Source organism: Hoplias malabaricus, chromosome 6, assembly GCF_029633855.1.
Source record: "Hoplias malabaricus isolate fHopMal1 chromosome 6, fHopMal1.hap1, whole genome shotgun sequence".
Lineage (NCBI taxonomy): Eukaryota > Metazoa > Chordata > Actinopteri > Characiformes > Erythrinidae > Hoplias > Hoplias malabaricus.
The window spans coordinates 8,180,117-8,302,012 of record NC_089805.1 but is presented as its reverse complement, the minus strand read 5'-3'; the positions used below and the strand labels follow the sequence as shown (position 1 = coordinate 8,302,012).

At 38.6% G+C, this 121,896-nt stretch overlaps 9 protein-coding genes across 15 annotated transcripts; 2 read left to right on the top strand and 7 right to left on the bottom strand.

Moving 5' to 3' along the window:
• Window positions 1-255: 255 nt before the first annotated feature.
• On the bottom strand, window positions 256-22,649 carry gmip (GEM interacting protein). Of its 2 annotated transcripts, XM_066674298.1 has the most exons (21): window positions 22,419-22,649; window positions 19,774-19,864; window positions 19,447-19,525; window positions 19,268-19,343; window positions 14,422-14,547; window positions 12,667-12,731; window positions 12,439-12,546; window positions 11,820-11,900; window positions 11,581-11,742; window positions 11,140-11,277; window positions 10,417-10,607; window positions 8,443-8,543; window positions 8,107-8,169; window positions 7,925-8,014; window positions 7,667-7,827; window positions 7,297-7,473; window positions 6,749-6,886; window positions 6,184-6,386; window positions 5,598-5,925; window positions 3,979-4,081; window positions 256-3,038 (listed from the first exon to the last, which is right to left on the bottom strand). In XM_066674298.1, the coding sequence occupies exons 1-21, from the start codon at window positions 22,459-22,461 to the stop codon at window positions 2,572-2,574; spliced, it is 2,991 nt and encodes a 996-aa protein (XP_066530395.1). In that variant the 5' UTR covers window positions 22,462-22,649; the 3' UTR covers window positions 256-2,571. The 2 variants fall into 2 exon arrangements, with proteins under 2 accessions (XP_066530395.1, XP_066530396.1); XM_066674299.1 differs by lacking the exon at window positions 3,979-4,081 and having other exon boundaries at window positions 2,896-3,038.
• Window positions 22,650-25,249: 2,600 nt separating this feature from the next.
• Window positions 25,250-40,500, bottom strand: colgalt1a (collagen beta(1-O)galactosyltransferase 1a). The gene is made up of 12 exons (XM_066675751.1): window positions 40,187-40,500; window positions 33,681-33,791; window positions 33,299-33,416; window positions 32,781-32,915; window positions 31,998-32,202; window positions 31,092-31,211; window positions 30,922-30,998; window positions 30,041-30,147; window positions 29,512-29,644; window positions 28,261-28,388; window positions 27,948-28,154; window positions 25,250-27,602 (listed from the first exon to the last, which is right to left on the bottom strand). The coding sequence occupies exons 1-12, from the start codon at window positions 40,438-40,440 to the stop codon at window positions 27,335-27,337; spliced, it is 1,863 nt and encodes a 620-aa protein (XP_066531848.1). The 5' UTR covers window positions 40,441-40,500; the 3' UTR covers window positions 25,250-27,334.
• Window positions 40,501-40,977: 477 nt separating this feature from the next.
• On the bottom strand, window positions 40,978-45,070 carry pgls (6-phosphogluconolactonase). Of its 3 annotated transcripts, none has more exons than XM_066674997.1 (6): window positions 44,981-45,070; window positions 43,597-43,869; window positions 42,983-43,090; window positions 42,738-42,839; window positions 41,891-42,031; window positions 40,978-41,471 (listed from the first exon to the last, which is right to left on the bottom strand). In XM_066674997.1, exons 2-6 carry the CDS (start codon window positions 43,861-43,863, stop codon window positions 41,325-41,327), a joined length of 765 nt encoding a protein of 254 aa, XP_066531094.1. In that variant the 5' UTR covers window positions 43,864-43,869; window positions 44,981-45,070; the 3' UTR covers window positions 40,978-41,324. The 3 variants fall into 3 exon arrangements, with proteins under 3 accessions (XP_066531094.1, XP_066531097.1, XP_066531096.1); XM_066675000.1 differs by having other exon boundaries at window positions 44,987-45,060; XM_066674999.1 differs by having other exon boundaries at window positions 44,915-44,992.
• A 765-nt stretch (window positions 45,071-45,835) lies between these two features.
• On the top strand, window positions 45,836-54,453 carry LOC136699439 (zinc finger protein 431). Its single transcript, XM_066674149.1, has 8 exons — window positions 45,836-46,399; window positions 46,980-47,055; window positions 47,214-47,325; window positions 47,426-48,087; window positions 49,654-49,921; window positions 50,026-50,156; window positions 51,920-52,031; window positions 52,526-54,453. The coding sequence occupies exons 1-8, from the start codon at window positions 46,062-46,064 to the stop codon at window positions 53,098-53,100; spliced, it is 2,274 nt and encodes a 757-aa protein (XP_066530246.1). The 5' UTR covers window positions 45,836-46,061; the 3' UTR covers window positions 53,101-54,453.
• A 1,850-nt stretch (window positions 54,454-56,303) lies between these two features.
• LOC136699884 (uncharacterized) lies at window positions 56,304-59,749 on the bottom strand. Of its 2 annotated transcripts, none has more exons than XM_066674933.1 (4): window positions 59,026-59,749; window positions 58,625-58,746; window positions 58,441-58,519; window positions 56,304-58,245 (listed from the first exon to the last, which is right to left on the bottom strand). In XM_066674933.1, the coding sequence occupies exons 1-4, from the start codon at window positions 59,303-59,305 to the stop codon at window positions 57,260-57,262; spliced, it is 1,467 nt and encodes a 488-aa protein (XP_066531030.1). In that variant the 5' UTR covers window positions 59,306-59,749; the 3' UTR covers window positions 56,304-57,259. The 2 variants fall into 2 exon arrangements, with proteins under 2 accessions (XP_066531030.1, XP_066531029.1); XM_066674932.1 differs by having other exon boundaries at window positions 56,304-58,248; window positions 59,026-59,748.
• Window positions 59,750-63,443: 3,694 nt separating this feature from the next.
• Window positions 63,444-66,772, top strand: trim35-13 (tripartite motif containing 35-13). The gene is made up of 6 exons (XM_066675441.1): window positions 63,444-63,836; window positions 64,397-64,492; window positions 64,588-64,818; window positions 64,978-65,000; window positions 65,473-65,591; window positions 66,219-66,772. Exons 1-6 carry the CDS (start codon window positions 63,450-63,452, stop codon window positions 66,755-66,757), a joined length of 1,395 nt encoding a protein of 464 aa, XP_066531538.1. The 5' UTR covers window positions 63,444-63,449; the 3' UTR covers window positions 66,758-66,772.
• Window positions 66,773-67,257: 485 nt separating this feature from the next.
• On the bottom strand, window positions 67,258-77,241 carry slc27a1a (solute carrier family 27 member 1a). Its single transcript, XM_066675429.1, has 13 exons — window positions 76,876-77,241; window positions 75,894-76,061; window positions 74,851-75,245; window positions 73,331-73,495; window positions 72,007-72,076; window positions 71,577-71,668; window positions 71,365-71,474; window positions 70,931-71,140; window positions 70,550-70,676; window positions 70,174-70,311; window positions 69,850-70,014; window positions 68,350-68,496; window positions 67,258-68,241 (listed from the first exon to the last, which is right to left on the bottom strand). The coding sequence occupies exons 2-13, from the start codon at window positions 76,058-76,060 to the stop codon at window positions 68,084-68,086; spliced, it is 1,944 nt and encodes a 647-aa protein (XP_066531526.1). The 5' UTR covers window position 76,061; window positions 76,876-77,241; the 3' UTR covers window positions 67,258-68,083.
• A 4,702-nt stretch (window positions 77,242-81,943) lies between these two features.
• Window positions 81,944-83,617, bottom strand: ptger1c (prostaglandin E receptor 1c (subtype EP1)). Its single transcript, XM_066675439.1, has 2 exons — window positions 82,730-83,617; window positions 81,944-82,192 (listed from the first exon to the last, which is right to left on the bottom strand). The coding sequence occupies exons 1-2, from the start codon at window positions 83,615-83,617 to the stop codon at window positions 81,944-81,946; spliced, it is 1,137 nt and encodes a 378-aa protein (XP_066531536.1).
• Window positions 83,618-97,099: 13,482 nt separating this feature from the next.
• On the bottom strand, window positions 97,100-119,134 carry LOC136700161 (adhesion G protein-coupled receptor E5). Of its 3 annotated transcripts, XM_066675426.1 has the most exons (23): window positions 118,895-119,134; window positions 115,495-115,563; window positions 113,619-113,771; window positions 113,385-113,453; window positions 112,665-112,817; window positions 112,264-112,416; window positions 111,442-111,591; window positions 109,532-109,684; window positions 108,865-109,017; window positions 108,128-108,247; window positions 107,186-107,247; window positions 106,851-106,958; window positions 106,430-106,577; window positions 105,255-105,371; window positions 104,949-105,136; window positions 104,297-104,461; window positions 103,726-103,920; window positions 102,989-103,206; window positions 102,697-102,763; window positions 102,517-102,608; window positions 102,130-102,298; window positions 100,166-100,261; window positions 97,100-98,807 (listed from the first exon to the last, which is right to left on the bottom strand). In XM_066675426.1, the coding sequence occupies exons 1-23, from the start codon at window positions 118,920-118,922 to the stop codon at window positions 98,766-98,768; spliced, it is 2,868 nt and encodes a 955-aa protein (XP_066531523.1). In that variant the 5' UTR covers window positions 118,923-119,134; the 3' UTR covers window positions 97,100-98,765. The 3 variants fall into 3 exon arrangements, with proteins under 3 accessions (XP_066531523.1, XP_066531524.1, XP_066531525.1); XM_066675427.1 differs by lacking the exons at window positions 115,495-115,563; window positions 118,895-119,134 and adding an exon at window positions 114,421-114,514; XM_066675428.1 differs by lacking the exons at window positions 112,665-112,817; window positions 113,385-113,453; window positions 113,619-113,771.
• Window positions 119,135-121,896: the final 2,762 nt, after the last annotated feature.

The following is a 121,896-nucleotide window of genomic DNA, read 5'->3' as shown; positions in this document are numbered from 1 at the left end:
TTACCGCACCAGAGGTGCGAGAGCTGCCTGTTAATATACATGATTTTAAAAGAAACATTGGATGAACATAGTTGTATGTTATATTTCTGAAGAAAAAGATCTGCATTCCAGACCAGACAAATGAGCATGAAACTCAAGCATAGATACTGTTCTCATCCTTTGATTTGCAGTACAAATTATTTGAACAAATAACAATGTTTTCTAAGGAGGATTTGTATTTGTGTTGTATTTATTATTTTATACTTATATCCCATTTAGCATATATAGCTGCTTGTTGTTTTACAAAGTAAGCCATCATATATTTCTGATTTACCGTGACCCTGAATTGGAGAAGCAGTTACAGACAATGAATGAATGAATGAATAATTCTACTTGCTATCTCCAGAAAATGAGATGTTAAGTATTAAGATTTAACTCATAATCATTACTTAGCATCTCATAATGACATAATCATTTCATACAGTCATTCATTCATTCTCTGCAGCTGCTCCATCTCATTCAGGGTCATAGTGGGCCCACGTGGAATCACTGGGCACAAGGCAGGAACACACTCTGGACAGGGTAACAGTCCTTCACAGGGTATCACACATTCACAATCATTCACCCACTCACATCTGTGATTCGATTTGAATAATCAGTCCACCTACCAACATATAATAACAATAATAATAGTAATAACTTTATATTTTAATTCTAATTTGAATTCATAATCTCATAATAGTGACGTAGAATCTCATAATGATTATATCTTATTATTTTACAATACTGTGGGGTAGTAAGTCATTATTACAGATATTAAATCATAGTTATAAATTATTATGTAAACATCTATGACATATACATGTAAACCTCAAAGCTTTAGAGCAGAAATCAGAACCAAAGCATGTCTTGGCTGATTGACTACATTTTGAGTAAAGTGAAAAACCTGTAAACCTGTTTCCAAATGATCATTTTAAATGATCAAAAATGATCTGTGCAAATTTATGGGAGGTCAGGTTTCAGCATCTTCACTCTCAGTAGTGTCACATGTGCCATCTTGTGGTGAAATCTGCAAAGGTTCAGTCCTTGCTTTTTTAATTTCCATGAGAATATAACTTCTAAATAAGATATTAGACATGTATCATTTAAAATATAATGGTGCTGATTTGGACAATTTGGTAAACAGGTTATGGAAAGAAACAAAAGAATTTATTAAAGCAAATCTTATTATTACTCTGTTTAATTACAAAGAAATCTTAAATTCATTATAAAAAATATAAAGCTGTTATAATCTTAATGTTCCTCCTAAAATTCATGTTAAAATATAATTTGTAATTTCCCTTCAAACATTTGCCTCATGTATAAAACACAAATGTATTTACGAGGAACATATACAATACGTAAACAAAACAAGTGCAACAGTGAGATTTACAGTGCAATTTACATTGCAAAATACTTTTTTAAAATTACACTGTTAAAATACTAAATAATTTATACCCAATGAATGTCAGGAAAATGCTGCACATGCTCAGCAATACAGCATATAAACCAAGAACATTTTGTAAAGGACCCTGTTACTGTAAGTAGTTACAGTCATTATCCAGTGTGAAAGAATACTTAAAGGAATATGTCTATGAAAAATCAGATTCAAGCTATTTTGTCCCTAAAGCTAAAAGTTTTTGGTCAGTCAAGAAATTTGTGATGTGCCAAAGTTTAATAAATTAGTTTCTCACAAAATGGCTACTGCTTTTGCGATAAGCTTTTCTATGTGCTTTAGTTATTCTTTACCATATCAGAATATCCATCCATCCATCCATCCATTATCTGTAACCGCTTATCCAATTTAGGGTCGCGGGGGGTCCAGAGCCTACCTGGAATCATCGGGCGCAAGGCGGGAATACACCCTGGAGGGGACCCATATCAGAATATACATAAGCAAATAATTCTGGGGTCACTTAAAGAGGGATTCATTCATTCATTATCTGTAACCGCTTATCCAGTTCAGGGTCGCGGTGGGTCCAGAGCCTACCTGGAATCTTTGGGCGCAAGGCGGGAATACACCCTGAAGGGGGCGCCAGTCCTTCACAGGGCAACACACACACTCACACATTCACACCTACGGACACTTTTGAATCACCAATCCACCTACCAATGTGGGTTTTTGGACTGTGGGAGGAAACTGGAGCACCCGGAGGAAACCCACGCGGACACAGGGAGAACACACCAAACCCCTCACAGACAGTCACCCGGAGGAAACCCACGCAGACACAGGGAAAACACACCAAACCCCTCACAGACAGTCACCCGGAGCAGGAATCAAACCCACAACCTCCAGGTCCCTGGAGCTGTGTGACTGTGACACTACCTGCTGCACCACTGTGCCGCCCTAAAGAGGGATTCCACAAGTTTAATAAAAGTACATAGAGCATTTGAATAAAAGGTGGAGTTCTCATTTAAACTACTCAAAAATGTAGCCCCACAGGATTAGTGCAAAACTAAAGAAATAAACTTCAGATACTAAACAAATCTTGGCTGATATGGGGCAGCAAGCACTACCAGCATGTATCCGTTCGGGTCGTTCTCTAGGCAGTGTCACACAAAATGGAGCTGCTCTCCTTTCCTGGAGTTACTCCGTCTGAGCTTTAGGCCGGACAGAATCTTCTGGGCAGTCCTTTCCTCAGCAGGATGTCTCCTCAGTGACCGGCTCTGTGTATTGTTGGACTGGTTGGAGTTGTGATAAAGCGAGTGTCTTATTCTCTCACTTGCCTCCATCCTGAAGTCGCTGGGTTTGGGAGTGGACGTAGCTGTTGCTGAAGTGGTCAGTTGTGCCCCTCGATCAGACTCACCAGGCAGAGACCAAGACACAAAGGAATCTCTGGCCAAGCTGAGGGGACAGCTGGAGTCTGGACTGTTTATTTGCTGCTGTGTGTTTATGGCTTGTCTCTGAGGCTTTACAGGCTGCCGGCTGAAGCGTCCCCTCTGTTGATTACCAAAGTGAGAGTCCACAGGCTCCTCTGAGTGACCACATGGACCAGCCACTGGACTCCTCACAGCCAGGACTGATCAAGACAGAGAAGAAAATTAGATAGTCAAATTAACAGTAATAATGATGTACTAAATTTATTAGATTCAAATTTAATGTAAACTAAACTGACATGATTCTTCACTCTCAAAACAAATAAAACTAGTTCCATAATAGAAGTTTTGAGATCCTGATGCATATGTGGCTTATGGAAGATTATTAATCATTCAAGCACAAAGGTGAGGAAAATTTAATTGCATATAGAAACCGAAACTCAATATTTCTTCATGATTTAATAGGTAGCATATACTGAACGTCATTCAGAGTGGTTTAAAATGACATGCTACTTTATAGTAAAGCTGATGGATAGGAATGATAAAACAGATATTCTGAAGAATTTAATGCGTTTTAAAATGATTACAATTAATTGTCATAAATATATTTTTGATTATATTTGATTAACAGTAGTAGTCCAAGGCCTAAAATGCTGATTTTTTTTAAAGCAGTTTTAAAATCATTGTCCAGCACTTATTTACAACCACCCACATTAAACAGACATTCTTAATACCAACTATAATTGTGTTGACTTTTCACCACCACTGTAAAGAGAGAGGATGCTAAAACTGCTTTTCACTGTTTTAACACTGTTTTTGAACATTGTTTTCTCAGCGACAATAAAAGCTATTCTGTTCTATTCTATTCTAAAGAAAAATGAATTGGTAACTTCCACTATAATAATGAATTTCCCATGAAACCACTCTGAATGACTTTGTTCACATCTCAGTCGTTAAACTTTGCAGAAATCTTGCACAATTTGTTGAATTTCCCTTTAAGCAGAAGCATATGCAAAAATACTGAGAATTCTTGGCAACCACACAAAGCACAGCAAGCAAAAGGGTATAGGAAAGCATTCAGCTGCAAATGAAGTCTAATGCTTATCCAATAACAGCCATCTCCCACAATCCACTCCTGCCTACCTGCTCTCTCATTGGCTTCAGGGCTCAGCTGGTCCACTGCCTCATTGGACGATGACTTGTCAGAAATATAACCCTCGCTTGAGTCTCTCTTGAGTGTGCGACTCTGTTAAAATGATTCTGAAGTTATACAAGCTCTACATGCAAGAGCCATTACTACAGAGCTAGGTCTAAATGGCTAACAGGGTGTAACAGGCTAGGGTATATTTTAAAAAACAACAATAGCTAATACAATGACTTTGATTCAATATGTTCAATTTTAATAAGCCCTGTTCAATCCCTGAGGCCGTTGTTTCATTACTGTAGTTCATTACATGAACTTGCCCAGAAATCATTGTTAACTGATGGTTTCTCATTTTAAAATGGTTGATATTTAAAAACATAAAAATCTATTTGTTATATGTTCTGGGCTTTAGGTTGTTAGTGTGTTAAAGGCTACATAACCAGAAACAACACACAGAAAGACATTAAACCAGAATTTCTAAACCTAAGATTATAGCCAGACGAAGCATTTATTTGGTTAGGTATTTAGCTGATTAGCTAACTGAAGCTAACCTAGCCAAGGGCAAGATTGTTCCAATTTCACTGTCCATTTTTTCCTTTGTATTGCATGAATACATATATTCCTTTTTTCTGTTGTTAAGTCAAAGCTGGTGAGGGCTTGTTAAAAAAGCAGTTTAATGGGGACATGGACATATTGTATTGGACTGAACTTAGAAACATTGTTTAAAGCAGCAGAAGCACTAAACAGTGCCCTCCTGTGGTCCTGTATTATTTCATAATTTGTACACTAGGTCTTGATTAATGTTAGTACTATCCTCTGTTGGCACACCCTTCCTCCATTAATACTATAGTAGCTCCAGAGCCTAGTGGTCGCATGGCCTGAGTTAGTGCAAGCAGCAGCGGCAAAAGTAATAAAATCATCTGACAATCCTGGCAAAGTACTTTAGTTAGCTTTTTGCACTGCCAAGCAAGTTCATTTAAGCGACAGGTAGCATGAGAGAGAAAGACAAAAAGCTCAGCTTCACCCAGATGACAACAATATAACAATGATCTGAATTTACTGAAACCCATCTATTATTTCAAAATGAACACAGATATTGCCCAAAATATCATCCAAATAACCTGATATTGTGATAATACACAAAGTGTGCAAAATAGCAAAAAAAAAAAAAAAATAAATAAAAAAAACCCAAAAATCCCATGCAAAATAATCAAAGACACTATACATGCTTATAGTATGTTGGTATAACTGCTGCCCAAAGAATGGTCCACTATTCAGAAAATATCAGCAATGGTCCTATGTTTGTCTCCTGGATGGATATTGTAGAAGGTGGCTGATATGTTCCAAGTAACATTTCAGTTATTGTGCCCTTAAAAAACACTTCTAACGTACAATGTTAAAGTTATCATATATAAATGTAGCAAGATTAAATTTAGGTCTTTTAATTTAATTTGTTCTGAGATTTTCACACAGTGAAAAGGGCAGCTGTTATTTTTGGATGTTATAATGTAGACATTAGTATGAAGTAATTTCAGTGAACTCTACAGTAGTAGACTGTAGTAAACTTATCAGTACAAAGCTTCAGGTGATTAGAACAAAACTGAGGGATGGATTTTACCTCTAGCGAGCGGGGGCGTTCTCGTGTGGATCCAGATCCGTCCTGTGGGTCAGATCCCTCCTGAGAAGCAGGACGGGAAACTCTAGGGGGGGTCTCTGGGAGTGGGGCAGTGGGTACTGGTGGAGGGGGAGTGCACGGTCGCCGCAAAGGGCCAAAAATTTGTTCATAGTTAGAGATCAGAAACTCCACCAAAAGGGCCTGGTAGCTGCTTTCCAAAAGTGCTATCATAGACACATCCCCAGACACCAGGGGTCGCAAGAGAGTTGGACCAAAAACAATGCCTAGGTTTCCAGCTGACATCTTGTTTTCTTCATAACGTTCAGATATCCTGAGATAAAGGAAATCATATTTGACTTCATGCAAATTTAAAACATTATAAAAGTGCCTTAAAAAAGAAAAAAACTTATATTCATTGTACACTATAAGTTCAATAAGCACAGTTTGTTATTTTGAATATGTCTTCGATCCTTGTGTTGAGAGACAAGAGAACTTTTATGCCTTATGTCACAAAGAGGGTTGAAACTAGCACATTACCCAATGTGGATTTGTTAGGTACCATATTTTGTAAGTGTTAGTGGTCTTTTACCTGTGCAAGTGAGCCATCATGTGCTGCAGTGTGGTGTAGTTGCAGGGAGGCAATCGCCCCAGAATCTGTTTGAGGTTAGTCACTATACTCTCTGCTATATGAGGTGTTTCTGCTGCGTGGTCTTTCTCAGTGAGACGCTGGATATCCTTCCCAACGTTGATGAAGTCATTGTAAAGGTCAAAGGTCAGCAAAGGTTCAGGAAGCTATAGAAGAGAACGGTGTTTGTTGATGTAAATGTGCATCCATTGCATGCGTCCACATCAGATTTATATAAATAATTATATTTATATGCATATCAAACTATAAATTTAAAAAACTGTATAGATTAATAGGGTAAAATAAATATTTCTATATTCTTTTCAAGAAAATAACCCAATAATAAATTAAAATAACATAAAAAGGTTTTCTTAAAAAGGATATGAAAATGTTTACAAGCCTTAACCATTCACCTAAATACAATCGATTTGAAAATGTGTAAACTGAAATCTGTCTAAATCCATTTCCCCCTAACACCCTGAAACCTCATTCGACATTTAGAGCACATGTAAAAACAGTGCAGACTTACGTCTTTGAAAAAGTACTTGAGAACGGAGGTGATGTCATGAGGTGAGAGGTCAGAGAGGTCAACTTGTTCTTTCTGGGTTTCAAAGGAATGACATAGCTTCAGTATCCGAGGTTTGGAGCCACTAACACGATAAACTCCCTAAAAGAGAGAGAGAGAGAGAGAGGATACTGTGCTGCATTACAGATGAATAATAAATACCAAGAAATATCTCACTTGCTATAACAAGCTGAGCTTCTTATGGGGATGTAGTTTCTATCTAACCAGAGGTCTGAGTTTTCAGTTTCACACTGCAATGTCATTGTGTTTAGTTACAAAAAGCCCTGGTATAGCCATCGCTACTGATTATATTAGAATTCAAATCTTCTATGAATTTTACAAATTATTTTGAAAAGTATTTGACCATGGTCAATGACATATGAAGTGAACAATGACATATTACAGCTTTTTTGAAATAACTACTTAAACGTATACATAGTCATAAACCAACCTTTGATGTCCTTTAATATATATTGCAAACTGTGGCTATAAAAATTAGATGTAGATCACACCTGGATGGTAAGAGCTCTGCTCTCAATCTCTTCAGTGCAACGGTGCACAATAAAGGGCACATTCTGTTGATGATCTCGAGACAGCAGAGAAAAATCCACCCCAAACAGAATGCCCCGCCGGTGCTCACACTCCGTCTGGCAAAGGTCCAGACACTTCCTGTGCACAGCAAGGCCACACTGTGAAAAGGAAACACAAGTCAGACCAACACACAGCAAAGATGGTACTATCAACTCATGGAGAAATCAAAACAGAAGAAATGTTTCCAGTTATAACTGTTGGCCATACACTGCATTTCATAATGTATACACTTTGTGAATCCTCTAAGACTCTTAAGACTCTAAGACTCTGTTTTCCCTTTCCATCACTCACCTCCTCACATTCGATACCATTCACAAGAATATAATTATCACACTGTTTGCATTTGGACATTTTGCTCTTCATTTTCTTGAGCCGGTGAGTGAGGGCAGCACGGGAAGTGGTCCGTACTTTGCAAAAGCCACCGTTGCTGTCATTTAAATTATCTGCACACTCTAGGTAGAAAAATGGGAACAATCAGCACCAAGATTATGCCTTAGTCTTATAGTGTAAATAAGGTGGTGAGGTAGTTTGTTATGAGTTTTTCCTCACCAGCATCTGTGCCCATGTCTCTCTCATCCAGGTCATCGGAGGACATGGTTCCAGTGGAGGTGGCTTTGAGCAGGTTACGATTCCCATGGGCTTCAGAAAAGACAAAGTACACAAATAACCACAGGTCAGGAAATATTTTCATATCAATTTACATGTAGGAGATTGAAAGTCACAACTCTCACCTGGACTGGATAGAGATTCAAGACTCCCGCCCATGCTCTCACTATCACTGTAGCCAGTGCGTCCTGCCACGTACAAACATTTGCAAGTAAAGTTGGTAAGTTTATAGATAGCAGATATTACCAAAAAATAATAATAATAAAATAACTTTCATTCATTCATTTATTCATTATCTGTAACCCTTATCCAATTCAGGGTCGCGGTGGGTCCAGAGCCTACCTGGAATCATTGGGCGCAAGGCGGGAATACACCCTGGAGGGGGCGCCAGTCCTTCACAGGGCAACTCACACACTCACAATAAAATAACAACTACATGTAATAAAGAAAGTGAAACATACTTCCTTCACAGCTGCTTCGCCTTGTGTCATCTACTGGGGTAAGTGAGTCTTGCACAGCCGTCAAAGGATTACTTGTTTTACGTCGGCCTGTAGGGGAAGTCCTGTAGGGACCACAGACAGAAGCAGGTTATAAAAACTTCCACTGAAAGTTTTAGAGTAAATAAGGAGATAAAACTCGAGAGTATGTAGCTGCTTTCTGCAGACCCAAAGTAGCTCTTCCCAAAGAAACATTTTATTTAATATAATTTATATTTAAATAAAATATAATAACACTGCTAGCCCTCTGTGTGTGACACCTTGCAGCTATTTGTTGAGCTGTTAGAAAGCAATGTGGGTTGAATCTGTAGGTTAGGAAAAACTTATTTATATTACATTTAAACCAAATGTATTTAACCACATAACTGTCAATTCCAAAAGTTTAATTTCTTTACACCAATACGTTAACAATAACTTACTCTTTATTATTTCCCATGTAGTTACTCAATAATACAACTTAGGATGTTATATATCCGGGACTGAAGTTAATTGTTGGAAAAATCTAGAGAAGAGGAAGATCACGTTGTAAGAGCTGTGGGCACTGGAGGCAACTCCTATTACGTTTTTGCTGTGCACAATTTAGGATGTCCTTCCAACTCGACAAAACATTCTACAGTGTGTAGTTGAAGATCCTAGTTATATATTATGTGTGGGATTTGGTGTGATGAAGCATATTCTGCCTGTATGCAAAGTACATTTGTCACAGGGTACACATGAAAACAAAGTCTGGTTTAAGGTGTTAAGAGTATTAGCGTGTTTATTCGACAGTTAACATCTAGAGTTTAATGTGTTGCAGGGTGGTGCTAATACCAAAATGGTTAGGTTTTTGCATGAGGGAAACATTACTGGAGAGTTAGTGCAAGCTGTAATGGTAGATGTGATTAGGCCCATGATTGGAAAGTGCTCTTGGATATATAAAAAAAACACAGGTCCCAGAGTACATTGCATTAATTACACTGTGGCCAGACATGAAAGATAAAGTATGCAGACTTGGTGGCTGAGGTGAGGGAATGCTGGTGGCAAGTGCAAGTAAGACTGGTTGAAATAGGAAACTGGGGATTTGTAGCAATGTCTGCCGCATCCTTCCTAGTGCAGTTCAGCTTTAGAGGCAGAAAAACCAAGGGCTGTGAAGGAATTATCAGAAGTAGCTGAAAAGTCTAGTCAGGGGTTGTGGATAAGGAGAGCACAGGCAAGTTGTGGAAATACACAGTTAATGTGGAATGGTTGAGGTGTGTTTTAGGTACATGGAGGACAGCGCGGGTGACAGTGCAGCCATGTTTTGTGTTTGTTGGTGATGTATCACGTATAGCTCACATGAAACTGGTGGCACTCAGAGCGCATTAACGGTGTCAGTGGGGCTTGGTACACCTTAGTAACAAGGCAGGTCAGTTTGGATCTACATATAAGAGTATGATAGGCCTGTAAATATAGCTTGGAGGGGGTGGGTCTGGGATGACAGACTTCACGGTGGAGCCTCCTGGAGGTGTCGTGGGCTTAAATCAGTGCAACAATGTCAAGGGGAAGCGCCTACCTAAGGACCCCTGTGAATAACTAGTGATATAATGGGTGTATTGCGTACTTATGGACTGGACCTTTAACAATCTTAGTTCCTAGGGGTAGCAGCAACATTAGTAGTTAGGTGTAGGATACTTACATGTTGAACAATAGATAATAGCAAAAATGTTGTGGTTGCTGTTAGAAAGAGAGTGAGCTAGGACCTATGAAGCTCTAATAGACTGGTATAGGACATTTTTACATCTTATCCTGTGTATAATTACAATAAAAACACAACTTTTCTGAAATCAAATTTATTCCTGGTGACTCTAGAGCTCATCATTTTCTCTAACCAGGAGTTCATGCCATAAATGAATAAGGAAAACGCTAATTATAATGTATAAGGTGCTCTTTCAAAGCACAGGTTTAAAAACACTCGCTCACCTCTTGCTCTGAGGGATAAATTCTTGGAAAGTGAAAGTTTGCAGAGGCTGCTCTCGTCGGCAGTTCCTGAAGACATAGTGGAGATATGGTTCTCCAGGTTCACACGGCCGGCATGTCAGCTCCAGGTTATGGTAGCCCAAAGGTACTGGCTCTATTTGCTGTCTCTGGTAGTAGAACATGTTCACTGTCACCTGGGTGGAGAAATCATAACAATAATGATCTTCATCATCGTCTCTTTTTAAAGGCAATTTTCAGATTAGTAAGACAATCTTAAAGTTATTTACAGAGTTATGTGTGTGTTACATTGGGCAGAACAATTGTCCATGCTTCTTTCACCCTTTCAAAATGGAAATACACACAATATCACTATTTGCCATTTTGGGAAGAGCAGATGTTGTGTTTTTACACTTGTTACTTTTCTCCCCATTATGTGTTGATGTAGTGTGATCAATATGATAAATATTTAACATATTTATTACTTTACTATTCACATTCAGGTTTGATGGCCTTCTGATGGTTTTGAAATAATTACAGTAAATAATCACAGCAGACATGCTCCTGTTTTATAAATATAGGATAATTTGTGGTATGTCATTTACATCAAACTAGGGAATATGTTATCCAATAATCACTACATACACACTGCATTTATCTAAAGACTGACTTTAAGTTAGGCTTAAAACTTGGTTTCAAAGGCTCTTAAGTTTCCTGGTGTAATCCTACCTCTTTTAGAGCAGTGTCTCCTTGGCTGATGAGTTTGCGGGTATGCACAATGATCCTCTCCTTCACTTTCTCCAGCTCCTCCTGGTGGGCCTTGGCATCGAAAACACACTGTCTATACAACGTCTCTGCCTCGGTAACCTGCATAACAGTAAAATAACATCTTAACAGAGTTCACAACATCTTAATATATAACATCTTAAATTGTTATAGATAGAGACCACTATTCCACAGTCTTGGAGTACCATTATAAGGTACTCCATATTATTATAAGGTAAACTTTCTGTTTAGTCATATACCTTCCAAGGTATTATATATTTAGTTGCTGTCAAATAATTGATTGCTGTGCTGGTACAGTTTCTGCCACACAAGGCATGTGTCATGAGTGATATGAGCCATAATTTAAATTCTCCATTCCCAGAAATATGAACAACAGAGGCTTACCTTCGTCTGAGCATCATCTCGAGACTTCCTTCTCTTGTCCAGAGTTTTTGAACCGCCAGCTTCATCCATTCCTTTAGCAGTTATAGCTTTGGCCTTCTCCAGCTCCTCACAGCGCTGCAGGTACTGCTGTCGTGCTCGCTTCAGAGCTCCAACAGCGTCATTCTGTAGCAAAGTAATCACATTTATATGTGGACCGTATGACAACTAAAGCAAGTCATAAGTTAGCTGCCGATACTGACCATTCTCCTCTGCTCCCTTGCCCACTGCTCCTTGAACTCCCGACGCCACTTATCAATCTCATTGCGTTTGGCTGACAGAGCCTAGGAAATCACAGCAGTGAATGAAAAACCAGCAAGTCACTCAGTCATTACATCAGCTTTTTTCAAATTCATAATAGTAAGGCCCTCATTACAAAAAGCAAATTACAAAAAGTGTCTTGACTGTTCATGGACACCCAGTGGACCTAATTCTCATTACACATGATTGACTCAACTTTGCCCCAAAATTAGTCATTGCATTTCAGATTCAGATGTTTCCCTTGGGTCACATCGTTGTACAAACTGACACACTTGGAGGAGAATAATTACACAAAAAGTCAGCTAAAAGTTGCCCATGTTGGCTAGCTACTAACTGATTGGAAAGGGAAGGCTATCTTTCCCCAATCAGGGAAAAAAATCCACTGAAACTAAACTCATAACCTCCCAATGATGTAGTCAAATCTTAAAAAAGCACTGCATTACTCGTGTACAACTTGTTACAATTTTTCTAGTGGGCTATTGCCATTCAAATACTTCTGCTGCTGCAGTATCCACATTCGACTTTTGTAGAGCTCTAATCACATGTGACCTGATGAAATACCTGGTAGCAGCGCTGCTGGAGCATTTCTGTGGTCTGTTTGGCTGAGGTGCTGGTTTTAGTATCTTGCTCCAAGGCCAAGGTGTAGATATACTGCAGTGGCATTAAGTCCTACACAAAAAAAACATCATACACAGCTTATCAAACATTCAAAAAACATATTTTTATATGTAAACACAAAAAAACCCTACACATACACAAACATAAATGTACAAATATATGGCCACATACTTGCTGAGAAATGCATGACCTTGTCGTTTCAGCTGCTTTCATGATATTCTTGGCAAACTCTTGCTCTAAAAAGAAAAGAAGAACAGATGATGTGAGATTAGATAAGGTTAGAAAGTATGTGTTTTATTTTATACAGTATTATGCAAAGCCAGAGGCCATTGTTCATTTAAGGTACAATTTAGCCACTAAGTTGAAAGCTACTTTGATTTAAACTGTTTAAACAATGCTAATTACATGTTACATTTTGTAGCTGCAGTAAAAGTGTAAAACCCTAATATTAAATACATTTGCTGACTATATTGGGTCTAAGAGGACAAACTGATTTTTATCAAATTTATCAATTAAAGCAGATGGCCATTAGAAACCAAAACATTATGTTATAATAGAACCACCTGTTAAGTGACAAAGTAAATGGTGCTGGCTGAATAGTGCTGCCAGGTTAATCCCCTGCACTTTTTTGCAATCAGTCTCTTTAAGACATGGTTCTGTAATCTGGACTATAATCTCTACCCCAGGCTAACCTGCTGTTTGTTGTTCTTGTTTTCAGTAGTGCAAATGGTAAATGGGGTCTGACAGAAGCTGACATCTACCATGATCAACATCAATCACTATTCACGGCTACTTAGTGGTTATGATTATCAGACACAGAGTTAATAATAAATCTAAATCTGATTCTGAATCTGAATCAAGTATCATTTTCCTACTGGTTTCACTCTAGTTTTTGTGTAATGTATTATTGTAATTTATAATTCAAACATTCTCCAGCTGTTTTGTCATTTTATGCTAACTGTTGCATACTATATTTTAAAAATTATTTTTAAAAGTATTATATAGTAATATGCTAACTTCAGGAACACTAACTTTGAAACCACCATCCATAAATCATCTAAACCAAAACTCACACATATATTTGGATACACTATTATTGTATTATTATCCCCAAGAACAGAACAAATGGATTCAAATGTTTTTGCGGTGCCCTTTCATTGATGGAACTCGAATGAAGTGACCAAGTGACCTAGCCATGTTCAAACTACTTATTTTTTATGCTTTTATTTAATAAAATTATAATTTTAATTTTAATACTTAGGCACAGGCAAAAGAGCAGGAGAATGTTTGAATTTTTAATTACAATGATATGTTACATTAAAACAACGCTTTAAAACTTATTTGAAGACCTAGTATCATTTCCAGTCCAAACAAATCTCAACTACAAATTCTCATTAACCTCAGTAATAATTTAGTAATAATAATAATAAGTTGAATAATGAATAATTGAAGATAATCCCACTCCTTCAGAGAAACAAGGATTGTGTTATTTGCAGTGAACATGTATTTTGAAGTGAAATACTTGTTATTATGTTGGGTTTGAATAAATTAGGGTAAATACCAGAGATCAAAACACGTGTTGTCTTACAGACAATCCTTACAGAATTTTTCTGTCTGCCCTGTGATTAGAAAGTGGCAGACAGAGACAGAGAAAGATGTCCCCAGGACCAATGCAATACTGTAATTAATTTGCCCTGAAATAGCACACACTCTCTTTTGAGTACTAGAGTGTTCAAGTTTACTTGGGTGTACTCTTCATTGTTCATCTTAAGTGAAGTGAAGTAGATGTAGCTGAATTTTAAAAGCTAGTAGTTTTAGTAGTTTTCCAAAATAAAAAAATCAATATTACAATTTCATGATCAGTACAAAAAAATAAAAAATAATAATATGCGACCCTTGCAAAAAAGTCTTATTTTTCACACTCACCCAGGCTGATTCTCTTGTCCATCCATGTGAGTAGGTCCTTGGCGTAGCGGCACCACATTTTAGCATACTGCAGCGCGAGCTCCACACCTCCTTCACTGCGACAGAGGGCCAGGTCAGCGTCCTGGGCTGAGAGTGAATACATCAACATCACTGAGACCTGAGTAACTGAGTTACTCTCAACACACCCTAGACCAGCACAGGGGCTAACACCTCTGCCCGCAAGCCTAAAGCTTACTGATTAGTCCCAGGAGTAATCTATAGATCATGACCAATCCTAAGATGAGACAACTGCCATGGACAGGAAGCAACAGTATACTTTATAAGAAAATTTTTTCCATTGTGTTATTTAATCTGGATCAAGGGGTAATGGAGAAGATCCAAAATATTCATTCCCAGGTATTGAAGAGTTTCTTTAGTCCATTATGGCACAAACTTTGCATTTCAAGTGTCAAATGGTTTTCAACAATATGACAAAATTTTCAACAAAGCGAAGCAATAAACTCAAATGTCATCCATGTGAAATCTCAGTATCAGAAACTCCTAAATCACACGAGCTATGTCCATAGGGCTTCTGGATTCTGATCAGAGGATTCATCTCAGTCTGTGACCACACCCTAACTCCTCCCACTCAATCCGGTCCTTCCCACAGGCTAATCACAGCTTTCAGACATAACCACACTGTAAAAAAAAACGGATGTAACATTACAGTGGATATCCTACAGAGACATTTTATTCTGTAAAAGCAGTATATTACTTTTTGCATGATGCTGATTTCTGTTAACGTTTCATATGACCTATTCCTCCCACTCTTCTCCTTTGCTTTTCTTTGTAAACCACCCACACTTTCTCACCCACCACTTTCAATCCTGTCATTCTTCCTCTCTGCTCACTTTGGGGCTTGCCAAACTATTTACTCATCACTTGTTATCTTTGGGTTCTCAGAACTTACATTTCTATTAAAAGACCTGGTGCGCGCTTAGTAAAATAAACACAAAAATTTAACTGGCTCAGCATTGCAGTCTAAAACTACTAGCCTAGATTGTGAACATATGCCTTGAGATAAATATTTTCCAGAGAAACTATAAGTAGAGGTGTGTGATACAACAGGGTATGGATCACATTAACATTCCTTCTCTTCTCTCATCACTCAGCATGTGGGCATCTATTAGCCAGAATTTGACTTTTAACTGTAAGTGCTTTTCTCCAAATATGATGAATAGTCGAATGACTTGTAGGTGCTGGTTTGAAAATGATGTGGCTTTTTTCACATCTAGGAAGTAGCTTGTAACTTAACACCTCCAGGTTTATATCACTGTCTGTTTAAGGGAGAGTTATTTTTAAAGGGTGAAACTGGCAATGGCTAAATTTGGGTAAAAACTAATTAAATAGTGAATGAATTAAAAACAGTGCTAAGTATGCTTTCTTTGCTGCTTTTACATGTCATGTGTATGGGGGAGGGATAATCCACTGGGGTCCAGACTGTGGTATAACAGGCTTTAGATTTTGCAGAGGTTTACCAGCTAATTCACTCATATGCTCTCTTTTTTAGAGCTCTAACTGGGAGCAGGATTCAGTAACCTTCAAGTTTCTGTCATTATCATTATCCCTCGCATTCACTCTCTTTTATCTTCTTATCACACTCAATCCCCATTTTTCAATACGTATTTTTTTTTTCTTACAAACTTTTGACTAAAGACTACACAGCAGATGCCTTTATACTCAATTCCTGACTGCTATCAGTGTTCCTCCTTCCAATCTGTATCATCTGAACTCAGTGACTAAGTGGTCTATAAATAAGTATAAACAAACTTTATACTTGCAGTTCAGTTTCTTACACACGCAGCTACATACATGAGATATTATTTTTATCAGTTACTAAAGACTTCATATTAGTTATTATATATGTTCTTTTCTAACAACTGACACACTGGTAAAACTAACATTCAAATTCACAGTAAATGACACATACAGGAATTCCAGTACACCTAAAATGAAGTATCTCATAAAATTGATCTCAGTGATTGGAAATCAACGTATGATTATGATTCTACTATCTGTTTCTAATTATGTCATCATTAAAAGGTTAAGCCTAATTGCCTCCACGTGCCATACCGACACCAACTCCTAAGACTAGCGTGACTGCTCCTACACTAGTCACAGACTGAGACTACACTGCCTCTCTCTCTCTCTCCAGAGTACTGCTTTGCTACACCAGTGTGTTTGCTATTAAAGAGTAACTGCACCTCATTGGTTTCAGCTAACTTCCCCCATTTCAACTTTATGACTCTTAAAAATTGGACGAGCACTTGGGGTAGAAACACTCTCTTGCTCTGTGCTTATATGCTTCTCAACTCTCTGAGCCTGACACTGGTGGGCGTAACATTGGTTGACTGATTTGCAGGATGTGATGTGTTCTCACACTATGACACAATGGCACACCATCCACTCTTATACAAGGGTTGAACCCAACATGCGCTGCAGAGGCAGAACTGACCACAATATAATGTTATATTGACAATTTGGAAAATTTTGTTCAAATTTTAAGCAGGCCTGATCGTCTTAACAATTGGGTGAGCTTTCTCATACAAGGGAGAAATTTAAATCAAGACCAGATCATTTGTATTACACCTTAAATTTCACTACTTATGTTAATTCAATGCATTATATTCATTACTATAGTATTGCTAAAAATTGCTACTGTAGTATTGTTACATTAAATATTATTAAGTTGTCTCTTAAAGCAACAATAGCCCCGAAGAAAAGCCTGTAGTTTAAAGGGTTATAAATCAAACCACAAACACACTGTGTTCAGAAAAGTAAGTTCGGAGGTAGCCAAATTTTAAGCTGACTAAGTTAGCTAAGTAAGCTAACTAAGTCCAACAATGGTCCACAGAGAGGGACGTTTTATCTGTTGAAAGCTTCTTGGATGGTTTTCTTTATCTCCATTTGGTTTATTTTGGGTCAATGTGCCCACAGTGGGGGTTGGAGGGCTGAGGGATCTGGATGGTCCAGCAGATTAGAAAGCCACCTTAGGACCATTGTCTTTTATAGGCCCCTCAGACAACAAGAATGTGATGTTTCCAACATGAGGAAAGGCCCTGAGGGCTGTGAAACCAGCCTGATGTGTTATTTAAACACCACGTGTGGCATGTGTGAGTGTAATCCTTAATCTTTACTGGCACACCACTCAACTTTCAGGGCAAGCATCTCTAGGTCAAGTTCACGTTTTCAGACGAACAGCATTGTTTATGATCTGTTTTTCATTTAATCTTTATGCTCTATTAACCCTAGCTAATTTACTTGTGTTCCAATTACTTGTAGTTCAAAGACTTTAGTTCAAACACTTTTGGTGTCATACCTTTACTTCTCAGAGAGGTATCCCTGTAAGACAGCAGCTGCCTGCATCTTTAATCTGCCCTCTCTGCACTAATCCTGTTAGCTTGTGGCAATTAGCCCATGTGGCTAATTACACATAAACAAGAAAGGTTGAGGAGGGTGACACAGATTAAAGTGCTGTGGTAAAATCCCACCCACAAGATTATTTCCTCACTCCCTTCCCTTCACTCTCTAATGTCCCTCTCCAAGTGAGGACAAGAAGGATAGATGTATACAAGAGAATGGGTGGAGACAGGGTGGAGGTGGAAGCGAGTTTGACCAACACAGAAATTATGTGAGTTTGCAAGGTGTATATAGGACTGAGGGAAGGAGTTCAGGCGTGGTCCTAGACCCAAAATTTTGTTATTACATAACTTCAACTTAAAGTTTTTCCTATTGTACAGTAATTTAAACTCTATGATGCTACAGAATAAGCAACATTTGATAAAACTTGCTGCTTATATTTTATTTGTATTGCCATTCCTATGATGTCAATTCAGAGAGCAGCAATGTTGGTGTGCACTTATTAAACGTGATTTTCAGAAGGTCTGCATACAGTAAAATGTACACTGTACAATGTCAATAGAAAAAATGTTTTTGATGCTATATAGATCCCTTTTCTTAAAGGTTCTATAAAGAACCATCAGTAGCACAATTTACAACAACCTGAAGAACCCTGTAGTCATGCAAAACGTTTTCAAGTGTTCAGGGTGCTATCCAAAACTATTTTCTTTACTAAAGACACATTTAAGTTTACCACAAGGTGCAATAACCAGGACATTTAAAAAACATGAAAATCAGACTATACCTGGAATTCCTATTATGTCATGCTTTGAAGTCATGGTGCCTTGCTTTGTCCTCCTGTGCATTGTTTTGGAACACATGTGCTCTCTGTTTATTTCCCTAGTCATGTTTTTGATTTCATCATCTATTTTTACACCCTTGCCATGTGTTCCTGATTGTTGTCCACCTGTTCTCTGTTATTTCACCTTTATAAGCCCTGCCTCTGAGGTCTCTGATTGTTGTTAATTTTGTTCATGTGTTGTTGTCCTTAGCAAACATTTATGTTACGGTGTCTGTTGCATTTTGTTATGTGTAAGTTTATTGTCTCTTGAAGTTTATCAAACATTAAAACCACCTCTTTCACCTTTCTGTTCCTTATTATGCGACAGGTTCTGTTCACTCTGTATTGCTAAGTTTGAAGCTGGACGTAAAATGTAGTTTAAAAGTTGAACTACTTTTAGCCGTATGAGCAGAAATGGGAAGTTGATCTGGTGTCATTTTTACTCTAAAGCACCTGATAAAAACTCATGCACTTGTAACATTATGAACATATCAACTTTAGTTTCTAAGTCTTTCTGTGCAACACACTGTATACATCTCATTGACAAACTAATGCAACCTGCTGCTAACATGTTAGAATTTTTTAACAATTTGCATGCACAAGATGTTCATAAAATGGGAGATTTACCTGACGTGTTACCTTCCTTTTCCTCTCCTGAAGGCTCTTCGTCCTGGCAAGAAGCCATGCTGTCCACATCTTCACTCTACATAGGGCCAGACAAGTGTTTATATAAGTACATAATATGTATGTTTTTATGAATTATATTTATATACACAACAAATTTAAATTTTAATAACATCTCTCACTGCTGATTCATCCAGTGTGGTATCAGCCACTTCTGAGAGGGATAGTGTATCAGGGTCCAGAAGAAGCTCATCTACAGACCTGAGGGGACAGATCAGTTCATACAAATATGATTACAAAACATACTGTTATAATAATAATAATAATAATAATAATAATAATAATAATAATAATAATAACAACAACAACAACATAGGTTACAAATTATAATAAATAATAAATTATGAGTGTCCTTGGTCCTTACTGAGTGTTAACCACTTTATCATGTGATCAACAAAGAGTGCAGGTCAAAAGGTTTACTCAGAGTTTGAAATGTCTGAGGTACATACGTGCTCACTAAGGAAAGCTCAAAGTTGTCAAAATCTCTTAGAATTTCACTGTAGCGCTTGGTCCCCGAATATCTTCCCTGGACACCATCATCTGAGGAGAGATATTTAGCAAATTTCAGCATCAGCACAATCCTATTAATCTTAGCAGAACAGCCCTGCCATTAAAAACAGCATATAAGAGCATATATATATAATGTTGGTGTTTATATATATCAGAAATACCAAAGTTTGTGGCCTAATAAACACAGATAATGCAGGTTATACCAGCATGAAATTAATTTTTAACTGGAAGCTATTTCTTTCTTTTAATACAATCCTAATTTAGGATTAGTTCTAATTGTTTTATCCATCTTTCAAATGTTTTATCTGGCTTTAGATACAAAGCCCCTCGGGTTTGCAGCTAATTAATTAAATCACTCACTCACACACTCACATACTCAATCATGATTAGGAATTGCACCAGAAGGTGCACTATTGGTCAAAATGTGTGCTATTGTGCTTCAGAGCAGTGACACTTAATTTCTATATTTTTGGTGTTCTCTTACCAAATTAATCAAACCTAACCTTATGCTAAGTTTCTTTATATGATGTTTACACATTGGTGATTATATATAAGTAATAAAATATATATTACTTTTAAAATGTGCACCCTTATGAAAAAATATATAAAATACAATGGAATTAATAGTTAAAAGTCAATGGTTAAAAGACTGTTTAGCTGGTCTCCCAGCATGGTCATCATGGCTGAATAACATACCAGTTTCTAAAACACAGTATGTGCTGGTTTTGCTGGTAGATTGTCTTTCAATGTAGCAGTATAGTAGCCGTCTTTAAATAAATAATTTTAAATAAAAACACTAACAGCTAAAAACAAAAAATGTCACACAGCAGCCAATAATGTTTTGATCATTCTGAGATACTGCACTTTATAGTGACCTTTATTATATAAAGAAGCTGCTTTCATTTTGGGACAGCCTACATTTCATGCACTTATTTGCTTAGCCTTTTTTTTTTGACCAAAGGAGTATTATAGACTCAAAAACAAACTGATGATGATCAACAGCAATAAGGCATCAAGGGTCAGATAGTGAACAGCAGGCCTACAACCTACTCCCTCATGAACTGAGAACATTTGCTTTAGTAGCATGGTACAGGGTGAACTTATCAGAAAATGGAACTAAGGGAATCGCAAAAACATAAACGGTTTGAAAATGCAAACAAAGTATTTTAAAAAACAGGAAGGGAAAGAGCAAGCTTACTCCATGTAGGTTTGAGAGTGGAGGAAGTTTATCATAATTATGAATGGCTCCATGTGTATATCCAAACAGAATTCAAAAAAATAAATGACTAAATAAAAGCCCAGCCACATATTAGTGAATGCTTTGGGTATGGTATGATATTTACAGCTTTAATGGCAAAAGTTTATCCTACAAAACTAAACTTTTGTATTGGGCACTGAACACCTGAGACAATCTCTCTCTCTTTCTCTCTCTTTCTCTGTCTCACACACACAGACTGTGCATTGCTCCCTTTTGGTCGACCACATCCGGCTTGCTGTATGAGACTGGCAGTACTGCAGGAACAAAGTACAGAGTTTTCACATATTTTTGATTAAAAATATTCACTAAAAAAGTTCAGAATGAAGGGAACTAATGCCATTTATTTTCAGTGAATGTAAATGAACTGGAGGTTTGATTTCAGCTCTGCTGTAGTCAGTGGAAATTCCCTCAGGAAGTCCATGCCATTTCATATTAAACATAAAGGTCAGAATAGAAATGACTAGCATAGTGAGACTTCCATCCAGAAACTCTCTCTTTCTCTCTCAAAAAAAAGAATAAACTATGGAATGGGCTCTATGCAGCATAAAATTTGAGCTGGTAAAGTAAACTCAAAAGCAACAAGCAAATTAGTTTTCATTTTGACTTCCAGGTGACCCATGTGCAAACATAAAATATATGTACATTCAGCACTGAGCAATATTCAGTTTTGATCTGAAGCAGGATCCTTTGAGAAACAAACAAAAAAAAGCTTTGATCTAGCTTCAGACGTGAAAAAAAAAATCCACAGGTGTTTTTATTCATCCTTCCACTGTGAAATGACTGTGCAATGATGTGGCTCTGAAAGGATGAAGAGCTGCCAAGTAGCCCTTACTGAAAAAGGGAAATGGACACAAAGAAGAAAGTTTGCAAATCAACAAAGAAAAGGGGACGGGCCAGCGCAGAGTCAGGACGGTATGTTTGAGTTTACAGAAATATGACATTTATTCCACACCCTGCATCTTTCAAACGTAATGTACTTTAATTTCAAATGGGTCATGAGACATTGGGTTGTCCATTTTGTGCATTTTAACATGGTATGCATCATGTATAAATAATAGCACATTAGCAGATAGCATGTGTGAGTAGTTGTACTTAGTTGCAACTAGGATGCAGTCAAAGTGCAGAAAGACAGGAAGTTCCCTGATCATGCACTGACTGAGATGTGTTACATTATGCTCTCGCGCACGCACACACACAGAGAAAAGGAACAAAGAAAGAAGCCCAAAAAAATGTGACCAGAAATGTATAAAAAGAAACATAATGGAGTGAAATAAGACTTCATTGGGCATGTTTTCCTTCGTGGCACAGACGGATAATTCTGCTTACCCTTGGGTTGCCTTAACTTTGGAGTCTCTGTTGTCTCCTCCATCTAGTCCTCTACCACAGAACCACCAGCAGACAGCAGAGTGTAGCTCCACAAACTGGTTACTCCATCAAATTCAGTGAAGATGCTGAAGATTTGGTCAGAACTTCAGTCCAGACCTTAGGTTGGCCTTTAGTTTTCCGCTAACATTCAAGCAGACAGAAACTAAGACTGGCTAGCCACCATTTCTTTGCTCTCGTTCTCTCTCTCTCTCTCTCTTCTCATTTGTTCTAATCACCCCCTTAGCTTCCTCTAAAGTGGAGGTTGGCCAACACGAGGTTTCAACATTGCATGAAGAGGAAGTGTGCCTCACTGTCACTCGAAGACACACCTCATCACCACAGACTTGTGCTGAATTCAGAACAACTGAGGACAACTGATAGCAGCCCTGGCAGAAGTAATGTATCTGCAGATATTAATACACTTTGGTCAACTATATGTGGCCTACGTGTGAATACTCACCACAGAGCTGAGAAGTTACCCTTTGTCAGCTGCATTTTGAGGTTACTTTGCTGCACAGACTTCTTTCATATCCCTCCACATAATGATTCATTTCATTTTGGTACTTAATTAATGTTTGGATTTTATGAACCTTTACATATATATGTCCACAGAAGAGAGCTATACACCGTTACAATATGCCACAGAACGTTTAACTGAGGCCTACTTACTTCTCATATGCCATCTGCTGGCTGCATATGTACAGTATGCTATAGGTATCAGGTCTGAGGAAAAAAAAGGTTACAGTGAGTCGGTGAAAAGTCTTATTTTCTTAATCTTCCCCTTGCCTCTGATGTATTCAATCAGCTAAAACATGTTTGGTGGCTCAGATCAGCTTCTTTAGTGTCACACTATAAGTGTAATGCTAAGCACTGCTAAGTAATGAAATCTAGCCACCCATTAGCAAACAGACTAATTCATCTCACGCTTGCCCTCAAACATACTGAGTTATTAATAAATGTTAAATACAATTTTGATGACGCCACATCCCCAAACTCTGTCCATTTAGTGCCTGTCCAGCAGAGGCTCATATTGCTCTTCAAGATGGATGAAGGATTATAGGTCTTTAGCTGCTAACAGAACCTGAAATAAATAAAGAATTAAATAAATAAAACATGATAATCCATCCAAACTGCCAGTGACTACTAAAGGAAAAGTCATTACTACTGCATCAAAGATCCCACTCTTCCTGAGGCCCTATGTGACTTAAAATCATTGACAGAGAATTACAGAGAAAGCTTTGAGGGTCACCTCATCGAGGGTGTTCACAGATAAGTCCAAAAAATGTCCCAAATAAATAAATAAGACTGTCCTGGTGTCTTTAACAAAGACAGTTACTCTGGCTTGCTTGAACTCTACAATCATCATTGCTACAATCCTCCCAATGCCAAAGAATTACCTCAATCTCCTGCCTTAAGGCACTCATTAAGGCACCCCACCAACATGCCCACAAGCAATACACTCCACATTACCAGAACAGGAAGTCCTTCTCCATCCTCTTTGAGCACAGGGCTGTGTACTGAATCCCTTTCTTTATAGCCTGTTACACGAGAAGAAACTATAGCATCATGCAGGATGAATCTCACCCCTCACATTGACTGTTTTCACTTCTCTCATCTGCAGCTTTTCAGACTCATTAACAGTTTCTGTCAGGCTGCTGAACTCATCTGTTTGATGGAGTTTAAAGCACTGAACTCTTAACAAGACCCTCAATATTCGCACCATACTTCCAGTGCACAGTCACTTTACAAATGAAAATGCTGCACTTGTAGGGTGACCAGATCTGAGATGCAGAAAAAGAGGACACGTCTCGGCGTGGGGGTAGTGATTACCTCTCGCTTAGCTGAACCTGTGTGTGCTCTTAGGTCCTTTACACCTTTGTTTGCTACACACAAAACATGGGAATTTCTTTTTTAATTGATCCAAGAACGTTTCCGCATAGCTGCTCAAGATGAGGGTAGGTACCTGAGCTTTGCCAGACGTAAACAAGGACTACTGACGTGCTGACTGACCAATTAAATGTTTACAGAGAAGGTTATCGACCAATAACGGTAGCTCTACAGTCAGACCGTCCAATCAGAAGATTTTAGGCTACTTCACCACGCCTCCTTCTCACTCAAGCGAACCAATCAGAGTAAGGGAGGGCGGGACTAGTTTATGAACGAAAATTCTCGAAGTTCTATGTAAGCTCTAGAAAAACAAAATCCCGGACGTTTGTGAAATTCCAGCCGGACATTTTTTTAAGTCTAAAAAAGAGGACATGTACGGGTAAAAGAGGACGTCTGGTCACCCTATGCACTTGTATATATGTAGACATCAGTTTTAATCCTGCTAAGGACATTTAATATTACCAGTATACTAATATAAAGCATATCTCTCATTGTTGCTGTAGATCTACATCCTGTCTATTCTCCAGTCTTGCCTTTCCTGCCTCGTGCATCATGTTTAATAGTGTTCATGTTTGTATGTGTATATATATATATATATATAGCCTGTTGCTCTTATTTTAAATGCAGCACAGTGTCTTGGAATAAGTATTTTTATTCCTCATTTAACCTATCAATGAATAAAAGGGTAATAAACTGAATTAGAAGATAAATTAATGTGGTTTACTCTTTTTAAATTTTATCTAAAAGTATGGTACACATCAAAAATCAATGAGCTTCTATGGCACCATTATACACTACTGTTAAAAATCCACGAAGTCTTCATGTAAACTGCCGCTAGACACATGCTTATGGTGTGTGGTTTAGCAGCTGTAGGATACCACACATGGCTCTATACACACACACACACACACACACCTCAAAAATACAGCATGTGTCAGCAGGGCTCTAAATTTAATTGAAAGCCAGCCATGCTGCCCTAAAAAAAATATGAGTACCATAGGGCAGCGTAGGAGCAGAAATAAAGGCCCAGTAGATCTCATCTTTCACACCATGTTATTACAACTGAAGATAAAAGTGTATAGCAAATTATCACTTAACAAAATACCACGGCATTCTTCCACCACAAAAGAAGCACACCCAGTATATCAAACATCTCTAAATGTTCACAATTTTCATATATTGCGATCACTGAGATACCTACAAGAGGAAAGTCTAGTTTAAAGAACACACAATGGGATCTTGCGTCACTTACTAGTGTATTTCCTTTTACAATTAAAGACACATTTGGTACAAAGTGGCAACACATTTTTGTTTTGTGGTTTTCAATCCAGACATACTGAAATGTTGTAGTGGAAAAAAAGAACTGAATTTACTCATGTACATCATTTCTACACAAAAATATAACAGAACAACACAGTTATAACCAATAATGTGTAAACTTAAACATGTGTGATGATGCAATGTAAGTAGATCTTATTTTTAATGTTCTGAATAACCAATAACTTGTCAGTAATGGCTGTTTTGATAAGAAAGTGCTGGTTTTGAATTTTTGCAGAGTACAATATACTATCAGATGCATGTTATCTAAGTGCACTTTTGGTAGTGTAGTACATACATGAGTATTTCAGCTATTACAAAAAGGCTAGTGTAAGGGGTCCCCATCACAATGTACTGTATATTCTGAAAACCATGTGGCCACATGGAATCAGTGTGGTTTCTGTAATGACACAGCTGCATAACCACAAATTGTTAGAGAGCCAACGACAAGGGCTGATTTTGATGAAAGACAGCAACTTATTGAATATAGACCGGACGGTGGGACCCCTGCCCTCAAACATGCTTTTATCCTCTGCTTGATGCATGATGCAACGTTATCACTGTGCAAAAACATGGTGGCTGCTTTTTGATTTAACAACATTATGAATAGTGGTAATAGTATAGACAGCACAAAAAGTGCTACACTATATGTCCAAATGTATCCAGACAACTCTTCAGATTTTATTTTGGGTTCCCACAACAATTGTATGTTATCATTAGCAATTTTTTTGAGCATCACCCATGAGCCCATTGCAAAATATGAACTAGAGAAGTATAAAGGCCCTCCATAATGAGATGTGGAGTACTTGGTTCTCTGGAATGATGAGGGAACTTCCAATAACTTTCAACATCAGTATGTGACCCCACTAATACTTTCATGGCCGAATGGAATGTCTTAACATCTAGTTCAAAGCCTTCCCAGAAAAGTAGAGGTTGTTACTGCAGTAAAGGAGGACAAACTGCTGGATAACACCTTAATTTCAGAAGAAACATTAGATGAGCTGGTGTCCACAAACCTTTTGGACATATAGTGAATGTAAACAAATCTCTCACCCTTTTCCCCATGGACTTTAGGCTGGGGAGATAGCAGCTGGCAGAAGTTTAAGACACAGGAAATAGAGTGCGTATAATAATATTGCCACACACATGATTGTCTAAAATGACAAGGACATCGTGGTTAAATATTAGAAAGAGCTAGGGGTGTAAAACCTAAGGTAGTCATCAATTTTGGAATGTTCAAATTCATTATTTTGAAATTATAACAGCATTCAATAATGTTTGTATTTTGGCTAATATGTATCCATATGCATACACTGGTAAATTGTTCATCCAGTCATGTCTGATTATTCAAAATATTATTTGAAATAGTAACAAAATAATCAAACATAAATCTGGACTAGATTTGCACATTTATGATGCACTAAATTGTTTGCTAAAGACTCAACAAATCAAATCAATGTGATGAGTTTTATGCCCCTAGAAAAAGCAAAGAAAGAAAAACATTCTGAGGGAAAAAAAAAGCTCTGTAAATCATTCTTTGGTCAGTCAAAAGGCAAGGCACAATGTGGCATGTCCCAAGTACTGTGTTTTTTTTTTTTAAACAATAGGTGAGTGCTGTATCCAAAAAGTGAATCATGCATGTCTCAAGATGAGGAGTGTCCTAAAATTTGTGGTCATAACTCATCCCTTGCTGTGCTGCCTAGAGGAGATTGCAGCACATCAGAATTCTGCGCCTCTGTGCTGATCTCGGCTTGTTCGTGTGTTTTGCGTGAGCGCTTTCTGTCCCAGTCCGTACGCACTGTCTCGTTGTCCCAGACGGTGGAGGTTTCCGTGTCGCTGATGTAGCCTGGCTCGCCTGTGTAGTGCGTGGGGTACACCAGCAGGGGCTCGGCTGAGAAGGCCTTTAGGTTCCTGTTTTCAAACTGCTCCATGTAGTCTGAGCTGCAAAAGATAAAAATAAGTAGCATTCGGTAAGTTTCACCTCTAAAAAGAAGCAAACAATATTATTCATTTTTTTCTTTTTCAATTTTTCAATTACCACTCATACAATCAAGAATCAAATCTTTGTAGTCAATGAATGAGAACGTTGATATACTCCACAGAGTGGGTGGCCATGTCAAATGTTTTTTGTTTGTTAACATTTTCAATATTTAATATTTGAAATAAATAAAAAATCAAAGCTATATTTGTGAGGTTTGTGTCATGACTACCAGGGGTACCGATATTTGTGTAGAGCACATAACATTTTATATAGTGCACTTATAAAGTTGTATAGAGGTATCTCACACAGGGTGTTTGTTGAACATAATAGGCAGAAATTCATCAACGGGCAACATCTTGCTGAGTGGTTCTGCCTTGAGGAGCTTTTTAGCACCACGTAAAGAAATCATATAACCCAGTGTCCAATAGGAGTAGTCTGCCTCCACCAGGTTGTGTATGTTGGGCACAGCTTTCTCTGGCCGGTCCACCTGCATCCTTTTTCTGCCTATGTAGCTGAGAAAGACGAAAGTAGTAGTGAAAATTTTCATAAATTTTCATAAAACATTCATAAATAAAAATGCATAGTTTTGTAAGTGATTCTGTGGAAGTGGCAACTCACATAAGATCCCAATCCAGATCTTCGCTTTGCACCTCACTCAATAGATTCCTCAGACGACGCTTGAAGAAAATCTCAAAACGCAGGTCGTCTTCTAACACCAGCGAAGCCTTCAAGCCTCGCTCAACGATCTGTAAATTAAAGCAATAAATTAATTAATTAATTCATCATCTGTAACCGCTTAACCAGTTCAGGGTCGCAGTGGGTCCAGAGCCTACATTGGGCGCAAGGCGGGAATACACCCTGGAGGGGGCGCCAGTCCTTCAGGGCAACAAACACACACACACACACACACATATTCACTCACACACACACCTACAGACACTTTTGAGTCGCCAATCCACCTACCAACGTGTGTTTTTGGACTGTGGGAGGAAACTGGAGCACCCCTGAAGGAAACCCACTCGGACACAGGGAGAACACACCAACTCCTCACAGACAGTCACCCGGAGCGGGAATCAAACCCACAACCTCCAAGCCCCTGGAGCTGTGTGACTGCGACACTACCTGCTGCACCACTGTGCCGCCCTAAAGCAATAAATCTTTAATAAAATTTACACTAACACAATTAAAAAGAGGCCATCTGAATTTCTTATATCTGCAATTTATCCGTTTTATATTTAATGTTTTATTAATAAGTAATCAATGTAACTGTCAATGGTCTGTGTACTTGTCTTATTGGCGTAGATTGTTTCACACTCTGTGATTGTGATGATTGTGCACTCATCAAGGCAAATTCCTTGTATGTGTAAAACAATTTGTGTAGTAAAGGGATTCTGATTTGCGATTATAATTCAGTACTCAAACCCTAATGTATGTTCTTAGCCTGGACATGTTGGTATCTGAAGTTTGCTGCTGTAGTGTTGAAGCTATGATGCTAACAGCTGTGCTAGGAAACAGCATGTGTTACAGTGTAAAAACCAACATGTTCAAGTGTGTTTGAGAGTATTTAAAGACTTGGTAAGAGCAAACATGCAATGATGGATGCCAATTTCGCTGTAATGTTGTACTTGTATAACTTTGTATGTGACAATAAAGATTCTATCTATCTATAATTTATACATGCAGTGTGCACAGTGCTAAACTTGCTCAGTGCTCAGGTTCCGTCATTTAAATTGCTTGTAGAATTTTTGTCAATAATCTGTTGGGAAAGGTGTACATTTCTCCCCTTTGAATTTGCACTGGACTATCACTTTAATGCCACATGCAGCTGCTAAATAAATCAGGACATGTTTGCATGTTATTGCTCCTTACTTCTTTCCAGATGTTGTAGTGGGAGAGGAAGCAGCCCAGTTCCCCTTTTGTAAGAGGCCTACCATGATAAGGGTCACTGTAGCCTGGTAGCATATGGATCCCAAGAGCATTGATCTCACTTGTGTTCATGGCTCTAGAAAACAATGCAAGAATAAATAATTAAGGCACATGTTATTTAATTGGTTTTTAAAAGATTCCCAAACTTTTATCATCATTTTCTCCCAAATTTTATTTCGTCTAATCACATTACGCTACCAGCCTGGGAGGGTAAATATGCTGCCAATGAAATGCCAATGGAGAACTCAACACATTTGCAAGAGAACGATAACTGCCCAGTCCTCTTGTGTTAATTAACAAACACTGGCTTTAACTAGCACAGTGTGGAGTGATGGGTGAGGAAGATAATAATCCAAACCACCCAGACAGAGCAAGGCCAACTGTACTCATTTAGACACCCGTTCTGAGGAATCATCCTTGAATAAGCTTGTGATCCACCATTTATTAACTGAGGTAAGGAAAAATAACTTACTTGCCATCAACAGCATTCATGATCTTGATGTCAATTTCCAGCTCACGAAGTGCCCGGAGCATGCGCTCCTTCCGATCGGTGCGATGCGGCAGATTTATCATAAACACCTGCACCCACAAACAAACACCTTAAAGCAGGATGTTTCCACAAATTATTCAAAATGTTCAAAAATAATAATCATATATATATTTCCATTTCAGGGTCACGGTGGCAACAAGGCAAGCAAAGAAGCCCAGACGTCTCTGTCCCTCGCAACATCCACCAATTCCTCCTGGGGGACCCCAAGGTGTTCCCAGGCCAGCCGGGAGATATAATCCCTCCAGTGTGTCCTGGGTCTGCCCGGGGCCTCCTTCCAGTTGGACATGCCTGGTATACCTCCAGTAGGAGGCATCCAGGAGGCATCCTGATCAGATGCCCGAACCACCTCAACTGTCTCCCCTCAACGTGAAGGAGCAGCGACTCTACTCTGAGCTCCTCCCTAGTCACTGAGCTCCTCACCCGATCACGGAGAGTACGCCCAGCAACCTGTCAGAGAAAGCTCATTTCGGCCGCTTGTATCCGCGATCTCGTTCTTTCGGTCATCACCCAGAGCTCATGACCATAGGTGAGAGTGGGGATGTAGACTGACCGGTAAATTGAGAGCTTTGCTTTCTGGGTCAGGTCTCTCTTCACCACAACGGTGTAGTACAGTGACCGCATTACTGCAGATGCAGTATATATATATATACTGCATCCGAAAGAACGAGATAGACACCAATCCTGATGTGGTTCATAACCTCCTCTTTTATTAAGAGTATATTTTTAGATTTTATATTGTAGATGTTTCTTTATTAAATGACACTTTTCACATTTACAAATCTGAAAAATCTACCAAAATATACCTCATCAAAGCCCATCTTGTCAGGCTGTTTCACAGGGGAAGGTAGGTGTTTGGAAATCTCCACAGGAGGATTTTTCACTGTGTAGAGACAGAGAATGTTAAACCTGAGGCAGGTTCCAGATTTAGCTACTCAACAAACTTCAACATCTTTTTTTCAGCCAATAACCTTACCATTAACTTCCAGAACAGTGTGAATAAAGCTGTCAACCTCATCCTGGAGAGTATTGTGGGAACGCAGAGGAACAGGGGTATACCCATATGTCTCCTTGTTACAAACAAACATCTGCACCTCTGAACAAACAGGGAAGACAAAACACATAAAGCCAGTTCTAAATTATTAATCAAGTCATTTATATAATGACGTCACTCACTAAAAACATATGCAAATGAAACAAATCTAGCATTCTGTAGTCCTTAAATGAATATTTTGGCAAAAACATGATCTGAGATGTGGTCAGTAAGCCAAGATATAGGGCAACACACACACTTCTACGGACACTCGAGTCGCGAATCCACCTACCAACGTGTGTTTTTGGACTGTGGGAGGAAACCAGAGTACCCGGAGGAAACCCACACAGACACAGGGAGAACACACCACACTCCTCACAGACAGTCACCCAGAGGAAACCCACACAGATACAGGGAGAACACACCACACTCCTCACAGACAGTCACCCGGAGGAAACCCACACAGACACAGGGAGAACACACCACACTCCTCACAGACAGTCACCCGGAGGAAACCCACGCAGACACAGGGAGAACACACCACACTCCTCACAGACAGTCACCCGGAGGAAACCCACGCAGACACAGGGAGACTACCTGCTGCACCACCATGCCGCCCATCCTCAAGAACTTTTAAAATTTAATTAATGTAATACATTTCATTTTCTAAATTTAAGGCTAGTCAGATTTCAGGACCATTACCAGCCACTTTATATTAAATATTTTCATTGGTAGTGTCCTTGATATTAGGCTTGCTGATCAATCACAACATGTGATGATGATCGTAGGTAGCGAAAATTATTCATAACTTTATGTATGCATGCGTTTTATTTTTCCACAGTCACACACCTGCCATTCGTGCGGAGAAGGCGAAGACTATGATGTCATCAAAGGCCCAGGTGTAGTCAGGGTGGGGTGGGTGAAAGGCGAGGAGTCTGGACGCTTCTTTACGCAGATCCACCAGGAAAGTGGAGTGTACCATGGGAACGGCAAAGCAGCCCTTTCTTACCTGTTTCCGCATGGGGATGTAGGCAGGTGTCCGCTTGTAATAACCCTGTAAGAAGGAACATAAATCTTTCATCTTGTAAACATCCTCCTGTTCGGGGTCACCATGGGTCCAGAGCCTTCCCAAAATCAGTGGGTTCAGGTCAGAAAAACACCCAGGATGGGCGCCAAGTCTTTACCTTTAGCAAGAATATCATGTTTGAAGCCCTCAGAAAATCCTCACAGTTATCAATGCCAATAACAAAAGACTTTTTTGGTGTTACAGAAGAATTTTGTTATTTTATGATTAATTTTCCACTGTAAGTGTTCCCCTGAAATAAGCACAGATGGTCTTAGTCTACAAACAATTATTGATCACAGTCCTTAGTGCAAACAGAAGAAGATCAATAAGTTTTGTATTTGATGAAAATAACTTGTACAGCTTTAATTGTGAAAAGACAAACAAGCTCTTGTCATTTTTGACATCCAAACAAGTGTAGCCCCAGGCACAAAGGAAAACCCACACACTTATGTAACTGCATTTAAATAATAATGTAACATAAACTGAACACAAATAAAACAAAATGATAACAGGCTTAACACAAGTAAAGCATGAAAAAAAATGTTTACAGAATTATAAAAACAAACCTGGGAAGTCATTCCACACCAGAAGTTGGAATAAGCTGCTCGAGATTCCAGCATAGGAGCAATAATAGTTTTATTCTCTTTAATCATCTTCCACAGCACGTCCCGATTGGTCAGAATATTGTCACAGTCAACCATCTGTTACCGCAGAGAAGAAAATATGCGTGATGCTGACATTTTAAATAGGATTAGGAAATTCCTGATACTCTCTTATACTCTGAGAAATGTCTGAACAAATTTCACGACCAAATATTTTATGACAGTGGCCCTTTAAATATATACAGAGTTCCCAGCTCCCCAGGGATTTATGATATCGCTATTTTCCTAAATCACATGCTGATCCTTTCATGCTCCGTAGGCAACATGCATCAAGCATGGTGCACAAAAATAGCAATTTGAGTTACAGCTGCAGAGACTTGTGGTCTCATGAGAGGAACAATAAGAAGAAAAAGCCTGGTTTGGCTACATTCTATGTCCTGTCTAGTGCATAGTTATCTCAGTCTGAAAAAGTAGAGACACACCATTAAGTAGTCGGCCCACATATCTCTGGCCGACACCAAGGCAGCTTGTCGCAGCTTCATCACATGAGCATATCGGGCATTTGGCCAGTGCTTAGGTCCTTCTTCGTCAGGGTATTCCCTTAAGGAGTAAAAAAAAAAAAGAATTCAGAATTGATTTTAGTGATTTTAATTCATTATTTAACAAGTCACAAATAAACCCATCTGTACTTACTTTGCTTTTATTAGCTACAGCTTCAGTCCTTCTCAAAAAACTTTATTATGTTTCAGTGCTTTCTTTTCAAGACCTCCATAGTTAACTCTTATATGTACGTTGTTCAAAATATCTCCATTAAAAAAGCCAATCCTGACTACTACAGTAACATAAGGATCAGAGTTTACAAACCTGGGCTGTTCCTGTGGCCGCCACTCCACATAGTGGTACAGTTTCTGGACGTTAATGAGCCAGTCACGGAGGAGGTATGTTGTGTTGTCGGTATTATGGTCTGTCGCAACCCTGTCCAGTAGAGAATCAGACAAAGAATGACATGGCTTTAATAAGTAAGCATTAATTTTTAAGGATTATCATCCAAAATAATTTCATTCAGTTTACTTTAATAATTCATTACAACTGAAGCTGAATCAGTAGGGCTTCTTCTAGTGTGACCTTCTCAAGATGCATTTTTCATATTTGAAAGATTAACAATAGAGGCTGAACCAGAAATGAGATAACTTCACCTCTCAGCCACAAAGCTTTGATCTGTGAGAAGAGCAGCTTAGTTACACAACATAGGTGCACAGAGCTCTGCTCTGAAATGATCTCTTTGTGACATATAACAATGATAGAGGAGAAGTGAAACAGCAAACCAACCACTAGGGAAAGAACATAAAAAGGCACCAGTGAACTACAGAAATTGGATATCTCTGATAATATAACAAAACAAATTTCACCATGAGTCAAACTGATTAAATTCGGTTATTAAGTTAATATTAGTTTCTGTTTTTAAATACAAAAACCAATAGAGGAAATATTTATACAATAAAGAATATATACAATAAATTTACATATCGGTGCTTCAACGGCAAATTTAATTAAATGTCCTCCTAGCCTCATAACTACAATTTTTAGCTATCTTTTAAGTACACAACTGTGTAGATGTCAGAGATTATCCTTTCATTTATTTAATTCCCAGTAAAAGTGTCATTACAAAAAGGTTATTAATTTTTTTAAGCCCATTAAATGAATAACATAAATGAAATTGTTTTCTACGACTCTGCTTAAACGGCACGGTGGCGCAGCAGGTTAGTGTCGCCAGCAGGTAGTAGTCACACAGCTCCAGGGGCCTGGAGGTTGTGGGTTCGATTCCCGCTCCGGGTGACTGTCTGTGATGAGTTGGTGTGTTCTCCCTGTCTGTGTGGGTTTCCTCTGGGTGACTGTCTGTGAGGAGTTGGTGTGTTCTCCCTGTGTCTGTGTGGGTTTCCTCTGGGTGACTGTCTGTGAGGAGTGTGGTGTGTTCTCCCTGTGTCCTCGCGGGTTTCCTCCGGGTGCTCCGGTTTCCTCCCACAGTCCAAAAACACACGTTGGTAGGTGAATTGGCGACTCAAAAGTGTCCGTAGGTGTGAATGCGTGTGTGTGTGTGTGTGTCGCCCTGTGAAGGACTCGCGCCCCCTCCAGGGTGTATTCCCACCTTGTGCCCAATGATTCCAGGTAGTGCTCTGGACCCACCGCGACCCTGAACTGGATAAGTGCTTACAGATAATGAATGAATGAATTCTAAAGTAAGGTACAGCAATGGAAAATCTGGTACAAAATATCAGGAAAAAAAATCAATCCAATCTAACATGACACCTGAAATAGTATACACAGCCATTGTTTGATTCATGTTGTTATCTGTGTATCTCTACCAGAGAAATGGTAGTGTCTAAGAGAAGCTTGAGAATGATAACCTACTTTTACATGCTCATTTTAACTTCCCAATTTTTATTTAAAAATCACAAGAATTTGTTTATGAAACCCTGTTGTCAGTAAACTAATAATACAAATAGGCTTGGTCAGACATGCTGGGCTTCCTCTCCGTCTCTGCTCATTGCAGAGAAATGGCTAAGAGATCTCCAAACATTGCAAATCATGACAAAAATATGGATACTGTTTTATTCCTGCTCCATAGGAGAGCAATATTGACATATTTGTACTGTTTTAGATTATTTAGGTTGGAAATGACTCTAAATATGGGAGAGTGCTAACTGCATGAAAGTAAACACAGAATGTGCTATAAAAAAAAAACACTCGTGTTACAAACAAGTCTCTGTGGTAATTCAGACAGTGAATACAAACTTATAGACAATTTAAACTTCAGCCACGGACAAGCAGTTATTTTTTACCCCTCAAACACGTAGTTCCACCTTAAAAGACGCTGAGCTTTTGAACACAAACAAATCAGAGAGAACTGCAGTTCCCCACAAATGTAGACATTGCTTTTATTTTTTTCAAAACTTTAAAAACAGCTCATTTTGAAGCTCATTCCTTGTATCAGTATTCAACTTGATATATCTTTATTGTCTGGGATTAATACAATTAATATGGTGTTATCTGAAAAACCAAAGAATCACTTTCAGATTAATCACAGGACATGATTTCCACACTTGTACATGGCTTAACCAGATGGCTTTGAACAGCTGGGCTTTGATTTATACAGCACTAGTATCCATTAATTCTGTTTGTACAAGAAGAGAGTGCATAAAAAAAAGCATGACATCAGTGATGATTCCAGCTAAACTGAGACTGATTTCCTATAACCAAACATGCACTGATCGCTGGCTTGAGTCACTGAGGCGTTAGGAACAGCACAGCTGGGCCCTGGAAACTGCCAGTAAAATTCAGATTAAACACAGTACAAAGAATACTTCCATATCCACAAGCACTGCCTTAGTCAACACCGCAAACTTTAATGCACAGTTTTTTTTTTTTTTTGCTTTTGGCCAGTGGTGAAGTTACAACATGTTTGATATTGTGTTTAATATGTTAAATACTGCAAATTAAAACAAAAGTTTATTGTTTGTACAGTGTGTGTTAACTTACTTTGAACAAAACCTGCAAATTTGACCATGGTTGTTCATACATTTGTATATTACTGTAGCTTTCTACAACTTTGTTTATCTGGACTGTTTATACATAATTCAAGTAATGTAAGGGCCGGGTGACATGTTTGAATAAACATACTGATCTTTTGCACCTGTGTATAGCAGATCTCCCTTCACATGGCATTTCAGTAGTGTCTTTCTAGGGCAACTGCTTTTTATACGCTCTCATAGCAGAGTAACTGATACCCCTGCCAAACTAATGTCCATTTATTGGGCAGAACAATAACAGCTTTGGTGGGTAAATATCCACACTCGGGTGTACAGTTTACCAGGCCCATTCACAAATCATCTCTGTGCAGCAGAGCTGCTGTTTCTAGAAGCATTTAGCTTTTCCTGAAAAATGATCAGAGTTAAGTAATTAAAGCAGAAAATGTGATCCTGAATAAGCACTCCCATACTGAGATAATTTCTGCTCTTATGTGGAACAGCAATTAATCCATTTCTTTCCCTCTGTCCTTCAAGCAAACAGCTGCTGGTGGACAGATGTTTGCAAACCTCCAACACTCCTACTGCCTATCTCTCTTTGGGTCACAGTTCCTCAGGCCTCAGAGAGAAGCTGTAATTGCTGTGATGTTTTATGCATGAAACATTATGACAAATGTGAAATTAAAAAGTTGTGCTCTTTTGTGATGTCATGCTCATATTGAAGGATGCAGGTTTACAAAAAAAGATAGATTCAATTAAAAAAATTTCTATGCCACCACCCAAACAAACAAACAAAAACAAAGACTATAGAATATATAGTCTTTTATAGGTGACTTTTCAATAGCGATAGGTGACTTTTCTATAGTGATTTTTAGGTGTACTGTCACTTTAAGACCATGCAGCTTCAGGCTTGGGCTTGAAAAGTGGCTCTGGAGTGGCTTGGAACAACACAGTTTTGTTACCATATTATGTCAGAAAGAATTTAGCCGAGAATGTGCTTCTGTGAGAGACAGTTCAGATATTCCGTAACCAGTATAATTCTAAATAAACAGACTTGTTTTATTCTTCTTTCACGGAGTGCCGTGGAAGTTATTCCTTGGACAAGCCCATTGATAAGCTCCCACCTACACCTTCCCCAATAGCTTCAGATAGCCCCCTCCCTTTTGGCCTGTCAAATGCTAGTCTGTCTGAAGGTTGTCTCCAAGAAAAAGATTCTGAGATGCACAACCAGAATTATCCGCTGCAAACATTTCACGGAACAATTATTTCCAATCAAAATATTTGATATATTAATATTGGTCCATATGCAAACCTATGCCAACACCAGATGATAGAGAGCTAATACAATTTCCAAACCCTTACGATTCACCTTATGCTAAAAGCCCCCATACTAAGCGCGAATAAACGTGCTAGTTAAGTTGCTTTGGATATAGTGAATGAATGTTGAAATGTCTGGTGTTCATAAATAACAAATGAAGTTTAAGAGCAGACCAGTGTTTATACATCAGTGTTTCACAGTGCAAGAGTGTCACCTTGCATGCCGTGTCTCAGTAGCAATGTTTAGTTTTTGATTATTTAGCAATCCTGCAATTCAAAGGGTCCAGTGCCTTTCAGAAAATATTCACACACACAAATTACTGAGTTTGGAAAATGTTTGTGTTCTCCAGGGCACAATGGAGGCAAATGACACTCATTATTTGTCACTGAATGTATATACGCTTAGTCCCAGGGTTTACTAATATGAGAATGTCGCTGACTATAAAACGACAAACTTCAGAGGTGTATACCAAAGATGAATACAAATTGAATGCTTCTGCCAAAGACTAAGGACCCAGGCAATGGATTTATAGCCTACAGTTAAAAATCTTTCCATACTGCATTCCAACGGTGGGCAGCATGGTGATTTAAATACGTCTTTGGAGTCAATATGAGGTCACTCAGATTAACTACATGACTGCCTGCAAGGTCACACTTGTTTTGAGTTACAGTAAATAAAGTAAAATACTGACATAATAATAAAGCAGTCAATTCTGTCTGTAAATCAAAGATCTGTAATCACAATGCACAATGAAAATAACCACAAGCCAATCACCAGCACTCTGGGAAAGCTGCATGGGACATATATTTAGAAAAGGCATATATCATTCAAAACCATTCATTCTCCAGCCCATATTTGGAAACTAAATAAGAAACATTCGATTTGAATTCATTCTCAGTTTACTATGTTATGAAAACCAACACAACTATGTCTACACTTTGACAGTCAAATTATAAAGTATTATAATTATAGTGTCTCAATCTGTAAAGGTTAGCCAATGAGAACAAATCTCATTTGCATATATTGTTCTTAAAAGAGCAAACCATTGATGTTTGCCACTCCACACACACACATTTGGTGCTTGGTGCCCCCAAAACACCACACTTATGTGGCATCATGAAAACTGGAATTTAGTGTAGATGATCCACAAGCATTATTTGAACCAGCTGGTGTCACAGCACATTGGCCTTAACCAAAAGCTTCTTAAAGAGATTATTGGAAAAGAAAAATTCACAATAAACAAACACAATCATAAGATTCGATTTCAGATTGTGTGTGTGTTTGTGTGTTTTTCTCACTGCGATTGCTCTTTTCAAACAAAGAAAAGGCCTGTCCATATTTTAGTATCAAACCACTATGGAAAAAGTATGTAAAAAGAAATTATTTTTATGTACATTTTTGAACCGGCTGTTGCCTTACTTACTCATTCACTTTATGATAGCAGGCTGCAAATGTCCACAAGGGGGCAGTCAAGTAGCTCTTACTGTTCCATAAAAGCAGACCATTGCCCTTAATACGTAAAACAATATAAAATGGGCCAGAAAGGTACATCTCAAAGTAATCCCCTTCATCTGCTACCTACACATGAAGTAGGCTATGAAATGCAATGCAAGTCCTTCTTTGCATTATAAATTCTCCTCACTGAGTCTCCCTTGAACAAACTGAGACAGGAGCAAGTCTGTGCCTGTACTGTGGGCACTCTGGGGGTAAAACTGCATAGCCTATTGGAGATTGACACAGGCAGGGATGAAATATTTAAACTTTTCCAACATGGAGTTAAAGACTCAGAGAACCACTGTGATTTTAGGACAACTGGTTTTAAATCTCAGTTGCATATACTAGATTTAAGAGGCACAGAAACAACTTTGCTCTTGTCAGTGAGATTAGATTATGATAATTTTTATATACAGGTTTGTGTTTAAAATGTCAATCTGTCAACAATCAAATAGCTTTTGATTCTTCATAAGAGCAGAGTGCTGTGTGTTTGTACCTAAAACATAGCCAAAACTTTGGGGACAACTCCTCAAATCCATGCTTTTATTAAGTATTTTGTTCTCTTTGCTTTAGTAAAAGGATTGTGGAATATTTCTGAGAGGATTCAATGCCTTTCAGCCACGAGGAATGTTAAGGTGGTCAGGGGCTGATACTAAGTGATTAGTCCTGGATCACAACAGTCACACCAGCTCATTCCAAAGGTACTTACTGAAAACTAGTGAAAACTTCCACTGCTCCTTTGCTAAATAAAACTTTATAAGTGATACTCCAGCACTGGGCTCGTGTGATTAACTGCCCCAGAGCAACTTAATTCATTTCATGTATTTTTTAAAATTGATGTCATACAATGTTTGTGTGTAAAACTATTTGTCTCTGTCCAAAATGATGGCATTTTAAAAGGGTGTACTAACTTTGGAAGTTATATATTAGTGTAGCATGAGGTCTCAGCATCAGAGCGAAGGCAGAAGGGGCAGTAAAGGAGACTTCTTCTTTACAGCTGTCTTCTGTATCAACTTAACGGAAAATATACTCACCAAAGAGCGAGCCTCTCCTTTGGATAATTGAGCCGATCTATGCTTCCGAGGAAATGGGGGAGTGAGTGCTGGGAATTTCTGCATATTAACGCTATAACGACCCTCGGAGCCAAGAGAGGAGACTCGGGGCTCCAGCGTTCTTCATAAAAGTAACCCAGAACCACCCCAAAGTCCAGAGAGGACAACAGTGTCCACACAGACAAAAGAAGCCTCAACATAATCCAGGACGGACCGACGTAGGAGATAAATCGCATCTCTGAACACAACCGAACCCCAAACCCGAACTGAGGGAAAACGGATCAGATAAAATATAACCGCCGACACAAATACTGACCCAGTGACAACACTGCACAGATCACATTAAAGGGGAGGTAACATCAGCGTTTAAAGGGGAGGGGCTTGTAATTTTATATGAATCTCCTGTGAGCTGGAGCTGTTCGCTACTGAGGCGGAGACACTACACTCAAATAAAACTACCCTATTGCCACTCCAGTTAAATAAATACTAGCTACTTAAAAACCAGCTAAACCATTCATGTGGGGGGACCAGCTGGGTACCAGCAAGATTTGTCCACTGTTTAAATGTGGGTCCCATATATATGTATGCCATCCAGTGTCAGTGATGGGACCAGGATGGGTTACACATAAGGCCATTTCCAATTCACTATAGGCCCCACACAAAGACAGCTACTCAGCTTCACCTATTCATATATATGCAGTCCACCTGGGTCTCTATATGTTTTATAAATAAGACCATGGATCTCATCTTTGACAATTTTTGTTTATTTTCCATTTAGTTACTTTGTATGAAACACTTTGCTGCACACATTAACATAAACCACAGAAACCCTTTTTAGCCCAGCAGCTTTTTTAAATAGCCTCATAAAAAATATATGTGGTTCAGGCCCAAAAGCTTTAGAAAATTTAAGTTGAAACAGTGTTACAGGGGATATATTCAGTGTTTAACTTCAACATGTACTGGTAAAGTAATGTGAAAACTTCAATAGAATAATACAAGGAATATCTGTTCTCTTCTAGAGTCATTTATTTATTAACACACGCCTCTTTGCAGAGATCTAACACTCAGCTTCATGAACAGTTTTGACACAACAGGAATAGAACCTTATTTATTCTACAGGTTATAATTTTGCTCCAGGGCCTGGTCTTTCCACCTCCAGGCTTAAGGAGACTGCTGCTGGTTCATCCACCAGCCAGAAGAGCTCTCCCTGAGTGGGTTTGACAAGAGCTGCAGGCAGTAGTGGACCTTCTCCACCCTCCAATACTTGCTGCAGAAATAGAGAAAATATAAGGAAGGAAATGGGTGCACAAAGTGTAGTCTGGAAAAAAGATTTCTATTTTTGTTCCACCCTTGAAAAACATTTATTAGACACACCAGTAAAACCCTAAATCTACATCTAAATCCTAATCTAAATTAATCTTAACATGTTTTCAGAAACAATACACATGCTTATAGCAATATTTAATCCAAATGCTGCAAACTATTTATGCAATTTTTGTCAGACCTTACTAGCAATTTCAGTTATGCTTTTTAAATTGAGCAGTGATTAGTTCTTCCTCTGCTAGTTCATTTGAGAACTAGGAGTCTGGTTGTGCTTGGGAACAAATAACTGCTTTGGAGTGTAGATGACTTCAGGGTAGATAGACTTTCCTATGGATTTTGCATGTTTTTTTCAACATGCCTTACCTTAAGCACAGACGCTTTACTGCCCCCGGTGGACACAAAGACCACACAGCGTGCAGCATTGACCATGGGCAGTGTGAGGGTCACACGTTGTGGTGGTGGTTTGGGGGAGTCAGTAATGGGAGCCACTGTCTTCTGTTTTTCCTGTAAAAGAGACACAAAATAATAATTAAATACTTTACCTAGGCAGCTGGTCACACGTATATTTTTTTACGTAACCATTAAATACGTCAGTTATAAGAATTCATCTGTGAGGCCAGATGTGAATTCCTCACTTTCTTATCTATGTAAACTACATAAACGTTTCACTGTAGTTCCTGAGAATACAAGCTTAATGTTATAGGTCTTTAAAATAAATACAGGATATGTGCTGTTTATCTTCCATCTTCCATCCATTCACATAGTTTTTTCTTATGAAAAGCAAAATTAAACCAACCTAACTATACTCCCCCAAGCATGGTAGGAAACCTATAGTGCAATTTCACACCAGTTATTAGTACACAATTATTAACCTATTCAGACCATACCACTCTGATTGACAATGCCTACATATCTAAAACCAAATTATCCATATTATCAAAAATTATTTGAACACCATTTCAACCACTACCTTCATCTGTGACCATGGTTATATTTTGTAACATATAATTTCTGAATTCAGGTAACCTTTTAGGATATGAAAGTGGGCAGTGTTTGTATTCACTGTCACTGGTGTTTGTGAAGAATTGCTCACCGGTGTGTGTTTGTGTTCATTGCCACAGATGGGTCAAATTCAGAGAAGCAATTTCCCTAAGGTGTTTTTTCTTCTTCTTCTTCTAATAAATAACATGACATAGGAAATGTATCTCACCTGCAGTAATGGATGGTCTGGGAAGAGTGAACATGTGTGTCCATCAGGGCCCATGCCAAGCAACAGCATATCAAACACTGGCATTTGTTCTGTTTTGAATGCCTGCAAAACAGCAGTGAATTACAAGGGAATGTAAACCTCTCAATAGAGAAAAAGTATTCTGTTTTTATCATAAAACATACTGAAATTTTGATATAAAAAAAATCCCACAAAAACACCAAGCTGAATATTTGTGATAAGTGTACCTTGCTGAGTTTGCACGCATAGTCCTCTGCACACTCTGACACTGGTAAGGAGGGGTTAATTGCCAAAACCTGATCCTCTGGAATGTTGATTTTGGAGAACAACTGATTCTAAGACACAGAACAGTAAAATTATTCAGGTGATTAAAACCCATGTCTTAACACTGACCCCATTCATGAGTTTCTAGCAATTTTTTGTGAAAAAGTTGTATAAGTAGCCCAAGTTAAATGATCATTTTTATGGTCCATATCAATAACAAATAGTTTGAAAGTTTTCAGGAAAGATTGCTTTATCAAATATGGCCCAGATATGCAACTAATTTGTTTTTTGATGTACAACTGGGAGCTGATATGTTACCTGTGAATCTTTCCACTGGTACCAATAAATTCCCAATTAAGCAATTTCATTCAATATTATAGTTGGACCCTAAACCCTACACACTGAAGAAAAGGGCTGTATGGAGTTTATTTTACTGAACTGCATGCATCAATTATTTTATTTAAATTACACAGAGTTTGGTCTTTCAAATTCCACACTTTTTGAAATAACAGTTAAATTATTTATTAATATGGGAATTATTAAATGTAGGTTTTAAAATCAGCCTAGTAACAGCTACCTTGTAAAGACCATATGTGCTTTCAGGATTGTCAAAAGACACCAGTCTTTCATCACAGAAGCCCACCAGCCACTGGCTACAGTCTAGGTTTGGAACTTGCGGCAACTCTTTGCTGAGAATGGACACTAGACTCCCTCCAGAGAGACCTAGGGAAAAACAGCCAGCTCCGCTGCTCAGGGCCTTGTTCGCTCGAGACATCACCAGATTGACCAGAACTGGACCCAGTTCTGTGGCTGATGAAAACACCACAACTCTCCGGCCTGTCATCTTATTCTGAAGTAATAATAAAAACAGGAGAAGTATAAATGGCAGATTATAGAACTTGCATGAGTAGCCTAAATCTATACTCGTTTAAAAGCATGTACCTGTTACTAATGTATAATAATGACAAGTGAACGAGAACTGGAATTCTTCAACTACAAAACAGCAATTCCAAACACTACTTAAAGTCAACGTTTATGATTGTGGGAAAACACTAGTCCCTGGTTTGTTTAGATTTAGAAGCCTCATGTCTTTTAACATGGAACAGTATGTTTGAGGAAAAATATGACTGTTGTTTGTACGTAAGTTTTATTCACTGTTTGAATATGGAGCAGGAATAGAGCAATATCCTCATCTCAGCTGCTTTTCAACATTTGGAGTCTCTTCATTGCCTAAAAACCTTCCATTTTACCGCCATGAGTGGATAGAATATTGTCTAGAAGTGTAGAATATTGGACTGAGAAACTTTTTTTTATGGTCATTATTAAAATTGTGAATATCACCTTTAAAATAACAATGGCAATTTTTAACAACAAAAATAGCTAAAGTCCATTATAGTGACACCTAGTGGTATTTCAGGGACTTTACAGAGAATAAAATCAACGGAAAATTAGCCAATTTAATACATATTGTTTTGGAGGTGGGCCGCATCGCAGTCACACAGGGACCTGGAGGTTGTGGGTTCGAGTCAAACTCCGGGTGACTGTCTGTGAGGAGTTGGTGTTCTCCCCGTGTCCGTGTGGGTTTCCTCGCACAGTCAAAAAAAAAAAAAACACACGTTGGTAAGTGTATTGGCGACTCAAAAGTGACCGTGTGTGTGTTGCCCTCTGAAGGACTGGCGTCCCCTCCAGGGTGTATTCCCGCCTTGCGCCCATTGATTCCAGGTAGGCTCTGGACCCACCGTGACCCTGATTTGGATAAGCGGTTACAGATAATGGATGGATGTTTTGGAAGTGAAAATTACTGATTTATTCTGAAACAATATTTGCAAACTGAACTCAAGTGAGTCGATTCCAGACAGAATTACACACAGACAGAACTGGACAAAAGCACTCACTACGTTAACTGGATAAACACGACACTCCACAAAAAACCCTGCAGAAATCTCTCTAAAATAACGTACGTTTACCCAGAAGGATTTGTATGAAGTTCACCGTTCCTGTGCACGCCTCTCTTCCGCACTCGAATTGCCCGCAGCCAATCAGCGGACGAGGTGACGTAATTCTAATATATAATGGGAATTGTAGTTTTTGTAGCAAAAAGCTACCACGTGATAAATAGGTAATAATTCAACATTATAACCTGTGTATATCTTTAAAAAGTTAATTTTTTTTTAAATAACATTGAGATCATAAGTGCTTTTACACTGATCAAAGTAAATTCTAATGTGAAATGTGTTTATTCTTTAAAATGGAGGAGAATAATAATTACTGCGGTTAACTCAATGTATCTACTCCAATATATTAAAATGTCCAATAGTTTAACAAAAGTCCCCTTCTGGTCATCGATTATACACCTAAAACTCATACCTGTTCATCGGAATTACACATTTAAAATCTATTTCCTCTTAAACAAACCCCCTAAACCTTCCAGTAGGTGCTGGCTCCATTAATTGTTTGAAAGCCTTGCCCTGTAAATTTACAAGACTGGTTGTTAGGTTTGTGACATAAACCCAGGCTAAATCAATTTGCCGATTTGTTTAATGAAACATTTCTGCCATTTCACTGACTGCTTGATACACTCTTTCTAGAACAATTCTTCTTCTAGTGTATAAAAAGGCAAAAATATTAACAAGGTTGAAAGCTTGAACTTTACTGGGGGAGCATTTATAAAAGCGATTTGAAATGTGTCCCAGTTTCCAAACATCCGTCACCTTGAACAGGAACCTTGAATTGTTGTACAGTTACAACAAAGAAATCTACACGCTTACACGTATAGCTTTCTAAGTGTGCACTTCAGAGAAGACGTTAGGGCTTAGGGCAAATATTGAGACAGGGCCTTGCTGACGTCTATGGTGATGACACTGACAGGAAGCAGCAGAGGAGGAGGAGGAGGGGACCAAAACACAAGTTCCTTAGTTTATCACGGGCTCGTTCGTTGTTTGTAACGTTGCCTAGTGTTTATTATATGCAGGAGGATACATTTCCACTCCTAGTCCCCGTGTTTATCTGAGAGCCTGAGGTTTTTGAGACTTCAGAGTAAAGATGCCGACCTCTCTGTCCTCTTTTCAGACTCAGTTAGCTGCCATAATGGACACCTTATCCAAAACAGCAGTGTTAGAGATCAGTAATCTGGTGGATATAGAATGTAAAATGCTGCGGTGTGAAGTGAGCCGCAGTCACAGAGAAATTGACTCTCTGAGAAAAAGACTACAGCTGATGGAGAACATGTTTGTCCAGCAGCAGCAACAGGAGGAGGAGATACACACTCACAACCAGCAGGTTTTAAACGGAGATCACCCTATACTACTCTCCACATCCGTTCAAGACCACTGCCCTGTTGACCTGTGTCCCAGCACAGAGAAACAGCCACCCATTAAAAGGTATGTCAGACCATTCAATCAGTAAAATCAGTCGCTTTTACCACCTAGAAGTAGCAAAGTGAATTTTTTATTATTTTTACTTTTATTCAGTAAAATGCAACTCACATTCAATAAAAAAAGTATAATTTCCCTGAATGAACACCACCTTTATATTCCATAGAGTGGGTTCTTCACATGGGTGCAGCCATTTTTAGAAATGCTAAACATCTGTAGACAGAATATGCAGATATATGCAAATTTACTGGGTTTTTTTGTGTGACATCACAGAAACAATTAACACAAAACAGGATATATTGCAAGGGTGTTCCACAAAGAAGGATTTCTATGTTGGCTAGGTAACAAGCCCACAGCTGAGCATTTACATTTTAGCTTATGTTATCTGGCTAAACTGAGTTGTCCTCCTTTGTTGAATACATCACTGCTTAGTTTTTATATGTGGATTGGGAAGTTTTGAAAATGTTAACACATTTATTGCCTCAATTAAAAAGTGACTGCAGTGAGGTGCATGGGTACATTTTAGCACATTACCGGTCACCAGTTGATTTCACCCAGCAGTAAACTTCCATTATAACTGATCTAGGGAGAATAACCTGCAGAAGTCAAACAGATGTGATTCTGCTATGAGAGACAGCCCTGGGACAACACAGAGGGACCAAGTGAGCTTTCTTCATTGTTATGTGACACCGACAAGCAAAATATTATATAAATTATATGCTTGTTTTGCTCGGTGTGATTATGGTCTCACAACTACGAGACCATTAATATAAATGTTATATATTTTACAACATGTATTTAATGTCTTTTTGTTATATAGGCTAGAGAAAAACATGAGGAAAAGCAGCCACTGAAAGTAATTATAAAACAGGAGCCTAATGGAATGGATATATGGGAGTGTACAAAGGGAGAGCGGAATTCAAGAGCGGAGAGTGAGTTCGCCTTTACATTTTAATGCATAAGTCTCAAACATTGTGCAGTTAATTAAAATGCTATGTTAATATAATGTAATGTAAATGTTCTCTGTTCCAGCTACCTGTGTTACTGGCTCTACAAGTGCTGAAGAAAAATCATCACCCATTGATCATCATAGTGGTGACACCGCTGACAGAAGCCCCAAAACAGTGAAGACCACCCCAGTGAATCCACTGGACAGTCCTTCGCTCGAAGAAATGACATTGGAACAGGAAGTTCCACCTTCACAAGTGCAAGTAAACACAGAACCTGAAAATCCAGACTACACTGGCTCGCAGATTTTTCTTTTACCAAAGCCCATAAGGGCACTCACCACATCCAATTTAACTGGGGACAAGCGCTTTGTCTGTCCGCACTGTTCCAAGCGCTTCAAGTGTTTCAGTCAACTAGAAATACACGAGAGAAGTCACACGGGGGAGAAGCCTTTCAGGTGTACGCTTTGTGGTAAAAGATATGCACAGAAGGGACACTTATACACCCATCAGCGTACTCACACTGGAGAGAAGCCATACCGCTGTGTCCACTGTGGAAAAGGTTTTATACAGAAATGCACACTGGACATGCACCAGCGAACTCACACTGGAGAGAAACCCTTCGTCTGTGTCAAATGTGGGAAAGGGTTCACAAAGAAATGTAACCTTAACAAACACTTGACCGTACATTCAGATCCTACCACAGGTTTCTATATGGACTCTGGTCTGCATGATCTTAACATCAGATAACAGATGTGAACGGACTGGACTTGGGTCTGGTAACCATGCTGTTTACGTTTTAGAGATGGTAATGGTATGGAAAACACTGTTTCACACACAGTATTCGTGACTAAAACCCTATTTGGACAGGATTAGTTTAATATGGGAAGGTTGGTATGTCTGTTATATTTATGGCTATTTTGCACAGGAAATTGTGTGTGTGTGTGTGTGTGTATGTATGTATGTATATATAAAACAAGGATGGGTGTGGCTCCCCAACTGCATATTGTTGTCACAACAAATAGATCACATACATCTGTTGTTTTTAAATGCCTCCTTGTTACTGCTGGACTGAGAATAGTTCATAGAACAAAAATATCCAACCAACAACATCCTGCCCACGAAAAAAGGGCAAGAGGATCTGTTTCTACGGTTTATTTTATAGGTTTACTCTTGTTAATAAAAGTAAATTACGTGGAGCATTTGAACTGACACACACAAGTAATTATTACATGTTCTCATCTCGTCATGTAAAAAAAACAAATCCTGTCCTTATATGGTTTACATTTTAGTCATGGCTTTGGTCAGGAAATTACCAGCAATTTGATTGATGTATTCTTGTATTTATTCATTCAAGGATTAAAGTCACCCTGAAATCAAAGCTTATATTTCATCTTTTTAATTCATTCACGGTTTATTGGATTAACCTCAAAAACATCTGATTTGTGATGACATCATAGTGCAGCTGTCGGTGGGGGATTTTACAAACGCCATCAAGCAGAAGACTTAAAGATCATCTGTTTTACTGTATTCAAAAATATGTCACAGTTAGAGGATCTAAATATGTTACGGTTTCCCCTTCTAGAGAACCTTAAAATTAATGTCTTCTCAATTACAGAGAAGTAAAAAGACAAGCTGATGTCTTTCCTGACACAATCCAACCATTTCACCTGGGCTTGGGACATGAGGAGTGCACAAATCCAACCTCCACACAAACTCCATACAGACCGTGATGTGCGATGAAGCTTGAGCCCGGGGCCCATGGAGCTGTGCAGCAGCAATGCTTCTAATAAAATACCTAAAATGTAACTGACTGAAAATGTGATTCCTTTAATAAAAATAATACTAATAATAATAGATTAATCCAAAAGTCATCAACTGGTAATAAATACTCCTTTATGAGCTAAATAGTATAAATGTCCTTAAAGCATACACAGACTGTAAAACGGATTAAAGGGAACTAGCACATGCTTGTGATTAGACAGATATAGGATGTATGTTTATAACTTGCCTGGGTGGTGGAGTGCGTGCTATATTTATAGGCATACTTTATTCCACTTTAGGGCAGTGACGTGGTGCAGAGGGTAGGGGCTGATTTTGAGCTCATTTTCTTCTACACAAAGAGTTACGGTAAAGACTCCCATCATCCCCCACTGTGCTGCCTTTCATAATAAAGTGATAAAAAATTCAAAAGAAGAGAAGAAAAGAGGAAAGGAAAACAGGGGACTACTGTATGTGCTTTGGGCGGAGTGTAAGCGTCTTAAAGGTAAGGGTAAAAACGCTGTTTTAGCATTGGTTTGTAGCTCTGTGTAGCGTTTATTGGCGATGGAAGCGATGGGGAACGAGTCCCATTTCCAGACGCAGTTATCGTCGATTATGGAAATGTTGGCGAAAACGGCAGCGGTGGAGATAGGGAAACTCGTTGAGGAAAGCCACGCGATGCTGAGGCTGGAGATTACGAGGCGAATCGGCGAGAACGAGACCCTGAAAAACAAGTGCGATTTCCTTGAGTGTGAGCTGAAGGCGACGAGGAGAAAGCTGCAGGCTAGTGTGGACGCGCGGTTTGGGACGGGACCCAAAGGTAAACTCACCCCATCAACAACAATGAGATGTCTTCTTCACTTTGAGAAACTGTCTAAGAAAGTGCCCAATTAACGGCATAAATATGTTGTGCTCTGTGTTTAGCAGAGGTTCCCCATCGCCCCACCATTGATGGAGTGTTTGGTAAAGAGTGGTGCATGGATTTGTGGAAAGAGAAGGAGCTCAGTTCCAGGCAGAGGGGCAGTTGTCTTAATAAAGAGCCCTGTGTTACAGAGGTGGGTGCCTGCGGACCAGGCTGGTGTCCTCCACAAATATTAACTCTCAACGTTTTTTAATGTTAATTCAATCCCACTTGTATAATATAGGAACTCTATAATAAATAATAGAATTTATATAATATTCACGTTCTAATACAGCACTGTTTGTGTAAAGATATATATGATTTTATTTTAGTTTCTAGCTCGTACTATTTTTAATTGAAAAATATGACGAATATGTTTTAAAATAGTTATATTTAGAAATGACATCAGCACAAGTATGTTCGCTGTTTGAGAAATACTATTTGGAAATGACACTTAAAAAAAAAATATATATATATATATATATATATATAAAAGGCTGCCCTGTTTCTGAGATGGGCTATTTGTTGCCTTTTCTCAGAAAGTGGGTGCAAAGAAAAAGAAAAAGAAATCATGCAAATTAATTGCTAAAGCTAGCATGCTAACATTATGGTAGTTATAGAGTTTGTAAAGCCACAGCAAACACAGCCGACATGACAACTCAATGTGAAATGGAAATTACTCATAGAAGTATTATACGTTTTCGTAAGTTTAGTAATTTCGTACAGTTTTACCGAATGCCTACTATCTATATGTTTGTATAGAGTTTAAAATATTGATTCTGCAGGTTTAATTAGCCCCATAGCTGATAGTTGTATTGTAGTTCTTCAGGTTTTTTTTTTTAAATGTGGGTTAACTCTTCAGGGTCACCATAGCAATGTTTTTTTTTTTTTTTTTTGTAGTGGATCACCAGATTTGCCGCTGCAGGTAATCTTGACAAATGCACTAGTGTGTTGGTCGAGATTTGGGTTACAGAGAGAAAGCTCTGGTGGTTAGCTAGATAGGTGAACTGCAACAACACAGATAGGCACCCTGGGATTGATGGGAGCATTCTATAATGAGCTAAATTTATTCTATATTACCCAAGACTTACATATGAATTATTACATATAAATACAATTTAAAAAGCTCTGAAGACTTGTGTAATTTCATTGGTCTGGTTTTTGTGGATCCTATATCAATACCATTCATTCATTATCAGTAAGCGCTTATCCAGTTCAGGGTTGCTGTGGGTCCAGAGCCTACCTGGAATCATTGGGCGCAAGGCGGGAATACACCCTGGAAGGGGCGCCAGTCCTTCACAGGGCAACACAGACACACATTCACTCACACACAGTTTTCACTCACTACGGACACTTTTGAGTCGCCAATTCACCTACCAACATGTGTTTTTGGACTGTGGGAGGAAACCGGAGCACCCGGAGGAAACCCACACGGACACAGGGAGAATACAACACACTCCTCACAGACAGTCACCTGAAGCAGGAATCGAACCCACAACCTCCAGGTCCCTGGAGCTGTGTGACACTACCTGCTGCGCCACCGTGCTGCTATATCAATATCAATAAGTTATATTTGTAATGAATGCATTTGTGACTGAAAGTGTCTCCACAGTTGCACTGGTTCACATTAAACCATTCTAAGTGATGTAGTTTTTCATTGTGACGTAAGCATCAATTTAAAAAATTGGTCCAGTCCTTATTATACACTGCTCATTAGCCCAAGGTTCGGTTTATTAAACATTAACTACTAATTAATCTTTATCATGTTTTAAGGATTTTGAGGATATCACGTCAACGCCTCAGGTTAGACTCTTTGAGTATAAAGGCCTGAACTCTTGTAAAATGTATGCATATTTGCATTGTATGTTACATGAAATAGTGGTTTACTCATTGCTCTGTATTCTATTCATTTTTCAGCCAGTCAGTCTGATTGATGATGGCCCTGATATGATCATCATCAAAGACGAAACATATGAAGATTGCTCAGGAAACGGCAAGCTTCAGAGAGACCCAAAGAGTAATGAAAAAGGTATGTTGAATGAACAAAGTACAGCAAAAATTATATTTCATGCAATCATGCAGATGTACATGGACCTAAACAGACACCATTTTGTTGCATTGTAAAACACCACGGTGCTATTTATAATGTACTTTTAAGATCAGGCAGCATTCTGGTTGAGATTGCATAAACGTAATGGTAGTTGCAGTCAAGATAAACTAATGCACATTAACAAGATTGAGCTCAAAAATTGTTATATAGGAGTTATTATTGTCAGGCTTTACTAGTGATGTTAAAATATATTTTGAAAGTGTTACTATGGTTTTACAATTTGGGTTTATAAGTCTTTCTCCATTCAAAGGGTTGAGAGCCTGGTCTTATATGAATGGAAATGCCAACAGTCTTTATTATGAGGTTTTAAATTGGGTTTATAAAGTGTTGTCCAAGATGTTGAGTGCACCTCTGACCTTAGAGATAATTGCATTTAAGTGTCAAATTTTAAAATCCACTATTTATTTGTCCAGTTGTGGGTCCTGCTGCATTCTCAAGCACTGAAAGCGAAGTGGGCCACAGCAGTGAAGATTTTATTGCTTTCAATGATCCTTTGGAAAGCACAGAGCAGAGTCAAGATGGAGAACAGACCTTTGACCCGAGGTCATCTGCACTTCTAGACGGAGAGACTTCTTCATCGAACATTAACATAGATGAATTTGGGGGATTCTACACCGGGAATGTGAACTTGGGAGTGCCAAAAGTTGGTTCGGAGCTGAAGAAAATCGAGTGTGTTTTCTGTGGGAAAACTTTCAACTACTTGAGCTATCTGAAAGTGCACTTACGGACACACTCCGGAGAGAAGCCTTTTGTGTGTTCGGTGTGTGGTAGACGTTTTGCTCAGAAAACGTACCTGAAGATCCACATGCGCACACACTCCGGAGAGAGACCTTACACATGTGTAGAGTGTGGGAAGAGCTTCTCACAGAAAAGTTCACTCAACATACACCTGCGTAGCCACACTGGAGAAAAACCATACAGCTGTGTGGACTGTGGAAGGCGTTACGCTTATAAACATGGCTTTAATACACATCACTGCTCTAACTAGGTCACTGTCAATATTAAATACCCCACTACTATTAATGTTTGACACAGACACTGTGGTTTATTCAGACTCTCACAAATGTACACTGTTATACGGAAGAACTATTGAAAAGTCTTGTGCATGTAAGTGAAAGATGTAGCATAGGTGGCATTTTGTACTGACTGTTTTAAAGAGAGTACAACCAAGTATTATAGCTGGAGTAGGTCATTTTGTAGAAAGCAGTGCTAACAAGCTTTTGAAAAAGAATACTAATGAAAAAGCTCCACCCCCTACATTCAACCTTCCTTCCCAAGCCACTCACTGAAACCACAGGAATGCCATGGCTTGATAAGTCACACAGACAGAGAGGAGTGTGATACCTTGCCTTCAGACACCATCCATCTACCTCACGTCAAATTCACATGTAAGAAAGCACCGATATTCATTCTGGTTTACCCTTCATCCAGCCTCTTTTTGGTGGATACCTTATCCCTCAGTCCTTTTCTTAGTTTAGCTGTGCTGCATCCCTGTCTGCCTCCAGCCTTCAGCAGCACAAGTCTCTGAACATGTGCAGAGTGCATGCATGGGGCAGGGTGATCAGAGCAGTCCTGTGGACCATATAGAAAATAAACCTTGTTATTTATGTCTTTGATTTTCAGATTGATATCAGGATTTAAAAAGTATTTAAAAATATATACACCAAACAAATCACCTACTCCAGCTTTCAGATTCTTGGGCTGAAAAGTGAGGTGTTCTTTAAAATAAAGGGCAGCTTTGTAGTTTTTGTTATGAACGCACAAAAATGTACAGTGCAAAAAGTCAGAGACCACACTCCATTTATATTTAATTGATTTAAATTTAAGTTATTCTTCATTTACAGTTCAATGTAGCATAGATATTTTCATAATAATTTGGTATTACACAATCTAGATTAAAAAAGATATGAATGGCCCACACAAAAGTTAAGAAGTAAAAGGAAATAGACACCAAAAAAATATACAAATCAAAAAAAAGTGCTGTGTTCACAGAAAACGCAACCGATCTGTAGAACTGAACTGTAGACATATGGGAAATTCCCTTCATATTTCTTTGAATTTCTGAAAGCAAGTTATGAAGGTAAAAATAGTGAGCAGTTGTGAGGTGCCTGTGTAGTTTTCTGTTAAATGTATTTTATTAATGGCCTTTTGATTGGAAATTAAATGAATACAAGAGCAGTCTCTGACTTTTGTACTGACTCCTTGTATGTGCCATGAACCCAGCTGTGTATTTGAAAGAACAGCATGCTTGAGTTATTGACTGGGGAGTGTGACCGTATTCTTGTCTTTTTGTAATTTAAATTATATATTTAATCTACTCAATCCTTTTAGTATTCATTTTTTAAAATTTCTTAGCTAATTAAAAATGATAGTTAATGACTCTGGTGAATTGTGTTTTTTGTAAAGATGTTTGATAACTTTGTGGTTACATTAGCTCTGTATCCTCGGTTACACTCTACAGAGGTGTCTGTACTGTTACTTTCAATATGTGTAAAGCTATATGAACTGTTATTCATAAACCAGCACACTCTCCACATTACCATCCCCCACAGTGTGGAGTTTGCCAGATTAATTTTTTTATATATGGCGGGTTTATATTTATATATGTATAAATACAGCTAAAGCACACTTCATAAGCCATGCCAGCCTTGCTCATATAATGTTACCATACATAACCACATATATAGTAACACTCACTGGATACTTTATTACAGCTGCATCTCAATAAATTAGAATACCATCAAAAAGTTAATTTATTCAAATCAAAAAGTGAACCTCATATATAGATTATTTACAAACAGTGATTTATTTCAAGCATTTATTCCTTTTAATGATGATTATGGCTTACAACCAATGAAAACCCAAAAGCTGTTACCTCTGATAATTTGAACAATCAACACAAAACATCTGCAGAAGTTTCCTCAGCCTTTAAAATGGTCTCTTAGTCTGGTTCTGTAGGCTCCACAATCATGGGGAAGACTGCTGACTTGACAGATGTCCAGATGGCAGTCATTGACACCCTCCTGCTGTATCCAAGCATATTAATGGAAAGCTGAGTGGAAGGAAAAAGTGTGGTAGAAAATTGCACAAGCAACAGGGAAAACCACAGCCCTGAAAGGATTGTCAGGAATTGGCCATTCAAAAATTTGGGGGAGATTCACAAGGGGTGGACTGCTGCTGGGGTCAGTGCTTCAAGAGCCACCACACACAGACGTATCCAGGACATGGGCTACAGCGGTCGCATTCGTTGTGTCAAGCCGCTAAAGACACACAGACTACACCAGAAACATCTTACCTGGGCCAAGAAGAAAAAGGACTGGACTGTTGCTCAGTGTCCAAAGTCTTGTTTTCAGATGAAAGTAAATTTTGCATTTCATTTGGAAATCAAGGTCCCAGAGTCTGAGGAAGAGTGGAGAGGCACACAATACAAGCTGCTTCTAGTGAGAAGTTTTCACAATCAGTGATGGTTTGGGGTGCCATGTCATATGCTGGTGTTGGTCCACTGTCAGTGCAGGCATCTACCAGGTAATTTTATAGCACTTCATGCTTCCCTCTGCTGACAAGCTTTATGGAGATATGGATTTAATTTTCCAGCAGTACTTTTCCACACTACCAAAAGTACCAATACCTGGTTTAATAACCACAGTATCACTGTGCTTGATTGGCCAGCAAACTCGCCTGACCTAAACCCCATAGAAGTCTATGGAGTATTGTCAAGAGGAAGATAAAAGACACCAGACCCAACAATGCAGACGAAAAGAAGCTGAAGGCCACTATTCAAGCATTTTGAGCTTCCGTAACAACTCAGCAGTTCCACAGGCTGATCGCCTCCATGCCACACCTCATTGATGCAGTAATTCATGCAAAAAGTGCCCTGAAGAGCAAAAAGTGCATATACTGTATACTTTTCAATAGGCCAACATTTCTGTATTAAAAATATAGAATCATTTTTTTGAAATGGTCTTATATAATATTCTAATTTTCTGAAATACTGACATTTGGGTTTCCATTAGTTGTAAGCAATAATCATCAACATTAAAAAACACTTGAAATAATTCGCAAGGTTTGTAATGAATCTGTATGAGTTTCACTTTTTTAATTGAATTACTGAAATAAACACATTTCTGATGATATTCTAATTTACTGAGATGCACCTGTATGTCAATGCATTTTAAATAATGAAGCATCCAAAAGATTGAAATAAAAATGTTTATTTGTCAACACACCATATTCTCAGAGTACATTATACATTTGTATATTAAGAATAAAAAAATGCTGTGCTACTGAAATAATTACTATTTTCCTCCGAGAACATATTTGAAGACATAAGAAATTTGAACATACAAACAACTAGAAACAGAACGGTGTATTAAAGCTTTAATAGCCCATATTGACTCATCACTGTCAGAAAATAACTCAGAAAAAAAGTACCTTTGTAGTAGAAGGAAAAAATAATTTAACAAGATCTGTTTTAAAGAGTTGCCTATTCTGAAATCAAGAGCAAGTGTGTCCCATTTGCAGCACTTTTACAGTAACTACATTTCTGAGTGGAATAAATACACTTCTAAGGTGTATAACCACACTGTAGACTCTTGTCATTGGGCATGGTGACCTTAAAATGATGTGCAACTGCTACAAAGTGTATCAATCAATTACTAATGCTTTTCCATGGCAATTATACAAATTATGCATACATATTTTTGGATGGCAGCATTCAAATTCTGTAAAAAATTGAACCAAAACAAAAAAAGACTAAATCTTCTATTTATGCTAAGTTCCTTTTATGTTATTTCTTTTTTAATAACACAACGATGACCAGACAGACGCTCAAATGAAAAATAAGTGTGTTAATTCGCTCACTTGTCACTAGTTTTATTTGTATTCCATCAGAAAATAAATAATATGAATTTGGGCACTGGCTATTCCTTGTAGTGAAAGATTTGGACACTGATTACTCAGTTATGAGCAACATAAAAGAGGACTTTGCTTGCTGAATCAAATGAATCTGAACCAAGTGGGAGATGCAATGCAATTTGCAGGCAGAGTGAATGTTTGTCAGTTTTATGAACAAAGTTAGACAGCGTCTTAGAATGGTTTCAACACTTTCAAAATTGATATACTCCCTGGACTGCATCCTAACTACTGAACTAGGGTGCATTTTGAGATGCACCCAATGTTCTTGTGGAACATGAGTTCACTGTTTTTTTCGCAGACTTCCTCATTTTGCTGGGCTTTATTCTAATATGAATTCCCTGGTGGTGGTTGAGGTTCACTTTTTGTGTGAAGCATTTACCACAGGTCGGACAGACGAAGGGTTTCTCTCCTCGGTGGATACGTTCATGCGTGTTGAGGTTTCCTTTCTGAGTGAAGCCCCTTCCACAGTAGCTGCAGCGGTGTGGCCTCTCGCCAGTGTGCACAGCATAGTGGACCCTTAGGTTGGCTCTGGAGTGGAAGCGTTTCCCACACTGCTCACAGCCGAACCTCTGGGCGAGGGCTTTAGGTGAGCTCTCGGGAGGCAGACACTTGTGGGTCCTCAGCAAGTTCATCTGGGGGAAGACCACCTTGCAGGATTTACAGGTATGGGAGTTTTGCCTCTGATGAGACCTCTTGTGCAGAGTGAGGCTGCTCTGCCGCACAAATGTTTTGCTGCACTCCAAACAGCGGAACTTCTTTTGAACACCCTTTACCAACTCAACCTCTGGCTCAGGTTCATCCTGGAGGTTGAATTTATCAAAGTAGTTCAGGTTTTCCCCACTGCCTGAACTGCACACGGCCATTACCAGGTCGTCCTGCTGTCCTTCGAAGGACTGGGTCTCCGGTTGCTCACCTTCAGTAAATTCAATGGGCATGCAATGTTCTTCAAACCCTGGCTGATCATCTCTCGGCAATAATAAATGCTTAACAGTGCCATCCGGAGATATGATCTTTGTGAAATCTGCCCTCTCAAGATCAGATGGCACTGGATGGATATCAGTATCTCCCAGAAATCCTGAAGATATGAAACATATCTCGTTGGGAATGTTGTCATCATCCGCATCCTCGTCAACATCAACTAGATTCACTTCCACTATGTCGTTAGGTTCTGACGGAGAGTGTGGGTCAGTATTTCTGGTAGGAGTCATGTCTTTGTCTGCTGCTGTATAGGGGTAGACATAGTAAATCAATAAAAAAAAAGAGTGCATATATTATTACACATGGCAAAACATTGCATGAAAGAGCACATATCATGAATAAAAGTCCTTTTTGAACCAATCGGCCCAGTGGCCATTCATTCATTCAAAAGATTCAACTATTTAATCAACAATGTTAAATAACAGTTAACTCTTACTCATATTGCTGGGACAAATTTCCTTCTCTGAAGTTTCCTTCTTGATGGTCAGTGTTTCGCTGCGATGATGGTGTTCAGACTAAATTAAAGAAACAGTTTGAAACATAACTCCTCTCATTTTGTCCTAGAAACGGCAAACAAGTTCAAGCATGGTTCAAGACAATTAAAGGCAGTAAGAAATCACCTCATCTGTCTCTTCCTCTAATGGTCTCTCCTCCTCTTCCTCAGTTCTTGGCTCTCCTCCGTCCCACAGACTGGAGCACCACTCCTTTCCAAATATCCCATTGATTGAGGGAGCATCCACCTCTTAAAGCACACCAGTATTATAAGATAAATATTTGCATATGGTACAGGACATCATCCTACACTGTCCACATGTTTATGGACACCTGATTCACACAAGTATTTAAATGAGCACGCACAAAGCCTAACGAGACGGGATGTCCTGCATTATGTCACAATGCTCAATGCTAAGCGTCGGCTCGACGGGTGTAAAGCTCCTAAGCTTGGTAAAACTGCTATCTTAGAACGTGTCCATAAACTTTCGGCAATATAAAGGAGTCAGAAATGCTAAGAATCTGGTACCTTCCGGTGCTTGAATGCAGACTGATCGGTACTTTTTGCACGGGCTCAGCGCGGCCGTGTTTACATTGTTGACGGTGCGCAGGATCTTGAGCTCGCTCTGTAGCTCGCGCATCTTCACGTTGATGGCCGCCTTGTCGTTGAGTGCGCGGGCCAGCTGCAGCCGCAAACACGCCAGATCTCCGTCCACCATCTCGCAAACCTGGCGCACGAGCGCCGCGCTCAGCGCCTCCATCACAGAGCGCAGGCGCGACTGCAGAGAGAAACACTCGCCCGACATCATCACCGTCCGTTGCGGGCTCCCGAGCGACGCACGAGCGCTGCGTTTCTCCTCGCGGGTCCGGCTCCAGCTCCCAGACAGTGTACTGCTGCTGCTGTTTATATCCGGGTCAATAGAAACGCTAGCTATAAGCTCCTCCTAAACGCCCGCTGTTAAAGGGGTGGACGACACCACTCTCTTTCCTTTATAAAAGCTTTTTAATACACCTCCAATTTCTACACACGTTAAACGTTATCAAGAGCGACTTATAGTTGAGCTTGTGTTCAGTCTGTTTGTATCCTAGCTAGTACAATAGGTTAGAGTCTGAAATTACCGACGGAGCTCAGACACTCAGGCCTGTGCTTAACGAGAAAGAAAAAAAAACATAATTAAACACAGTAATTGCAATGCAAGCAACACCTAATCAGCAAATACATTTGTTCACACCTACAAATAAGATAATATATCCATATTTCACAGTATTTTTCATGACCAGGGCCCCCACGGGGTACAGCACTGCAAATACACTGACATGGCGATGATGTGCTAGTGTCTATTATGCAGACACGACTGGATCAGACACAGCAGAGCTGCCAGAGTTTTAATACCCTCCAGTGTCACTGCGGGACAGAGGATATTTCACTGGTGTTGTAGATGTTGCTGTCCCTGGGTTTTATGACCACTAAGTCAATCCTGAATTTTCAATCTGAATTTAACTGAACAGAGTTCCCCTTTATATAAACTAGCACAAAAATGTACTGTTTAGCTCATGTATCATGCAATTATACAGCATTAGTGTATTGACAGGTTTTAGGGTGAGGCCAAAACTGTAGGAAACTGTAGGCCCCGTCCATCTTTAGAATACCACCAACAATGTTGATTCACTTCATAATGTCAGGGAGCTCACAGAGGTTATGTGCCAGACTTTTGCATCTTGGATGGAGAATTCCCATGATTATATCTGCAGAGGCAGAACACAAAGAGGATATAATGCTCAGTACAGAATAGAAAGATGGAGAAGCAAAAGGGTGAAATCCATACCTCTTTGCAGAGAGATGTTTAATGTCCCAGAGGTCAGCTATATCCTGTGTATACATCAAAAATCAAATCAAAACTGGTTGAATCTGTTAGACCCAGAAGTCCTAATTAATGGGAGAGCTGTATCTACCAATAGAAACAAATTAGTTTCACCAAAGTACTTTGCAGTCGTTTATTTTGAACATAAATTGTCAGACCATAGTGAATGCCTAAAAGCCCATGAGAAGGTTCTCTGCACATAGGCCATCCTTATGGATATTAAAACACATTTTAACACAATCAAAAACAAATGCACATATTTTCATTTGTTTGCAGTGTGCAACAACTCGACCTGTTAATGTATCATCAGCATTGCTGACTGCCAAATATTAGGCCATTAGAGCACGAGAGGATTGTTGTAACTGTATATGCCACTGCACACTGCCAAATGATGTGGGCAGGAAGCATGATACCATGCCTCCAAGCTGGTGGGGGGAATAAGTGTGGTGTGCCAGTGATTAAAAGTGACTGTTATGCCTTGTAACTCTGTGCTTGTCAGTCTCAAGTGGTTCGGTTATGTAATTGTGTGTATTATTATTTGGAGTATTTTCTATAATCATGTACAATAGATAGTGTGTATTATGTCTGGGATATTATAGCCCTATAATAGCAGTGTTCAGAATCGTTTTTAGCTTCTTAATTCTACTTTACTGTGTTTTACCTTTATGGCATCAGTAAATAAAATGCATGTTTTCAAGGTGCTTTATACAGTGCTTTTAAACAAAACTGCTGCTTAAAAAACAGTTTCTAGAAATTGGTTGGGCCACCCTTAGCAGCAACAACTGCAATCAAGCATTTGCTTTAACTTGCAATGAGTCTTTCACAGCACTTCGGAGGAATTTTGGCCCACTCATCTTTGCAGAATTGTTGGACAGATGGCTGGACATTTTCCTTTAGGATTTTTTGGTAGACAGCAGATTTCATATTTCCACTTATCACAGCAAGTCTTCCAGGTCCTGAAGCAGCAAAACAGCCTCAGACCATCACACTACCACCACCATATTTTACTGTAGGTATGATGTTCTTTTTTGGGGGTGTTACTTTTACAACAGATGTAATGGGACACACACCTTCCAAAAAGTTTAACTTTTGTCTCATCAGTCTACAGAGTATTTTCCCAAAAGTCTTGGAGATGCATCAAGATGTTTTCTGGCAAAACTGAGACGAGCCTTAATGTTCTTTTTGCTCAGCAGTGGTTTTTGTCTTGGCACTCTGCCATGCAGGCCATTTTTGCCCAGTTTTTTCTTATGGTGGTCATGAACGCTGACCTTAAGTGAGGCAAGCGAGACCTGCAGTTGTTTGGACATTGTTGTGTGGTCTTTTGTGACCTCTTGGATGAGTTGCCGCTGTGCTCTTGGGGTAATTTTGGTCGGCCGTCCACTCCTGGGAAGGTTTACCACTGTTCCACATTTTCACCATTTGTGGGTAATGGCTCTCACTGTGGTTCACTGGAGTCCCAAACCTTGAAATGGCTTTATAACCCTTTCCATACTGACAGATCTCAATTACTTTCTTTATCATGTGTTCCTGAATTTCTTTGGATCTTGGCATGATGCCTTTGAGGATCTTATGATCTACTTCACTTTGTAGAGACAGGTCCTATTTAAGTAATTTCTTGATAGGGAACACGTTTGGCAGTAATTAGGCCTGGGTGTGGCTAGAGAAATTGAACTCAGGTGTAATGAACCACTGTTATGTTTTAAAACTGCATTTTGTGTTTACTTGTGTTGTCTATGACTAATATTTAAATTTGCTTTATGATCTGACACATTTAAGAGTGACAAACTTGCAAAGAAATAATAAGAAATCATGAAGGAGGCAAATACTTTTTCACACCACTGTATACAGCCTCAACAGTCATAGTGAAAGGCATAGTCCAGTGTTCACTCAGTGACAGCAAAACGTAAAATGATATTTATAGCACAGTGCTTCTCAGTTTTAATACCCGTGTATGACATAGTCCTGGCGATAATGAGCTGACGCAACATCGTCACACTGAGTATTCTGTATCATATCCTGGTGATTAAACTATTAAAGTGTATCTGTCTGCCTGCACTCTGAGCACATCATGTCAATCTCCACTTGTATTATTCACAAACATCTTGCTCTTTAATCAGAAAGAGTACAAAGATATCTGATGCCTCACCTTAACAAACTTTTTAAAATAAATACAGAATTGGGACTGGGGCTGTTTAAGACTAGAAACTCTGTGAAGTCATGCAATGCTTTCTTGAATGATTGCTAGGCTTTTACCAAACCCCTCCATAGGAACTGAGCATTAAATGAGCGCCACAGTCTGAATGCTGTTACAGACCTTGTGTATCTCTTTATGACTACAATTGACCTGTTTTCTAATATCTATTAGTAGCAAAATATGCCAAGTCTCAAAGCACAGTTAATTTTCAACTGTTTTAACAAACATGTCAACAAGTATTTGACATAATCTGTGTAGTTTTAATAGCAACTGTGGCCTAACAGAGAAAAGGGCATAGGGCTAGAAGGTCATTAGTTCGATACCTACAACTGGTGGTAAAGAATGAACAGTGCCTTCCTCCTCCCTAAAGCAATGGCCGAGGTGACCTTGAAGTGTCCAACTGCTCCCCAGGTGCTAGATGGTTGCCCACTGCTCTGAATGTGTGTATAGTGCACTTGTGTGTGTATTCTTTGCCACAGATAAAATGCAGAAGACACAACAATTCATTGTACAATGACAAATAATTGCACATTTGCACATATTAACTTCTGTGTTATTTATATTTTTTCACAGGAATTCAAATTATTTTCGAATATTAAAACCGTTTCTTCTTGCTACTTATTTATAACATGGGTGTTAGACATTGTTAACTCCAGTTCTGATACCACTGCCTATATAGACACCACTTCCCTTCAAATGGCACTCTTACGTGTTTACATACTTGCAATGGTACTTGGGTACAACAAAGTGATTAGCATAGTGAGTACCAAATCAGAAGCTGGATTCTTAGAGCTCCCATGTGCATAATTTATAAAAAGGGTAGACCCCTGAGAGGGTGGGTTGAGCACAGTAACCCTATAGGGTCCTCACTGTGTAGTGTGTAAGCTCAAAGGAGCAATGGCAACCAAGTACTCTGAAGACGACCTCTCTTGTCCAATCTGTGGAAAGGTTTTTCAGGAGCCTGTAGTGCTGTTCTGCAGGCACAAATTTTGCAAACTTTGCTTAGAAACCAGCTGGAGTGGTGGATGCTCTTGTGAATGCCCTTTGTGCTTTCAGCCATCTTCCACTGGGGAGCTCATGGTCAATGCAACCCTTGAGAAGACCTGCAAAGGTTTTCTGATGGAAAGCCGCAAAAACAACCCGTTAGCATGTAAAGAACACGGTGAAACGTTGACCCTCTTCTGTCTGGAGGATCTTCAGCCTATCTGTGTTGCATGCAAGACATCTGAAAGGCATAAAGGCCACAGGATATATTCCCTAGAAGAAGCATCTCAAGACTGTAAGGTACGTTTGGGTGAAAGAACGTGAAACAGCTTGTAGAAAAAAGGCAGTGTCTCAAATAAAAGGATCAGCAAAATTACTGTAATTTAACAGTTAATAAACTATGCACAAAAGGGATGCCTTCTAAAATAAGAAACATGCCACAACTCAGTTACTCAGCAGCAGTGTTATTTGTGGGTCTTTAGGGGAGTTTATCACCTGCTAATAATATCTCTATATTTTCATTGGTCCTGGCAGAGAGCCTCTTGGAAAGGCTGAAATCAGACTCCCCAGTGCTTTCTCAAGTGTCCATCACTCTCCATTCCACTGAACAGCACTTGACTCAATGTCTTGTGTCAGGGCAATATTAGGGCAAGGGGAACACCATGGGATTTTTTTTTAACAGCAGCTATAACTGTGTATTGTTGCATTATGCAAACCCAAAACAGAATCAGAACAGTGATTTCCCCCAAAAATGAAACAATCTCTGATGAGAAACATCTTTGATGATCTAACCTTAAACCTTGCTCCGTTTTACAGACAATGTTTAAAGTTCTGCCATTTTCCCCTTTATTCCATCTCAGGCAGAACTCAAGAATGCCTTGAAGCCCCTGCAAGGAAAGCTGAAGGCCTTTAAGGCAATCAAACTTACGTATGATCAAACAGCAGATCATATCAAGGTATTCTCTGTCTGTCTTTCGTTGGCTAAGCAGAATAATTTTAAGGCAAACGTGAGCTCACTCGCTCTTTTTGATTCTCATTATTGCACTCTCAGATTCAGGCAGAACACACGGAACGGCAGATAAGAGAGGAGTTTGAAGATCTGCATCAGTTTCTCAGAGATGAAGAAGCAGCCAGACTTTCTGAACTGAAGCAAGAACGAAATCAAAAGTGCCAGGTGATGATGGAAAAGATTGGTGATATGGAAAATGAAATCACAGTCCTCACCAACACCATCCGAGCAGTTGAAAAGGAAATGGGCTCCCAGGATGTCCCTTTTCTCCAGGTACAAGCTTCTGATTCTTTTGCCATTTACACAAAGAACATTTAAAAGCTTGGCATCATTAAAAATAATAATAATAATAATAATAATAATAATAATAATAATAATAATAAATGCTTATTTAATACAGACAATATATAAGATGCTATATTTTTTCCATAGAATTACAAGGACACAATAAAGAGGTATGTAAACTTTTTGCCACTGAAATTCAAAATGTATAAGCATTCTTTAAACCTAATGGGGAGGCATGCCTAAATTCTGTAGTGCAGCACTATTTACCTCCACTTATTTTGGACAGAATTTACTTTATATCCTCATCAATGAAACCATGAAAAGAATTCTCATGAAAAGTTCAGTACTTTGGTGTCAATGATCCTGACTGTTATGTAGCCAGTGAGCTGCAGGAAAATAAATATACCCAAGATACAATTAAAGTCACCTTATTTTAAAAACATTATAAACTTAAATGTAATAAAATTAAATTTTTTATAAACGTATTAGAACTTTTTTCAACATAAACTGGAAGGCTAATGAGGCTACTACAGTACTGATCTATGGTGCAGGTTTCTGTTGGCCACAGTGTCACTTTAAGACACAGATTTTCAGCATGGCACTGCACGGGACTCCATTTACTTAGCTGTCTTCATTGTGTAGGACCTGGCACATGCCACAGGATCCAGAGCTGATTTCAGGGTCACTGGTGGATGTGGCCAAACACATAGGCTCTTTAAAATTCAAAGTCTGGGAGAAGATGAAGAACATTATTCAGTATGGTAAGTTTATGTTGTATAGTCTATAGTAGTAGACAAAAATGAGAAGAATCCTTGTCAATGCTTTGCTGATGTTGAAACCGAAAATATGAACCCATTTGCGGCATAGAGAACTGACTAGGGGACAACCAAAATATTTTCGCTCACTGTTTGGAAACACTTATTCATATAAACAGACAGACGTTTGTATGACCCATATATTTTTTTTTTACATTTGCAGATAAAAACGTTCTTTTGTTCATCTGTGCCACAACACAACAACTTCTTTCCACTGCACTGCATTATAGTATACATTGAATATTTTAGCGGACATCATCTGTATACTACACATTGCAATGCATTATGGGTATTTGATAGTAAATTATATAGAGTGAAACATTCTGCTGTGATTTTAAATAACAATACAAAATGGGTGACACTATACAGTGTAACTCTTCAGTAATAGGAAGTGCTTCCGAATGCAAATATCATCTACAGGGGACAAAAAAAATGTAGATTTAATGCACAAATTCACAGTCCAGAAATAATTCCAAAATATTGAAAACCTTGAAACAATTTATTACTTACAAATTTACAGATACTGATTCAACGTACAGCTTGGTAAAGTTTCCCATAATTTCTTTGGTGCAGCTCCTGTAAATCTTGACCCAAACACTGCAGCCAGCTGTTTCCAGCTGTCAGAGGATCTAACAAAGCTGCAGTACTGCACGCAGACATTCAAGCTCCCAGACAACCCAGAGCGCTTTGATGTCAGTGCTGAAATGCTGGGCTCTGAGGGCTTCCGCTCAGGAAAACACAGTTGGGACGTGGAGGTCAAAAACAACACGTACTGGGTCATTGGAGTAGCTAGTGAGTCCATCAGGAGGAAGGGCAAGCACATCCTCACCCCAGCAGAGGGATTCTGGACCATTCGCCTGCGTAACGGCGAGTATAAGGCCTGCTCAGCCCCCTGGTCACCGCTGAGCATGAATAGCATACCAGACGTGGTGAGGGTCGTGCTGGATATGGACAGGTCTAAGGTTATGTTCTACGACCCACGAGAAAGGACACCGCTTTACACCTTCACAGACATAATCACCCCTCGAGCAATGCCTTATTTCTGCAGTGCCTGCAAGGATCATCCTCTCAGAGTGCTACCAGCGAGTGTGTTTGTGAGAGTAGAGCGCTAAGGCTTTGCAGAAAGACATTCGCCACTCTGACACACCCCCCCTCAAAAGATTTGGCCAAGCTTTGGGTTGGAATATATATGGCTTGGTGAAAGTGATTTGCACAGGTTGCTTGTAACCCCAAATTTAACCAATAAGCCAAGATATGTTTGGAGTCCAAATTTGCTTCTTTAGCTTAACACTGGAGTATCATAGAAGAGTTATTTGGGGATGTGTTTATGGAAAATGTGTGTTGATATCTTGTAATTATTAGCCTTGCAGCTCAGTTGTTTTAAACCAAATGCATAAATAAATTTTTCTTTAAATTAAACCATTCCTTTACCACTAATTCAGAAATTAAGTATGCTAAAATGCTATTAATGCTATTATTAAAGAAATACAATGTATTTTCTTCGTTGGAATATGAATCTGAATGTTGCAGAATTCCAAATACATACAATGAACACATTTCTGTGATTAAACCAAGAAAAAAACTTTTTTTAAAAACATTTATTCAGGTTGATTTCATTCACACATCAGTGGGGAAATCTTAGTGTCAGTGGTCACACTGTCTGTTGATTAGATAACACTGGATTATTGTCCACAGTAAACTGTAGCAATGTTCTTGCAGGCTTTGAACCAATAATATCAAACAGGACTTCTCAAACTAGAGACGCAAGGCACTTTGTATTAGATATATGTAGAAATATACATCTGGAACCTTTTGAAAATAAACATCTAAAGCAATAAATTTGAAAAATAACATTAACCTTAGTGTTTGGTAACATGTACAGGGAAAAATTTCTATTGTAAGTTTTCAGGTAAAGCACTTTGATCAACGCTCCACAACAGTTCAGTATGCTGCCCTTGTTTCTGTGGTGTCCTGCTGTTTGCAGGAGAACAGGAGAGGTATACAGAGAATATGGATATATTTGAGAGCGTTTCTCCTCATCTACACATACATCCCAAACCAGAAAAGAAATACATTTCTTGTCCAATATAATGAAATGTCTCCAAAGTCACGTACATCTTTCAGCAGGCACAATGTGTCCTTGCATAAGAAAGGTCCCCTTCTGAACAAAGTCTTGCATATCAAACAGGTCTTTTGCTGGTAACAGAATTTCCATTCAAGGTGCTCATAAAATCCAGAGTGCACCTCATGCACAAGGCACAGTCACACTCTCTAAACCAGCATAATGAGAAACTTTCAAATGTAGTGCTATTAATTTAACCAGTGCTAAAACATTGCCAGTCTACATTAAAAACAGTACAAATCACAGCAGAACCCTTTGCATTTCTGTAACTGATCCCTGAAGTACCACAGCTTACCTTACCTGCTTTTCTATTTTCTCAGAGAGGTATCCTACCGTCCACTAAGGCCTTATACATTTCGTCACTGACAACCTCATAACGTCCTGCTCTGGAGTTAAGAAAGTAGATCCGGTCAGCTGTGACACGGGGGTCATATCCCTCCCTCTGTAACCTGGTCTTCTGAATTTTAAATGTGCCTGAGAGAGAGGCAGACAGACGATCCAATATATAGATAAACAATAAAGTGACATCTAATTAAAGCTCCTCTGGATTTCGACTATTAATATTCTGAAGCCATGACTCACCTGTAGTGTCTACTTCTGGAGAGATGCGGAGAAACACTGGACGAGCATAAGGAGGCAGGGTCTTCTGAATTTCTCTGAGAAAACCTTCACAGTTAAAGCTTCCTGTTGGGTCTGCTATGGCAGCCATTCCAGCTTTTCCCTCCACACCTGCAGTTCAAACATTCAAAAGCACACTTCATATAAATAAAGGTGGACAACCAATAGTAAGTGTATCGTATATTCATTAATTCATTGTCTGTAACCGCTTAAACATTTCAGGGTCGTGGTGGGTCCGTTGTCTACCCAGAATCACTGGGCGCAAGGTGGGAACACAACCTGGAGGCGGCACCAGTCCTTCACAGGGCGACACACACTCATACATTCATTCACACCTATGGACACTATTGAGTCACCTAGTTTGGTTTTGGACCATGGGCAGAAACCGGAGCACCCAGAGGAAACCCACACAGACATGGGGAGAACAACTCCTCACAGACAGTCACCCAGAGTGGGGCTCGGACCCACAACCTTCAGGTGCGGGTGACTCTCTGTGAGGAGTTTGGTGTGTTCTCCCTGTGTCTGCATGGGTTTTCTCCGGGTGACTGTCTGTGAGGAGTGTGGTGTGTTCTCCCTGTGTCTACGTGGGTTTCCTCTGGGTGACTGTCTGTGAGGAGTGTGGTGTGTTCTCCCTGTGTCCACGTGGGTTTCCTCCGGGTGCTCCGGTTTCCTCCCACGGTCCAAAAACACACATTGGTAGATGGATTGGTGACTCAAAAATGTCCGTAGGTGTGAGTGAATTTGTGAGTGTCTTGCCCTGTGAAGGACTTGCGCCCCCTCCAGGGTGTATTCCCGCCTTGATGCCAATGATTCCAGGTAGGCTCTGGACCCACCGCGACCCTAAACTGGATAAGGGTTATAGATAATGAATGAACATCCCCAAAAGATAACTTAATACAGAGTAATTTATAGAACTGCACTTTTTAGATCATCCAGCATGTATCAGCAGGGAAAGATTGTTAAACTTTTGTTCTTCTCTTTTAGGATCTAAAATGCAAACATTTCAAAGTCACTGGTGTGACCGATCACAAAGCAGCACATACTCTGTCACCAACAAAATAGAAAATATCAAAAGTCGAATCTGAATTTTCTCCTTGTTTGTCAAATCCAAATACAAAGTGTATTCCTTTTCTAATGAAAGTCAGACGTAGTTGTACATAATTGTTTTAAGCTACAGCTTTCTCAGCCAGTATTGTGTCCAATATCCACAAGGGGGAACGCAGCATAAATTATTAAGCATTCTTAAGAACACAAAATTTAAAAAGCAATTCTCAGTTTGGGAGTAGCAAATAACTGGATGGCTGTAAAAAAAATATATCTGACTTTCTAAATTGGATTTGATGAATATAATGAACAGTTCTCATGGGCCAATATGGACAAATTTGATTTATATGGATAATACAATATGGTCTGCATTTCTAGTCCATTTTTTCATTCCAAAAAAGAAGCTCTCGCTTTGCTCACCTGGCACTGTGACCCCATACACTGCCACATCTGTCTGTCCCAGCAGGCCACTCAATGTTCCCTCTACTTCTGTAGTGGAGACATTCTCTCCCTTCCAGCGGAAAGTGTCACCGCTACGGTCACGGAAGTACATGTAACCAAGCTCATCCATCACCAGAACATCACCTGAAGGAGATCAAATTGTATTGTATGCGAGAGGAAGACTTTTTAACATCATTTAACATCACTCTCATTTTCTTTATTTCTCTATTAAGACCATGTAATGACACCAAAGGCACTGTGTCATGATGAACAATTTATGCAAAGAATTTTTTTTAAACATACCTGACAAGTAAGCAGAGTCATTCTTCTTGAAAACATTGTGCGCAATCTTCTTCCTGGTGGCATCCTGATTAGCGTATCCATCAAAGCGACGGAGAGGGTCTTGCTGGTTGATTTTGCCCACCAGGAGACCTGGCTCCCCTGAGATCAAAAGAGTAAACATACAATTGTAGTTAACCAGTAATAATTATTGTAAAATCACCACTCTGGAGACACATGGATTTGCATAAAAATTAAATTTTACCTTGCATCTCAGAGTTAGAACAGTGATCCAAGACCAGATCTCAATTAACATAAATACAGCATAACACTAGACTTGTAAGCTGACACTAGATCAGCATGAGATCCTGTAGAATTCTTCTAAGGATGGTGACCTCACCTGGTCGACATGGAACACAAAGTCCCTCTTTATTTCGCACCAGCTCCATGGTCTCTTCATCTACTTTCACAAGTCGGATAGGGTAGACATTAGGCAGAATCCGGCTGTTAAAGCCACAGGCTCCCACCTGTAGTGAAACATATCAAGAAACTCTAGAGTTGCAGTAAAGATCGCAGTAAGAGTTATAGTAGAGATCCTGCTCTGATATCAGTGAAACACTTTTCTTAGTAGAGAACAAAGCTTAATCTTTTCCCAGAACATATCCAAAGAAGCAACTTGGATTATATTAAACTGCTCTGGGAATTTTTTTTTTATGTTTAGCATTAATCTTAAGATTCTGCCTCTGTGGGTTTATGAGTATAAACTGTTAATAACCCTGACCTTGCCATCCATATTTGCAATGCTGCAGTTACACTCTGTGGCTCCATAGAACTCGCCGATCTGTTTGATGCCGAAGCGCTCGGTGAAGGCCTCCCAGACACTGGGACGTAGCCCGTTGCCCACAGCCAAGCGGACACGGTGACCTCGCTCTGACGGACGCACTGGCTGAGAGAGCAGGTATCGACAGATCTCGCCTATGTACTGAACTACCTGAAGAGGCAAAAGAAAAATTTTATTCCATGCACATCATACTCTAGTGTAGGCCAAAAAAGATTACATGTCTTGGGAACAACTGTTAGCTGTCTGGTGTTTAGTTTTTTGGTCCCACAAGACTAACTCCAGTGGTGCCAGCTTATCAGTGCCTCACTGTGTGTAAGATAAGTCTTAAATCAAGGCCATCAGTGAAATTAAGCAAGAAGTAATCAGTCCCTCACAGTACAGTTGTATTTGATGCAGTCTTCCCAGAAGCGGCTGGCTGAAAACTTCTTTTTCACCACCACAGTCAGTCCATTGATTAAACACTGCCCCACACCCATTATGTTACCTGGGGGAAAAAAGAGAGCAAAGTTATTTAGATAATAAAAATAAAACTACTTGGTACTGACAAATGATATCACACATTGAAATAAACTCAACAATCCCATACCTGCTGAATGGTAGAGTGGCAAGCAGTCATAGATAATATCATCTGACCTCATACGGAAAGAAAGGAATCCAAATGCAGCAATTCTGAAATACCTAGAGAGATGAACAGCATCTGTGAGGGACCAAGGCTTTTGTGAGATATGAAGTCAGAGATCTCCATTCATTTCATCTAAACCTTAAAAAGCTATCTTCTGTAAATATCTTTGAAATCTAGTTTTCCCAAAAGCACAGAAGAGGTAATGAACAAATTAATTGTGGAGGATTTAGTGTAATTTAGCTGGTAAATATATGATTCTTGTTTTTTTCCCCTGGTGCTAAAAAAGCAGGTAATTTCACATGTTGACTTTGTAGATTAAAGTGAATTAAATTAAATACAGCCTCTGACTTATACGTCACTGATATGTTCAGGTGCAAGCTGCAGCAAAACTTACCGACTCTGCACCACAATAGCAGCTTTGGGAAGTCCAGTGGTACCCGATGTGTAAATATAGAACAGACGGTCTGTAAAAAAAAAGACTTGTTGGCAAATGAATTGTTGGCATAGACTTTCTCTCACACAATTGCAAGATTTCTAAACCAAACTCTTCATAAAAAATAAACCATTTCAGTCAGCTCTCACCTGAATTTGCTTTCCACTTATAAAATAAAAGACTGTGTGAAAGTTCTTACAGTATATCTGCATGAATAAATCATTTCAATCAGCTTTTGTTTGAATGTACTTATCACTAATCTGGACTCCCCTTTTATTCCTGCGTCTTTAGTGGATATCGTGATTAATCAGACACGTGGGAATGTTTGAGTCAGGTCTCTAATACACTGGATGTAATATTATAAAATGCCTATGAAGCCAATCATCATTAAAGAGAGAAGTAATGTATTCCCATAGAGGCCAGTCATGCTCATGCCACCTCGATAAACAAAGCTCACTATTCTATCACACCTGTCCATTCCATGCTTTAGGATAAAACACACTGGAAGCCATCATAGTACAGAAAATCGCATCAGGGCAAAAACAGAGCTTTGGAATGAGAATGCAGAGGAAGATTTACACATTTTACATCAACTTCAAAAAGCCTAAAGATTTCACCTCAGTTTTCCACAAGGATGCTTTTCCTTTGGCTGAATGCAGGCTAAATTATTTTGACTGAGAATTATAAATGGTATACTAGCTCTGTATGGCAAAACCACTGACCACACCGCAGAAAACAACTGCATGTGCAGCGAAAGCATAAACTAAAAATATAAAACCTCACCAATAGCTGTTAGTAAAGAAACATGTAATATGTGAGACAGATAAGATGAAAGTACAGCAGCAATAAAATATATGTATATTTCAAATCATTGCACTGTGAATACACAAATAAAGGCTGGGAAAATGTGAAATTCCACTGAAAATTTGCCTCCAACTATAGACAGACACTAAATAGCCTGGACAAGTATTTTTCAGTCAGCGAATGCTGGCTCTGGCTCCATTTTTCTTGACACAACAGCATGTTAAATGACTACACAGGTCACTGAAGGAATATCAAGATTTTGTACAAACCCTTTCATTAAAGGAGTAGCTGCATTTTGTCATCCACCAGTGCTGCTAGTTACCAGCACAAAGTAGAAAACACGAAAGGCTTAAACTTGATTTAATCACTCAAGTGTTTTGAACGTTACAACACAGACATTGCAAATGTCCTGTTGCTAAAATGACTTTTATAAACACTTGGACCAAGACTCCTGGAACAGAGTGAAAAGGACACCACTTACCATTAAAGCCCTTTGTTTTGGTGCAAGAAGGAGTATGACGTGGGGAAGAAGCCAGTATTAGGTCAAGGGGCTTAGCATTAAGGGCATCCAACTGATCAGGTCTGAGGTCCCCAGTGCAGAACTTGAGGACAGATGGACTCAGAGAAGAACTCACTTCAGATACCGCTATTGAGACACAAGACAAATGATAAAAAATATTTAAAAAATAAAATAAAATAAAAAAAGTTTCAACTGGAATCTTGTAAATATGAACCCATGTAAAAACAGCTGAAAAGAGGATGGGGCAACCTGACGTATTTTACACACTTTTGAACCATGAAACCTGTGCCTGATCCAACTGGAGATTATGAGGATTTAAAAAATCCCATTTGTTCAGGATTATACATGAGCAATTTGAGGACCTGTTCCATCAAGCAGGTAATCTGGATATGAAAACAGAGCAGCCTATGTGTAGCAAGAGAGCAGAAGTGTTGTTTTTCCAAATAAACTCAGTCCTCATACAGTACTAGGCAGAAGTTTTATAATTATATATATTTAAACTTGCATTCTCAGTAAGCGTGGTGCTTGTACGAAAGTTATATATAATCACAGCAAACATAAAAAATAATAATATAAAACAAATAAGAAATATGAGATAATTTTTTTTCTATAATGTAGTAGGTGTGAGAGAGTTTGAAAAACAATGTTTTGTTCAGATTCTCTTTGATTGCATGAATTTGTTTAAAATTATAATTCATTAAATGGTCAAACTAAGTATTGGATGATAGCCTCAAATAATACAGACTGCCATAAGGAGAGATTTGGAAGACGTTTAGTCAATCTTTACTATGATCCAGTGGAGCTGAAATACAACACGAATAAAAGAAGAACACACCATTTATGCACTGAAAAAATATACCATAATCTCCTCCTCTGAAGGATGTGTTGTCAGTTATGTCCAGATACAGTCCATAAGAGGAAAGGGGAGAGGAAAAAATTAACAGATGAACTCCATGGAAAATGATTTGTCACCTTCATGTCTAACTTTGTTCCCTTTGTTGGTGATGGTCCCCTTTAAGTTGATTACATCTTCTGGTCCCACAGTAAGAATTGTTGTGGCACTTTCCTGCTTTGTTTTATTATGTTAAATAAATTAAATGATCTCCCAATTTTCGGGGAGGCATACTGCTGAATGCAGCAATCATTGGATTCATACTGTAAATTCTCTGGATCATAAATGGCCACAGCAACCTTAGTGTAGAGGTGTAGGATTCAAACAGATCTTTTGTGGCTACAGGTAGAAAGAGAGTATGTTGGGCCCTATGTGATGCTCTAATGGACTGGCATAGGATATTTTACATCTTATCCTGTGTATGATTATAATTACTCACATGTGCCTACTATAGACAAAATATTACAGGACTGATTATAGGCTCTTAAAAATAAAACACACAAAAGAAACAATAATGGACATAAAATGTTTTGTTCTAACAGAAATAAAACATAGCATGTGAAGGTCATACACTAATAAAATGCCTTACCATCAGCCAGCTCAGCTCCAAATATGAGTGCCCGGGCTCCAGAGACTCCCAGACAGTGCAAGAGTGAGTCTCGTCTAAGGTTGAAGTTGATCAAAGCTGCCTCTATGCCAATTTTGGCCAGACCTAGCCAGAGAGCCACTTGCAGTGGCCTGCTCTCCATAAACAGAGCCACGACATCCCCTGAGGCCCATCCCTGGCTCTGAGCCCAATGTGACACAGCATTGCACATCTGGTCCAGCTGGGAGAAGGTCCACGTTTCTCCAGTTGCCTCATACACAAGGGCAGGCTTGTTTGGATGCCGTTTCACAGTCTGTGCGAAGATGGAGGGTATTGTGCTGCCATTACGCATATGACGCCAGAGCGCTAGCTTCACCCTCAAGAGAACACACAGACCACTGGTGCCGTAAAAGAGAAAAAAATCATTAGCATTGATTTTTAGAACAAACTATAAAGATTTGACTCAATTTGGCTGAAGTCCAAAATGTTGCAATAAATGAGAAAGTGCCAGCTATGACATTGTTAGTCTCAGTTCATCTTGTATTAAAAAGTCTCCTATTAAACATTTCCTCTTTCCACAACTCTTAAATATTCATTTTGTGTTGGTCTGCATTGTAATAATTATATGATCATTTCCCAACTGCACTTTATACATTCTAAACAGGATTTGTTCCCCGCTGCCCCTTTAAGACTTATATATGCAAATGACCTCTCTTCTGACTGTCTGTATTGTGCCTTTTTTGAAAAACACGCAGAGATGAACACTCCTTACACATCCCACACTTCAATGCGAATGGATGGGCCTGAACTGGTGATGGCTAAACTGGCAGATAAATGTAAATGAGACTGTTTGTAGTGAGACAAAGAGTGCATTCAAAACAAAACAGCTTAAATAGCTTCAGACTGGCAGTATCTGATTGAACACATCTTTGAAACTACACACAAGGTTTAACATTTTTATAAAAAAAAAAAAAAAAAAAAAAAAAAGAAAGAAAACAAGACACGATACTTGATTAATCTTAACATGCTCCTGTTTATCTACTCACTTGAGGTCTCTTTTGGCAGTACGAACTGCAATGTAGAAATACCTCCAGCCCCCCGTTCCTAAATAGACCCCTAGGCCTGCTGCCAGGCTCCAGGGCCAGGAAGCCCCGAAGAGCCGCAGCAGGCCAAGAGACCCGAAGGACAGAGAGGCAGCTGCTGCATAGTGCATCCTGCAGAAAAATGCAGAGGCTTGAAAAAGTCAGGAAAATAAAAGAGCATAAGTGTGATGCCATTTAATTACATTAATATAAATATAATTTGTAAAAGGTTACTTAAAATGATTTGAGTCCATAAATAATGTATAAGTGAAAAACTCAGGAAAATAAAAGCGCATAAGTGTGATGCCATATAATTACATTCATATGAATATAATTCGTAAAAGGCTACTTAAAATGATTTGAGTCCATAAATAATGTATAAGTGATCCCCTTCAATCGAAATTAAAAAGTCCATGAAAATGAAGAAGAATAAATAAACTCAATTGTTATAAATTCCAGAGAAATAGAAAAAAGTCAATACAAGAGTTAAAGTGTCCTTAAATCCAAAAATACATAAATAAAACAAACAATGGTTTACTAAAGCTTTGAGTGATTTGTCTAACTATGGTTGGTAAAGTTGTGAAGGACACTTTATCTGTGTTTACATGTCTTACAGATATACAAAAGTAATATCATTAGCACACAGTTGTGGTTCTTACATCCAATGATTGGTCCCACCTTAAATTGTGTACTATTTAAGGTGGAAAAGCGAGTTCAACATAAGAAGCTGATGTAGAAGGAATATGAATTCAGCTGCGTGTTTACACCTTGCAAATTTTATATAAAAATGAAATGGAACAGACACTTAAGTCTAGTACCGTTTAAAACATCACCCAAAAGTTTTATGAGAAACATTATGTCAGGAAACTTTGCAAAATAGAGAAAAGGAACGGTTGTAAAGAGACTCCCAACTCTGTTCACAATCGTCAACATTAACTTTACTTACCTACAGTAAAGAGAGAGGGAAGAACCTGTAACTATGAAGGTGTCAGGCTTCTGTAAACATCTGTATTTTCAGCCTGCCCCGTGTTTATTCACTGACGACCTTGCTTTAAATATGACTGAGCTGCTCAAGTGAACCGCACCTGTTTTTTTCACTTAAATCACAAACTGATGCTGTAGTCTACTGAAAAAAAGAAGAGTAAGCCGAGTCTCTTATTCCGAGAGCAACGAAAGAAAAATACAAACTCTTCACTGACTTCCCAGCGAGCTGTAATCACATTGTCCCTTCAGGAGCGGGAGAGAAGTGTCAGAGACATGCAGGAGTCGTGTGGAAGTTGCGAAGCCTGTGTTGAGCAAGAGAAGCTTCAACATGGCCGCAGAGGGCACTGCTCTCCAAAATAAAAGCGCGCCGTTCCTTCTGTATTCTGTATTTTATATATAAATTATATGTAAATATCTGCACTGATTGGCTACACCATACTGCGTCTCATTCAAATGGTAGTCGCAATGTTCACGTTCTGCTTCTGAACTCAAATTTTGGAAGCAATTTAAATTGGAAACAAATCTGGATGTTACCAAATAGATATCTTTTAACAAATAAAACAAAAGAAGCCACGTATAACATTATTATCCAATAAATCAGTATCTTGTTAAATTTAAAAAGGTTAAATGTTAAGGTAAAATTTATATTTTGTGATACACATCCAGAAACGCTTGTTCATTTATTCTGGAAGTGTACACACTCAGAGAAGTACTGGAAGGACCTGTGTAGATTCATTATGGACAATATTGATCCAGCGCTTTGTCTTTGATTAGTTAGGCTAAGCACCAGCTATATGAAAGTGTCAAAAAAATATTTATAAATTTGAGTTCACAACTTGTGTTTATTGATAGTCAGAAAACATGTTATTTCTTACTAATTCAAGGAATAATGTTTAAAAGACCGTTGCCCCCCCCCCAACGGTTTTCGGAAACTCTAATAGGCGTCTTGCCTGTGACGTAGATGATGGACAACAACTCTAGAAGTTGCACTTAATTTAATGCACAATGACGAAAAGGTGTGTTGTTTTTGGCTGCAATCGTTCAATGTACAGTGGGACATCTGTGCACAAATGACCCAAAGATCCCAAAATATCCAGAAAATGGACTAAATTTGTCAACTTTAAACGGGCACTTTGGAAAGGACCATCCGCTCACTCCGTTATCTGTAGCTCATTTCACTGGCGCTTTTCCAACAATGTGGGCATGTAAGGACACCAACGAAAGGTGTTCAAGAGCCTCTGTAACATGGAGGTAAACAGGGTAAGGACACTCACTTCGCCTGTTTTAGCTGGTGTTAGTTAACGTTAGCTTGACTCGCTAAACTCGGTGGCTCAGATTATACTCGGCTACGTAGCTGCATTACGGAGGTTTATAGTGTCGGATGAATTCGAGTTCGACTTCGATCACATTTACAAGAATAACGGTACCTCTACATTTGAGTTTAGCTTATTGCTAGGCTATTGTCATGAATAATGTTGGTTATTTAGCTAGATACTGTCATAACAGTCAGTCATAACGGTGTTTTACCGCGGCGTTGTTCAGCTGTTGTCCACCAGTGACGTCACGGTCGCGTTCAAGAATTTCCCAGCTCGGGTTTTTCCGTCAATTTAATGAAATTGTCAATTTAAAGCAAATTAAGCTGCTATTTTCATTTTAATTCATACTTATATATGTATATATGCAACTATAATAATGTGAAATATTCATGGAGGTCCATTAAGTGGTGCTTAGCCTTTAATGTATTGTTTGGCTTTGATTGTCATAAAAACAATACATTTTAAGAATATAAAATTATTAAATTCATTATGAATACATCTGAAATAGAAGCTACATGAAAACTATTGGTCTCTCTCTGAAAAAAAAGCTGTTAAAACAATGAATATATGCACATTATTTAGTGTATTTCTGTAAATGATGTATCCCTCCTGGCTCATTCCTTTTTTATTGTTGTTGTTATTTATGTGATTATGTTTATTTTTTGTTTCATTTTTTGTTCTTGTGTATACATTTTTTATACTCTATTCTTCAATAATAAAAGTAATTATTTTTTAAAAACATGCTCAGATATGACAAATACCTACATGCACAAAGGAGCACAATGAAGCAGTGTAGGGCTATTACAGTACAATACTGTGCAAAAGTTTTAGGCACCTGAGGAAATGAGATATAAAACAATCTGAACAATAATATTTCATTTGTGAAAAATAAAGCAAAAAAAAAATACAGTAAATAAAAAATCTTTTAAATTTAGACTGTGGGCTGAAATGTGTCACGTTTCAAGCTTCAGGAACATTACATAAAATATATTACTTTTTTAATGCACACTTTTGTATTACACGTGTAATGTCTGATTGTTTCCATTATTAATAATGGACCTGGGTCACCAAATAGTATATCAGTTTATACAAGCAAACAAAAATATATGATAAACGTCCATACAGATTCAGATTTAAACCACATAATTTGCATTTTATATTAAGCACTGTGAGAATACTGTAATCTGGAAAGGCATCAACACAAATAGGATTTGCTTTGGTAGGCAGTCACATGAATGATTTTATTTTCATAAAAGCTGTTTCACTCAAGATGGTTTTTCTTTTTTCTTCTTTAAAGAAGAAATCAGTCATTAGGCTTATTCGCCTTAACCCAGCACTGCACAATCTGATCTCTACCTAGCTCTGTGCAGTGCACTGGTTACTGCTTTTTGTCTGACTTGTGTCAGTTCCACTGGTGCATCCCGATGGTATATGCTGATATTATTTCAGGTGCACGAGCATGAGTTTTCAGAGCCAGTCATTGCACCTGCTGAGCTGAGAGACAGAGGGTTGATGATAGTTAGCAAGACACTCTGCTGGAATCTTTTAGAGAGTAATAATGCCACACTTTCTAGTAGTGTGACAGTTTAATTACTTTATGATTTTAGTTATATATTTCATATCATGAAAAGCCACAAGATCTGCCAGAGCTCTTGTGGGTTGAAGGTTTGTTGCATTTGTCCGTCTTATCCCTCCCCTCCCATCTGCAATCAGCTACTCTCATTAAAATCAAGGCAAGGCACAGTTCATCTTGAACAAGCCTATTTTCTCCAAGTACTTTTTCATGTGTAAACCAGTCTTCATACTGAAACCTAATTGGCTGGGTGTATAAGAGATTCTGTACTTAACCTATTCCCTTCTTCTTGGGGACCTGCTCTTAGAAGCGTTTCATTCTGGAACTACAAAGTAATATATATTTAATGTCATGTGAGTTGAGCTTTTGAAAAACTATGGAAAAATATATTTTTAAAATGCATTATCATGTCAAAATATTTTTTGCCCTTTGTATGATAAGAATGGCTTATTGTTCCTTTAAGCTCATTTACAAACCGGGTTCCAAAAAAGTTGGGACTCTAAACAAATTGTGAATAAAAACTGAATGCAATGATGTGGTGATGGTAAATGTCAATATTTTATTCGTAATAGAACATAGATGACAGATCAAAAGTTTAATCTGAGTAAATGTAACATTTTAAAGGAAGAATATGTTTATTAAAAATTTCACAGTGTCAACAAATCCCAAAAAAGTTGGGAGAAGTAGCAATAAGTGGCTGGAAAAAGGAAAGTGAGCATATAACGAACAGCTGGAAGACCAATTAACACTAATTAGGTCATTTGATTGATTATAAATGATGATGATTGGGTATAAAAAGAGCTTCTCAGAGTGTCAGTGTCTCTCTGAAGCCAAAATGGTAAGAGGATCACCAATTCCACCATTGTTGCACAGAAAGATAGTGCAGCAATACCAGAATGGTGTTACCCAGTGTAAAATAACAAAGACTTTTAAGTTATCATCATCAACCGTGCATAACATCATCAAAAGATTCAGAGAATCTGGAACAATTGCTGTGCGTAAGGGTCAAGGACGTAAAACTCTACTGAATGCTCGTGAACTCCGGGCCCTTAAACGTCGATGCACCTCAAACAGAAATGCCACTGTCAAGGAAATAACAGAATGGGCTCAGGAATACTTCCAGAAAGCGTTGTCAGTGAACACAATCCACCGTGCCATCCGCCGTTGCCAGCTGCAACTCTACAGTGCAAAGAGGAAGCCATTTCTAAGCAAGCTCCACAAGCTCAGACGTTTGCACTGGGCCAGGGGTCTTTTAAAATGGAGTGTGGCAAAATGGAAGACTGTTCTGTGGTCAGATGAGTCACGATTTGAAGTTCTTTATGGAACACTGGGACGCCATGTCATCCGGACCAGAGAGGACAAGGATAACCCAAGTTGTTATCAACGCTCCGTTCAGAAGCCTGCATCACTGATGGTATGGGGTTGCATGAGTGCTTGTGGCATGGGCAGCTTGTATGTCTGGAAAGGCACCATTAATGCAGAGAACTATGTTCAGGTTCTAGAACAACATATGCTCCCATCTAGACGTCATCTCTTTCAGGGAAGACCCTGCATTTTTCAACAAGATAATGACAGACCACATTCTGCAGCAATCACAACATCACGGCTACGTAGGAGAAGGATCCGGTTCCTGAAATGGCCAGTCTGCAGTCCAGATCTTTCACCTATAGAGAACATCTGGTGCATCATAAAGAGGAAGGTGCGACAAAGAAGGCCCAAGACGATTGAACAGTTGGAGGCCTATATTAGACGTGAATGGGAGAGCATTCCTATTTCTAAACTTGAGAAACTGGTCTTCTCTGTCCCCAGACTTGTCCCAACTGGCCTTTGTTGACACCATGAAATTTTTAAACAACATATTTTTCCCTTAAAATGATACATTCTCTCAGTTTAAACTTTTGATCTGTGATTTGTGTTTTATTTGAAATAAAATATTAGATGTTGGCACCTCCACATCATTGCATTCAGTTTTTATTCACAATTTGTTTAGTGTCCCAACTTTTTTGGAATCCGGTTTGTACACTCTTTAGTGCTATATTTTACAGGATGATTTTGAATGATTTTATTTGTACATTTGTACTTGTAAATGATACTACTTTTGGATAATGATTGTCTTTCAGTCTTCTGTGTTAACACAGACGTCAGTGCAAACGAATTTCATGACGCTCTGAACCTGTAAAGGAGCTTTTTGTATTTACAATAGCTCTGTTTGGCCGAAATAGTCCACACACTCTGCATAACACAGCCCTCCTCAGAAGAATATACACCCATGGGTCCAGGATCTGGTTCCAAGAGGCCATTCTCAAAGCCATCAACAGATGTTGCTCATACTGCTCATCCAGCTTGGCACTGCCTCTGGAGAACTGTCTCACTGATATTGAAATGTATATCTAAGTAAGAAAAAAAGAAAAACATATTAGAAAAACAATTTAATTTGGTGTAATGTTACAAAAACACACACACGTGTGTATATATATATATCTTAGACAGAAACCAAATGTAAAACCCCCAAGGTAAAACAAGGTGTCATGCATCAGGCAGCATATCAGTAACCATTGTCTTAACAAACATTTTGTGAGGTAGCTTTAAAAATCATTTGTATGCTTTGGTCGTCTGGTTCCTATCTGCACCTTAATCAACAATTTAAAATCTGGAAGTCTCGCCAGAGCAGCAAGCAACTCTGAATGACTTGTTTGTGTCACAAAAGTTTAATTATTAAAATTCCCCTATAAGCTTTTGTTGTAGTAATTTCTACATCAGTGAACTTAGCAACAATCAGTTGCTGTTTTGCAGCTGTTCATGATTTGAGTTTTAAGCAGCTGTATTATATTTTGCACATGATAAGACAGTAGCCTTATAATTTTCTCACAGATTTTGTTTTGCCCCGAGGGGTATTCAGCATTAGTATTCAGTAAGGATGCACTCACAAGAAAGGGACTCCAGCAGACACAGGAAACCACATTTATCACTGCTAGTTGAACCATCATCTCCATGTCCAGTGAATTCAGAGGAGAGGATGATCTGTGCCTCCTGGACGCAGTCGACTTAAGGCTTTGGTTTCTAAACCTGGCTTGCAGTAATGTTAGCCCACTCACAGTGTTACAGAGCATAGAGACAGCCAATGCTACCAGGCCCAGGCTTGAGAAAGCCAAAGCCAAACTCACATCAGCCATGGAGAGTGGACCCCAAACAGGAAGGAAGCACCAGGTGCCAGGAAACTGGACTTTGTAATTACCCAGGCCCAGTAGGGGCAGAGCCGCTAAAGCACAGGCCACAGTGAAGAGCAGGAGAACAGAGAAGCGTACGTGAGCTGTGGTGACAACCACAGAGTGCTGCAGGGACAGGGTGATCCCTACACATCGTTCCACAGCCATGGCACAGCCCAGCAACAGAGGACTTAGGCCAAAAAACACCATGCAGGCCCCGAAGAGTTTACAGAAGGCTCGAGGAGGCTCAATGGCTCTAGCTGCTGCCCTTTGCTTTCTGACCATTCCAAGATGCATGTACAGACCAAAGGAACCAGTGACCAAATGACCAGCCAGATCTGTCAGGAGCAGCGCCACTGCTAACAACAGAAACGGAGTCTTAGCTCTGCGCTGGCAGCGGGTGTAAGATTTAGAAAGGATGGCCAGGGCTATGAGGTTGGAGATGGCTCCTAAAGTCATGGTAAAGTAGGACAGTCCATAACTCGTTGTGCTGTGAGGAGAAGCAGCTGTTGAGTTTGGGTTAGACTCCCAAGGGTGGGGGGAGGAGATGTTTAAGTCTGAAGAGTGCTGACAAATGGTGGGAAAGGAGGAAGGAAACACAATATCCATGCTGAAATGGTGGCACTGGATGATGGTTTGTCAGATGTGCATCATCTGGAAAAAAAGAAACAGAGGGATGCACTGAAAGTTTACTGATGTAAGGTGCATTACTTTTATGCCAAACAAATTAAATTTCATAAATGGCAGATGCTCTTATCCAGGGCAAGATACAATTACATAGACCTGCCCAAGGACTATTACTGGGTATAGTGTGCTTACCCAATCGTGGTGCTATTATATTAATAATATATTATTATAATGCTATTAATAGTGATGCTATTAGCCACTGTTATACTATATTAGGCTAGTAGTTTGATAAGTCTGGCTCCAATATGTGTATAATATGTGTACACTATCTAATTAAATATTAAATAAATAAGCAGTGCTGCTCTCCTATGCTAAATGCAAAATATTTCTTTCCTCACTCATTCCATTTGTGAAGAGAAGAAAATTTGACAGACTTCCCCTCTTCTGGAAAGACACGGACCACGGACAGAAATTCATGCCAAACTGAAAAGCCATTACTAGGGTGGAAAAACACATCACATTACTTTTCAGCATGACATTTGGGGTGCATCCCAAAATGAGAAGCAAAACCTCTTATTCCATTGTTTTCATGTCCCCTGACCTGTAAACATTCACATTTAGTTTTGCATTTTTACTGCTGACATTTTTAGAGTTGAATGCAGTTGCTTGCATTTCCAGGTGTTTTCAATTCAGTTCTGAGACAATGTCCTATTTTAATTGCAAATCTTTCTGTTTTTCCTTTTTGCATAAGTGATGTAAAATCAAGGTAATGGGTCATTTATTTTTCATTTTCAGTGTTTTCTGCATATGTGCCTTGCACCAGTTATTGGATTTCCAACATAGTGGTTCAAAAAGCCAAGTTTGCACATATTTTCTGCTTTCTCCAAACATAATTATTCAGCCAACACATTAAGATTGTACTTTTGGCTGTACTGTTGGCCATAAAACATTTATTGCTTAAATAAAACAGTAGTAGCAGCTACCTTTAAGAATTTCTGTATACATTTGTCTAGGTTATAGACACTTAAATTTCCAACTATAATAAAATGTAATGTACAGCAATAATTGCTGACTGTTCACTGGGTCTTGACTGGATGAAATACTTGAAGATTAGGTACAGTTCTTGTAAAAAGATATATATACAATAAAGATATTGAGAACTGTCATTAAAAAAGCAATATACCTACAGCATATATTCAATCAGCCAATCAACCTTTGTGTGTGTGACTAGCTGTGAAGTACAGCTAAACGTTTTGATTACAGTTTTAGTGTTACAGGTAAGAGGATGCACCATGTACATTCTTTCTTTCCTTTTCTGTTCTAAGTGTTAAGTGTCCAGCTGCTCCTTACAGCAGTATTCTCCCCATACTAAGTCAGGCACTTTGCTTGTCACTCTTTTCTGATAGTCATATGCACTGTAATAGAACATGAAGATAGCTGGATAGTGAGAGTCATACTTTCCTAAATTGAAATCTAAATCCATCTTTGTCTAGACAATCTATTTATTATGAAAAGCTGGCTTGTTCTAAGATTAGAGTACATGTCCAGAGACAAAGGCTAGAGATATTGTGTTGCGCCATTACATGGTTTATTTGGAGGCCTTTCCTGTTAATCTCTCTTGGTTAGAAATTTGGCTAAAACAACAATTCAGGAAAATCGTTACCCTTGGAAAATTACCCTTGGCCCAATACCATTACCCTTGGCCCAATAATTGAGCCAAAATATAAACTAGAATGGTATTTTGATGTGTTGAAGTGCAGAGATAAATACAGGCCAATGAGGTAAACAGTACCCAAAGAATATATATATATCAATATATCAAACCATTTAAAATGTATTTTTAGAGAATAAATTTAAAGACACAATTTTTGTATTAAATTAGTGTTATCAACAAAATGATGCTAAAATTCTGACAATCTTAAGGAATTCCACCTTATAAGAATGAATACTAGCTAGTCTGTGTCCTCAAAATATGACCAAATCCCTGAATCTGGAATAATATAATAATAATAAGTAAATGTATAATAATAAGTTAAAAAATGTATTTTGTTCTTTTTGTAAGCAAATATGGATATTTTCTTAATTTAACTCAAGTATATAACTCAACAAATATTTTGGTAGTCTGCTGGATCTTATTTTATTGTTCCTATATCAACAGTATCCAGAGAGAAAATGAGATTTGCTCTGTTGGGTAGTTTTCAAATTGTTTTTGGCAAAATAAAATCTTATGTTATGAACGGTTTTTATATGTTGGAACACAAATTTGGAAAATGTAATTAGCATCTCGTTTTGTTCCTTGACAATGGTGTGTTGGCCTTCATTGTAGTAAATAAATTACACATTCAAAGGCAGGACAGGCAGCGGGAGAAAGGGAGCTTAGAGAAGCCAACAAAGTAAACTTTAGTTGAAGTCACTAGATCCAAGAACACTTGGGCACTTGCTGATTTGGCCTAACATACGAACTTTGCTGTAGTGTGCCTTAATGGTTCTTTCTAGTCTTTTGGAGGAATTAATGTGTTGCAGGAAAAACAGTGATTTTCTAAATTTTTTACATCACAATGAGTTAGTGAAGGTTTGTATGCTACATAGATGTTCTACTTCACTGTAATTATTAATATTAATAAAAGTATATCACATTTGTATAGGGCATTTCAAGGTCCCAGACATGCTTATAGAACACATTAATTCAAACAAGCACCTTGAGCATGAGACAACCAAAAAATTAGCAAATAGTTAAGTACATAAATAACAAAGGGAGGAATTTTTAGTTATATATTTTATACTTTATACAATGGTAAATTCTAATACAATTATTAAAATGTGATTATCAATTAAATCAATTAAATATCAATTGAATTAGAATGGAATATGAATTAAGTTTATAGTTTTAGGACAGTGGTAGGGTATAAACAGAGGCAGAAATATTGATGGTTTGATGCATGATGGGAGAGTGAGTCTGGAAAAAGCTTGGTCAACAAAGATGTGGAGATTAATAGAGGGAAAGGTGAGCAGGCATGAAGAAGAAGACCTGAGAGAGGTTTAAAAGATTGAAGAAGGTCAGACAGGTAGGAAGGGGCATGATTATTATAAGAGCTTTTAATGAGAGCAGATTTTTAAACTGAATGTGGTATTCTATGGGGAGCCCGAGAAGATCTTGGATAACAGGTGTACTGTTGATGTGAGTGGGTGTGAGTGAGAAGACGAGCAGCACAATTCTGAACTATTGGCTGTGTTGGCAGTAATGACGAGCTACTGCCTACAAAAAGAGAGTAGCAGTAGTCAAAGTAGGTAGAGATGAAAGCGTGGATAAGAGTTTTAGCAGCAGGCTTGGAGAGAGATGGTTGAATTTTTGCTATCCTATTGAGGTAGAAGAAAGTAGTTTTAACAAAGGAACATACATGAGGATCAGGTTTTAAAGTAGGGTCATCGATGTCTAACTGATTTGCTTATAACTTGCAAGTTTACATAATTTTCCACAGTCATAATATACTTAAATCTACAGTATGTTATAAATATATAAATACAACAAACCATAAACTCTACATTGTTTCATTGGGACACATGGGTATTATGATATTATTAGGTGTAAAAGTAGCATAATGCTTCCTTATCGTGTTGAAAATGTCATGTTTATGAAATGAGAGCACATGTACACCCCCATAATGTAAGTGTTACTAGCAAGAAGCTAATTATACTTTTAGTTGTACTTAGATGTCACTAAGCGGTTAATGATTTTATTTTTAGATGAAACAGTATGAACACTCTAGGTTAAATGTGATTTATGCATTGCTGTTTATTACATCAGCAAAGTCATATGAAGATGTAGTCAAGGACTCTCAATGATGTGCATAACAAGACGAACCTAGTCAAGTATGCTTTTTCCAGTGACAAAATTAAGTGAGACTTGGGACAACACACAAACACAACTCCTTAATGTTTTTGCATTCTGGATTAATTTGGGGTTTTGACTGAATATTATAATGGTCTTGTCTTTTGTTTGCTTCTTAAATATTAATGTGTTTTGACTCTATGATCCACTGTACTTCACACTTCTGAGGGTGGTTTGAGTGATCAATCAGTTTAAATGTTAACATCCGTACATCACCTCAGAACACATCATTATCACAGTGTTCTGCTCACAAAGGGTTATAGGATAGGGGATATGGGAAAATGGGATATTGATTTGGCTACCCAAAACAGTAATAGTACTCTTCTCTAAGTCCGAGGAATTGCTCTTGACCTGTGATTGCTTCTAGCTTCAGTTACCTGTGTTCCTAGACCTGAATGTGTAGGCTATAGAAAGTAGAAACCAATAATACGGTTTCAGTAGAAAGAAATAAAATGACAGTACAACCTTTGGAGAATATTGTGTTATAAGCAGTATAAGCAGAGTCTAGTTATTACATTCTGCATCTTAGTGCATCTCAACTGTGCCCATTTCACAACAGAATCCCACCAGGATCATTTTATATAAACTTTGAAAACTGGCAAAAATTGGCAAATGAGCCTTTCTATAATTGGGCCCAGGATTTTATTTATTTATTTATTTATTTTGAAGGAAAAATTATAATGGCACAGCTTCCATCATTTCTCAGCATTCACATGTACTTTAGCCTTATTTCTCCACCCACTCCCTGGTTTGTAATTGATCAGAAATTCTGCCACATCAATTGTAAATTGATATCACATCTAGAGACATTCTTTAAGGCTTCACATTCATGACATGGGCTTTTTTGACCTGAAATAACAAGAAAGGTTGACTCTTTTCCTTTTTTTCCTCTTTTCCAAACACAATATTTGAAAAATGCAACATCTCCAACATTCAAGGAATAATAAGTTTAGCTTTGTAAACTTGACAACTCTGATATATGTGGGATCATTTCTGTTACACTGATTCTGTTACACAGTGGTGCAGCAGGTAGTGTCTCAGTCACACATCTCCGGGGACCTGGAGGTTGTGGGTTCGATTCCCGCTCCGGGTGACTGTCTGTGAGGAGTTTGGTGTGTTCTCCCTGTATCCACGTTGGTTTTCCTCCGGGTGACTGTCTGTGAGGAGTGTGGTATGTTCTCCCTGTGTCCGCGTGGGTTTCCTCCGGATGACTGTTTGTGAGGAGTGTGGTGTGATCTCCCTGTGTCCGCATGGGTTTCCTCTGGGTGCTCCGGTTTCCTCCCACAGTCCAAAAGACACACATTGGTTGACAACTCAAAAGTGGCCGAGTGTGTGAGTGATTGTGAGAATGTGTGTTGCCCTGTGAAGGACTGGCGCTACCTCTAAGGCGTGTTCCCGCCTTGCGCCCAGTGATTCCGGGTAGGCTCTGAACCCACCGTGACCCTGAATTGGATTACAGGGTTACAGATAATGAATGAATGATCCTCTATGTCCAACTCCCTGATGTTTATGTAAAAGTGGAAAATATATTTTGGGCTGCCTAGATCTTGGCTTTTGGGCAACAATTTGTGGAAAGACATTTGGAAGACACTTCATGGGGAGGACTAATGACCAGGTAGAAGTAAACTTAAACTTAACACATGAGGAACAACCGGCCATTATGTTTTTATAATCAATTTTAAACTAGAATGTGGAACTTCACAATGTTATTATCCATCCATTATCTGTAACCGCTTATTCAATTCAGGGTCATGGAGGGTCCAGAGCCTACCTGGAATCATTGGGTGCAAGGCAGGAATACACCCTGGAGGGGGCGCCAGTCCTTCACAGGGCAACACAGACACTCACACCTACGGACACCTTTGAGTCCCCAATCCACCTACCAACGTGTGTTTTTGGTCCAAGGGAGGAAACCGAAGCACCCGGAGGAAACCCACGCGGACACAGGGAGAACACACAAAACTCCTTACAGACAGTCACTTGGAGGAAACCCAGGCAGACACAGGGAGAACACACCACACTCCTCACAGAGATTCACCAGGAGCGGGAATCGAACCCACAACCTCCAAGTCCCTGGAGCTGTGTGACTGCGACTCTACCTACAGTGTTTTTATTTATATGGTAATTCGAAAAGAGAATGACTCCAAATGTTTACACAAGGACTTACAATGTAGAAAATTTCTAAAAGTTGTTCCTTTTGGGACATAAGATCATATGTAAAGCCTGCAGTGATTTAGGCATTTAATGTTTGTCTGTCAGAAACTAAATATATGTATTCTTTATCTTTTTTTAGAATACATGTAAGTTCCTGGTGGTGTGGGTTTCATTTCACTCTTTGATCCTTATTGATAATAGCGCCCCCTAAACCCTAAAACCCCCTAAAATTGTTGTGGCGAAATATAATTATCTGTATATAATCACATAATGATATTCCAATTTTTAAAATACCTATATTATTTGAAAACTACAACGACAACTTGTTCAAGCTTTGGAAGGTTTACATTATGATATATATATATTTCTGTACTACTCTATTTTAATTTGTGATATCACACTAGTATTTTTTAACACACTACATGCTCACAAATATATTAGGCACCCTGACTATAACTCCTTAAATACCTTCCTTGAGGTCCCAGGCTTCCATTTCTCATTTCTGAAACTCAAGGGTAACTCAGCCTGTTTGCATATTTGTCCATATAAGGAAATTTAAGTGTAAGACATAATGATCCTGGAAATGTAACGAAACCATCGTAACTTCTGATTACGGTTTAAATACATGTAAAAGTCTTGGTGCATTTTTAGGAAATGAAAACCACCCCATGCTCAGGTCAGTTAACTCACAATGCCTGAAAGTCCCTCTAGTTTTAAACAGAAATCCTGCCTTTAAATAAGCTTAGCATTAAAGTAATAAATGTCCAAAGGAAACTCAGAAGGTCTGGTACACAGCTACAGTCAGCCAAAAGGTAAGATACATACTTATATATCATGAAACACACATTTTATGTGTTTATTTCACACTGACAAATTTACAGGAGAAATAGAATTAATATTCCACTGGGAAAATAATGTATTTATCCCTCATTTAGTTTTGAACCCTTTCTATTCACCCATTCATCATATTTCAACACAGCCTAAAGAAATTTTGTTTTTTTTCTCTCCATTAAATTTGGTCAAGAATAAACAATAATGGTATTGTCTTCCTAACAATGGAGTTATAACAACAACAATATATGTGAATGAAACTGATTCACTTGATTTTCTAAAGGATCAGGATAGTTTTGCAGGCTCTGTTTGTCTGTGAAGTACTCATCATGTGGATGCTATAATTAGAGAGAATGAAGTTGGAAGAAGCTTCACTCACCAGGTGCTGGAACTGCTTATGTCTACAATGCCACTTCCTTCTAGTGATGTTCCAGACTTCAGTCCGTCCCACACAGCCTCACTGCTGGTTATCAGCACTTTCCTACTGCTGATACATTCATCTCTTTGCCCCCGCCTCTCAGCCATCCTCCCTCTCTTTCCTTCTCTCTCTCTCTCTCTCTCTCTCTCTCGCTCTGTCTCTCTCTCTCGCTCTGTCTCTCTCTAACATTCTCTCGCTCTTTGTCTCTCTCTAACATTCTCTCGCTCTTTGTCTCTCTCTAACATTGTCTCTCTCTAACATTCTCTCTTTCTTATTCTCTCTCTCTCTAATATTGTCTCTCTCTCTCTCTCTCTCATTCTCTAACATTCTCTTGCTATTTGTCTCTCTAACATTCTCTCTCTCTTTCTTATTCTCTCTCTCTCTATATATATGTTTCTCTCTCTCTCTATTTCCCTCTCTCTCTCTCTTTCCCCCTTCCCCACGTTCCATTCATTCTATTTTGATGGACACTTTTACTGTTCTTCAAAAGGAACAAGGCCTGGGCGAATCACATAAACACCATTTGCATCACTTACTTCTTACTTACTAATGTGTTGATATAATGTGAGAAATTTTGTGCTGAATTTAATGGGGTGATGAGGTTGATGAGTTTTTATAAATTAGCTGTTAAATTAATCTGAACTAATCTGAATCTTATTCTATAGGAAAATCTAATGCAATTTCCCCTGGTCACTGAGCTGGGACACAACACAACTCACTTTCTCTCACTTGCAGGACTGCCAGGACAGAATGCTCCAAATCAGTTTCTGAGCTGCAGGGGATCCAGGGCTAGCTAAACCCCCCCAGCCCCACCCCCACCCCCTCCACCCAAAAGAGCCTCCATTATGAAGGTTTCACACTTGAAACTTTTTGAAGGCTAAAATACCATGAGGTTTAGGTGCCCTGTGTGGCTGTAATATGTCAGATACTCTGTCTTGAGCATTTTTCTTCAGTCTTAACCAGGCAGAGCAAATGCAGTGCAAAGGAATCCTGACATTAAATAAATAAAACTATTATTTGTTGAACATGTTCTTGCTATTAGCTGAAACAATACTGCTAGCCGGCAGGTGTCTTTTCTGTGTGGTACTTGATGCTGCTGAATGATTAATCAGTTTTTTATCCGTTTGAAAGCATGCAATTTTCAAATCAAAACAGCTGCAGCCTACATTATTTAGAATAATATATTAACAAGTTTTAAACGGGACATTAACCTATATATAACAGAATTAGACCAATCAGAGTAGATTCAGCCATATATTGCTGTTTATATTTGACAGTCTGGCACTGAACAGTAAAATTTTGTGTAAACTTGGCCTTTTTGGTTATTAAAACAAGACATGGACCTTTATTTCTATTAAGACCATAACAACATAATTAAAATGATAATCACAATCACAATATTTGTCTTAAAAATCCTCAGCTACGTAGTTTCCCTAAATCAATCAGCCCTAGAGCTTATAATTTCAGGATTTGTTATTTCACTTTTCATCTTTCATCAACGTTCACTTGAGTGTTAGCGATAATTAAGAAACCACCAAAGCATGACCTTCAAGGACTGAAATTCAGAGTAGTTCTGACTAGTATTAGGTTTAATAATTGGATCATTGTTAATGGAAGCACGGTTCTTAATTTAGTTTTGTGTGCCTTAAATTATGTGCTTGAGAGTGCAGTGCAATGGAGACAAAAGATGTATTACAATAGTGGAGGTACATTTCTGAAAGCTCATTACAGACCATAATTTGACAGTTTCTTTCGGTCTCTCTCCCTCACTATCTCTCCTTCTGAATTCCATTAATTGTGTATGCATGCTTAACTATGTTTACAAAAGACTACTATAAAAATAAGTGTCTGATCTTGTACAAAATAATTAATATGATTTTCAAAGGATTCTATCTCATTAAATATCTGTAAACCAGAATAAACTTTCCTTTTATAAATGTAATAGTGTGACTGTTATTAGGCCTCTTTGCTAGTTCTGTTCTTTTCATCATTTGATAAAGGACAAAGAAAAAGGTGAGAAATTTGACAAAATGCCCTGGCCATAAACTGGATGCTGGATAGGCAGACAATTCACAGTTAATATTCTGTACCCACAAAAGCATGATTAACATAATTAGAAAGAGACTAAATACATCATGTTTATATGTATGGTGTTTGCCAGATGCCTTTAAAAAGAACAACGTTCAGTTTAATCATGTTAAACATATTTCTATTCATTCATTCATTGTCTGTAACCACTTATCCAGTTCAGGGTCATGGTGGGTCCGGTCACCCGGAGGAAACCCACGAGGACACATGGAGAACACCCCACACTCCTCACAGAGAGTCACCCGGAGGAAACCCACGCAGACACAGAGAGAACACCCCACACTCCTCACAGACAGTCACCCAGAGGAAACCCATGTGGACAGAGGGAGAACACACCACACTCCTCAAACACACTCACCCGGAGCGGGACTCGAACACACAACCTCTAGGTCCCTGGAGCCGTGTGGCTGCCTTTTGGTTCTGGTTGCTACATGCTGGAGTGTTGAAGTGTGAGCTGAGAGTGTCTTGATAGAACACATTGGATAATCTAATGTAGATTATACTAACATTAGATCTCTAAGGTCCTTGACTTGAGTAACTGTCTACAAAGGGTTTGGTGTTTGGTGGCCGAGTGTCTGCATTCGTTTCCTCCTGGTGTGCAGGTTTCCTCCGACAGTCAACAAAAACATGGACTGTGTATGTGGAATTGTCTGTGTTTGAGGGTCTGGGTGAGTGTGTGAAGCACTATCCAGGTGTGTTCCTGCCTTGCACCCAATGGCTCTAGGTTCCAGACTCATGTCTCTGATGAGAATAAAGCAGTTTACTATTTCCTAAAACTGTTTCTGTGCCTTGCTGCTAGCTTAACATTAACTTTCATACAGCATTGAGATTTGTTGCAGATGATCTTTCTCCTTGTTACTCATTACATTTTGACATTAAGGTCAGTAAAATTTTAACTTAGTGGTTCCAGTTTGCCAGTGATTATAACTGATCAAATCTGAGAATGTTTTTAAGAGAATGCTAGAGAAAGATTTAAATAATAAAAAAAAATACCCTGAATAAGCTTGATTTTGTAGTTTTCTCCATTTCTAAAGAAGCTGCAGCCAAAGTCTTATGGAGAAGCTGATGTATTTCCATATTTATTCAGTCTCAATTTGTCTTAAACTGTACTGGGATCATCTGCTTCTGTGTTTGTCCTCCTACATGATTCTTTAATATAATTAATATGAATTAATTGAACACTCAATCCACACTTGCGAGAAGTGGCAGCCAGCGTACTCTCGACCAGGAACAACTGTCCACCTGGAGGACTGCATCAGGCACTAGGGTTTCACCCAGGACAGAGTGCCAATCCATATCTGGGCACACACACATTCACTCACACATACAGACATCCATTCACATACACACTCATTCACTCACACACCAGGCCAATTCACCTATCCTCCATGTTTTTGGACTGTGGGAGGAAACCGGAGACCCCGGAGGAAACCCATACAGACACGGGGAGATGGAGACTCCACCCAGATGGGACTTGAACCCAAGATCCCAGCACTGAGAGGTGAACGTGCTAACCACTTAGCCACCATGCTGCCCATTACACTTTATGCTCTTGTTCTTTGACATAATACAAATCTCAGTTCTCATCTGAAATAAGATGAAATAGTTTTAACAAGTATGTCTTTTTTCAGAGCTGTGTATTGCAAATTGTTTTTCTCCAATATTGCATTATTAAGTCATTAAAAAAAGATAAAACAAGCATGAGAAAAGGGAGAGAATAAGAGAAGCAAGGAATCCAACAAGATGTAATTCAATTTTAGATTCAATAAGTACCAAAAAAAAAGTAAAAGCCATAAGAGCTAGGTGTGAATAAGAGAAAGGTGACAAACTGAGACACGGAGGACATTCCCAACTGAGACCGTGGCCTATTTCCTGCACTTTCCACTTTTTGATGCATCCATCTTATTGCCTCTGCCTTTCAACCATCCAACCTCTCTAGACCCAACTCAATTTTCTCCCTGTCTCCGTTCCTTATACTGCCTCCTTACCTCCATCTCTTTCTCTTCATTCTCTTCTTTTCTCTCCCTCTGCATCTCACACAGTCTCTTTCCTTTTGACTCACTTGTAAAAGTTAACATACGCCAATATTAAATATAGACTCTCAAAATCATACTGAATTAGCTCAGATGTCCCAGGTGCTTTAAAACTACACTGAGTCCAATTGTTTCAGAGCATTTAAAAGAACATATAGAGGATATCATTATATAGTGATTTGTATATAAAATTAAATAATTACATTAATGAACTTGTGTAGCAGGTTCTTACACAGATTTATTTTTGTACATTGCAGTGCATGAAGCTAGTAACAGGACTAAACCTGACTTGCTTTAAAACATCACACTTATGTCACACGCATATTTGACTTATTATATCTCCACTGCCCTTTCGTTGGTCTGAGCATCTGTTGATGGGACAAAGGCCTGGACTTACTCACAAAATGAGAGAAAGAGAGAAAACCTGATTAATGTATCTTTATCTTGAATATAACCACAGTAATTGCCATGAGAGATAGATGTAAGAAAAAATAAAGTTATCAAATAGGGTCTGAAAGTCCAATTATGATCAAGAGAGTGGCCTGAGTTCCAGTCACTGCTCTCATCATCATTTTAGCCCTCAGTCTGACCCCATCATGGCCAGTAATACAGGCTTGAAATGTCCGTGGCTGTAATGGTAGACGTTGGGCACTTTACAAAGTTCAGGCTGGCTGCCTTTCTGGACAGTTCATAACCCCTCTGCCACATCTCTTACATTTCTGAGGAAGAAAGGAACAATTTTAGATCCAAAAAAATGTAATGGCAGTTTAGATGGCTGGAATTATGAGAAAAGATTTAATAAACCAGTGGATAGAAAGTAAAAGAGATGTTAGATTTCAGAACATCATTTTACTGGCTTCAGTACAGTGAGTTCAGCAGAAGTCAAAAAGAAAAGTATTGTTTCCTAGCCCATGGTCAATGATAGATATTGATTATATTTAATTGTGTGGGGTATTTAGCATTGCCGCATTTTTACTGATTAAATCACGTTTTTTTAACTTTTAGTTATAGTATATTTGTGCTATCTCAACAAGTGACTTGTTTTTTGCCTCATACCCGTTTCAGCTCATCAACTAATTAGCATGCCCTACGTGAATGTACTGAATATTTCTGCTCCACTGAATTCTTGAATGCAGAACGTATCAGTTTTATATTCAGGAGATGTGCACAACACTGAAGAACTCATAACCTGGACCCATTAGGTAGTCTGAATAAACAATGAGTAGTAAACATCCAAAAAGTCTAAAACGTTACTCATCTTCAGTCAAATGCCTGAATACATCCAGGATATCTTAACACATTTAAGGTTTTATTGGCAAATACCTGCAATTTTTTAACTGAAGGTTGTTGTGTGGAGTCTATTTTGGTGAAGGCCTTTCAAATACATCACATCCCCAAAAACATCCCAAAAGAAAATTGGTGTGAAATTGACTTGGTGTAGAAATTGATGTTTTCTACAGTATTCAAATTTGTTTTGGTCAATAGTGCTAGTTCATTGTAGCCTGTTAATTAGCCTGTATTCTGAACTAGCACAGCTTGTCCAAGTTCCCACAAACAACAGAAACAGTTAGGGACGGTAATGCTATATTCATATATTGTCATTGGAAAATATTATAGACTTCTTTCAAGATTTAAAACCGCTTTTTTAAATGACCAGTGGCAACATAGAGCTGTGGTGATAACCTTCTATGAAATCTTGTGATCTAAAAAGAATTTTATCTCCACTGTAGTTCAATAAAGTGGAAAATAAACTCATGCCTTCGGGTTTTGGAGAACACATTATTTTGAACATTTAGGAATCTGCACATTAAGGCTTTCAACTGAAAAGGACTACAGAACACATCTGGTAAATTGCAGCTTTAAAAAGTTTCTACTCTTGGGGCTTTTTGTAATGAGACTTCTTTTGCTATTATCAGCATAGATTCACATAAAAAAATCGTACAGGTCATAAAGTCCTTATCGTATCACGTCCATGGTGCGGAGTAAAGGACAAGGCTACAAGTTTGCAATTCAATATTTTAATGAAAAAAAAAAACATGTTTAAAAGCATGTTAAAAAAACTTTGTAAAAAGCATGTACATGTTTGTGTACAACAGAAAATCATTTTAAAATACAGTAACAAAACATTAATGAAACACTTTCAAAATACAAGTCAGCTCCAGTGATATCAGTTGCCAAAAGAGACTTGAAGCTGGGCATTAAATATTACAATATGACCTTCAGGTATATTACACAATACACAGACACACAAACAAATATAATTACACATAAAGAGGTTTTCAACAGAGTTTTCCAAACTGTGTTTACTCTTTGGTATTAGGCTTAGAAATTCAAACATAAAACACAAAAACACCCCTTCTTTCCTACATTTCTGTTCTTTAATCATTGCACTTGCGTAATACAACATTTCTAAAGTAATGGACTCCTTAATATTGTGGTAATCTTATAAATATAGGCTTACTTATGAAAATGTGTCTATCGCCCTATTACAACATAATCCTGTTAAATGTAAAGCCTTTAATGAATTACTACTGCAGTACACAGGAAATTCACCAGTGTTAAATCAACACCATTAGTGTTAAATTAACACTGTTAGTGTAATAATTTAACACTCTCAGTGTTAAGTTAACAGTAATAGTGTTGATTTAACAGTGGAATTTGCTGTGTATACACAAATCACATGGTTCAAGGTTTGGCAATTGACAGCAATTCACTTTATACTTAAAACACCTCTGTGCATTATTATTATTATTATTGGTACTGGCATTCATCACTGTGCAAATGTCACAGACCACTCTTCATGTAATTAATTACCATTCAAAGTGTCTGTAAAGTACACATTGTTATTAATTTTTTGGCATCAGGATAAAATAAATACTTTTTATAAAGCATGTCCACTCTACTTCCTTTAATACCACTACCTTTCTTTTCAGGAGATTCACTCTCACTTAGTCAAAGAAATCTGCAAGAACATTTTTCCAGACCTCCAATGTGCAGTCTTTAAAGGTGGTTAAATTTTCTGCTTCTCGCAGGTCAAGTACAAACACAATGATTAAAAAAAAACTGGAACACATGTTGCAAATGTAAATAAAAAGTAAATGCAATGATATGCAAAACATATATTGTGTGTTTTGTAAACAGTTGAAGTTCAGTGATGTTGAGGTTTAGGCACTGGGGCTAACAGCAATTTTTTTTGAGAACACCGGCAGTTTCAGTGTTTGAAGTGACTATTTTTAGACTGCTTACATACTGTCAGATCCTTAGCTTTGATGTTTCTTCTCACAGTGGAAGAATAGTGAGAAACACCTGTGAGATCTGAGATCTAAAGCGAGAGTGGAGCATGATTTTCTTCTATATAATAAAATTAAAAGCATATTCTTTATCTGAGAGGGGCAGGGAATATCAAGTCTTACATTGGGCTGTTAGAATAAATAATTATTAATACTCTGGTTTTGGAACAATTAACAACCGGTGTGGACCATTTTCCCAGAAACTCAGACGTCTGCACAGTTCTGTACATAATGTTTACAGCTTTTTCTGGCATACAGCAGAAGATATTTAACACTGCAGCATGCTAAGAAAAGCAGCTAATATGACTCAAAAGCTTAAATGCCAAACATAACCAATACTACATGGTTATGACCCATGACGAGATCAGAGAGGCTTCAGATGAGGTCAAGCTTTAATTTGGGCATCGCTATTAGGCAGATGTGCTCTTCATATTTGAGACTCTCTTGTGTTCTGAATGCTCTTGGATGCCTACAAAGCCATCAAGGAAAGACAGTGAGCCAGGGAAAAAGAAAAATGAGCACTTTCATATTCATGTCACAGCTGGTCATTTAACAGTAGAGCGCTTGGGCTTGTCTTTTTTCGGTCAAAGCGCTCCACCAGTCATCACATCCCAACCATCCCTGTCTCACTGAACATTGGCTGTGATGAGAAATCATTCCTTTCCTGCCTGCCACCTGAGACAACATTCAGAGAGTTGCTCTTCTCTCCCCCACACTTTCAGGAGCGATGCCTTGATTGTTATGGATATCAAATCTACCAAATCACTGTTCAGTAATTACATGGTATTGCCTCTGTTCTTTTCTTCAAGCACTTCACCACTAATTTACATATACTTTGAATCTCAAAGTGGCCCTTCAGTTTTGTTGTTTATTTATTTCCTGGCTGCAATTAAATTAGCATTAACAGTGAGATTAGTTATATGTTTGAGAGCAGTAGGAACCAGGTCTTTAAATTTATTTAATAAATAACCGGCTAAATTCGAATGACAGAGAGTCTTCATATACACCAAAGTTCTCTAACTCTTATCCATCCTATACATCTCCATCTCCCTGATTCTACACTTACTGTCCTTTTTGTAGTTCTACAATTACATACTGTAGTACATCTCTGCTCTGCATACTTTGCTTGCCCACTTTCACCCTGTTTTCCAATGGACAGGACACCTAAAGTGCATGGAATCTTTTGACCAATGAGAGGATGAGCAACCAGTGTTAATTCTGGCCGCTGATTTTGGTTTGGTTTTTGTCTTAGTCGTTTGATTAGTAATTTAATTATTGTTAGTTTTAGTGTAGATTCGCTGGATGAATACAGGAAAACATTCAGTCCAGTTTTAGTCCATTACATTACAAGTTCTAATCATGTATTTTTAAAGATTTTACAATTTTAGAGGTATTATTTATCATTAAATTAATCAATAGCTTAAAATATATGTTACATTTAGAAACACTTTAACATTCAAAATTATAGAAGGAATTTTGCTATAATATATTTTGCATCTATTTGATATTAACATTTTAAGTTTGCACTGCAGAAGTTTCTTCCTCAACCGAGACTGAGTCCACTACAAGAATTTCAACTCTATGTATCAATAGCCATATGTCAAACATATATATAATACAATATATACAAACATTTATGTGTAGCATGTATTTAACAGTATATGACAGAACTGGGGTTTATTTTTTTATTTTTAAATCACAGTCTTATCCTTAGACTGAAAGCAGAGTAAGGTCACAGACAGTGACCTGAAATGAGGATGAAACCAAGAACCCCAAGATTCAGAGGTGTGTAGTAACTAGTTACGGTTATGAGCTCAGGGTGTTTACCTGAGATTTGCTGGACTGGTTTGTGCTGAACTCAGTGTATTTCTTCTTCTGTGGAGCACACACACTGATCAAAATCTTGACATACTCTTCCCTGACCTATTGAGAGAAGACAGAATGAAATTTAGAGGCAGATTAGAGTAAGACAGAACTGTGAAACTCTTTGATGATGATCTTCAAGTTTAAAGGGGCACTCAGGATATTCATTCCAACATATACCTCATGTCACAAACTAAATGCATATGTAAAAAAACAACAACCTTACATTCATTCATTCATTCATTCATTATCTGTAACCACTTATTCAATTCAGAGTTGTGGTGAAACCGTAGTCTACCCGGAATCACTGGGCACAAGGCAGGAACACACCCTGGAGGGGGCGCCAGTCCTTCACAGGGCGAAACACTCTCACTCACACACTCACACCTATGGACACTTTTATTTTGAGTCGCCAATCCACCTACCAATGTGTATTTTTGGACTGTGGGAGGAAACCGGAGCACTCGGAGAAAACCCACGCGGACACAGAGAGAACACACCAACTGCTCACAGACAGTCACCCGGCGGAAACTCACGCAGACACATGGAGAACACACCACACTCCTCACAGACAGTCATCCGGAGGAAACCCACGCAGACACAGGGAGAACACACCAAACTCCTCACAGACAGTCACCCAGAGGAAACCCACGCAGACACAGGGAGAACACACCAAACTCCTCACAGACAGTCACCCGGAGGAAACTCACGCAGACACAGGGAGAACACACCACACTCCTCACAGACAGTCATCTGGAGGAAACCCACGCAGACACAGGGAGAACACACCAAACTCCTCACAGACAGTCACCCAGAGGAAACCCACGCGGACACAGGGAGAACACACCAAACTCCTCACAGAAGTACCTTACACAGAAAATCTATTTCTTTCTTCATCTATTCACTTTATCTATTCTGAACCTTTCTTACAGGTCAGTCTTTTATTACTCATGGGAACTGCTTTGCAGAATGCTGTAGTAGCCTTTAAAATACCGTACACTGGGTTGTCACCTCATATATTGAAGCGATACGGTGTCATGGCAATGTCTAAGATTCAAACATCTCTTTTCTTCTGCACTGACATTTCACTGCACACATTTTAGTTTGCCTGACTCACAGTGAATACACTTGGTATTAAATCTTCAGCTGACATTAAATCTTGATCATTTGAAGTTTTAGTCCAGCAGTCCAGCACACTGCACAAACAGGGACTCACTACAGCTGCACCAGCCATACCCCAGAGAGTTTCGAACAAAGCCCTAAACCTCTTGGACAGAAGTGGGGCTGAGGCCATATAACTCTTCTCACTTGATCAGGCACATTATCTGTCAGCACTGCTCTAGTGTAAAACACCTGTGGAAAATGCCCTGACATGTTTATAAAGAGCCAATTGGAGCTGGGGGGAAAAGAGAGAAAAGATTTAAAAAAAAATGACAACAAGATGAAGGTGGTTTTCTGAAGGACTTTTTAAAACACAGATCTATTTCTGAAAACGCTTCTATCTCCAGTGTCCTCTTTTTAGTGGTGCTAATCAAAATGATAAGTTAGCAAGTGATAAAAACTTTTATCTTGTCATTACCTCACCTTTTCTCATTATGGTGATGCGGTTAGTATATTTTAAGACTATTTCTATATTTTATTTTGCTTGTTTTTGAGAGATATTTGTCTGCAGAATGTATCCAATTCAAGAATAAATAGCAAACATTTGCAAGCCTTAAAAAATGCCAAAGGAATAAACACTTAGCATGAAATCAGTAAAACTAGTCAGATTGTTTAGAAATATGTTGAATAAACTTTATTATATTCTTATTCACAATTTGAACTATTATTATATATGAATAAAATATGTGGATTATTAGAAATATTAGAAATATAAGATGATGGAAATGGATAAAAATGTTCTGCCGTGCAGAACTGAGTGTACTCACCTGTTTGTAGAGGAGGCAGTGCATGAGGAACATCAGGACCCCCTGCAGGCTGTTGAAGATGGTGAAGAGGTAGGATGTGACCAAGGATCCTCCGTCAAACTGGAAACAGCCAAATATCCACATAGTGCCAAGCACACACAGCTGAGCAATGGCAGTGATTGTGAATGTCCTGTTGGGGGCGACATTAATACACAGTTTAACAGTTGTGCATCAATATGTTATTAAAGAGCTGTCATTTTTACCCTCATTAATTAGCAAACAGTATTCATGTATTGTTGTATGAAGATAAGAACCACATTGCCTTGTAGTCCCAGATTATGGATGAACTATTTCAAGACAATTTTGGAATATTAGGCAGTAGCTTATTTAATAAATTCAGTTTCTCACTTGATTTTGTGCAACATGCTTAAGTCCTGGTTGAGGGAGGAAAACTTCTGAGCCAGCTTCCATACAGTTATCAGGAAAAAGAATATATTTACCTGATACAAAGAAAAAGAGACAGAATATAAGTCTTCAGAAAAAAAACTGTTTAAAAAGAGGCAATCACTATACTTAAGCTGCACTTACAACAATTATGATACAAACAGGGCCAAAAAAGCTCCAGATGAAACCGTTGTTCAGGCTGAGCCAGCAGCTGATGGATTAAAACAACATAAATGTAAGACAATGAACAAGAACCTACAGATGCATAAAAAAATTTGGACACCCCTGAACCAGTAATGTGAAAATACATCAACAATTGTTTGGGCAGGTATCCCACATCTTTGCTGCACTTAGCATTAGAGTAGGAATAACAAAAAAAATAACTTAACCAATGCTACTGATGCAAATATTTATAGCATGTCCAGGTAAAACTTACTATTTTTTTGTGCCATAACCTTTAGCATTGATGCTAGCGGATATGATGACAATGATGGCAGGGACTCCGTAACCTCCCACCATTAGGTAGAGGGGTCTTAGTGTGGTATTGAAGACCAGGACCACCATTCGGAAAAGCTGTATGCCTTCCAGACACATCCAGCAGAACACAGCTAGGAAGAAGTAGTGCAGCAGACCTGCAACAAATGCACAGCCAACCTGCAGAGAGAAAGACATGGGACAGAGCAATTACAGAGGTGGATGCGATGGTGAGGAAGCCCGGGGTTGCTGTGGGTCCAGAGCTCATCCGGAACCACCGGCCGCACGGCAGAACACACCTTGGAGGGGACAGGGGGCGTCAGTCCTTCAGAGGGTGGAACACACTTACACATTCACTCACACATAGGGACACTTTTGAGTCACCAGTCCACCTACCAATGTGTGTTTTTGGACAGTGGGAGGAAACCAGAGCATATTTGTATATATCTCATTTTTTATTGCTTTGAATTATTGCTGTGAGTTTTATTCCCTTTGTTTGTGTTAGATTACTCTATTGATTTATAATTGTAGACAATGTAACATGTAACTTGTAAAAGACTATTTAAGTACAGTCATTATTAAAATCATAAGATATAGTTCTCTGCTATCATAATGCTTTTTATATCAATGAAAACACAGATTCAGAATTATTAATTGCATGTAAATTTACAGTGAATATTGCACATCATGATTAGGTACCTCATTCTCTGTTCGGGTGATGCCAGCAATGAAGATGAGGTCGGCAATAAAGAGGCTGATGCAGAGGTGCAGGTGTATAGTTGTGCGGGTGCTCTGGATCGAGCGGACGAACCAGAAAGTAAGAATGCAGATGAAGAGGCAGACCAGGGACAGAGATAGCCCCACCCATGTAATCATCCGCAACTCAAATACATCCTGAGGCAGGAAGAGACAGATACTGATCACTGATCTGTTAAGTAAAGCGTAAATCTTCTAAACAGCATCTTTCAACAAGCGCTTTATTAAACTTTATTTTAGAAAAGATTCTCCTTCACGTTATAAAACAGCAAAAATACTGACACTTAATGTGTCACAGAATACAATTCTGCATATATTTCCATGTGCAAGTCCTGTTTATTAACAGACGTTAACTACTCCTACAACTGAGGACAATTGTAAATAAAATAAAGCTGCAAATGAAAAAATCAAAGTGAGATTTCAATAGAAAAATAATAAATCTTTCACGATTTCTTTGTACAAAATTTAATTTTTCATTTCATTTTTTATTTGAAGTATATTTGCCTTACTTTACCTTCATCTCGTGCAGTGCCATTAGCACAGCAAAGCTGCTGAGGTGGGAGCAGGAGCAGACGGTGTGAGAATCATTAGAGATGACCACAGAGCAACCCTTGGTGGACCACGCTCCACCGTCCAGAGTGGAGTTCCAGAACACACACGTTTGGTTTCCCACTGAGGGCTGTGACAGTGAAGAGAAAATTAGATATTTACCTTTAGAAGTGAACAAACACTATGGAAGTCCAGAGAGGACATAAGTTTGGTATTGCTAATGGATTAAATGGGGATAGGTTAATCCGGGATGTATGACAGTATGGCTCCATGTGGGCCCCATATTTAAAGTCATTGGGCTGCCTTAATTTAGCCAGCATAGGCTGTCCATGCCCCCCCTGAACCCAGGTAGCCCATGTTCAAACCATGTTAGCTAAAGCGTGCTGGCTGGGTTTTACTCATTCATGCAACTCAAATTAGGTGAAGAATCATATCACTTTGCAGTCCCCGAGTAAACCAATTCATGTTGACTGGGGAAAGCCATGTTTAAAAACAATTTCGTACAAGACCACTAGGTGTCAGTATAATGTCTGTTGCATTACATGAAGAAGAAGAATTTTTGATAACTACAAATTACTTCTTTAAAAGCCCTTAAAGTATAGTTTGTTTAAATGCACCTCCAGATGAGTGAGGGTGAGAACGATCTGCTCCTTCAGCTGAGCTGTTTCCAGGTTAGTGACCACAGCGGTCACAACTTCTGAATTTATGTTGAGCTTTTCACCTTCTTGGGTCTCTATCCGGTTAAAATAATTATTAACTGAAGTGTTCAAGCTTTTGTAGGTGAGTAGAGATACACCAGCAAATCCTGTTCAAAGCAGTCCAAACATGGGCAAAAATACATACAGAAAAGAATGGTTATAGTGCCATTTCAGAGCTGAAAATTGAAATATGAATCTAATTTTGAAATGAGCGATTGATTTTACCTAGGTATGAGTTTCCAACTACAGTTTCCCAGTGGGTTTGGAGTTGTGAGTCATTGGTGGACAAAATGATTGGCCCATGAGGCTGAGGATCACCTCTCCTGACCAGCACCTTTATCTCTGAAGATAAAATATGATATAATCCACTTAGAATTACCTTCCACAGCGTTCTCCTCCATCAACATCCACAGCTGCAATGACCTTGTGACACTCAGCAAGGCAAATAACTGTGCTGAGACACATCTCTATAAGTGTGTGTCTGCTGACCCTACTTAGGAGTGTGGGTGTTTGTGTGTTCAATGTTTTTTTTTTGCTTTTTTATGTTTCCCACTATAATTTTTAACAATACAATTCTAATCTCATGCTTTAAAAACCACCAAGACCTGTCTGGGGGACCATTCCTTTTTATTTGTCCTGGCCTAAGCCTAGATTTAAATCAAATTGAGAATATTTTGTCTCATTTTACACACAAGCACAGCTTAGAAATGATATTTTAAACAACTCATCAACAATTTCAAGCCATCAACACTGTGTGTAAACATAGGTAAACATGCCTTCTTTAAAAATCTCATATCCCTGCTGATGAGACTGGGCTTGGACCCTACAGTTGTTCATTGCTCATCTGCCTCACACAATACTTTTTTATTTTTCATAGCTCTGAACATAGCTGTTAACATGTTATGAGGAATGATTTCCCTTTTTGAATCTTGGTTTCCTGTGTTTCTCCCTGTACATCTGAGGTTTTTGTCATTCTCTTAGGTGCTAGCCTCTGGCAATTTAAAAAGCACTAGATAAATAATTCATTCATTCATTGATTGATTATCTGTAAGCGCTTATCCAGTTCAGGGTCGCGGTGGGTCCAGAGCCTACCTGGAATCATTGGGCACAAGGCGGGAATACACCCTGGAGGGTGTTCACAGGGCAACACACACACCTACAGACACTTTTGAGTCACCAATTCACCTACCAACATGTGTTTTTGGACTGTGGGAGGAAACCGGAGCACCTGGAGGAAACCCACGCAGACACAGGGAGAACACACCAACTCCTCACAGACAGTCACTCGGAGTGGGAATTGAACCCACAACCTCCAGGTCCCTGGAGTTGTGTGACTGCAACACTACCTGCTGCGCCACCATGCCACCCCTAGGTAGATAAATCAAACTGATTTCCCTTACCTGTGTGACTACTTGACATGGTTGTATTAGGAAGCAGGAATCCTAATGGTCTCAACAGAATCTCAGTTACTTCCAAAATTGCAGTCACTTCCTTGTTACTTTTTAGGGGCCCACCTGACAAAAGCTCATCTAAAATTTTCAAGAGCTTCTAGAAAACAAAGAAAAGAGAGGGGGAGAGGGAGAGAGAGAGAAACTCATGACCAATTTCATTTTTCCATAGCCAAGTGAGGGGTTTATAACCCTCTACCCAATGGTGTCACTTGTGCATGTGCAGCTACTTCAGACTATCCCATTTACTTTTATGTTTTTCTCAGGTGCGTGTATTGAACTGAACAGCCCTGTCCACAATAGGTTAACCTTAAAGAAGCCAAAATACACTACTTATAGGGGATTTCTAGAAAGTTATGGGCAGGTAGTGTACCTCTAACAGTTTGATTTCAACCCTTTGCTTAATATCTGGAACTCCCTTTGTCAGGTTCTCAAAATGGCTCTTCAATTCCGTCATGAACAGCTTCAGCATTTGAGGAATCTGTGGAAATGAAACAGAGTAAAATGAAGAAGAAGCATGAGGTACAAGTACGTTTTGCTAACCCAATGCCATCAGACAGCTCAACAAACTTGAAGGAGAACTCTGCCCAATTCTGTTATGTTGGCTAATTTATATGTAGGGATTAGAAGAAACACTTGAGCCCACTGTTAGCTCTATAAATAGAGCGGTGTATCAGGGCTAGTCTACTGTGTTTTTTTTTTTTTTACCTGCTCAGGTTCATATTTTAACTGCGCTGAGCCATTCTCCATAAGAAAACCAAAGTTCGGCTCTGGAGAGAAAATATAAAAGTCATAAAAATGATATACAGCTCAAAAATATACAGAATAAAAATGTATAGGTATATATAAAACAACTTTATCTAAATACATATAGTATATTAGTTAGGGTGCCCAGGCGTCCTCTTTTACCCGGACATGTCCTCATTTTTAGACTTGAAAAAATGTCCAGGCGGAATTTCACAAACGTCCGGGATTTTGTTTTTCTAGAGTTTACATAGAACTTCGAGAAGCGTTTCGTTCACAAACTAGTCCCGCCCTCCTCTACTCCGATTGGGTCACTTGAGTGAGAAGGGGGCGTGGTGAAGTAGCCTAAAATCTTCTGATTAGACGGTCTGACTGTAGAGCTACCGTTATTGGTCGATAACCTTCTCTGTAAACATTTAATTGGTCAGTCTGCACATCAGTAGTCCTAGTTTACGTCAGGCAAAGCTCATGTACCTACCCTCATCTCAAGCAGCTATGCCGAAACGTAAATGTAAGTTCTCGGATGAATTAAAAAAGAAATTCCCATGTTTTGTGTAGAAAATAAAGGTGTAAAGGGCCTAAAAGCACACATAGGTTCAGCTAAGAATACAACGGCAGTGAGGGGCGAGACCCCCCCTCCGAGACACGTCCTCTTTTTCACCATCTCAGATCTGGTCACCCTAATATTAGTTAACATTTTATATTGTAAGTAAAATATGTTAAAGTACAAACTTTAGTCTAGATAAGTATTTTAATTTTCATACTTTAAGAATAACAGTACTATTAGTATAAGAGTAATCCATATTTTTATTAAACAAAAAATAAAGAAATAAATTACTTTATTTCTGAATATACGCATCACTGAGTAAACATAGACCCATCGACTACAAAGGGGTTTATACTCACTTGTGCACTTCACAGTTTTGAAGCCGTAGTTGGTGAACCCTGAACTGCACACACACTCATACCCGTCTGGGGTCAGATGGCACTCTCCTTCCCCACACAGGAACTCATCAATACAATCACCTTTAATTAAATATATATAAAACAAGTAAGCATTCATTCTGCTTTCAGCTTTTTTTATTTGTTTAAAACAGAGTCAGTATAATTTCTCCCGCTGTGCGCTGCCCGGACCCATTTCTCTAGAAATTCTTTGAAGTTCATGTGCGAAAGGGGAATGTTACTGAGGAATGTGTAGCAATGTTCTGTCCTGACCATCTGGAGGTTAGTGATGTTGTAAATTTTGTTGTGATAACACTTTAAAATACAGCCTGTGTTTTAGAATGTACTTTAAGAATGTTACAGTGTAACCTGCCATATTTTAGAGTGGTGTTAGTTCCCCATATAAATTAGTACGTATAACTTGGTGGTTCCTACTTGTACTAAGATTCTTGTACAGCAAGGAACAAAGAGTAACAATACAGTATATATGTGTATGTATATGTGTATGATTGGGATGCTGGAACAGTCTCAACGCTGCAGTGACACTACATATTTTCCACATTTTCCTTTGCACTGCTAAACTAATTTACGTAGTCATACAGGTGCTGCCATGTGCTTGAGCTTAAAGATTGATAAACATGGCCCTGGAAAGTGTCAGGAGAATGATCACAAAAACACAAATCAAATGCATGTTGTCTTACCAACACATGTAACCCCTTGACTTGCATTAAAAACCTCTGTTTCGTTGCTGAACCTAAAGCCTTTTTTACATGCGCAGGAATAGGAGCCAACCACATTTTCACACACAGAATTGGGTCCACAAATATCACTGGTCTGTCTGCACTCGTCGATGTCTGTGAAAATAGAGGAGATTCTGAGGTTTTCTGGTTACATTTATATTTCTAACATTTGACTTTTTTCCAGAGCAACTACAATGTGTAATCATGTTAAAGTTGGTGAAAATGTGTTACTGGGGAATATGTAGAAAAGGCACTGGCCTGATTGTATAATACAGCATGTGTTTTAGAATGTACTTTTGCCATACTTACAATTTAACCTGCCATGTTTTAGAGTGTACTTTTTTAGAGATTTACACTGTTACCTCTCTATAATTTATGTACAGCAAGCAACAAAAGAGTAACAATAGGGTATATATACATATTTCACACTGCTCTTAAATGATCAGGACCCCACAGAGCAGGTATGATTGGGATGCTGGATCATTCTCAATGCTGCAGTACCACTACATATTTTCTACATTTTCCTTTGCACAGGTGCTGCCATGTGCTTGAGCTTAAAGATTGATAAACATGGCAACGAAAACAGTCAAGAGAATGATCAACACAAATCATATGCATGTTGTCTTACCAACACATGTAACCCCTTGACTTGCATTAAAAACCTCTCTTCCGTTGCTGGACCTAAAGCCGTCTTTACATTTGCAGGAATAGGAGCCAGCCACATTTTCACACACAAAATTGGGTACACAAATATCACTGGTCTGTCTGCACTCGTTGATGTCTGTGAAAATAGAGGAGATTCAGAGGTTTTCTGGTTACATTTATAAATCTAACATTTGACTTTTATCCAGAGCAACTACAATGTGTAATCATGTTAAAGTTGGTGATTTTGGCCTTTGGCGTCTTTCCCAGGACTCAGGGTGTACTTGACTAAACTAGTAATGAAACCCTCTTCAACTACACTATACAAACCATTATTGTGTTGAACCACTTGGGCAATTACTAATTACTGACTTTCACATCCCTTGCTCTTGTCCTGGATTAAATTTACTTTTCCTGAATGTTCCCGGTATCCTGGTGCACACTGGCAGTCGTAGCTGCCAAGTGTGTTATGGCAAATTGCATTGTCACCACAGATTTGTTCATCAAACTCACACTCGTTCTCATTTGTTTCAAAAAATGATATAGAAATATACGTGCATTAGATGGGACCTATTTATCATTAATACAATAAATTATTTCACATTAGTTCTGACAGTAAAATCTGAATAGAAACTCATTTAATATTGCAGGTAACCATTACTAAGTTTCAACTTTAGCATACTCAAAATAAACATGTTGGATAAATATCATCACTGTCCATTTAAAAACCTATTTTCATTTTAATGTACTACATCATTTGAACACAGCAGCAGTCCTTTACATTTTGTGAAAAATCCATGATGAATGGACCAATAGAAATGCTTCAAAACTGCTTGGAATAAAATCTATTTTACAGTCACTTCAATTGAAAGTTAAATGCTTTTTTCCTTCTCCTGACAAGTTACTGTTTTGGGAGATACATGTTTTTAATTGGGGTGACACAGTGGCACAGCAGGTAGTGTCGCAGTCACACAGATTCAGGTTGTGGGTTCGAGTCCTGCTCCAGGTGACTGTCTGTGAGGAGTGTGGTGTGTTCTCCCTGTGTCCGCCTGGGTTTCCTCTGGGTGACTGTCTGTGAAGAGTGTGGTGTGTTCTCCCTGTGTCTGTGTGGGTTTCCTGCGGGTGACTGTCTGTGATGAGTTTGGTGTGTTCTCCCTGTGTCCGCGTGGGTTTCCTGCGGGTGACTGTCTGTGAGGAGTGTGGTGTGTTCTCCCTGTGTCTGCGTGGGTTTCCTCTGGGTGCTCCTGTTTCCTCCCACAGTCCAAAAACACATGTTGGTAGGTGGATTGGCGACTCAAAAGTGTTTGTTTGTGTGTGTGAGTGAGTGTCACTCTGTGAAGGACTGGCGCCCCCTCCAAGGTGTGTTCCTGCCTTTTGCCCAAAGATTCTGGGTAGGCCCACCTCGACGCATAACTGGATAAGTTGTTACAGATAATGAATCAAAGAATGTTTTAAATTGGACAGTGATGATATCAGAAAAGCTGATTATAAAATGATTTGCAACATGTTTATGGCCATAAGGCAAAATGCTTCTACTTTTTTTAGTGAAAAGAATTGCAGATATTAAAACACATTTTTTGTCATTCTTTTATATTGTGGAGTGTATATCCTGACTTAATAGTTACAAATATGAACAAAAATATAATCCACAAATGTTGTAAAATATATGAGTAAAACAGGAAGCATAAAACACTGCCATTCACAATATTAACAAAATATTTAACCCTTATTTGACCTATATAATGATTGAAACAACAAAAGTAAGTCTTATTATGAAATACATGTGTTTTATAAAATCTATTACACTTTTCATCTATACAATTCTACTGTTGTCTACCTTGGTCAGTTTTACTCCTCTAATAGCCCCCAATGCAGGAAGGGGAAAAAAATCCTTACCCTCACACTGTTTGCTGCTGTCAGTGACGGTAGTGAGCTCTGACTGCCGACTGTAGCCTGGGTCACAGGTGCAGTTGTACCTACCAATTGTGTTTTTACACTTTGCGTGCTGTCCACATATCTCCAGATCCATTTGACATTCATCCCTATCTATTACAACACAAGAAAAAACTCCTTATGAATTCAGTCAGCTGTCATTAAACACTTAATTTACTGTTTTGTCAAATCAAGATTCACACGCCTCTCAGCCAATAAAACAAATCTGTAGACATTTAACCCTCCACCAAAAGGAGTAAAAAAACAAGCAAACAAGAAAAACCCACAGACAACAGACCTGCAGTGTGAACAGTGATGACAATGAATTAGTTTGAATGATTAGATAAGAAATGTGAAAATGTGTTACTGGGGAATGTGTAGAAAATGTACTGTGCTGATAACCTGGAGGTTGGTGATGCTTTAATTTTTGTTTCAGTAACACACTATAATTCAGCCTATGTTTTAGAATGTACTTTCCACATATGTACAGTGTATTTTTTTGTATGTACAGTGTAATCGGCCATGTGAGCTTTGCTGAGACTTAAACATTTAACACTGCTCTTAAACGATTAGGGCCCCCACAGAGCAGGTATGATTGGGATGCTGGATCATTTTCAATGCTGCAGTGACACTACATATTTTTCACATTTTCCTTGCACTGATAACCTTTTTACGTAGTCATACAGGTGCTGCCATGTGGCTTGAGCTTAAAGATGGATAAACATGGCCCCAGAAAGTGTCAGGAGAATGATCACAAAAACACAAATCATATTCATGTTGTCTTACCAAGACATGTAACCCCTTGACTTGCATTAAAAACCTCTCTTTCGTTGCTGGACATGAAGCCCTCTTTACATTTGCAGGAATAGGAGCCAGCCACATTTTGACACACAGAATTGGGTCCACAAATATCACTGGTCTGTCTGCACTCGTTGATGTCTGTGAAAATAGAGGAGATTCAGAGGTTTTCTGTTTACATTTATATTTCTAACATTTGACTTTTATTCAGAGCAACTACAATGTGTAATCATGTTAAAGTTGGTGATTTTGGCCTTTGGCGTCTTCCCCAGGACTCACACTGGTGTAGTGTGTACTTGACTAAACTTCTCTTCAACTACACTATACAAACCGCTATTGTGTTGAACCACTTGGGTAATTACTAACTATTATATAATAGAATTACTGACCTTCACATCCCTTGCTCTTGTCCTGGGTGAAATTCACTCTTCCTGAACGTTCCCGGTATCCTGGTGCACACTGGCAGTAGTAGCTGCCGTCTGTGTTGTGGCAAATTGCATTGTCACCACAGATTGGGTTATCAAACTCACACTCATTCTCATCTGTTTTAAAAGTTAGGAATATGCTTACATTAGACAATATTAGACATTTTTTTTCATATCACAATAAATAATTTCACATTCTACAAAAGTGAGTTCTGACAGTAAATTCTGAAAATAAATACATTTCTGATATTAACACATTGTTAATAATGCTATAAGTGTGTCATTCTCTTGAGCATGAGTTTAATAAAACACACTCATTTTATGTTGCAGTGAAGCATTACTAACTTTTTACTTTAGTACACTCAAAAAAGACAGGAAACAGATAAATATCAGAAAAGTTGATCTTAACTGTAGGGCAAAATGCTTCTACTTTTTGGTGGAAAGAATTGCAGATTTTAAAGCACATTTTGTTTGCCATTCTTTTATATTAGTTCAAATTTATTTAGTTATTTAAGTATTTTTGTTAATCAGATTAAACCATGCAGAAAGGGGTCCTCTACAATCTCTTCCTGCTCCAGGTCAGGATCAGATTTAGTTAAACAACAAGAATGTAAAAGTGTTTCTGTGTTTTTTAAACAGACAGCAAGCATCTATGTTGATACAGGTAGCTGATATGCTCCATACCTGTGCAATTTCCCCGTACTGATTCAAACCCTACTGAACAGGTTCCAGCTGCTACAGGTAAAAGAACACCTGTGGAAAAACATGCCTTTAATTGCAGTAAGAAATCATTTAACAAAACACGTCAGAAAATGTTAATACTTTACATTCAAATTAACTCATGGAAATATGTTTTAATTCCTGGAAAGTGTCAGCAGAATGATCACAAAAACACAAATCATATTCATGTTGTCTTACCAACACATGTAACCCCTTGACTTGCATTAAAATAATCTCTTCCGTTGCTGGACCTAAAGCCCTCTTTACACATGCAGAAATAGGAGCCAGCCACATTTTCACACACAGAATTGGGTCCACAAATATCACTGGTCTTTCTGCACTCGTTGATGTCTGTGAAAATAGAGGAGATTCAGAGGTTTTCTGTTTACATTTATATTTCTAACATTTGACTTTTATTCAGAGCAACTACAATGTGTAATCATGTTAAAGTTGGTGATTTTGGCCTTTGGCGTCTTACCCAGGACTCACACTGGTGTAGTGTGTACTTGACTAAACGTCTCTTCAACTACACTATACAAACCACTATTGTGTTGAACCACTTGGGCAATTACTAATTACTGACCTTCACATCCCTGCTCTTGTCCTGGGTGAAATTCACTTTTCCTGAACGTTCCCGGTTCCCGTTTCAGTAACACACTATAATACAGCTTATGTTTTAGAATGTACTTTCCACATATGTACAGTGTATTTTTTTGTATATACAGTGTAAACGGCCATGTGAGCTTTGCTGAGACTTAAATATTTAACACTGCTCTTAAACGATTAGGGCCCCCACAGAGCAGGTATGATTGGGATGCTGGATCATTCTTAATGCTGCAGTGACACTACATATTTTTCACATTTTCCTTGCACTGATAAACATTTTACGTAGTCATACAGGTGCTGCCATGTGGCTTGAGCTTAAAGATTGATAAACATGGCCCCGGAAAGTGTCAGGAGAATGATCACAAAAACACAAATCAAATGCATGTTGTCTTACCAAGACATGTAACCCCTTGACTTGCATTAAAATAATCTCTTTCATTGCTGGCCATAAAGCCCTCTTTACATTTGCAGGAATTGGAGCCAGCCACATTTTGACACACAGAATTGGGTCCACAAATATCACTGGACTCTCTGCACTCGTTGATTTATGTGAAAATAGAGGAGATTCAGAGGTTTTCTGTTTACATTTATATTTCTAACATTTGACTTTTATTCAGAGCAACTACAATGTGTAATCATGTTAAAGTGATTTTGGCCTTTGGCGTCTTCCCCAGGACTCACACTGGTGTAGTGTGTGCTTGACTAAACTTCTCTTCAACTACACTATACAAACCACTATTGTGTTGAACCACTTGGGTAAATACTAACTATTATATAATAGAATTACTGATCTTCACATCCCTTGCTATTGTCCTGGGTGAAATTCACTTAGCTGCCAACTGTGTTGTGGCAAATTGCATTGTCACCACAGATTGGTTCATCAAACTCACACTCATTCTCATCTGTTTTAAAAGTTAGGAATATGCTTACATTAGATAATATTAGACATTTTTTTCATATCACAATAAATCATTTTACATTTTACAAAAGTGAGTTCTGACAATAAATTCTGAAAATAAATACATTTCTGAAATTAGCACATTGTTAATAATGCTATAAGTGTGTCATTCTCTTGAGCATGAGTTTAATAAAACACACTCATTTTATGTTGCAGTGAAGCATTACTAACTTTTTACTTTAGTACACTCAAAAAAGACAGGAAACAGATAAATATCAGAAAAGTTGATCTTAACTGTAGGGCAAAATGCTTCTACTTTTTGGTGGAAAGAATTGTAGATATTAAAGCACATTTTGTTTGCCATTCTTTTATATTAGTTCAAATTTATTTAGTTATTTAAGTATTTTTGTTAATCAGATTAAACCATGCAGAAAGGGGTCCTCTACAATCTCTTCCTGCTCCAGGTCAGGATCAGATTTAGTTAAACAACAAGAATGTAAAAGTGTTTCTGTGTTTTTTAAATAGACAGCAAGCATCTATGTTGATACAGGTAGCTGATATGCTCCATACCTATGCATTTTCCCCGTACTGATTCAAACCCTACTGAACAGGTTCCAGCTGCTACAGGTAAAAGAACACCTGTGGAAAAACATGCCTTTAATTGCAGTAAGAGATCATTTAACAAAACACGTCAGAAAATGTTAATACTTTACATTCAAATTAACTCATGGAAATATGTTTTAATTCCGTTAACCACACTCACATACATTCTCTCAGTCATCTACTCAATTTCTCACACATTCACTCACATACGCCCTTCACAATTTCCCTTACTAACTCACATATTCACCCACATATTCACAGACAGTAAAACAAGAGCAAACTAAACGGTGGCGCAGCAGGTAGGTGTTGCAGTCACACAGCTCTAGGGTCCTGGAGGTTGTGGGTTCGAGTCCCGCTCCGGGTGACTGTGTGTGAGTGTGTGTTGCCCTGTGTGTTGCCCGGTGCCCCCTCCAGTGTGTATTCCTGCCTTGCGCCCAATGATTCCAGGTAGGCTCTGGACACACTGTGACCCTGAACTGGATAAGCGCTTACAGATAATGAATGAGTGGATATAGTCTCCTAATATAGTTACACTCTCCCTTAATTTTTATTTTGCTGTGCTAAAGTATCTGTAAGTTTTAGACACAAGGGTCTAAGAGCTGACCCTATCATTGCTGGATTGTGAGTTCAGAGTCGAGATCACATTTGACCTCACCCTCTTCTCCATCCCTCAGCACAGTGCTAGCCCATGTGGGCACCTATTAGCTGAAATATAACAATTGGGATGTAGGTTACTTGTAAAATTGTCTTCCATACACGTCGTGCTCCAGTGTTGTAATATATATTGTGCATTGCTCTGCCTTACCTTCTCATCTTTAGTTTTGCCTTACTGTTGTGTGTTGACTCTTTGGGCCACCGTACAATTCCCTCTTTACTGATTCTAGTTCTATCAGACAGTGCTCAGTACTGCATTTTCTCAGACTCTTATAGCTATTTAATCTGTCAGTGGGTTGACCTGCTCTTGGCATTTTCCCAACATAACTGTTCTTCCTGATTTGGTGCCACAGACCTCCTGCCATCCTGTAGTGTGCGGAGAGATAAACGCACCTTGTTTCCTGCCTCGACCTACAGTTCAGTCCTACTACAGCTTCCACAGGCTTGGTGTGACAAGGCATCTATCATGTGAGATCTTGCTCAGTTTTTCGCAATGCGCTACTGTTAAATATGGTTAAATCTTTCTCCTTGTTTTAGACTCAAATATTTAATTAAATCCAATAGATTATCTGTACAAACAAGAGCCAATAAATAACTGATCACAAACAAGCGTTAACCGCACATTCTAGTTTAGTTCCTCGGTAAATGCCCATTTGTTCAGCACTGTTGAATTTCCCACAGAAACGCCAGAAAAGCTTTATCATTCCATTAAGTCACTGGAGGTCCAAGACCCTAAGGGAATATGTGTGGGTGTTTGGAGTTTGTGAGAAAGCAACAGGTCTGATAAAGAAGATTCAATGTGGGGTCCAGGGAACAGGGAAATTTTCCTGAGGAATGAGTTGTAGACTAGTGTTGGAGAATGCTGACAGTGTCCTCTGTGGGCTTTAAGTTTATCAGACCAGTCTTTCGTTCAGCTTCCAGTCTTTAGTTCTGTAGTACTCTGGATTTATCAGTGCAACCAAAGAAAATCCTACCCAGATATTGCAATTACCTCAGCTTTTCCCCTTCAATCTGTCATTTCCTCTCAAAGAGTTTCACTGTTGTTTCACTGCTTTGAAGCCATCTGTAAATATGCAGGTGTTGGCATGGACACTGCTAAAATGGACAGTGGCTCCTAATAAATATCTGTACAGACTTTTGATGATTCATTGTATGGTGACGACATTAACCAGAGGTTGCTAGGTCTATAATTCAAACACATTCATTGCTTCATTAACTACATTCTTTAACTGCTTTACACTGATCATGTTCTGGAGCCTATACCCAGATCCACGGAGCTGAAGGCAGAAACACACACTGGACGTGGTTAATACAAATATGGCCATTCTCATTCTCCAGTTGCACATGTTGCGCATGCCTACACAAGACGTACGCACCGTTCAAGGGTTTTTAATGCTTCTTTTTAAATATGGAGAAACTGTTACGTGTGGGTCTTTTTACAATGTTTTTTGTTTAATTTGAACTAAAATTTTCAGATAAAGTTTTGGCCTGAAATCCATCCTAAAGAATTAATTTTATATTATTTTTTCTCAGATTTCTTTTTATTATTTCGCCGCTGTCCAATAAAAACAAGCACCATCCGAATTAATAACTTTACAGGAGCCAGAGTTAATAAGGAATTTCAATGAATGTACAGTAACAGAAAATATTACTAATTATTTATATAATTAGTAATTATATAATATATAATATTATATAATTATTATAATATTAAAAAACACTCAAGTTTTGTCGATTTTTAGTTTTCCACATCATTTGAACTCGGCAGCTGTTTTTTACATTGTGTAAAAGACTTTATAATGAATGAACCAATAGAAATACTCCAAAATTTCTTGGAATACATTTATTTACATTTACTTCCATTGAAATTTAATTAGAAATTTAAGAAAACAAGCACATTCATAGTGCGGCTCTTTCTCTGAGAGAACTTTTAGATGCCCATCGCCGTCACTGTGAACAATTCTAGGTTGGTAAGTTTCAACTGAGCATTTTGGGTTCAAAATTGGGTTCGTTTTAATGCATTTTAATCCTAGCCCCTAATTATGAAGAATTAAAAATAATAATAATTACATTTGCATTTTAAGCTCTTTTGATAGCTTTCTGAATTGTATGCACACTGACATTTGACTCATACAAGCTTTAGATTATCACTGATGCAGATCAGTAATGTTAGCATTACACAAGACTTAGACAGTAAAAAAAGTAAAAAGTAGACAGTAAAACGTGATGGCAGAGCAGCGTATGTTACACAACACCAAAATGTTTCCACAGTAATATTGCAGTAGTACATTTTAGGAAACAGATGATAAAAAAGATTAACTGAAAAAAAAAAGAATTTATGCTCGAATCAAATTGAAGATATAAGATGTTCCTTCCTGTAACTGAGTCCCTTCTCGGTTTTCATGCTGTAAAGGACTAGTATTCAGTATATACTACTATATACAATTATTAAAATGACAAAGTATATCTCAATGGTTGGGAGGGTATGTTGGATAACATCACTGCCCTCCACCTGACAGACCCAGGTTCTGAACTCCATGCCACTCCAGTAAGTGCACTTACATCACGTATGATAAACTACATCTCTAAAATGATTAAAAGGTCTGAATGATTTTTTTTTTCATTTTACAGAATTCATTTTCTTCTGAGTCAAGTTTCCCTCTGAGTGGAAACCACCCACCACCACACATATGAAATCTAGAGATCAACTCACCCAAAAACAGAAGATGTAGACATGTCATGGTGAAAGCTCAGGTCAGGATTTTGTCCAAGAGATTAATTCAGCTGAGGAGCTCTCTCCAGATGTTTAATTTCAGTGTGGTGCCCCTTCCCTTACTGAACCCCTTTGTTTCTTTACTGACGTCTGGACAGTGTCACGGAGGCACCCAACGTCACTGGAGTTAAGGAAAGTGAAAGCTCAGTGGTTCTGAACCCTCTCAGAGCTTTCTGTCTGGCTGAGATGAAGTGGAACTGTGTTGAAGCCAGGCTCCACTGAATCAAGCCTCTCTGCTGAATGGGAGGTGTCTGAAACAGGAGGGTTATGATACGGGGGCGGAAAGAGCTTTGCAGTTTCATCGCTGCTGTGATAATAAAAATAGAGTCTTATGTCATTGAGTCACACACACTGGTTCCATGACAGCGGGGTTTGAGCTAGACCTGCTTATCTGTGGGTGTCTTGCTATAGCCCCCATTTTTATTCTGTCTATTTGTACCTCTTTTAGCAGATGGAATTTTAAAAACTCTTGTTGTTATAATGCTATGTATATATCATTTAGTTTTTGAGCCTCTGGTCCAAACCTCTGCACTTCAATATCATGGCTAAATAGTATATGAAGAAAACAATATCTAAAAAAATTACTTTTAAATTCACAATCTAAAGAACCGACTTACAACTTTGGGAGGTTGTAAAGATAAACAATACTAAAACCACTAACAGAGACATATGATCTATTTTCCTCACAATGATAATAGTCATTAAAAAGACATTAATAAAAATCCCCAGCCCTAAAAACATTAGTAAAGTAAAGATGTTGGCTGATTACAATTTACACTCCAACTCATACCAAATGTACCTGATTAGGTTCTGTTTCTCCAGAGACCACAGTTCCACTGCTGTCGGTGTATGGTATACACCTCGACCTGGCACCAATATTGGGTATGGTGAATATTGGCTCATGTTCAGCTGCTTCATTTCAGAAAGAGCCTTCTACGGGTTTTATACAAGTTTTCCTAAGAAATGTTTTGGCTTAAGAGCATATAAAAACATACATTTTAACTATGAAATATCAGTCAATATACTGAACACATATAACGTATATTTATTATGTAATTATTCAGTTATTTTTAATTTAATCAATATATATTTAGTAGCACGGTGGTGCAGCAGGTAGTGTCGCAGTCACACAGCTCCAGGGACCTGGAGGTTGTGGGTTCGAGTCCTGCTCCGGGTGACTGTCTGTGAGGAATCTGGTGTGTTCTCCCTGTGTCCACGTGGGTTTCCTCTCGGTGACTGTCTGTGAGGAGTGTGGTGTGTTCTCCCCGTGTCCAAGTGGGTTTCCTCTCGGTGACTGTCTGTGAGGAGTGTGGTGTGTTCTCCCTGTGTCTGTGTGGGTTTCCTCGGGGTGACTGTCTGTGAGGAGTGTGGTGTGTTCTCTCTGTGTGGGTTTCCTGCCACAGTCCAAAAACACAAGTTGGTAGGTGGATTCGCGACTCAAAGGTGTCCGTAGGTGTGAGTGAATGTGTGAGTGAATGAAGGACTGGCACTCCCTGAGTGTATTCCTGCCTTGTGCCCAGTGTTTATGGGTAGGCTCCGGACCCACCGTGACCCTGAACATGACAAGCATTCACAGACAATGAATGAATAAATGACTGAATGAAAAAAGCAATCCTGAGACCATTTTGTTTGTTTAAAGATTTCTTTCTTGAATCAAATCCAAATATCAGCCAATGGAAAAATATATTTGTGTTAATAAAATCCTTTAAAACAATCAATAAATGATTTAGGCTGAGCTATCCTGTAATTTTCTTACAACACGCTCATGATGATAATTATAAATGATAAAATTATCAATCGTGTATATTAAATATAATTGCACTTGCTAGGAGATTGCTTGTTGCAGTGAAAGTGGAAGGTGCCTTGCTGTCTAGTTCGATTAAAGGTTGCCAAGATGTCAAATGATTATTCTTAACACATGCACATTAGCAGAGGAAGTTAGCGGAGGAAGTATAATTACTTTTGCACACATTTCTTTTTTTTTCACACTTTGCTGAGACATGTTCTTTCTTGAAAACACTTCTACTCTAATCTTGACATCAGTGTGAAACTGTGGTGTAAATAACTTGATGGTGCAGAATTTTTGGGGCCTGCTCATATACATTGTCCATGGCATAACCTTGAACCAAAGCAATTGTCTGTGTGTACATATTCTCCATTCAGAAGAGACCTGAGAGACTTTACTGAAGACAGATTTAATACCGCAGTACTCTTTGGCCACGTCATTCAGAGGTCAAAAGTGTTGGTGTAGTGTCAGAAAGGGGCTTTTGGCCCAGTCCCTTTGGGTTCATTTAGGCCCAGATTTAGCTAGGAGAATGACCACAAAGTCCCTTTTCCTAAACAATAGGGATATGGTGACATACTGTGGTTTGATATACTGCTTTGGTGATAGGTAACTGGCTGTTTTACTAACATTGTGTAATCCAGAAGTCATTCTTCGCTGCTGAAACAATAGGCTGACCCTTCAAAATCCCCCGGCTGTTACAAAGTACACACATTGCACAATGACTAATTCTATAGGCTGAGGTAAAAAAAAAAAAAGTGAAATTCTGGCTATGGTGAAGGTCAGTTTATCTTAGAATAAATGTAACTGGGTTTGCAAAAATAAATATATTTAAGTGGAAATATTTCACATGCTGGGCTTTCCCAGCTGCCACAAAGCTGGAAGCATATCTTTTTAATGTCTTAATATGCTGTTGGATTGACATTATCGTTCCAGGAATTAAGGAGCCTAACCCATATCTTGAAAAACAGACCCCCACCATTATCAGTTTTTAGTCCAAACTTTACTGTTGGCCCTGTACATGCTGGTAGGTAGAATTAGCCCGCCATCTGCCAAACCCAGATTTGTCCCAACTGTCAGACTCTCAGATAATGAAGCATAACCCTTCAGTTGTAGCATGCTTTAAATCACACCAGCTGACACTTGGCATTGCATATGG

Coding starts and splice junctions, on each gene's coding strand:
- gmip (XM_066674298.1), bottom strand. CDS start 22,461: ATGGAGGAGACAACAGAGACTCCAAAGTTAAGGCAACCCAAGG. Junction 19,865..22,418: donor AAAGTTAAGGCAACCCAAGG/GTAAGCAGAATT, acceptor ATCTCTCCTCAG/ATGATGGTGTCCAGGGAAGA. Junction 11,901..12,438: donor TCCAGCAGCGCTGCTACCAG/GTATTTCATCAG, acceptor GTGATTTCCTAG/GCTCTGTCAGCCAAACGCAA.
- colgalt1a (XM_066675751.1), bottom strand. CDS start 40,440: ATGCGATTTATCTCCTACGTCGGTCCGTCCTGGATTATGTTGAGGCTT. Junction 33,792..40,186: donor AAGGAGAGGCTCGCTCTTTG/GTGAGTATATTT, acceptor TCTACTGGACAG/GGTTGCGACAGACCATAATA. Junction 28,389..29,511: donor ACTACAACATCTGGAAAGAA/GTAAGGAGCAAT, acceptor TTTAATTTACAG/ATCGTTGAGCGAGGCTTGAA.
- pgls (XM_066674997.1), bottom strand. CDS start 43,863: ATGACAGGCCGGAGAGTTGTGGTGTTTTCATCAGCCACAGAACTGGGT. Junction 43,091..43,596: donor GCACATATGGTCTTTACAAG/GTAGCTGTTACT, acceptor TCTGTGTCTTAG/AATCAGTTGTTCTCCAAAAT. Junction 42,032..42,737: donor CAGACCATCCATTACTGCAG/GTGAGATACATT, acceptor TCTCTTTTACAG/GAAAAACAGAAGACAGTGGC.
- LOC136699439 (XM_066674149.1), top strand. CDS start 46,062: ATGCCGACCTCTCTGTCCTCTTTTCAGACTCAGTTAGCTGCCATAATG. Junction 48,088..49,653: donor TGCATGATCTTAACATCAGA/TAACAGATGTGA, acceptor AGCTCTGTGTAG/CGTTTATTGGCGATGGAAGC. Junction 50,157..51,919: donor AAGAGCCCTGTGTTACAGAG/GTGGGTGCCTGC, acceptor TTCATTTTTCAG/CCAGTCAGTCTGATTGATGA.
- LOC136699884 (XM_066674932.1), bottom strand. CDS start 59,305: ATGATGTCGGGCGAGTGTTTCTCTCTGCAGTCGCGCCTGCGCTCTGTG. Junction 58,747..59,025: donor CTGCATTCAAGCACCGGAAG/GTACCAGATTCT, acceptor GTGTGCTTTAAG/AGGTGGATGCTCCCTCAATC. Junction 58,520..58,624: donor TAGAGGAAGAGACAGATGAG/GTGATTTCTTAC, acceptor TCTTTAATTTAG/TCTGAACACCATCATCGCAG.
- trim35-13 (XM_066675441.1), top strand. CDS start 63,450: ATGGCAACCAAGTACTCTGAAGACGACCTCTCTTGTCCAATCTGTGGA. Junction 65,001..65,472: donor TACAAGGACACAATAAAGAG/GTATGTAAACTT, acceptor TTCATTGTGTAG/GACCTGGCACATGCCACAGG. Junction 65,592..66,218: donor GAAGAACATTATTCAGTATG/GTAAGTTTATGT, acceptor TCTTTGGTGCAG/CTCCTGTAAATCTTGACCCA.
- slc27a1a (XM_066675429.1), bottom strand. CDS start 76,060: ATGCACTATGCAGCAGCTGCCTCTCTGTCCTTCGGGTCTCTTGGCCTG. Junction 75,246..75,893: donor ACTGCCAAAAGAGACCTCAA/GTGAGTAGATAA, acceptor TTACGGCACCAG/TGGTCTGTGTGTTCTCTTGA. Junction 72,077..73,330: donor CAAAACAAAGGGCTTTAATG/GTAAGTGGTGTC, acceptor TTTTTTTTACAG/ACCGTCTGTTCTATATTTAC.
- ptger1c (XM_066675439.1), bottom strand. CDS start 83,617: ATGGATATTGTGTTTCCTTCCTCCTTTCCCACCATTTGTCAGCACTCT. Junction 82,193..82,729: donor TCTGCTGGAGTCCCTTTCTT/GTGAGTGCATCC, acceptor TTTCTTACTTAG/ATATACATTTCAATATCAGT.
- LOC136700161 (XM_066675426.1), bottom strand. CDS start 118,922: ATGACATGTCTACATCTTCTGTTTTTGG. Junction 103,921..104,296: donor TGGCACTGCACGAGATGAAG/GTAAAGTAAGGC, acceptor TTCCTGCCTCAG/GATGTATTTGAGTTGCGGAT. Junction 102,609..102,696: donor CTGTTTGTATCATAATTGTT/GTAAGTGCAGCT, acceptor TCTTTGTATCAG/GTAAATATATTCTTTTTCCT.